General features: G+C 41.3%; 2 protein-coding genes and 3 non-coding genes across 9 annotated transcripts in view; all 5 read left to right on the forward strand.

The window, feature by feature from the left end:
* Positions 1 to 4,645: 4,645 nt before the first annotated feature.
* DNAJC5B (DnaJ heat shock protein family (Hsp40) member C5 beta) lies at positions 4,646 to 85,764 on the forward strand. Its single transcript, XM_069600126.1, has 6 exons — positions 4,646 to 4,796; positions 18,651 to 18,770; positions 25,939 to 26,066; positions 67,060 to 67,273; positions 71,612 to 71,783; positions 84,454 to 85,764. The coding sequence occupies exons 3-6, from the start codon at positions 25,948 to 25,950 to the stop codon at positions 84,546 to 84,548; spliced, it is 600 nt and encodes a 199-aa protein (XP_069456227.1). The 5' UTR covers positions 4,646 to 4,796; positions 18,651 to 18,770; positions 25,939 to 25,947; the 3' UTR covers positions 84,549 to 85,764.
* A 6,746-nt stretch (positions 85,765 to 92,510) lies between these two features.
* Positions 92,511 to 144,179, forward strand: part of TRIM55 (tripartite motif containing 55) — a 58,556-nt gene continuing 6,887 nt past the window's right edge. The window contains exons 1-10 of one of the 5 annotated variants that reach the window (XM_069600128.1): positions 92,511 to 92,769; positions 103,776 to 104,008; positions 104,529 to 104,701; positions 113,616 to 113,781; positions 115,997 to 116,092; positions 128,201 to 128,434; positions 128,783 to 128,805; positions 128,908 to 129,032; positions 130,526 to 130,761; positions 132,075 to 132,362. In XM_069600128.1, coding sequence (XP_069456229.1) covers positions 103,841 to 104,008; positions 104,529 to 104,701; positions 113,616 to 113,781; positions 115,997 to 116,092; positions 128,201 to 128,434; positions 128,783 to 128,805; positions 128,908 to 129,032; positions 130,526 to 130,761; positions 132,075 to 132,362 — 1,509 coding nt within the window. In that variant the 5' untranslated portion in view covers positions 92,511 to 92,769; positions 103,776 to 103,840. Of the gene's footprint in view, positions 92,770 to 103,630; positions 104,009 to 104,528; positions 104,702 to 113,615; positions 113,782 to 115,996; positions 116,093 to 128,200; positions 128,435 to 128,782; positions 128,806 to 128,907; positions 129,033 to 130,525; positions 130,762 to 132,074; positions 132,363 to 133,660; positions 133,749 to 133,816; positions 135,110 to 144,179 lie in introns of those variants that run through there. The other 4 variants (XM_069600129.1, XM_069600130.1, XM_069600127.1 and 1 more) reach the window with 4 other exon arrangements.
* Positions 92,594 to 92,687, forward strand: TRNAY-GUA (transfer RNA tyrosine (anticodon GUA)). Its single transcript has 2 exons — positions 92,594 to 92,630; positions 92,652 to 92,687. It is a non-coding gene; the product is annotated as a tRNA-Tyr (tRNA).
* Positions 93,171 to 93,259, forward strand: TRNAY-GUA (transfer RNA tyrosine (anticodon GUA)). Its single transcript is given in 2 exon segments — positions 93,171 to 93,207; positions 93,224 to 93,259. It is a non-coding gene; the product is annotated as a tRNA-Tyr (tRNA).
* On the forward strand, positions 93,393 to 93,465 carry TRNAA-AGC (transfer RNA alanine (anticodon AGC)). Its single transcript has one exon. It is a non-coding gene; the product is annotated as a tRNA-Ala (tRNA).

Consider the following 144,179-nt stretch of genomic DNA (forward strand, 5'->3'; position numbering starts at 1 on the left):
CCTCATCCTGAACCCCCCCTCCCACCTCCCTCCATATCCTATCTCTCCAGATTGTCACAGAGCTTTGGGTGCCCCGCTTTATACATCAAACTCACACTGGTCATCTATTTTACATATGGCAATGTGCATGTTTCAATGCTATTCTTGCAAATCATCTCACCCTCTCCTCCTTCCATTGAATCCGAAAGTCTGTTCTTTATGTCTGTGGCTTCTTTGCTGCCCTGTATGTAGGATCGTCAGTATCATCTTTCCTGATTCCATATATACACGTTAATCTATGACATTTGTCTTGCTCTTTCTGACTTACTTCACTCTGTATAACAGGCTCTAGGTTCATCCACCTCATTAGAACTGACTCAAATGCATTCCTTTTTATGGCTGAGTGACGTTCCATTGTGTATATGTACAACTTGCTTATCCATTCATCTGCCGATGGACATCTAGGTTGCCTCTATGTCCTAGCTATTATCGTAAATAGTGCTGCAGTGAACACTGGGGTACAGGTGTCTTTTTCAAGCAAGGTGAAAAGACAGCCCTCAGAATGGGAGAAAATAATAGCAAACAAAACATCTGACAAAGAATTAATCTCCAAAACATACAAGCAGCTCATCCAGCTCAATACCAGAAAAATGAACAACCCAATCAAAAAGTGGGCAGAAGACCTAAACAGATATTTCTCCAAAGAAAACATACAGGGGCATAATAAACACATGCTGCTCAGCATCGCTCATTATTAGAGAAATGCAAATCAAAACCACAATGAAGTATCACCTCACACTAGTCAGAATGGCCACCATCAAAAAGTCTACAGACAATAAATGCTGGAGAGGGTGTGCAGAAAAGGGAACCTTCTTACACCATTGGTGGGAATGCAAATGGATACAACCACTATGGAGAACAGTATGGAGAGTCCTTAAAAAACTAGGAATGAAACTAGCATATGACCCAGCAATCCCACTGCTGGACATATACCCTGGAGTGTGCTTTTAAGTGTAGAAGAGTTGTTTCCTCTTCTAACGGGTAACGAGAAGCTGTAAATTCAAGGTAGCTGAGGGTGAGGCCAGTGCAGCCATTTCAGACTGCAGTGTGCTCCTGCCTTTAAAACACTTACCCCACCTTGCTGGTTGAGGAACACCGGACTAAGATCTGGTGTTTCGGGACCTCTGTGATGTGCCAGAGAAAGAGAGAGCGAGCGAGCAAGAGCAGGAGTGGCTCCCGGCCTCTGCCTCCCCCAGCAGCAGCCAGCAGGCACTGATGTGCTGGTTGTGGATTTGCTGCCTGGAGCTCTTGGGTCTTCTGCTCTGGCCCAGTCAACGGGTGTGAGACCTCTGAATTGCAGAAACTGCCCCTAAATTTCCCCCTTCAGATGGAAACTTCAGAACAGATTTTTATAAGGTTATGTTTTAAATCCCCCAAATGCCTAGCTCCTGGACACTATTGCAAAACTTCAGCTCCAGAAGAATGCAGCAAAAGGGCGGTGTCCCCTCTAGCCATGTCTTGCCCCACCCTGATATTTCCATGAGTGTTTTTCTTGGTGATTCTCAGAATCTCAGGTAGCAGAGGGAGCTGCGTCAGCGATGAGTTATCTGTCTGTGCGTGTGTTCAGTCCTGTCCAACTCTTTGTGACCCCACTGTGGCACGCCAGGCTCCTCTGTCCATGGAATTTTCCAGGCAAGAATACTAGAGTGAATTGTCATTCCCAACTCCAGGGATTTCACCCATCCAAGGGTTGAATCCCGGTCTCCTGCGTCTCCTGCACTGACAAGCAGATACTTTATCATTGTGCTACCTGAGAAGTCCAGGGATATTAAACAGAATGGGTGATTTGGGGTGAGGACTGTTTAGAAGCTGAAATTCCTGTTTACAGTTCATTACATTTTCAACACCAGAGGGCGATACAGTCACAGGGAATAGCTGCTCGGCTTCATATTCTTAAAGTGAGATCAAATGTTGGAAATTGTTCTTTGACTGTTTCGCTCTGTCTCTAAAAAAGACACAGCAAAGGCTTTTGAGACCACTTTTTGGAAGTCCAACTCCTGACACCTGGTCCTGGGACACCCACCAGAGGGTTCTGGGCACGGTTACAGCTTCCTTTGTGGGGAAGCCCTTGTCACTGACCCTCCCACCCCATGCTGAGACTCTCCGTGCTTGGCTCTCTGGGAGGGTGTGGATTGTATCCCAGGTAAGAGCTACGTCGTGTGGGGACCCAGCTTGTTACTTCCAGGGCCAGTCATTTAACTGGTTTCCTGAGTTCTATACTTAGTGTCTGGCCCTGATAGAATGGAGAGGCCCGAGAGAGAAGACCCTGCAAGGAGGGCTGAAGGGCTGCAGGGGTCCTGTGGCTCCCCTGTAGGCTCAGACAGTAAAGAATCTGCCTGCAATGTGGGAGACCCAGGTTCGATCCCTGGGTCGGGAAGATCCCCTGGAGAAAGGGAATGGCTACCCACCCCAGTATTCTTGCCTGGGAAATCCCGGACAGAGCAGCCTGGGTCCATAGGGTCACACAGTGACCCTACACAGTCCATAGCGTCACACAGAGCTGGACGCGACTGAGTGATGAGGGCTCTTACTAGTTTCACTTTATCGGTTGTTGCCCTGGCAGTTGGTGGGTCTCTGGTGGTGGCCAGCAGACCATTCTGTGTGTCTGTGGCCCTGGATCAGCGCTCACCGACGGTGTCTGGCTGCGAGGACATTCTGACAGGATGCCCATGGCTTCCAGAACACTCTGGACAGTGGTGCAGGGCTCATGGAAGAGTCTGGGAGAAGCAAGAGCAGAGCAGTTGGGAATGCCCAGGGGAGGCGTGACAGGCGTGCTGGGGGCCCTGGAAGGGGTGACAGGGCTCAGCTTTGGATCTTTGAGCCTTTGAGGAGAGCCCAAGCTGCACAAGTGCCCACCTTGGAAGACAGGAGGGAGACAGCATCAGAGCCTATCTGATCCTGCAGGCTTAGAAGCCATGGGTGTGTGTGTGCCCCTGGCTACATAACTCACTCAGAAAGGAGACTGTCTATGGGTGGTCCAGTGGCTAAGACTCTGAGCTTGCAATGCAGGGGATCAGGGCTTGATCCCTGGTCAGGGAACTGGATCCCACAGGCCTCAACTACGAGTTTGTGTGCCGCAGCTAAGACCGAGCGAAGCCAAATAAACACAAAAAGAAGAGAAAGAAAGGGACCTGTCTACTTTCACCCGCTGGGAGAGGCATCTCAGCTCTAGCTATTCAGTCTGTGCACCTTGCAAAGGCATTCAGCAGACAGCGAGACTGTGCTTAGCAATGACATGTCAGTTGTAAAGCACCACTTACTCCACAAGACAGAAGAAGGTAGTGCAGACCAAAAAGCTGTGCCAATGAATTGATTACAAGTTAGTGGGCCCTACCTGTTCATCTGAAAGTCAAACCTTTAGCAAACTGAGGGGGAAATGTGTATTTACAGTGCTGCTGCTGCTCCAAAGCCATTTCATTCGTGTCTGACTCTGTGTGACCTTATGGGCCATGGCCCGCCAGGCTCTTCTGTCCATGGGATTCTCCAGGCAAGAATACTGGAGTGGGTTGTCATGCCCTCCTCCAAAGGATCTTCCCTACCCAGGGATCGAACCTGTGTCTCTTATGTCTCCTGCATTGGCAGGCAGGTTCTTTACCATTGGTGCCACCTGGGAAGCCCTGTACCTACAACAGAGGGCACAAAGTCGTTGCCATTATCCCAATGAATAAGTTGAAACGTTCCCCTGGAAAATCCACTGTGGACACTAGAAACTGGTGCAAGTTCAGAGGACTGCCCTGCTTCCAGGCCTCTGGTTTTTGCAGGAGCTGCTTGACCACGTGTACAAAATAGAGAGGATTCTCGGCTATTTATGATTCTGTTTCTCAATTGAGCCTTTCAAATTAACAAGGATATAAAAGGACAGATTTGGAAGTAGAGTATGTAGGTGGGGCCCTAGTTCCAGCTTCCTGCCCCTCAGGATTGATGTTCATGCCTGGGGAAAGTGACATGACCACAAGTAGTCAGTTAGCTCTTTCTTAAAACAGACACTGAGTGTCAGATAACGTATCTGACATGTGAAAAACCTTAGGAAATTACCAAGTATGATATAAGGGCAGTTATTAATCTCTAGAAGGAATCCTTTAGTATTTCTTTCTCTTTCAAATACATGTCTGTTACCTGTGCTGGGTGAGGCTTCATTTGAAAGTGGGCCTTATGGCGCTAGTGGTAAGGAATCCACCTGCCAATGCAGGAGATGCAAGAGACGAGGATTGGATCCCTGAGATGGAACGATCCCCTGGAGGAGGAAATGGCAATTCACTCCGGTATTTTAACCTGGAGAAGCCCATGGACAGAGAAGCCTGGCGGGCTACAGTCCATGGGGCTGCAAAGAGTTGGACATGACTGAGCAATTAGTGGGTTTATTAAAGATATATCTATAGGCCAGTGCTATTAAACTACTACTTAAATGCAAAAAAAAAAAAAAAAAAGAGAGAGAGAGAGAAATGACTACTATTCTGGTAGCTGTGTACTCTGTTGGTTTTGTAGTCTGTTGGCCGCATTTCTATGACAATGTGCAGAATAATCACTATACTGGAAACCATACTGAAGGGAAATTTTGCCTTGAGTAAAGGTTTTTATCTTTGTTTTTGTCCTCTATCTCTTTTAGCTAATTAACAAAAGAGACATCTTGAGCTAATGTGAATGGGGAACAACTACAGGCAACATCAAGGATCAACGTTCTGCTTAGAGACATTCTGTCAAATAAACACTTCTGTTGGACTTGACGTCTCCTTGGTTTATCACAGCAAGTGCTTACTGTAAGTAAGCGACAAGGTGTTTAAATTTCACATCTGTGAAGTCCATTTTATGTTTCCTAGCAGGGGACAAGACACAATCAATATTTTTTCAGTAATACAGATCTCAGATTCAGAGCTTTATTTAACCAAACAGATACTGTCCTTGACATTGAACTACATATTGAACCTCACTAAGGAATGGGCTTATTGATACTTCCTTGTTTAAAGCCATTACTCCAATTTTTTTTTTCATGAACTTTAAAACATACACCATCTGGCTCATTCACATATTGATAAGCAAGGGAATACATTAATAGACCGTGAACTCCTACAGCAAAGCTCTCTGGTGAGTTAGAGCCTGGGATGTGACATCAAAGCCCGGGTCCACGGCTTCAGTTCAGTTCAGTTCAGTTAAGTTCAGTCACTCAGTTGTGTCCGACTCTTTGCGACCCCATGAATCCACGGCTTACTAGCTGGTGAATCTGGGCAGTTCATCAGCCTCTCCAATCTTATATTCCTCCTCTGTAAAATAAGGATAGGAGTATACCCTCCTCATACTTTGTAGGGTTCCAGTAAAAAAATCTAACTAACATGTAAGTTACCAGCATCACCAGCACCATTATTACCTCCTCTAAAAATGCCACAACCCCCAGTACAATGTCTTGCACGATATGCATCTCATAGCTCATTCCGCTTACTGATGAATTAGAGATCTGGGGTGAAATCTACCAGGATTACGCATTCAAATTATTAAAGCACTTTCAGCATACTCTGTTTCAATTTTAGGGGGCAGAGAGAGAGCAATGATTGTCTTAACAATTGCTCAAACCCCAACCCTAGAAAATAATCATTAGATTTGTGTTTATGAAAGTTCCTAGTGTCATTCTTGGCACATCTATACTATACATTTGATAAAAGGTCTAAGAGATAAAAAGGGTTCATATTTTATGACTGTTTGCAGAGAAGAAAAGCATATTAAAGTGACTTGCCCAGAGTCTACAGGATTGTTGTTTTTGGATAATTTTTCTTGATTTAAACTATGAGAAGCCAAATTTTATTTTCTGTTGAATCACACAGATGTCATTATTTTACCTAAGTGCTTTCTTAGGAAACCCAGGCAAAGGAAAATTCCTCCAGACAGCTGCTTGGTCAACAAACGCTTCTCATGTTATTTAACTAAAGTTGTCAGGTCCAGTGTATCCGGGAACCAGTCAGCACTGGCTCTTAAAGCAAGCAGCTCTACAGAACCACCTGGAGCCCTAAAAGTGCCTGAGCTGGGTCCACTGTGCAAGATTTTGTGTTGGGTTAAATCCAAGAGATTTTTGCTTTGGGACACCATGGGTGGCACCTAGACATCAGAATTCTTAAAACCTTTCCCAGTGATTCTAGAAAGAGTTCCTCTCTAGTTCTTCCCTCTTTGGGTCTTCTATGATACTTTTTAAAACTGAAGTACAGTTGATTTACAACGTTAAATTAATTTAGATGTATAGCACAGTGAGTAAATATTCTTATAGACTATATTCCATTTAAAAGTTGTTGCAAATAACAGATATATATATTTCCCTGTACTGTACAATATATCCTTGTTGCTTATTTATTTTCTACATAGTAGTATGCATATCTGAATCCCATATCCCTATCTTGTCCCTCCCTTTATCCCTCCCCACTGGTAACCACTAGCTTGTTCTCTATATCTATGAGTCTATTCCTCTATTGTTATATTCATTTGTTTGTTTCAGTTTTTAGATTCCACATACAAATGATCACAAAGAGTAATTGTCTTTATCTGGCTTATTTCACTAAGCATAACACACTCTAGGTCCATCCACGTTGTCGCAAACGGCAGAATTTTTTCTTTTTACAGCTGAGTAATATTCCATTGTGTGTGTGCGTGTGTATACACACACACATCTTCTTTATCCACTTATCTGTTGATGGACACATAGATTGCTTCCATATCTTGGCTATTATAAACAATGCTATGAACACTGGTGAGAATGTATTTTTTAGAATCAGTGTTTTTGTTTTCTTTGCCTAACAGTGGAATTGCTAGGTCATATGGTAGTTCTTCTCATACTGTTCATGGGGTTCTCAAGGCAACAATACTGAAGTGGTGCGCCATTCTCTTCTTCAGTGGACCACGTTTTGTCAGAACTCTACACCATGGTCCATCTTTGGTGGCCCTACCTGGCATGGCTCCTAGTTTCATTGTTAGACAAGGCTGTGGTCCTTCTTAGATATTAAGAAGCCTTAAGATATTAAGACACCTTCTTAGATAACTATTTTCTTAGATATTAAGCCTTAGAAGAGCTAAGGCTTTTGGCTCTTCTTATATATTAAGAAGAGATGGCAAGAATACACAGAAGAACTCTACAAAAAAGACCTTCATGACCCAGATAACCACGATGATGTGATCACTCAACTAGAGCCAGACATCCTGGACTGTGAAGTCAAGTGGACCTTATGAAGCATCACTATGAACAAAGCTAGCAGAGGTGATGGAATTTCAGTTGAGCTGTTTCAAATCCTAAAAGATGATGCTGTGAAAGTGCTGCACTCAATATGACAGCAAATTTGGAAAAATCAGCAATGGCCACAGGACTGGAAAAGGTCAGCTTTCATTCCAATCCCAAAGAAAGGCAATGCCAAAGAATGTTCAAACTACTGCATAATTGCACTCATCTCACATGCTAGCAAAGTAATGCTCAAAATTCTCCAAGCCAGGCTTCAACAGTACGTGAACTATGAAATTCCAGATGTTCAAGCGGGATTTAGAAAAGGCAGAGGAACCAGAGATCAAATTGCCAACATCTGTTGGATCATCAAAAAAGCAAGAAAGTTCCAGAAAAACATCTATTTCTGCTTTATTGACTATGCCAAAGCCTTTGACTGTATGGATTACAACAAAATGTGGAAAATTCTTAAAAACATGGGAATACCAGGCCACCTTACCTGCCCCCTGAGAAATTTGTATGCAGGTCAAGAAGCAACAGCTAGAACTGGACATGGAACAACAGACTGGTTCCAAATCGGAAAAGGAGTACATCAGGGCTGTATATTGTCACCTTGCTTATTTAACTTATATGCAGAGTACATCATGAGAAATCCTGGGCTGGATGAAGCACAAGCTGGAATCAAGACTGCCGGGAGAACTATCAATAACCTCAGGGAGAAAGTGAAAAGGAACTAAAGAGCCTTTTGACGAAAGTGAAAGAGGAGAGGGAAAAAGTTGGCTTAAACCTCAACACTCAAAAAACTAAGATCATGGTATTTGGTCCCATCACTTCATGGCAAGTAGATGGAGAAACAATGGAAACAGTTGGAGACTTTATTTTTGGGGGCTCCAAAATCACTGCAGATGGTGATTGTAGCCATGAAATTAAAATATGCTTGCACCTTGGAAGAAAAGCTATGACCAACCTAAACATCATATTAGAAAACAGACATTACTTTGCCAGCAAAAGTCCATCTAGTCAAAGCTTTGTTTTTTCCAGTAGTCACGTATGGATGTGAGAGTTGGACTGTGAAGAAAGCTGAGTGCCGAAGAATTGATGCTTTTGAACTGTGGTGTTGGAGAAGATTCTTGAGGGTCCCTTGGACTGCAAGGAGATCCAACCAGTCAATCCTAAAGGAAATCAGTCCTGAATATTCATTGGAAGGACTGATGCTGAAACTGAAACTCCAATATTTTGGCCACTGATGAAAAGAACTGACTCATTTGAAAAGACCCTGATGCTGGGAAAGATTGAGGGCAGGAGGAGAAGGGGACGACAGAGGTTGAGATGGTTGGATAACATCACTAACTCAATGGACATGAGTTTGAGTGAGTTCCCAAAGTTTTTGATGGACAGGGAAGCCTGGCATGCTGCAGTTTGTGGGGTTGCAAAGAGTGGGACACTACTGAGTGACTGAACTGAACTCAACTGAAGTGATGGTAGTTCTATTCTTATTCTTTTTAGCAACCTCTGCACTGTTTTTCATAGGGACTGCACCAATTTTCATTCCCACCAACAGTGCAGGAGGGTTCTCTTTTCTCCACGTCCTTGACAAAATGTTATTTATCGACAGCCATTTAGATGGGTGTGAGGTGACATCTCATTGTGGTTTCAATTTTCATTTCTCTGATGATTAGGGATATTGAGCATTTTTTTAAGAGTCTGTAGGTCATCTGTATATCTTCTTTGGAAAAACATTTATTCAGTTCTTCTGCCCATATTTTTCATCAGCTGTTTGTCTTTTCATGTTCAATTGTATAAGCTGTTTATATATTTTGGATATTAACCTCCTCTCAGTCACCCCATTTACAAATATTTTCTCCCATTCCATAGGTGGTCTTTTCATTTGTCAATGGTTTCTTTTGCTGTGCAAACATTTTTAAGTTTAATTAGGTTCCATTTTTAAATTTTTGCTTCTGTTTCTTTTGCCTTAAGAGACAGATACAAAAAGATATTGCTGCTATTTATGTCAAAGAATGTTCTGCCTATGTTTTCTTTTAGGAGTTTTATAGCATTTGGTCTTACATTTAGGTATCTAATCCATTTTGAGTTTATTTTTGTGTATGGTGTTAGAGAATGTTCTAGTTCCATTCTTTTACATGTAGTTGTCCAGTTTTGCCAGCACCACTTACTGAAGAGACTGTCTTTTCTCCATTGTATATTCTTGCCTCCTTTGTTGTAGATTAAATGACCATAAACTTGTGGGTTTATTTCTGGGCTCTCTATTCTGTCCCACTGATATATCTGTTTTTGTGCCAGTACCCTGCCATTTTGCTTACTGTAGTTTCAGAGTGTAGTCTGAAGTAAGGGAGCTTGATACCTCCAGCTGTGTTCTTTTTTCTGAAGATTGCTTTGGCATTTCAGTGTCATTTGTAGATTCATGTAAATCTTAGGATTATTTGTTCTACTTCTGTGAAAAATGTCATGGGTATTTTGACAGAGAGTGCATTTCATCTGTAGATTGCTTTAGGTGGTATGCCCATTTTAACAATATTAACTCTTCCAATCAAGAACATGGAGTATCTTTCAATTTTCTTTGTATCATCTTCAATTTCCTTCATTAATGTTTTACAGTTTTCAGAATATAGATCTTTCATCTCCTTGGTTAAGTTTATTCTTACATATTTTTTTCTTTTTGATGTGATTTTAAACCAGATTGTTTTTGTCTTCCTGATAGTTCATTATTACTGTTTCAAAAAGCAATAGATTTCTGTATATCAATCTTGTATCCTGCAAATTTACAAAGTTATTTATTAGTTTCAACAATTTTTTTTGTTGAAGACTTTAGGGTTTTCTAGAAATAGTACCATGAAATCTGCAAATAGTCACAGATTTAGTTCTCTTCCAATCTGGATGCCTTTTATTTCCTTTCCTTGTCTGATTGCTATGGCTAGCAGTTCCAATACTATATTAAATAGAAGTGGTGATAGTGGGCATCCTTGTCTTATTCCTGACTCTAGAGGAAAGACTGTCAAATTTTCACAGTGAGTATGATGCTAACTGAGTTATTGGTCTTTTTTATGTAAATGCTCTTTATTCTGTTTGAATTTTTATTGTTCAGTCACTAAGTCATGTCCAATTCTTTGGACCCCATGAACTGCAGCATGCCAGACATCCCTGTCCTTCATTATCTCCCAGAGTTTGCTCAAACTCATTGAGTCAGTGATGCTATCTAACTATATCATCCTCTGCCACTCCCTTCTCCTCTGGTCCTCAATCTTTCCCAGCATCAAGGTCTTTTCCAGTGAGTCAGCTTTTCCCATCAGGTGGCCAAAGTACTGGAGCTTCAGCTTCAGCATCAGTCCTTCCAATGAGTATTCAGGTTTGACTTCCTTTAGGATTGACTGGTTTAACCTCCACACTGTCCAACAGACTCTCAAGAGTCTTCTCCAGCACTACAATTTGAAAGCATCAATTCTTCGGCACTCAGCCTTCTTTATAGTCCAACTCTCACATCCTTACATGACTACAGGAAAAATCATAGCTTTGACTATATGGATTTTTGCTGGCAAAGTGATGTCTCTGCTTTTTAACATGTTGTCTACATTGGTCATAGCCTTTCTTCCAAGGAGCAAATTTCTTTTAATTTCATGGCTGCAGTCACCATCTGCAGTGATTTTGGAGCCCAAGAAAATAAAATCTGTGACTGTTTCCATTGATTCCTCATCTATTTGCCATGAAGTGATGGGACTGGATATCTTCATCTATAACCACTTTGATGAGAATTTTTATCATGAATGGATGTTGAATTTTGTCAAATGCTTTTTCTGCATTTATTGAGATGATTATGTGATTTCTTTTAGCCAGGTCTTAATGTGGTGTATCGCACTGATTGATCTGCAAATACTGGACCATCCTTGTATCCCTGGAATAAATCCCACTTGATCATGGTGTATAAGTTTGATTCTTTTAACATACTGTTGAATTCAGCTTATTAATATTTTGTTGAGGATTTTTGCATCTATATTCATCAGAGATACTGGCTTTAATTTCCTTTTATTTGTAGTGTCTTTGTCTGGTTTTGGAATCAGGGTAATAGTATAATGAATTTGGGAGTGCTTTATTCTCTTTTTTATTTTTTTGGAATAGTTTGAGCAGGACAGGTATTAGCTCTTCTTTATATGTTTTGTAAAATTCCCCTGTGAAGCTATCTGGTCCTAGATTTTTGTTTCCTGGGAGTTTTTAAATTATAAATCCAATTTTACTACCAGTGATCGGTCTGTTCAGATTGTCTATTTCTTTCTGATTCAGTCTTAGAGAGTTGTATGTTTCTAGAAATTTGCCCATTTCTTCTAGGTTATCCAATTTATTGGACTATCACTGTTCATAGTATTCTATGATATTTTGTATCCTTGTGATATTATTGGTTGTTATGTTTTCCTCTATCATTTCTAATTTTGTTTATTTGGGTCCTGTCTCTCTTTTACAAGCCTGGCTAAAAGTTTATCAATTTTATTTGTCTTTTAAAAGAGACTACTGTTGGTTTCACTGATACTTTCTTTTATTTTGGTATCTACTTTATTTTCTCTCTGATCTTTATTATTTCTTTCCTTCTGCTGACTTTGCTTTTCTTTTTCTAATTCCTTTAGATATTAAGTTAGGCTGTTTATTTGAAATGTTTCTTGTTCTTGAGATAGGCCTAATCACTATAAACTTCCTTCTTAGAACTGCATTTTGCTGCATTCCATAGGTTTTGGAAATTGTGCTTCCATTTTCACTTGTCTGGAGGTATTTTCTGATTTACTTCCTCTGTAATTTCTTCATTGACTCATTGTTTTTATGGTAGCATGTTGTTTAGTCTCCATTTTTCCCCTAGTTTTCTTTCTGCAATTGATTTCACGTTTCATACTACTGTTATCAGAAAAAAATGCTTGATATAATTTCTATCCTTTAATATTTGTTGAGACTTATTTTGTGGCTTAGTATGTGATCAATCATAGAGAATGTTCCACATGTACTTGAAAAAAATGTATATTCTGTTTTTAGATGGAATGCCTTATAGATATTTATTAAATCTAGCGAGTCTAATATCATTTAAGACCACAATTTCCTTATTGATTTTCTGTCTGGATAATCTGTCCATTGATGCAAATGGGATGTTAAAGTCCTCTATTACTATGTGGTTTTGTTAGTTTCTCCCTTTATGTCTATTAATATTTGCTTTATACATTTAGGTGTTTCTATATTAGGTACATATATGTTGATAAGTGCTATATTCTTTCCTTATATTGATCCTTTTATCATTATATAATGCTCTTCTTTATCTTTTGTTAGACTTTGTTTTAAAGTCTGTTTTTTTATGCTATGAGTATTGCTATCCCCAGTTTCTTGTCATTGCCATTGTTTAAATATCCATTTATTAAATATTGAAATATCTTTTTGCATCCTCTCATTTTCAATCTGTGTGTGTGTTTTTACTTCTGAAGTGAGCCTCTTGTAAGACAGATCCTGTTTTTTTCTTTTTTTCTAATCAGCTACCCTATATTATCTTATTAAAACATTTAGTCCATTGACATTCAGAATTATTATTGCTAGGTGTGTACTTATTGCCATTTTGATAGTTCTTTCTGGTTGCTTTTGTAGTTCTCTGTTATTTTCTTCATTTAGTTTCTTTCTTTGTGGTTTAATAATTTTTTTTGGTGATGTGCTTGTTTTCCTTTCTCTTTAATTGTATATGTGTTGTAGGTTTTTGATTTGTGGTTACCATCCCCCTTAGCCTTCTATGATTCTATGCTTTCTTCATATTTATAGATTTAGGCACTTTAAAATTTCCATCCTCTTTGTAACCTCTTTTTAAAAGGGACATTTTTTTAACTTTGAAAAATTAGGAAATGTAATAGGAATTAACCAATTTGCATTCTGAAACATGAACACTTGGTTTTACCAAAATGCCAGAATTGTTCTGTAATTTTGTTTGAGGTGCTGCTGGACTGGTAGCCAATAATCTCTTAATTTTACACAGTCAAAGGAATAATTTATCTTTTCCCTTTCTAAATTCACTTAACAGAATGAATTTTACCCAGATGACTCATCCCTTTGAAAAGTGACCTGAACTCCATATAATAGCAATAATAACAACAACAATGTAGTGGGGTAATAACAGTAACAGAGATAGCAATAATAATGCCTTTGTTCATTGCATTGGGTTCTTTAGATTTATTTTAGATTAGGCCTCCCCTGGTGGCTCAGATGGTAAAGAATCTGCCTGCAATGCAGAAGACCTGGGTTTGATCCCTGGGTAGGAAAGATCTCTGGAGAAGGAAATGGCAACCCACTCCGGTATTCTTGCCTGGAGAATGCCATGGACAGAGGAGCCTGTCCATGGCGGGCTACAGTCCATGGGGTCACAAAGAGTCAGATATGATTGAGCAACTAACACTATTTGTTGGAACTACGTGCCCTTGTGTATCACATGTTCAAAAAGAGTGGTGTTTGGATCTGCTGATTATAGGTAGCTTACATTAAATACTATGTACCCTAATGTTTATGATTCTTAGGTTATTTTGGTTGAATACTAAAATTCATCTAGTACCTGTGGCAGATTCTGTGCTGATGTATTGATACTAGCCATTGATTATAATAACCCTAACCCTATGTGGCAATTGAGAGAGGTATATAAAAGGCCTCCAGGAGCACCTAAGGGAATAGTGAAGACCCCATAAACAGAATGTGCATCTATGAGTGCTAAGTTGCTTCAGTTGTGTCCCACTGTTTGTGACCCCATGGACTGTATACTGCCAGGCTCCTCTGTCCATGGGATTCTCCAGGCAAGAATTCTGGAGTGGGTTGCCATGCCCTCCTCCAGGGGATCTTCCCCACCCAGGGACTGAACCCACATCTCTTTCATTTCCTGCTCTGGCAGGTGGCTTTCTTATCACTAGCGCCACCTTGGAAGCTCATAAGTAGAATACACAGGGAAAATCAGAATGTAGTGTCCCATTCCCCAGTACAAACACACACACATAGACGTTTCTCTCCAATTTTCTCGCTTACAGAAAGGCCACATTGCTTAGCCTTGGAATATTTTCTAAATTCCCCTCTTCAATGATTATACTACTTTTACAGTATATTTAGTGCATTTTGCATCAGGGAGTTATTGATGTGCTTCCCATGAGTAATGTCCTTTAACAAACATCATTTAAACGTCACCATTTCTAGAAAGCCTTGCTTGTTTAAGCAGAATTTCCTGCTGTATCTTCAGATTATATATCAGCAGCCATACATAAATAGGCATGTGCTGACATTCTATGTGTTAGAGTGCACCTCAGCATGAATGTTTTACTTCTTCAATTTAAGTGCCTAGGCCCATTGAATATGCTTTTCCTCCTGCCTAGAGTATGCTTGCTTCTCAAGTATACTTGAGAAGTACACAAACCCAATCATTTGGTTCTTTTCAGATATCTGCTTGGCTGTTTTTGTTTAGGGAAGCTTTTTCTGATCTTCCTTTGTATGGTCTTAACATTTACCTGGTCTTGTAACACCTCTCCAAATTCTTATATTTATTTGAGCAATCATTTGAATAATATCTGTCTCTGTTAGTAAGCTATAACTCTGTAAACCACAAACCCAGAGTCTGTATTTTTGTTTACCAGGGTATTTCTAGCATTTAAGCAATGACTGGATCTAGTAGGTAACCAAGTGGTGAATGACTAGATGAATAAGAAACTATGTTTTCTCTCTGAAAAACAGTACAGTTCTACTTCACCTAAGAGTTTTGCAATACTTAAAAAATTATAAACTTAGAGCTTTTGTCCTTGTAATTAAACTTTAAAGTTTCTGGACAGCAAAGGAAACCATAAGCAAAAGAAAAAAGACAATCTATGGACTGGGAGAAAATATTTACAAACAATGCTACTGACAAGGGCTTAATTTCCAAGATATACAAAAAGCTCATACAGCTTAATGTCAAAAAACAAACAACCCAATCAAAAAAGGGGCAGAAGACCTAAATAGACATTTCTCCAAAGAAGACATTCAGATGATAACAAGAGTGTGAAAAGATGTTCAATATTGCTAATTTGACTCAAGAAATTTAACTAGAGAAATCCAAATTAAAGCTACAATGAAGTATCACCTCAAAGCAGTCAGAATGGCCATCATTAAAAAGTCTCCAAATAATAAATGCTGGAGAGGGTGTGGAGAAAAGGGAACCTTTCTACATTGTTGGTGGGAATGTAAATTGGTGCAGCCACTATGGAGAACAGTAAAGAGGTTCCTTAAAAAAATAAAAATAGAGTTACCATATGATCCTGTAATCCAACTCCTGGGCTTATATCCAGAGAAAATTCTAACTGAAAAAGACACAAGCACCCCAAAGTTCATAGCAGCACAATTTACAACAGCCAAGACACGGAAGCAACCTAAATGTCCACTGACAGATGAATAAAGACACGACATATCATATACATACATATGAATCTTACTCAGCCATACGAAAGGAATGAAGTAATATCATTTGCAGCAACATAGATGAATTTAGAGATTATCATATTAAGTGAAGTAAGTCAGACAGCATAAGACAAATATCATATGACATCATTCAAATGTGTAATCTAAAAAAGTGATACAAACAAACTTATTTATGAAACAAATAGACTCCCATAGAAAACGAATGTATAATTACTCACAGGGAATAGTGGGGTGTGTGGGAGAGAGATAAATTAGGAGTTTGGGATTAATGTGTATACACTACTATATAAAAAATAGACAACAAGGACCTACATATAACACAGGGAATTATACTCAGTATCTTCTAATAACCTATAATGGAAAAGAATCTGAAGAAGGATACATATGTACATATATATATCTATATGGGCTTCCCACATATATGTATATATATATATCAATATACACACACACATACATAGCTGAATCACCATGCTATACAGTTGAAACTAAGGCAATGTTGTAAATTAACTATGCTTCATTTGTTTTTAAAGAACATTATTATTAAGCTGAAGTGATGCTGGAACTTCGGTATTTATTTCTAAATGTCTTTAGTTCCACACCGCCCCTCCCCACATCCTCACCCCATTTCTTTGCATGATGATGGGGTGCTTTCTAAACTCTGGCCGGAAATCAGGATCTATGAGAAATGACCATTGCATCTGAAAAAAAATACAAAACAGTGCTCTGAAATATTTGCACAAAATAGCACTAGGATTTGTTGTGTGTCATGCTAAGAAGCAAACTTAAACTCTACAGCCAACTTTAGGAGCAAGATCCCATTTTGCACAATTCAAGAGTAACACCTGTTTCATTTAACCCTTGTTCAATCTTTACGATCTTACTCAAAATCACAGGGAACTATTCTCTCATGTGATCTTTTTATGTCACATAAGAGTTTTAACAAGAAGTTTCTAATTCTTAAAACCACCTCAGTCACCTCAATGTCTATTAACTGATTAGAGCAAAATATTCAGATATGAAAATTGTTGGATTAATGTAGTGAAAAATTGTAGTTTCCCCCTTATTAATGTTATATGGTCCTTCTAGTAATTTTAAAGCAATTGATTAGTGTTAGCCTTAGACCAAAGGAAAATAAAATTTAAAAGAACTCAACTTGACCCTGAATATCGAAAGCAACCTTCAGAAAGAACCACCAAGCTGGAGGTACCACACTCCCTGATTTCAAACTATATTATAATGCTGTAGTAATCAAAATAGGATGGTACTGGGCATAAAGACAGACATATAGATCAGTGGGACAGAATACAGAGCCCAGAAATAAAGCCAGGCTCATATGGTCAATTAATCTATGACAAAGGAGCTAAGAATACACACTGGGGAAAGGACAGTTTCTTCAATAAATGATGTTGGGAAAACTGGACAGCCACATGCAGAAGAATGAAACTGGATCACTATATTACACCATATGCAAAAAATCAACTCAAAATGGATTAAAAAGTTAATGTAAGACCTGAAACAACAAAACTCTTAGAAGAAAATGTAGGTTTGGAAGTACCTTTTGACATTGGTGTGGGTGATGATATTTTGGATTTGACATCGAAAGCAAAGACTAAAATAAAAATAAGCAAGTGAGAATACATCAAGCTAAAAACCTACGCAGCAAAGGACACCATCAACAAAATGAAAAAGCAACCCTCCAAATGGGAGAAAGTATTTGCAAATCATATATTTGACAATGGGTTAATATCTATAATATATAAAGAATTCATACAAATCAACAGCAAAACAGCAAGCAAGCAATCCAATTAAAAGTGGGTAGAAGATCTGAATAGGTATTTTTTCAAAGAAGGCACACAGGTGGTACATGAAAAGGTGTTCAACATAACTAATCATCAGGGAAATGCAAGTCACAACCACAGTAAGGTGTCACCTCACACCTGTCAAACTGGCTATCATCAAAATGTCTATAGCAAATGTTGATGAAAATGTGGAGATAAGGGAGCCCTTGGTGCACTGTTGATAAGAATGTAAATTAGTGCAGCATCTATGGGAAACGGTACTTCAAAAAATGTAAAAAAACTACCATATGATTCAGCAGTTTCAGTTCTGGGTATTTATCTGAAGAAAATAAAAACATTAACTCAAAAAGACACCTGTATCTCCATGTTCATAGCGGCATTATTTACAATAGCCAAGATATGGAGACAATCTGTGTGTATCAGTGGATAAAGAAAATATGGCAGAGCGCACTTAACCATACAAAAAGGAAATCCTGCCATTTGTGACAACATGGATGAATCTTGAGGGTATCATGCTATGTGAAATAATTGAGACAAATACCATGTAATCTCACTTACATGTGGAACTTGAAAATAACCTGAGCTCAAAGATGTAGCGATCAGGTTGGTGGCTGCCTAAAGCAAAGCGGGGGTGGGTGGTAATGCAGTGGTGGTGACAGTTGGGAGGTGGTCAAAAGGTACAAACTTCTAGCTACAAAGTGAATATGTCATGAAGATGTAATTACAGCATGGTGACTATAGTTAATAATACTGTATTGCCTATTGAAAATTGCTGAGAGAGAAGATCTTAAAAGTTTTCAAGAGAAAAAAGTTTGTAACTATGTATGGTGATGGATGTTAACTAGACTTGGTGATCTCTTAGCAATATATACAAATATTGAATCATTACACTGTACACCCAAATGAATTAAATATGCCAACTATACTCAATTTAAAAAAATTAAAAGAACCCAGTTTGGATGTCAGAGGATAGCCCATTTTCTTGATTGAAAGTTCTGGTGGAAACCTGGAGGCAGTTTCAAACCAGCATTTGGTTGAGCCCAGCACCAGCTGACTAATGATCCGATCAGATACACAGATACAGCATGTATTTTGGTATCACTGGATATGCCTTGTAATGGCAACCTTCAAGTTCATGCATGTTTTATTCTCTCTGTTGTGTTTTCCAGAGGGATAATCTATTGGCTGATAGAGTAGCAAATCAAAAGTAACTCGACGCCATTGATTCGCTTAAGCTCGTGTGGGAACAATGGAAAGAGGCAGCCATTTACTCTGAAAGACTGGAACAGGTATGATATAGTTCCTTTTGTTGCTGCCTTTCTTTATCTCTTTGCACACCTATTTCCAGACCAGTTGAAAACAGCAAGTGGTTCCTGTTTGAAAACACAGGATCGGAGTTATACGAACAGGTACTGGGGATTATTTGTGACATTCCAAGTTGTCTCGTCTTCAGGATGCTGTTTATATAAGTACCAGTGCAGTCAAGAGGTATTATTTTTCAATAACAAATTGTAATCACATTAGGGAGAGGTAATACTTTAAAACATAGGCTTAGCATTTTGGATGTGTGTTTAGCTTTAAGATACAATGCTCTCTGAATGATCTTGCTCCAATAAATAGATTTCTATAGAGGGTTTACAGAGGTAATAAAAAGTGGTAAAACATGTTGATTTCCCCAATCACAGCCATCAAAAGTGTTTTTACTGTTTAATGATCTAATCTCCTCTGCTCATATATTACTTTCTCAGCAGTGAAGGGACCCTGCCAAGAAAGGAAGAGTCTGATTTCTTTTTCTATTTTCAAAATTCACATAATAGATAGAGGTGAAACTTCTTTTATTCTGAAGGAAACATTTCATGTCACCATGAAAATTTTAGCACAGCATTTGTAGGACTCCTCGAGTTAGTACCTTTAAAATATGTGCTTATTTTGAATTGGATGTTTGTCACCATTGGAGCACTGAGCCTTCTTTCAGTTGTATCTTTATCAAGAGACAGGTGAATGTGGTTTGGTAGTAACTGTTCAGTGGTCAGTGCTTTAAGAAATTATGATATTCATGGATTGTAATGCAGCTAGGTGACTCAGATGGTAAAGAATCTGGCTGCAATGCAGGAGACCCAGGTTCAGCCCCCTGGGTGGGAAGATCCCCTGGAGAAGGAAATGGCAACCCACTCCAGTATTCTTGCCTGGAGAATCCCATGGACAGAAGAGCCCGACGGACTACAGTCCGTGGGGCTGCGAAGAGTCAGACACAACTGAGTGACTAACACAAATGCAGCTAGAAAGTAATTTAAGTTCAGAAGATTAAGTATCATGTACCTATCACGATCAAAATTAAATTACTTAATAGCTTTACATAACAATTTTTTCTCCATTGGATAGTATAGATGAGAGACTATGAATAAATAATAAAGACTTGAATTTTACATAGGAATATGAGCATTCAAAAGGCTAAGAGAAAGAACTCATAAAAATTATATTTTATATAAGGCATTAAACAAGGGTATGGCTCCATTATTTAAGTTTAAGGAGAGTTTTCAGCAGATGTTTGAACTATTGCCCTGTAGTTAGTAGGTTCTTAGCATAATGTCTTTGTTTTCACAAATTGAAACAAGTAAGGGTTTCAATGTATTGCTGTATTGAATTTGACACTAAATGTTATCTACATTAATAATATATGAAGAGTCTGGTTTCTAGCTCACCAAAGCCACAGAAAAATAGCAGGTTGTTGCTTGACACACAAAAACGCAAACGTGCAGTCTTTGTGTTCCTTTATGTTTCTGTTTGTAGAATAAGCCAACTACTAACAACTCTGACCAACTGTTGACCAACTATCTTTTCTTAGATGCTGTCTAAAAGAAAATAGTTTGATCTTTTTGGGAATAGGGTGAAGAAGGTGAAACAGAAAAAAAACAAATTTCAAACTCTCTGTAACAACTCATTCTCAGTATTAATCAACCCACAACATAAAGCCATCAGCTACTGGATTTCTTTTTCAATTTCATTTATTTTTAAAATTTATTTATTTTAATTAGAGGCTAATTACTTTACAATATTGTAGTGGTTTTTGCCATACGCTGACATGAATCAGCCATGGGTATACATGTGTCCCCTATCCTGAACCCCTCCTTCCTCCCTCCCCATTCCATCCCTCAGGTACATTGGCCCTGAGCACCCTGCCTCATGGATTGAACCTGGATTGGTGATCTACTTCACATATGGTAATATACATGTTTCAAAGATACTCTCTCAAATCATCCTACCCTCTCCTTCTCCCAGAGTCCAAAAGTCTGTTCTCTTTTATATCTGTCTCTTTTGCTGTCTTGCATATAGCGTCATCATTCCATCTTTCTAAATTCCATATATATGCGTTAACATACTGTATTGGTGTTTTTCTTTCTGACTTACTTCACTCTGTATAATAGGCTCCAGTTTCATCCACCTCATTAGAACTGATTCAAATGTGTTCTTTTTAATAGCTGAGAAATATTCCATTGTGTATATGTACATCTAGGTTGCTTCCACATCCTAGCTATTGTAAACAGTGCTGTGATGAACATTGAGGTACATGTGTCTCTTTCAGTTCTGGTTTCCTCGGTGTGTCTGCCCAGCAGTGGGATTGCTGGGTCATATGGAAGTTCTATTTCCAGTTTTTTAAGGAATCTCCTCACTGTTCTCCATAGTGGCTGTACTAGTTTGCATTCCTACCAACAGTGTAAGAGGGTTCCCTTTTCTCCACACCCTCTCCAGCATTTATTCTTTGTAGCCTTTTGGATAGCAGCCATTCTGACCAGCATTAGATGATACCTCATTGTGGTTTTGATTTGCATTTCTCTGATAATGAGTGATGTTGAGCATCTTTTCATGTGTTTGTTAGCCATCTGTATGTCTTCTTTGGAGAAACGTCTGTTTAGTTCTTTGGCCCATTTTTTGATTGGTTTATTTTTCTGGTATTGAGCTGCATGAGCTGTTTGTATATTTTTGAGATTAATTCCTTGTCAGTTGCTTTGTTTGCTATTATTTTCTCCCATGCTGAAGGCTGTCTTTCCAGCTTGCTTATAGTTTCCTTCATTGTGTGAAAGCTTTTAAGTTTAATTAGGTCCCATTTGTTTATTTTTGCTTTTATTTCCATTACTCTGGGAGGTGGGTCATAGAGGATCCTGCTGTGATATATGTCAGAGAGTGTTTTGCCTGTTTTCCTCTAGGAAAACAACACAGATTACAGTGTGATTAGATTTCTCAACAAAGAGCTGATCTGGAAAAAAACCATAAATGAAAGCAATAGCCAGCTACCATGTCTTCTTGGGGGTGAGTTTCTATGTATGGAACCATTCGAGAGATGGAATCTGCCTTTTTTCCACTGGGGAGAGGAGTGCACAAAGGGATGGCCGTGGGGCAAGGAAGGATGAATCCCAGATTGTTTCCAGGACTATTTCAGCCCCCAAATAATCCCCTATCTTGTTCCACACCTGGAATAATTTTAGGGGGCAACCTCGGGAGAAAATAAGGCCCAGTCAAAATCGAGAAATTTTGCATATTTGTGCTTTGTTGAAACTGATTTTAAGACAGTCTGTTGATTTATGAGCCATGGCATCTCTCTTATTTCATGAGATAGACGATGAAGAGTGAACAGATTTTATTCCCTCAGTTGAAACTCTTTCTTTTGAATGCTGAATATAGAGTACATAAAGCAAAGGTATTTCTTTTATCTCTTCTTAGCTCTCTTGAATAGCTCTCTATAAATTTCCTTTATGAAAATGTCTTAACCCAGATTTACCACTGCTTCTTTTATCCGTAGTAGTAATGTCTACATAACTGAATCTGTTTGGTTTGAATATCTTTGTGTGTGTGTGTGTGTGTGTGTGTGTATTCTGTTTGTAGAATAAGCCAACTACTAACAACTCTGACCAACTATTGACCAGCTATCTTTTCTTAAGGAAAGGAAATAGCTTGATTTTTAAATTGAGGTACATGACACTAAGCAATGTTGGTTGATCAGAATCTAGTGAAAATTTCAAAAGAAAACAATGTATATAAATTTGTGTATAGGGAGGAATTTCGCTGGCTCAATCCAAGGAAGAATTAATTGACAAACTGTGGGAGACAAGGAGTTGCAAGTGTACCCGAATCCCATCTAGGTTCTATCTCCGTCTCTTGCCCCTGCTTGTCCTCTGCAGGTCTGTTTCAATCTCTCTCCTTTCAGGCCAGCCAACAATACCCAAAATTTACATTTGACAGGTTTTTACCATGAGAGATTGTTCTACATCCAAAAAAATAAAGAAACTTAGGGAAGGACTCTGGCTTGGCTTGGGTAAGGTACCTACTCCTGGTCTAGTTGGCTACAATGATCTCTGGTCAGAAGGCCCCAAAAGGCATTTGTTAAGTTGGCTTGTCCTGTGTGGTGTGCTTAGCTACTCAGTCATGTCCAACTCTGTGACCCCATGGACTGTAGCCCACCAGGCTCCTCTGTCCATGGGGATTCTCCAGGCAAGAATACTGGAGTGGGTTGCTATTTCCTCCTCCCAGGGGATCTTCCTGACACAGAGATCAAACTTGCATCTCTTGCATTAGATGACCATCTAAGGTCATCCAAGTTGGCTTAGATGACCTATAACTCCATATTCTACGGTCTTAGGATTTGAATCATATTCTTAGTGACTTGGGAATCTTGCTACCCAGTGAGATCTTACAATCTCAGAGACAAGTATAATTACTGTGGTTTATTCCTTGCCGACCAAGTCACACAGAAATCTCTACTTTCCAAATCTCATTCACTCATGGCAAGTGGTGTGACCTGTCTGTCTGCCAGTTGTCTCCATTTCTGGGAGCAGTTAGGTGAAGTGTAGGGCAGAGTATCAGTGTCCTGAGTTAATATGTGAGATGGCAGCAGGAGAGAGGGGACAGGAAAGGAAGTAGGGAGTGTGTCAGGCAATTTTTCCTTCAGTTGTGAATACCCAGCTGGGCTGTGGTTCCAAGAGAGGGCTGAGCTGCAGACCTGGAACACAGGGGTGATTGACCCAGCCCCAAGTCCTGAATTATTTATCTGCTAGGGAAACTGTGATGGAAGGTGAGAAAGGTAAGATGGAGCAGTAACTAGAATATGTGCTATGATTTACTGTGTGGCTGCCAGTCAGTTTGAATATCTGCTAGATTTTGTTTGTGTGGGTGTGCTCAGTCATGTCTGATTCTTTGAGAACCCTTGGACTGCACCCTGCCAGGCTCCTCTGTCCATGGAATTCTCTAGGCAAGAATACTAGAGTGGGTTGCCATTTCCTCCTCCAAGGAATCTTCCTTACACAGGGATCAAACTTGCCTCTCCTGCATTGGTAGGTGGATTCTTTACCACCCCTGCCACCTGGGAAACCCAGATTTTGTTTAGTGGCAGGCAAAATTAGAATTCCTCCTCTTGTCCTTGTGTGTACCAGACACTAGGAACTAGGCCCTCTCTGGCCTCTGGAAGCTCAACTTGCATGGACAGCTAACTGAAAGGAGACAACATAGTCATGCCAGCAGATGAGGTTTTATCCTTGGGCTGTTGTCCTTGTTAAGTCAGTTTTTTCCTCAGTGCCTTGGGGTCTACAGGATTTTTGACTGAGGTCTGACTTTCTTCAGCACCAGCTTCCTTTTCTCCTCTCAAGGAGCTAGATGCTCACAGAAACATTCGGAAGTTCTTCACACAGTTCTTAAGTGAATCACGTAGGACCACAAGTGCTCGCTGTGCCATGCTGGAATCTCAAGGGCCTCTAAGACCACTGGAACCTACCAGGCAACATCCAGAAGGCTCTGTTCTTATCTATGTTGGTTCAGTCTGGTCTGGTGGGAGCAGAGCTTGAAGGTTGGCTTCAACCAAGCCCACCCGTCCCTGGGATATGCCTGTTTGGGTCTGCAGCTTCACTGTTGTCACCAGGGGCTCCTTGTGTAGAACATGAGAGTCTCCCCAGCCCTGACACCATCTCCTGAGCCCTGGAACATTCTTTCATCCACATTTATTCACTCTTACAGCACTTGATGCACAAAGCCCAAAGCTGGAAGACAGATGATAATTTTTAAGGAACTTCTGGTCAGGGGAGCTTGAAATCTAAGTAGTTTTGTTTTTTATCTTGTTTTGTTTTTGTGATAAAATATAACAAAGTTTACTATTTTGTTTTAAAGTGCACAATTCAATGACATGAAGTAAAATCATTGTGATGTTTAACCATCACCATCGCCTGTTCTAGGTACTCATATAAGAGGAATCATATATAATATTTGTCCTTTTGTGACTGGCTTATTTCACTTAATGTTTTCAAGGTTCACTTTATTGTAGCACATGTCAGAATTCCTTTTTATAACTGAATAATATTGCATTGTATGTATATACCACATTTTCATTTATCTGACTTTTATGAATAATGCTGCTATGAACATCGGTATCTTTTAAATATATTAACTCATTTAATTCTTACGACAGCTCTATGAATTTAAGTACTTTTTTGGTCTCCAGTTTATAGATAGGGATAGTCATGTAGCTGGTCATGGCAAGGCCTATATTCAGACCTATAGTCAGAATGCCATGCACACTCTGAATTATACACTGTGCCTCCTTTAATAGAAATAGTTCTTTTAAAGTCAATATGTCCTCGGTACATCATCTGCATTATTTCTAAATCCTTAAGATGCCCTTATGATGTGGGCTTTATTATCCTTGCATTCCGAGTGAAGATATTAGGTTTGGCAAGACTACATGATGGATGCAGGAAAGCCCCAGTGTGTTTGCCTCCCCGTGCTTCCCCCACAGCCAGGAAACAGCAAAAGGCAGCTCCATGGGACACAGGGCAGCACAAGCCCTTCTGTACAGAGCACAGGGAGAGGAGTCTCTTGCATACAGAACTCTTGAGCCCTGTTGGGGACTCGGTACCCCATCGTTGCAGAGATGGTCTAACCAGGCTCTCAGATGAGACTAGGAATGTGGTGTTTTGTTTTGTTTTTGATACTTACAAAATGTTGGGTTTTCGTTTTTTGTTTGTCTTTAAGAACTCATACTCTAACAATGGCTATGCCAATAGAGTCAAAGTAAAATCGATGATTATTTCCGTTGTTGGCTACATCTGGAAAAGATATTTTAAAAAGGACAAATTCTAACCAAAGAAATCCTGACGGAAAAAAGTCTATGTATGCCTGACCTGAGAGGATCAGTTTTTAACAACTGTAAGTTAGCTGGCTATTTAGATAACATCTTGCTTCTATTTAGCCATGTGGACAAAGCCATATTCCATTTGCATGACTGCGTGTAGCCCTTAGGACCCTGACCTGAAGCTCTAGTGCTGGCTTTCCTAATCCTTTTCTCCCCTCCTTTTGCAGCTGACACAAAGATGTACTTCAGATCAACATTTTACAAACACTCAGAAACAAACTCTCCTCCCTTTAGAGATCTGGCATGCATAACCTTCACAGCCATCTCCCTCTTTGGTTTTGCAGTTTGAGAAAATGGCATGTAACATACCTAACCAACGACAGCGGACAATGTCAACATCTGGAAAAGCTCTGTATGAAATTCTTGGTCTGCATAAGGGAGCATCAAATGAAGAAATTAAAAAGACCTACAGGTACAGAGGAAGTTCAATGATGGCATTTCTTGTACTACTAGTGATAGCTATGTGGTGACTGGTGAGTTTCAGAGACATAAGCTTCCTGCTGAGGCCTGGTAATCAGAGCTTTGGAACTCATGTTCCATTCCCTATTCCACAGCTGAGCAGTTGGGAACAGAGAAGCATGATGCTGATTTTATGAAAGAACTCTCCTGTGATGCTGGAGAGGCAGTCTTGTGTTCTAATGTTGTGTGAGAGAGAGAGAGACAGATAGACAGACACTGCGAATGACCAGGAATTGTGCTTAACTGGCATGATAGCACCACCAAACATGGCAGAGGGTTTTAAATAAATAAAGGGGGGGTTTCCTGCAATTGCTGTATTGTGCTATGCTTTTCAAGTCTTCCATTTTGATCTTTCATATCTGATCTAGTTCCAACTTAGCTGTTTTTGGGAAAAACTGAAATAACTTTCTTAAAAGCATCAAGGAATTTAAAAAAGGATTAAGTATAATTATTTTGCAAAATTTGGGAATTACTAAAAATGAAGATAATAACATTTATCCATAATTTTTCCTCTACTGACAATCACTGAAATTTTTCTTCCAGTCTTTTAAAATAAATCTAGATAATACAACCCCTACATTGTCCCCCCTTTCAGCCTCTGGTAACCACCAGTTTGTTCTCTATATCTGTGAGTCTGCTTCTTTTGTGTTATATTCACTAGTTAATTGTATTTTTTCATTCTTAAATTTTTTTCCAGATTTGTGCCTTTTATATTTTAGGAAAACAATATCTTTCTCTGTTTTATTTGATTTTTTATTTTTATACAATTTTTAAAGGTTACTTTCCATTTACACTTGCTACATATTGGTGATATTCCCTGTTTTGTAGAATATCCTTAAGCCTAACATACATTCAGTAGTTTGTAACTCCCACTCTCCCACCCCTCTACTGGGTGCAAGTATCTTTTTGAATCAGAGATTTTGATTTTTTTCAGATACATACCCAGGAGTGAAATTACAGGGTCATATGGCAGCTCTATTTTTAGTTTTCTAAGAAATCTCCATACTGTTTTTCACAGTGGCTATACCAATTTATATTCCCACCAACTAATTAGCTTTCTTTTTAAAGAGGATCTATCGTGAATATAGGTGCTATTTAATATTGTGATTTTTAATGCCTGTAGCCTAGGCTATTCTGTAACTTAATTAATTTAATGTAAGCCATTAAAAAATATTTTAACTGACTTATTTGGCTGCAGTGGGTCTCAGTTGTGGCATGTGGGATCTAGTTCCCTGACCAGGGATTGAACTGGGCTGCCTGCACTGGGAGCACAGACAGCCACTGGACCACCGGAGAAGCCCCATGAGCTATTTTTCAACATGTAAATTCTTTTAATTTACCCTATACTTAATATCCTTGTACATAAATGGTAATGCATATTTCCAATTATTTCCTAACTTACTGAAAAATAAAACTGTGCCTTTAGAATAAAAATGAATCAAAAGACAAACGAAAGTTTCAGATTTTAATCAGCTACCTCTTGATTTGGGCTTGAATTAGGAAAACTTTTTTCTTTTTGCTGTATGGAAGTTTAAAATCTTTAAGTAGGCAAATTTGTTAGTCATTTTCTTTATGGCTTTGCTTAATCTGTTGTGGTTAAAAAGCCTCTCTTGATTATAATATTATAAAAATATTTAACCATTATCTTCTTATAGTACATTTATAATTTTGCTTTTATAGTCAATGTTTGATCCATTTGGAGTCTATTTTGACATGAGAAATGAAGGTAGGATTCCAAATTATTTTTTCCTAAATCACTAGCCCACCAAAATTTATTGAATTCTCCATTTTTATCTACTGATGGAAAATTCTTTGGCTTTGGATTAGAACCTTCACCATGTGGTAAGCTGTGGGACCTGAAATGCCTTCAAGAAGCACATGTTGAAAAATAAATGACAGTTGTGAAAACTGCATTTGGACCCAAATAGTTCTGTGAAATGGTATATTTCAATCAAAGTCAATATCAAACTTCTAGTTTACTTAACTTAATGTGCTAGAAAAGTCTTTGCTGTTTCATTGCTCCCTAGAGTTTTGTGGCTAGAAGCTGTTTGGCTTCCTGTGCGTAGATGTCCTTGGTGAAAGGTCATTAAACTTGACCTTTAAGGCCCTGGGCTGAGACATTGTGCAGGGGGTGAGACTAGGAATCAAAGTAAATGCACAATATGTATAATACCTAAAAAGATGCTTCCCAAAATGGGAAAAAAAGTGATGTCTAACTATAAGTTCTAGAGCCCACTTTACAAATGTGACTTTTAATTGCCTTTATTTTGTAAACTGAAATTTCAGGTCATATCCTAATTAAGGCACTAATTATGCTGAGTAGTTTGCAAGTTTAATCATTACAACCTAAAGTCTCTTCATGTAATCAGTGTCTTCCTATTAATTTTGTTTTAATGTCATACAAATATTATTTTTTCAGCTGATTAGGATACTAGTATGCTGCCAAAAGTCTCTCCTTCTAACTAAATTACACATTTGTATTCTGCTAGTTATTCAAAATGTATGAGCAGGCTGAAAAATCCACTGAGAATATTATTCTTATATTCAGGGATCTGGATCAAAGCAGTGACAATACAGTGAAATTAAAAGTCAGTGAAGTTTAATAAAATTACCAACTGTTGAATCTATACACCGCTTGACCTCTGTTGTAATCCTTGGTTGTGCTCTTGAATAAGGTTGAGCTAGAAATTTTATTTTGTTTTTGAATACATAATATATTCACCTGATTAACATGAGATCACATAAAATGAAAGTGTTAGTTGCTCAGTCGTGTCAGACTCTTTGTGACTCCATGAACTGTAGCCCATCAGGCTCCTCTGTCCGTAGAATTCTCTAGGCAAGAATACAGCAGTGGGTTGCCATGCCCTTCTCCAGAGGATCTGCCTGACCCAGGCATCAAACCTAGGTCCCCTACATTGCAGGCAGATGCTTTACTGTCTGAGCCATCAGGGAAGAACTATGCAAGAAATAAGTCTCCTTCCTACCTCATATCCCACAGGTTCCCTCCCCGGGAAAACAATTCCTTGTATACCCTTCTACAGAGAGATCTTATGCCTATATAAGCATATACAGAGACCTTCTGGTCTAGGCAAGATGGTATAGGCTTGTCTCCCCCATTTCCTCGTGCTAAACATGACAAAAAGCTTTGGAAATAACTCAAAAGACAAAAAAAGATAGCCTTCGAAAGGAAGAAGGAAGAAGAAAAGGGGAATTAGTTAGGGACCACAGGAGCAAAGGAACAGCACTGTGACAAGCCCTCTGATGACTTCACATCTAAGAAAAGGTAAGCCAGGCCTGGCCTTTCCTGGCACCTGCCGTAGCAATGGAAGGCAGCCAGGTGGTCCTACACTTCCTCCAAACTGAACGGGAGCCCTGCCAACAGCTCTAGGCAATCCCCACAGAAACGGGGACCCACTGAACGTCTCCCTAACAACAGCCAGACAGAGGACTTTCCCCAGCCTGAGACTTCCCTCTCTCACCAGAGACCCCACTTTACAGGGGAAATTAAACCAAGGGATTCTGCCACAAGAAACACCCAACCCAGGAGGTGTTTTTGTCCCTGCCCCTGGAGATTCTCTTTCGCCACCTAAAGGCACCAAGGCACCCAGACTGGGGAGGCTCCTTTCCCTTCTTCATCTAGAACCAACAAGCACCAGTAGGGGCCCCAGAGGCAGGAGACAAACCAAGTTGACCAAAACAACACCATAGGGTCTGAAGATTAGATTGTCATTGGAACCACTGACCACAAAAGTAGGCTAGGACCTGCAAGCTAAGCTCTAACAAAGTGACTGACTGTTAAAGTAAAACATTTAAATAGGACCCAGAGGAGCTTCCCAGGTGGTCCCGCGGTTAAGAATCTGCCTTGCAGTGCAGGGGACTCCGGTTTGACCCCTGGGGTGGGAAGATCCCACATGCCACAGGGCACGTAAGCCCATGCACCACAACTACTGAGCCCATGCTCTAGAGACCACGAGCCACAACTGCTGAGTCAATGCATGGCAACTACAGTAGAGCTGGCGCTCCACAACGAGAGAAGCCACAGCAACGAGAAGCCGGCACACGGCAACTAGGGAGCAGCACCCGCTCACCGCAACTAGAGAAAAAGCCCGGACAGCAACAAAGACCCAGCAAAGTCAAAATAATAAATAAATAAATAATTTTTAAAATAGTGTTTTATTAAAAAAAAATAGAAACCAGGGTCTCATAATAGCCAAAGTGTCTAGATTAAAATCACTCATTGTATACAAGGAAAAAAGGAAATCCCAATTTGCATGAGAAAAGATAATCACCTTACTCCCACACAGAGATGAACCAGTTATTGGAATTATCTAGGTATCCCAGAGTAACCATCAAAAAAGATTCAATAAGCAATTGCAAATTCTCTTGAACCAAGCGAGAAAAAAAGAAATTTCAGCAAAGAAATAGAAGTAATAAAAAGAACCAAATGGAAATTAAAGAACTGAAAAATTATAGAAATAATACAACTAACTGGATGAGCTTAGTAGTAGAGTGGGATAACAGAGAACAGAATCAGTGGAGGGCGGATCCATGGAATATATGCAAGCTGAACAGCAGAAAGAAAATAAACTGAAAACAAACAGTCACAGGAAACTGTGAGGCCATTAACCAAAGAGCCAACTTTTATAGCACCGGTGTCCTAGAAGGGGAGGAGAAAGAGTGGCACGGAATGAGTATTCAAAGAAATAATGACTGAAAATTCCCCAAATTTGGCAAAATATACAAACCTATAAATCAAGAGGTTAAGTGCATCTCAAATAGAATACATCTAAACAAATTCATGCCAATATACATCATAATTAAACCTGTGAAAACTAAAGGCAAAGAAAATATCTTAAAAGCAGACAGAGAAACGACATAATACCTATATGGGAACAGTAATTCAAATGATAGCATATTTCTCATCTGAAATCATAGTGACCAGAAAGAAGAGATATGATAGCTTTCAAATGCTTAAAGAACTGTGAATTCTATGTCTGGGGAAACTATCAGTCAGTCAGTCCAGTCGCTCATCATGTCCAACTCTTTGTGACCCCATGGACTGCAGTTTACAAGGCTTCCCTGTCCCTGTCCATCAACAACTCCTGGAGTTTACTCAAACTCATGTCCATTGAGTCGGTGATGCCATCCAACCATCTCATCCTCTGTCATCCCCTTCTCCTCCTGCCTTCAATTTTTCCCAGCATCAGGGTCTTTTCAAATGAGTCAGATCTTCAAATCAGGTAGCCAAAGCACTGGAGTTTCAGCTTCAGCATCAGTCCTTCCAGTGAATATTTAGGACTGATTTCCTTTAGGATGGGCTGGTTGGATCTCCTTGCCATCCAAGGGACTCTCAAGAGTCTTCTCCAACACCACAGTTCAAAAGCATCAATTCTTCAGTGCTCAGCTTTCTTTATAGTCCAACTCTCACATCCATACATGACTACTGGAAAAACCATAGTCTTGACTATATGGACCTTTGTTGGCAAAGTAATGTCTCTGCTTTTTAATATGCTGTCAAGGTTAGTCATAGATTTTCTTCCAGGGAGCAAGCATCTTTTAATTTCATGGTTGCAGTCATCACCATCTGCAGTGATTTTGGAGCCCAAGAAAATAAAGTCTCAAACTGTTTCCACTGTTTCCCCATTGATTTGCCATGAAGTGATGGGACCAGATGCCATGATCTTAGTTTTCTGAATGTTGACTTTTAAGCCAACTTTTTCACTCTCCTCTTTCACTTTCATCAAGAGGCTCTTTAGTTCTTCTTTGCTTTCTGCCATCAGGGTAGTGTCATCTGCACATCTGAGGTTATTGATATTTTTCCTGGGAACTTTGATTCCAGCTTGTACTTCATCCAGCCCAGCGTTTCTCATGTTGTACTTTGCATATAAGTTAAATAAGCAGGGTGACAATATACAGCCTTGACGTACTCCTTTCCCTATTTGGACCCAGTCTGTTGTTCCATGTTCAGATCTAATTGTTGCTTCCTGACCTGCATACAGATTTCTCAAGAGGCAGGTCAGGTGGTCTGGTTATCCCATCTCTTGAATAATTTTCCACAGTTTGTTTGGCATAATCAATAAAGCAGAAGTAGATGTTCTTTTTGCAACCCTCTTGCTTTTTCTAGATCCAACGGATGTTGGCAATTTGATTTCTGGTTCCTCTGCCTTTTCTAAATCCAGCTTGAACATCTGGAATTTCATAGTTCACGTACTGTTGAAGCCTGGCTTGGAGAATTTTGAGCATTATTTTACTAGTGTATGAGATGAATGCAACTGTGTGGTAGTTTGAGCATTCTTTGGCATTGCCTTTATTTGGGATTGGAATGAAAGCTGACCTTTTCCATTCCTGTGGCTACTGCTGAGTTTTCCCAATTTGCTGGCATTATTGAGTGCAGCACTTTCACAGCATCATCTTTTATTTGAAATAGCTCAACTGGAATTCCATCACCTCCCCTGGCTTTGTTTGTAGTGATGCTTCCTAAGGCCCACTTGACTTCACATTCCAGGATGTCTGGCTCTAGGTGAGTTATCATACCATTGTGATTATCTGGGTCATGAAAATCTTTTTTGGATCGTTCTGTGTATTCTTGCCACCTCTTCTTGAGATCTTCTGCTTCTGTTAGGTCCATATCATTTCTGTCCTTTATTGTGCCCATTTTTGCATGAAATGTTCCCTTGGTATCTCTAATTTGCTTGAAGAGATCTCTAGTCTTTCCCATTATATACTTCCGGAATTAAGGGGAAAGAAAGACATTCTCAGATTAAGGAAAACTAAAACAATTAATCACTAGCAGATCTACTCAAAGAATGGCTAAAAGGTGTTCTTCAAAAGAAATAAAATGATGAAAGAAGGAATCTTGGATCTGAAAGGAGGAAAGAACACGAAAGACACAGAAATATTGTTGTTGTTCAGTCTCTAAATCCGACTGTTTGCAACCATAGGGACTACAGAAATATGGGTAAATACAATTGACTATCCTTCTCATAAGTTTTTAAAATTATATATGATGATTGGTATAAAAATTGTGTATGCTTAGTCATTCAGTTGTGTCCAACTCTTTGCGACCCCATGGACTGTAGTTTGCCAGGCCCCTCTCTCCATGTGATTCTCCAGGCAAGAATACTGGAGTGGGTTGCCATGCCCTCCTACAGGAGATCTTCCCAACCCAGGGATTGAACCCAGGTCTCCTGCATTGTAGCCAGATTCTTTACCATCTGAGCTACCTGAGAAACCCAAGAAAATTTTATAGCACCATCTGATATTCAAGGCAATTACATTCAAAGTGGAGAGGATAATGGGATCTAAATGGGAGTAAAGCTTCTGCACATCACTCAAACTGGTATAACACTGTTATCAGTAGACTGTGATAAATATAATATATACCCAACCACTAAAAAGAGTAGACAAATTAATAGACTCCAAAAAATACTACAAGTAAATCAAGATTGAATCCTTAAAAATGTTCAAATAACCCCCAGGAAGACAAGAAAAGGGAAATGGGGAAATAAGAAACAGAGGAAACAAGCAGAAATCAAATAGTAAAATGACAGACTTACGTATTAGTAATTATATTAAATGTAAATGGTCTAAGAATGTTAAATTTCCCTTTCTTGTCATACAAATGGTGATGTACTATCAGTCCTATCTTGTGCGTTGCATTCTTTTTAAATATATCTTGGAGATCATTCTACGAAATGATCAGTTCATAAGGAAGTTTCACTATTTTCACAGTGCTGTATAGCCATACAGTGAATGAATCCTTTCTCTGTCAATGGATATTTAGGTTGTTTTCCCTCAGGGCTTCCTTTTTAAACCAACTTAGAGCTGCTCAGAGAAGGAAACAGAATGTTTTCCATAGTCCCATAAAGGTAGACACAGGTGGGAAGAGGAGAACTATTTTGGTTCTTATCCACTTCTCAGCTTTCATAAGTCCCAATTCTCAATTCCTGAGCAAGTAGCTAATGGACTCAGCTAAATCAGCTGCTCACTCATGAATGCCTGGCTCAGGCTAGAGATCTGGAATCACAAATCCCCACTACCACTTATCAAGGACTGTGAGATCCAACTCGATGGGAAGGAGAAGTGGTAATGTTCTCAAAGAGGGGGTACAGAGTTGGATGGGAAATTATCAATATCTTTAGCTTTTTATTTTTAAGAGAGTATCATAGACAGAAGCCTCACATATCTCTCTCAGTCCCTTTCTGGGTCTATTTAGAAATCTTTATCCTAGAACTTTTCTGTGAATAAACCATCTCTTTCCCCCATATCATTGTTTTTCCTGTATTATGAGTACAATCATGGTTCGTTAGTCAACGGATAATTTGGAGCCCCCAGCTCTCTCAAAGGACATCAAAGAGTATGACAAAAGGAAGGCTTCTACTGTGTCAATTGCCTCACTGAGATTTTGTGAAGAGATCATTTTTTCAAAGTGCATGAAGCCTTTGTGGAAAAGCACAATGGAAGTACCAGGTACTATTATGAATGGACAGATACTCTCATTATCCTTAAAAGTCTGAAATTATACTGCTATTTGGTGCTACTGTTCAAAAACCATTTATCTAGCATAAGGTGAGTTTCTGTACCATGTCAAAAGTGCCACATCACGGAATGAGATTATGCTATGAGTCTTTTTTTTTTTTCAAACTTTGAACTTTTTATTTTATATTGGGGGTATAGCCAATTAACAATGTTGTGATAGTTTCAGGTTTGTGCCATGAGTCTTATCCAGGGCCTTCCTTATGAAATAAACCTGCTTTTAGTATCATGGAGTGTAATAACTCCTAAGAGTCTGAAGTCTGAAAAAGTGAAAAAAAGTGTTAGTCACTCAGTCGTGTTAGACTCTTTGCAACCCTATGGACTGTAGCTCCTCTGTCCATGGGATTCTCCAGGTAAGAATACTGGAATGGGTTGCCATTTCCTTCTCTAGGGGAACTTCCCAACCCAGGGATCAAACTCAGATAATTGCAGGCAGATTCTTTACCATCTCAGCCACCATAATTCCCAGGAGTTTGAAGTCTAAGCCTTACTTAATCCAATTTTCCCATAGCTGGGTCATGTCACTTGATCCCAACAGGGTTTCATAAGATAAAGAAAGATTTTCCCCCATTCTCCCACAGCCTAAAAGTCTTTACTCCCCCTTTTGCAAGCTGTCTGAAGAAGACTTACTTGAGTTAATCTTTTAAAGTTCAGATACATCTGGAATGGTTAAGCATTTATCCATCTTTCCCATATTTGCTGCAGCTTTAAACAGACATGTTTTTCCCTCTTGCCTAATTTAAGCAGCACCTCTGAACCAACAACATTTCTGAGTTAGGAAGCTGGTGAAGGAGGAGACAGACAATAGTGAATGGAAAACTAGAAAATAGAGCCAGCTGTGCAATTTAGACAATCTAAGTCTTGAGTGGGCTTCCCTGGTGGCTCAGATGGTAAAGCGTCTGCCTGCAATGCAGGAGACCCGGGTTTGATTCCTGGGTTGGGAAGATCCCCTGGAGAAGGAAATGACAATCCACTCCAGCACTCTTGCCTGGAAAATCCCATGGACGGAGGGTTACAATCTCATCTGTAACTTAAATGGCAGTCTTTATTTACACTGATGTGTACACTGATGTGAAGTTACTACATGTGTACTCATGTGAAGTTAGATAAAAACAAACTTAAGATGGTCGAAAGGAAAGCTGCTTGGTCTCCATGGTGTTTATGGCACAAGAGCCTAACATATGGTTGGCCAACTGGAGGAGAAATCAAAGACTGAGCTCTTAAATCCTCAGAGAACCACAGAATCAGAATGAATCATTTGTACGTTAGCACCTGGGTCTCTTTGTCCATGGATAAGCTTAATTTCTCCTTGTAGACAAGGTACCAAAATCTTGGTTCCCAAGGTACCAGGGACTCAGTTGATTCTTCTGTTTCATTCAACTTCACCTGGAACTTTCTGGAAATTGTCTTCCACCTCTGAAGAGGTGAGTTGCCTCAGCCTAGACTGAAGTGAGGCAAATGGTGTTTTCACAAGAGGAAGGAAAGATTGTCATTTCCATAGAGATCTGTGGTAACCCCAATATGTGGTGCTTTTACCCATCTTTATCAGCAATTACAGGTCATAGTAGAGGTGCTTATGAATAAAGTTTAAATGTCAGAGGAGTGCATAACTAATAGAAGAATTGTAAATATTTACAAGGCAAAGTGATGATTCAAGCTCACAAAATAAATTGAAATTAATCTCTATCAAGCACTAATTTGCTTCCTGAATTCTAAAACCTTTCACTGAAAAGAAGAGTAGATGAGGCTGTGCCAGAGTGATCCTCCAGGTCAGTAAGAACTTCTCTTCTCCTGTAGCAGATCCTCTTAGTTCTTCCTCTTAGTTGAACTTGATCTAACTTGATCAAGTTGAACCAACTTGATTCTCTTCATTCTTCATGCAGCATCTATTTTGATTATTCCTGGGCTCTAGAATCATTATGATCAATGATTTTTTTCCCCACTCACTCATTCACTCAATATCTGTTTACTTTTGAATACTTATTATATTACACTGTGAAAGATGAATATACATATCTATTTCTATATCTAGATATGTGTATTCATCTCTCACCATGATGGAATACCAGCTGAGCTATTTCAGATCCTAAAAGACGATGCTGTGAAAGTGCTGCACTCAATATGCCAGCAAATTTGGAAAACTCAGCAGTGGCCACAGGACTGGAAATGGTCAGTTTTCATTCCAATCCCAAAGAAAGGCAATGCCAAAGAATGCTCAAACTACCACACAATTGCACTCATCTCACATGCTAGTAAAGTAATGCTTAAAATTCTCCAAGCCAGGCTTCAAAAGTACTGGAAATGAGAACTGCCAAGTGTTTAAACTGGATTTAGAAAAGGCAGAGGAATCAGAGGTCAAATTGCCATCATCTGTTGGATCATAGAAAAAACAAAAGAGTTCCAGAGAAACATCTATTTCTGCTTCATTGACTACACTAACGCCTTTGATTGTATGGATCAAAACAAACTGTGGAAAATTCTGAGAGAGATAGGAATACCAGAACACCTGACCTGCCTCCTGAGAAATCTGTATGCAGGTCAAGAAGCAACAGTTAGAACTGAACATGGAACAACAGACTGGTTCCAAATAGGGAAAGGAGTATTGTCACCTTGCTTATTTCACTTACATGCATACACCATGCGAAATGCCGGGCTGGATGAAGTACAAGCTAGAATCAAGATTGCCGGGAGAAATATCAATAACCTCAGATATGCAGATGACACCACCCTTATGGTAGAAAGCAAAGAGGAACTAAAGAACCTTTTGATGAAAGTGAAAGAGGAGAGTGAAAAAGTTGGCTTAAAACTCAACATTCAGAAAACTAAGATCATGGCATCTGCTCCCATCACTTCATGGCAAATAGATGGGCAAACAATGGAAACAGTTTGAGACTTTATTTTCTTGGGCTCCAAAATCACTGCAGATGATGATCGCAGCCATGAAATTAAAAGATGCTTGCTCCCTGGAAGAAAAGCTATGATCAACCTACAGCATATGAAAAAGCAGAGACATTACTTCACTGACAAAGGTCTGTATAATCAAAGCTATGGTAGTAGTCCATATGGTAGTAATCCAGTAGTCAAGTATGGATGTGAGAGTTGGACCATAAAGAAAGCTGAGCAGCAAAGAACTGATGCTTTTGAACTGTAGTGTTGGAGAAGACTCTTGAGAGTCCCTTGGACAGCAAGGAGATCAAACCAGCTAGCCCTAAAGGAAATTAGTCCTGTATATTCATTGGAAGGACTGATGCTGAAGCTCCAATACTTTGACCATCTGATGTGAAGAACTGACTCATTGGAAAAGACCCTGATGCTGGGAAAGATTGAAGGTGTGGGGAGAAGGGCACAATGAGGATGAGATGGCTGGATGGCATCACCGACTCAATGGAAATGAACTCCTGGAGTTGATGATGGACAGGGAAGCCTGGCGTGCTGCAGTCCATGGGGTCTCAAAGAGTTGGACATGACTGAGTGACTGAACTGAACTGATTTCTGTATCTATGTCTACTGATGGTAGTAGTGGTTTAGTCACTAAGTTGTGTCTGACTCTTGTGACCCCCATGGACTGTAACCTGCCAGGCTCTGCTGTCCATGGGATTTCCAGGCAAGAATACTGGGGTGGGTGGCCATTTCTTTCTCTAATGTCTTTTTCTCTAATGCCATTTCTTTCTCTAATTGATACATATCTGTAAATATAAATTTTATGCCATTTAAAGAGGTTAACTTATAAAGAGTAAGATTTAGTAAGGTTTAAAAGATACATATTAAACAACAAGCAAAACAAGGGAAGTTGTGGTGCAGGGGGATAGATTAATTTCAGCATAGAATTCATATCAATCATTTAATGAAAGTGAATGCTTCATGCCCTTATTCATTTCTGTTTCAGGCACTACGGTAGGTCCTGGGGGTACAGTTCTAAGCGAACCATGGTTACTGATCTCATGTAACCTAATGGAGGAGACAAGAATTAATCAAATGGTGACAAAAATGCATGCATAATTACTGATAAGATAAGGAGATCTAAAGGGAAAAAGGATGGTTCCATGAGAGTATATAACAAAGCTGATGTGGACCAAGGATTAGAGAAGTCTTCCACAAGAAACTTAATGCAGACTTAATTTTAGGACAAATTATATCAATTTTAGGACAATTTACACTGGCTTTCCTGTTGGTCAGCAGTAAAAAGAATCCACCTGCAATGCAGGAGATGCTGGTTCTATCCCCAGGTGGGGAAGATCCCCTGGAATAGGAAGTGGTAATCCACATCAGTATTCTTCTGGAACATTCCATGGACAGAGGAGCCTGGCAGGCTATGGTCCACGGGGCCATAAAGAATAGGACACGTTAGAGTGACTAAGTACAAATAAATGCATGCATGAAAAGTGTAAGTGAATAAATCAGTATAACAAAGCAATGCTTGTTTTCCTGGGTGCTTGAGCAATGGCCCTCAGGCGAAAACACACAATATAGCAATTGAAAGAAATTATGTAGATATAAATGTGAAAGCAAGAGTAGGAAGATACAAAACTAACATTGTTTTCCTCGTTGGGCGTTGCTACATCTTTTAGGTACCAAAATCTTCCTTAAATCTGCTTTATGTCTAGCAGTATTCTTGAAACAGAAGCATAAAGTATAAAAGTTTACTTTCAAAGAAATGTTTTCTATAAACTTTAAAAATACATTTTATTGAAATTCGTACATTCGTTAACTATTGATAAGTGATGACATCACTGGAAATAGTTGAATAAGGGACTCCTAAAGTCTGCTCCACCATAAAAACAACTAAAAATCTGAAAGATTTTTCAACTATCAAAACTATTAGAATCAACCTTTTGAGAATCTGGAAACTGTACAAGAGTGGGTGAAGTGAAGTCGCTCAGTCGTGTCTGACTCTTTGCGACCCCATGGACTGTAGCCCACCAGGCTCCTCTGTCCATGGGATTCTCCAGGCAAGAATACTGGAGTGGGTTGCCATTTCCTTCTCCCGGGGATCTTCCCAACCCAGGGATGGAACCCGGGTCTCCCACACTGCAGGCAGATGCTTTATCCTCTGAGCCACTAGGTGATGATATCACTGGAAATAGATGAATAAGGGACTTCTAAAGTCTGCTCCACCATAAAAACAACTAAAAATCTGAAAGATTTTTCAACTATCAAAACTATCAGAATCAACCTTTTCAGAATTTGAAAACTGTACAAAAGCTTGTGGCAATTGGGGTGTATTTATTTTTAATTAAGTTCAATCATGGTAAGAACAGTGAATTTCATGGCATTTTAAATTATCCTAGTCCCACATCTTGCTCCTGTGCTCAGCTGTAACCTTGAAAATAAACTGCCTGCATTCATGGTACTCCTGGTACTAGAAGAAGCAGGAAGGACTTCATTTGCGAATAGTTGTCACTGGATGATCTGTCTGGTGGCTTTCTGGAAGACCTATTTAAGAGGTTTGTTTTATCTCACCTAAATCAAACTCACCCAGTGCTAAAGTTGCCATGAAAAAGAGCGGATGGGGGGGGGGAGGGGGGAGGACGGGGGGACGGGGATTTGTTGAAAACATTTATGGGCAAATTTGTAGTCATTGCTGCCTGAAGTAATGATAACAATTGGGGTAACAGTAGACTCACTAAAGAAACTTGGGAGGAAAGGCTAGGGAATGAGATACTGTGGGGAAAAAGGGCTTTGGAAAACTCTAACATATTTCCGGGAATCTGTAAGCTACTCTCATGCTCAGGGCTCTGCTTATGCTCAGAAAAGATCCAAGAAAGCCCTAGGGTCCCACTTCTGGCTGACCTTGAAGAGGTATGCAAGCAGGAAGTGAAGGCTATTATAAGGCACAGTTGTAAACTGCCTAGCTGAGTGCTGAAGGTGTGTTCTAACAGACACACCCAGAGCCCATCTGCAAAGACTGAGTGATTTTTGGTTCCCAATGTGTAAGAAAATCTGTTTAATCCTTAGCTGACCATCAAGCTAATGCAATAGAGACTTCAGTGGCCATATATGACTAAGAATACAGACTTTATAGAACTAGGTCAGAAATGTTACTAAACAACAACTACCACAAGTTAACAACTGAAAACCATAGAGAAACAAGAGAATCTGATATGTACAGTTGCCAGGTTATACTATTCAAAATGTCCAGTTTTCAAAACAAAATATTATAAGCCATACAAAAACAAAAAGCAAGATAATAAGGCCCATATGCAGGGTGAAAAATAACCAATAGCAACTGTCCCTGAGAAAGCGCCAAATTTGGACATGTTAGACAAAGACTTTAAATAAGCTAATATGTCAAAGGATAAAGAAAATCATATCTGAAAAACTAAGGGAAAGATGAAAATGGTATCTCATCACATACTGAATATTAATAACATAACAAAAATTATATAAGTGAACAAAAATAGAAATTCCAGAGTTAGCTGAAGAGTACAATAACTAAAATGAAAAATTCACTAGAGAGTTTAATAGTAGATATGAGCAGGCAGAAGAAAGAACCAATGAAGTTGAAGATAGATGAATTTTTCCACATATACCATCAGGCACACCAACATATACATATGAGTCCCAGAGGAGAGAAGAAAGAGAAAGGGGAAATAAAAATATTTGAAGAAATAATAGCTAAAACTTTGCAAATAAAAAAATTAATCTATATATCCAAGAAGTTCCATAATTTCTAATTAGATAAACTCAAGAAAATCCTCACTGAGATACCTCATAACCCACTGTTCAAAGCCAAACAGTATGTTGAAATCAATGAGAGAAAAATGAATCAGCATTTATAAACAATTTTCAATGAGATCAACAACTGATTTCTCATTACAAACTATGAGGCCAGAAGGCAGTAGACCAATATATTCAAAGGCTGAAAAAATACATATGTCAACCAATAATTCTATATTTACCAAAATAATCCCTTAAAAATGAAAAAGAAATCAAGACCTTTCTAGACAAATAAATAACTGTGTCATTAGTAGACTTCTCCTATAGGAAATCCTAAAAGGAGTCCTTCAGGCTAAAATGCAAATACACTAGTCAGTAACTTGAATCCACATGAAGACTTAGTGGACACCAGTAAAAGTAACTTCATAGGTAAATATAGAAGACAAATTAATCTGTTTGCAATTCCTATTTTTTCCCACCTGATTTAAAAAACAACTGCATACATCACACAACTCAACATCAAAGAAACAAACAACCTGATTGAAAAGTGGGTGGAAGAACTGAATAGACATTTTTGCAAGGAGGAAATGCAGATGACCAACAGGCTTATGAAAGGATGCTCAACATCACCAATCATCAGGGAAATGCACATGAAAACCATAAGGAAATATCATCTCACACCTGTTAGGAGGATTGTTTCCAAAAAGATAAGAAATAACAACTGTTGGCGAGGACGTGGAGAAAAGAGAATTCTTGTGCAGTGTTGGTGGGAATAAAAATTGGTGTAGCCACTAGGAAAACAGTGTAGTGGTTCTTAAAAAAATTAAAAATAGAACTACCATCTGATCCAGCAATTCTACTTCTCAATATTTATCTAAAGAAAGCAAAACCACTAACTTGAAAGGATATCTGTACCCATGTTAACTGCAGCACTATTTATAATAGTCAAGGCATGGAAACAACCGAAGTGTCCATCAATGGATAAATGGATAAAGAAAATGTGGTATATATTCAAGAGAATACTATTTAGCCATGAAAAAGAGAGAAAGCTGGCTGTTTCTGACAACATGAATAGACCTTGAGGGCATTACTCAAAGTGAAAAAATCAAAGACAAAAAAATGTGTGACCTCACTTAAATGTAGAACCTAAAAAACGCTCCAAACTCATGGATACAGACAGCAGACTAGTGGTAACAAGAGGTTACAAGAGGACGCTGGGGCTGAGTGGAGTGAGTAGAGATGGTCCAAAGTTATAAACTTCCAGTTATAAAATGAATTAAATTCTGAAGAAAAATACAAAATAAAAAAACAAAAAGAACAGACTTAAATGTTTTAAGAGATTGAATTGCCATAACTTGATGTTGTATGTGTATAATGCTTTGCCATTAATATTGTAAATGTGTTTAACTATTTACCATAAGGAGAAAAAAAGCATCAAATAATTAGTAGCATAATAACATTCCAACAAAGCTGTTGAAAAGGTGTTAGATAGCTTTGAAACTAGCAATTCATGTGTATGTTAAACAAAACAAAAACAAATTTCTGTCTAAAGCAGTCAAGCTCACAGAAACAACACAGAATTGTGGCTTCTATAGGGGAGGAAATGGGAAGTTGTTTAATAGATACAGAATTTCAGTTTTGCAAGGTAAAAAAAAAAAACTCTAGAGAAAGAAAAAGAAAGATTTATGGCATGACATATGAGTTTTTAAAAAAGAAAATCCCTTCACAGATGACTGTTAATACCAGATGTTGAAAACCACTGATTTAACTGGTGGGCAGAGGAGAAATGGGGCTTCCCCAGTGGCTCAGTGGTAAAGAATCCACTTGCAATGCAGGAGACCTGAGTTAGATCTCTGGGTCAGGAAGATCCCCTAGAGAAGGAAATGGCAATCCATTCCAGTATTCTTGCTTGGAAAATTCCATGGACAGAGGAGCCTGGCAGGCTATAATCCACAGGGTTGCAAAGAGTCGGACACGACTGAAACAACTTAGCATGTGTACACATGGGGAAGAGAAAGAGGAGATAATTAACAGTCCAAAAGTTTGAAGGGGAGGTGAGGACAAAAAAAAATAGTTTCCTTTTATAAAAATGATGAGTGTGTTTGCTTGCTGAGAAGGAGCTAATGGAGACATTATTGAAGATACTGGAGTTGGGGGTAGGGATAGATGACTGATGGACCAGGATTTAGGAAGGTGCACAGTTAAACAGATTCTAGAATACACTGAAAATTTTAATTTTAAAAAGGAGAGGTTCTTCTTTTCTCTAAATAAAAGGAGGAGGGAAAGATGAGTGCAATTAGGCATAAGTATAGAAATAAAAGTGTGTGATGGAGTTTCTTTCTAATGACCTCTTAATCCCTTTGAAGTAGGAAATGAGGTTTCTTGTGGAGAGCGGTGAGGGAGGGACTGAGGAAGAGGAATCAAGAAGTGGCAAAAGCTTGAACACCTGCCACGGGAGACCTGAAAGGGAACTTACTGAGGTCAAGCAACAGGATTGGCAAGCAGCATGAAAGGCCAGCTGAGGTGGGAAGCTTTACTGTCCCTGGTTTGCATGTTTTTGCAATCCTCTCCAGCAATACTGGTCTCCCAGAAATAGAAGTGGAAGCAGTGGATTGCTAGTGTCATATGTTCCTGGGCGTATGTCAGGAAATCAGAGCTTTTAAGAAATTGAATGTAATTGATTTGAGTAGCACTACAAGAGTATGGCCATGCATGAGGTTGAGTTTGTCTAGTCAAGGAAACTGACTCAGTGAAATGGACCGTCTAAAAGAATAAGTGTTAATCGCTTAGTTGAGTCCGACTCTTTGTGACCCCATGGACTGTAGCCTGCCAGGCTCCTCTGTCCATGGAATTCTCCAGGCAAGAATACTGGTGTGGGTTGCCATTTCCTTCTCCAGGGAATCTTCGCAACCCAGGGATCAAACCCATGTCTTCTGTGTCTGCACTGGCAAGCAGATTCTTTACCACTGCGCACCTGGTAAGCCTCTTAGAGGCCCAGAAATTTTCCGTATCTGAGCCAGATACAGATATGCCCTCTGTATTATATGTAGCTCTTGAGTCCTGGGTGAGGTGGTGGGCTATGGAGGAAAAGGATTAAATATAGCACACAATCTTAGTGGCCAGCTGAAGTCTGTCAGAGGCCCACTTGTGTCCGAACTTCAGGTCCTCCTCCCCTAAAGTAGTATTTTTATGATTGGTATAGATAAAAACATTTAATGTTGGCCACATTTTATCTACTGTGTTTGCACAAATATTATGGTCTATTCTATTTTATTAAGGAGGGTAAAGAGCTGCTCTTAAAATTAGTCATAGCAAAGAATTGTAATGATCAGAAAACTATCTAAAACAAGAGTCTATAAATTGGCATTTGAACTTTAAAAACTTTTAAGTCTCACAATGAGAAATGACAAGCAATAATGCCTCACGGAGTCAAGTAAAAACCCAGCAAAGGATCATTTTAAGCATGGTGGCGGGGGAGGGGGGGTCCACTGTCTCAACAGCCACTAGGGGTCAGCACTGGACTCTCGATGTGATTCTGTTATGAGAGAAAAGACTGATTCTCTGAAACAGATTATCACTAGCAGATAATCACAATGAGATAAAAGATCATCACAATGAGATAACCATTGTTATCTCATGCAACCTGTCTTGAATCGTGAATGTGACTGTAGATCCCAGAAAACTGGAGAAATCATGAACCATTGCTGGGGTGAGCTGCTCAGATATTCCGTCTGTAAATGTGAGGAAATCATAGCACTGCGTAATGTGGTCTTCAGAGGGCCCTGGGTGAAGTCTGCCTGGGTAGTCAAAGTACTTGAATCATACACTTGAATCATATGGCAGCCGGTGTTTCGGAAACAATTACACAGTAGGGGTGGTGCTGGCATCATTCTTTGTTATTCTGTTCCTTGACTCTTGTGGCTCAGCAGGTAAACAATCCGTCTGCAATGCGGGAGACCTGGGTTCGATCCCTGGGTTGGGAAGAGCCCCTGGAGAAGGGGAAGGCTACCCACTCCAGTATTCTGGCCTGGAGAATTCCATGGACTGTATAGTCCATGGGGTCCCAAAGAGTCGGACATGACTGAGCGACTTTCACTTCACTTCACTTCCTTGACTCTACACCAATCCTGGCCCAGTGGCTCCAGCTTCCTTGAGTCCCACTTACACTCTTGTTCCAGCTTTCTCTCAGCAGCTTATGATACTAAAGTGCCTTGTGAGGAAGAAAGCTGTACTGAGTGCCAATGTCTGAAATGCTTGTGGTGGTTTGAGAGATTCAGGGGCTGATCAAGGGCAAAGATATACTCATGAGAGCTAGTAACACAACAGGTCTCACTGGATCGGGCCTGAACAGGGCTGCATGAGAGGGGAAGTCTCTGACAGCATGAGCCCATCCAGAGGTGTATGGCATGGAAGTTACCACCGAAAGGCAGGAGGCCAAGGGAACACCCAGGTGAGGAGAAGGTTGCAAAGGGGGTTACGTATCTAAGTGACATCACTCAGGACCACAGTGGGGAGTTTCTGAGTCAGAGAGTTCCAAGGGCTACAGCACTTTGAAGTCTCAAAACCACAAGACTCTCTTACCAATGACTGGCAGACGTGGGGTGAGTCTTACAGATATGTAAAGCATATACGCTCTAAATGGCTAACAATCTACTTGTTTGGGTTATTTTAAAATTAAAGAGGAAATTCCCTGGCGGTACAGTGATTAGGACTCTGCTCTCACCGCCGAAGCCTTGGCTTCAATCCCTGGTCAGGCAACTAAGATCCCACAAGTCTCACAGTATGGCCAAAAAAGTTAATAAAAAAATACCTGATTGTGTGTAAATTTGAGTTTGGCACTGACGGGCTTTTGAGCTAATGGGTGTCAGTCTATAGCAAAAAAATAAACAAATTATTACACAGAGGCTCATTCATATAACAGTGGTCAAAAGCTCTTTGTGGAGTTAACATAGAATTGAAAGAAGGGAATATTGCTGCTGATTCGGTCACAATATAGGAGAAGAGAAGCTGAGAGGCTGAGCGGGACTCAATCTTCAGAGAAGGGAGAACAAACCTGGACACTGGCCCTACACGAATGGAAATCCTGCAATTCTATTTGGATGCCAAAGTGCTGCAGCCCAAGGGAAAGTGCAAAATGGAAGGAAACCATCTGTGGTTGACAATTACTCTGGTGGTCCTCCATAAACCATATCCCCTGGACTTCTATCCTTGTGTAGTGTTCCTGAATTTGGGCCAGCCTTCTGACCTGATTTAACTAATAGAATGTAATGGAAGTGAGGATTACCTAAATCACAAGGCCTAGCAACTTCTACTTTTGACATTTGAGAAGTATGACTACTACCCTGACATCATCTTGCTGTGAGGCATCTTACCCAGCCATGTGGAGAAGCTACATGGAGGGGAGAAGAGTTCCCAGCCAACAGCCTTCACTGAGCTTCCACCACAGGGGCACCAACTTATCAGCAGGCCAGGGAACCCATCCTGGAAGCAGATCCTTCAGTTCCAGTCAAAGCCAAAAAGAGCAAAGAAAAAATTGTTCTCACACAGTCCAACCCAACGACAACAGTATAGGCAAAAAAATAAAATACTGGTTTAAGCTACTAAATTTTACTGTAGCTTATTACACAGAAATAGACAATGGGAACACTACCCTTGTATGGACTGTAATTGTACTTTGAGCCATCGGGGTGACTGAGAAAGTCTCAAGTCCTAATATTGGATAAAGATGATCCCAGTTTTGTAAGTTCCTCCAGACATTTGAAAGTAGAACCTAAAAAACAATATCATCTTAGCATTCCAATTTGAAACCTGAAAATAAGAGAAAAGTATATTCCATGTATGTTAGCTCAGTTAGTTCAGTCACTCAGTCTTGTCCAACTCTTTGTGACCCCATGAATCGCAGCACTCCAGGCCTCCCTGTCCATCACCAACTCCCGGAGTTCACTCAGACTCACGTCCATCAAGTCAGTGATGCCATCCAGCCATCTCATCCTCTGTCGTCCCCTTCACCTCCTGCCCCCAATCCCTCCCAGCATCAGAGTCTTTTCCAATGAGTCAACACTTCGCATGAGATGGCCAAAGTACTGGAGCTTCAGCTTTAGCATCATTCCTTCCAAAGAAATCCCAGGGTTGATCTCCTTCAGAATGGACTGGTTGGATCTCCTTGCAGTCCAAGGGACTCTCAAGAGTCTTCTCCAACACCACAGTTCAAAAGCATCAATTCTTCGGTGCTCAGCCTTCTTCACAGTCCAACTCTCACATCCATACATGACCACTGGAAAAACCATAGCCTTGACTAGACATACCTTAGTCAGCAAAGTAATGCTTTTGAATATGCTACCTAGGTTGGTCATAATTTTTCTTCCAAGGAGTAAGCGTCCTTTAATTTCATGGCTGCAGTCACCATCTGCAGTGATTTTGGAGCCCAAAAAATAAAGTCTGACACTGTTTCTACTGTTTCCCCATCTATTTCCCATGAAGTGATGGGACCAGATGCCATGATCTTCATTTTCTGAATGTTGAGCCAACTTTTTCACTCTCCTCTTTCACTTTCATCAAAAGGCTTTTTAGTTCCTCTTCACTTTCTGCCATAAGGGTGGTGTCATCTGCATATCTGAGGTTATTGATATTTCTCCTAGCAGTCTTGATTCCAGCTTGTGTTTCTTCCAGCCCAGCATTTCTCATGATGTACTCTGCATATAAGTTAAATAAGCAGGGTGACAATATACAGCCTTGACGTACTCCTTTTCCTATTTGGAACCAGTCTGTTGTTCCATGTCCAGTTCTAACTGTTGCGTCCTGACCTGCATACAGATTTCTCAAGAGTCACGTCAGGTGGTCTGGTATTCCTGTCTCTCTCAGAATTTTCCACAGTTTGTTGTGATCCACACAGTCAAAGGCTTTGGCATAATCAATAAAGCAGAAATAGATGTTTTTCTGGAACTCATGCGTTTTGCATGATCCAGTGGATGTTGCCAATTTGATCTCTGGTTCCTCTGCCTTTCCTAAAACCAGCTTGAACATTGGGAAGTTCACGGTTCACGTATTGCTGAAGCCTGGCTTGGAGAATTTTGAGCATTACTTTACTAGCGTGTGAGATGAGTGCAATTGTGCAGTAGTCTGATCATTCTTTGGCATTGTCTTTCTTTGGGATTGGAATGAAAACTGACCTTTTCCAGTCCTGTGGCCACTGCTGAGTTGTCCAAATTTGCTGGCATATTGAGTGCAGCACTTTCACAGCATCATCTTCCAGGATTTGAAATAGCTCCACTGGAATTCCATCACCTCCACTAACTTTGTTCATAGTGATGCTTTCTAAGGCCCACTTGACTTCACATTCCAGGATGTCTGGCTCTAGATGAGTGATCACACCATCGTGATTATCCGGGTCATGAAGATCTTTTTTGTTAATTCTTCTGTGTATTCTTGCCATCTCTTCTTAATATCTTCTGCTTCTGTTAGGTCCATCCCATTTCTGTCCTTTATCAAGCCCATCATTGCATGAAATGTTCCCTTGGTATCTCTAATTTTCTTGAAGAGATCTCTAGTCTTTCCCATTCTGTTGTTTTCCTCTATTTCTTTGCACTGATTGCTGAGGAAGGCTTTCTTATCTCTTCTTGCTATTCTTTGGAACTCTGCATTCAGATGCTTATATCTTTCCTTTTCTCCTTTGCTTTTCACTTCTCTTCTTTTCACAGCTATTTGTAAGACTTCCCCAGACAGCCATTTTGCTTGTTTGCATTTCTTTTCCATGGGGATCGTCTTGATCCCTGTCTCCTGTACAATGTCACGAACCTCATTCCATAGTTCATCAGGCACTCTATCTATCAGATCTAGGCCGTTAAATCTATTTCTCACTTCCACTGTATAATCATAAGGGATTTGATTTATGTCATACCTGAATGGTCTAGCAGTTTTCCCTACTTTCTTCAATTTGAGTCTGAATTTGGTAATTAGGAGTTCATGATCTGAGCCACAGTCAGCTCCTGGTCTTGTTTTTGTTGACTGTATAGAGCTTCTCCATCTTTGGCTGCAGAGAATATAATCAATCTGATTTTGGTATTGACCATCTGGTGATGTCCATGTGTAGAGTCTTCTCTTGTGTTGTTGGAAGAGGGTGTTTGCTATGACCAGTGCATTTTCTTGGCAAAACTCTATTAGTCTTTGCTCTGCTTCATTCCACATTCCAAGGCCAAATTTGCCTGTTACTCCAAGTATTTCCTGACTTCCTACTTTTGCATTCCAGTCCCCTATAATGAAAAGGACATCTTTTTTGAGTGTTAGTTCTAAAAGGTCTTGTAGGTCTTCATAGAACCATTCAGTTTCATCTTCTTCAGTGTTACTGGTTAGGGCATAGACTTGGATTACTGTGATATTGAATGGTTTGCCTTGGAAACGAACAGAGATCATTCTGTCGTTTTTGAGACTGCATCCAAGTACTGCATTTCAGACTCTTTTGTTGACCATGATGGCTACTCCATTTCTTCTGAGGGATTCCTGCCCGCAGTAGTAGATATAATGGTCATCTGAGTTAAATTCACCCATTCCAGTCCATTTTAGTTCGCTGATTCCTAGAATGTCTACATTCACTCTTGCCATCTCTTGTTTGACCACTTCCGTGTATAAACGTACCCAAAGAAAGCTGGTATAGCTTAATAATATCAAAGACAAAAAGTATTACTAGAGAATAAAGGTGTATATTTCATAATGATAAAAGTTCAGTTCACCAGGAATATATAACAGTTGTGAATCTGTATGCTTCTTAAGAACATGGCCTAAACTATAGAAAGCAAAAAGTGAACTATAAGGAAAAGTTTGCAAACCTACAGAAATAGTGGGAGATTTCATTATACCTTGCTAGTAGAACAATAAAATGGCAAAGAATACAGAAGATTTGAACAAAAAGAATTAGAAAGAAAATTTATTGTTTTTATATGAAAAAGCACTGAACAAGTACAGAATGCATATTTTTTAAAGTAGACATGAAACACATAAAAATTGAGCATGTAATGAGACATAAAGCAAATCTCAAATTTTGAAGGATTTAAATCATGTAGAATATGTTCTCCTACTGCAAGGGAAATCAACTTGGAAAGCAAAAAGACAGCTGGAAAATTCCCCTATGTTTGAAAAATTGGAGGCACAATTTAAAATAATTCATGGGTAAAATTATATGACAACTGAAATTAGAAAAGATACAGAAGTTAATATTTCATATTAAACCTTGTGGAATATAGTTAAAGTAGTACTTAGAGGGAAAGTGACAGAATTATATGCACACGTTAGAAAACGGAATTCAGCAATAAATAAAATAATACATGATTAAGTTTATCCCAGGAACATCAGTTTCATTTAACACTAAAAAATCAATCATATTAATAGATTGTAAAAGAAAACACGTACCTTCTCAACAGATGCAGAAGAAAGATTTGATTAAAATTCAATATTCATTCATTCTTAGTGAATTAGTTAAAGAAGGAAAAAAGAACCCCTGCTTTAGTCACTCTTACTTGATATTATACTGGAGGTCTTATCCAGGAAAATAAGGTAAGGAAAAATGTAAATGATATAAGAATTGAAGTGAAAAAAAAAATTATTTGCTAATTATATGATTGTATATATAGAAAATACAAAACACCCTATTATTTCTTAAAGTTAATAAATGAGCTTAAAAAGTTTGTAGGAAAAAATCAGTATATAAAAGTCTTTTACATCTGCAATAAATTAAGAAAAATATTTTAGTATCAAAACCATACAAGTGACTCAGCAACTTTCTCTCTGAGCCTGCCTCTGTGCCTATTCACATATACGTTACTCTTTTTCTCCTAACAAACACTTTGCTTGTTTCACTACTTTCCCTTCTTTGTGGAAATTCTTTTCTGCAAAGCCAAGAAGCCAGGGCCTTGTCACTGACCACTGGGCTAGTGGTTAGGATTCGGTGCTCTCACCACCACGACCTGACCTCAATCTCTGGCCCGGACCGAAGCCCTGCTTCCAGCCACTGCAAGTCAAGGCCACCAGAGATCACTTAGGACAAGGTAGCAATCAACCCCCAAACAGTCAACCCGAAAATCAAGGAATTTAAAATGGGTAAACAATAGGTAGTGCAGTGATAAAGAACACGCCTGCCAGTGCAGGAGAAACAAGAGGAACAGGTTTGATCTCTGGGTCAGGAAGATGCCCTGGAGAAGGAAATGGCAGCCCACTCCATGTACTTGCCTGGGAAATTCCAAGGACAGAAAAGCCTGGCAGGCTACAGTCCATGGGTTTGTAAAGAGTCTGACACGAGTGAATGACTGAGCAACACGCACACAAACAATAGATGTAAATAAAAAACTCAGGGCGATGGTAAATCTGAGGTGGCCGATTGGCTTTTCTAGGCTCCCTGACAAAACTCATTTCTTATTTGAAGAAATAAAGCCTTCTCTGGCTGCAAGGTTAATGCCCTCACAAAAAAATTTTTATGTTTTGATGAGTATTAAATTCTAGTTTTGTTCATTGAAATCCATATTGACAAAGACCCATTTCCCAGATAGTGATAGTTTCTTGCTATTATGTTTTATTGCTGAAAAGTTTAAATGAATTATTCTAAAGCTTATGTCAGTAATCCATTTTAGGATAGAGATTAGATACCAACTAGGAGAAAAAAATTACATGTATATATCAGTGAACTGTATGCTAATTGGAGCTTATGGTGAAAACAACAAAAGAGTGACCTTAGTTTCTGGAATAGGAAATTTCCAGAGGCAGAAAAGAATTATACCAAGAACAGTCAATTTGCATCATCAACTCAATGCACAGGAGTTTGAGCAAACTCCGGGAGATGTAAAGGACAGGGAAGCCTGGCATGCTACAGCCCCTGGGTCACAAAGAGTCATAAAGGATTAAGCAACTGAACAAGTCAATTTGCTGATTTACACACAGTATATCAGGCTCTAAAATAAGAACATTTAACAGCATGCCACATTAATACAGATTCTTGGTCGGTAACCAATGGATTGACCACTTGACTTCCCCTATGGGTAAAGAAAGTGAAGGTCACTCAGTCCTGTCCGATTCTTTGTGACCCTATGGACTATAGCCCACCAGGCTCCTCTGTCCATGGAATTCTCTAGGCAAGAATACTAGAGTGGACTGCCATTCCTTTCTCCAAGGGATCTTCCTGACCCAGGGACCGAACCTAGGTCTCCTGCATTGCAGGGAGATTCTTTACTGTCTGAGCCACCAGGGAAGCATAACTGACAAATTCATGGCAAAGAACATTTCAGAAACTGTTCACACTACTGATGTTTCAGTCTTTCACACAGATTCTCACAGCGTCCCAGATTCTATGAAACAATGCTATAACTATTCAGTTCAGTTCAGTTCAGTTCAGTTCAGTCGCTCAGTCGTGTCTGACTCTTTGCGACCCCATGAATCGCAGCACGCCAGGCCTCCCTGTCCATCACCAACTCCCGGAGTTCACTCAGACTCATGTCCATCGAGTCAGTGATGCCATCCAGCCATCTCATCCTCTGTCATCCCCTTCTCCTCCTGCCCCTAATCCCTCCCAGCATCAGAGTCTTTTCCAATGAGTCAACTCCCGCAGTAGTAGATATTATGGTCATCTGAGTTAAATTCACCCATTCCAGTCCATTTTAGTTCGCTGATTCCTAGAATGTCAACGTTCACTCTTGCCATCTCTTGTTTGACCACTTCCAATTTGCCTTGATTCATGGACCTGACATTTCAGGTTCCTATGCAATATCACTCTTTACAGCATTGGACCTTGCTTCTATCACCAGTCACATCCACAGCTGGGTATTGTTTTTGCTTTGGCTCCATCTCTTCATTCTTTCTGGAGTTATTTCTCCACTGATCTCCAGTAGCATATTGGGCACCTACCGACCTGGGGAGTTTCTCTTTCAGTATCCTATCATTTTGCCTTTTCATACTGTTCATGGGGTTCTCAAGGCAAGAATACTGAAGTGGTTTGCCATTCTCTTCTCCAGTGGACCACATTCTGTCAGACCTCTCCACCATGACCCGCCCATCTTGGGTTGCCCCGCGGGCATGGCTTAGTTTCATTGAGTTAGACAAGGCTGTGGTCCTAGTGTGATTAGATTGACTAGTTTTCTGTAAGTATGGTTTCAGTGTGTCTGCCCTCTGATGCCCTCTTGCAACACCTACCATCTTACTTGGGTTTCTCTTACCTTGGGCATGGGGTATTTCTTCATGGCTGCTCCAGCAAAGCACAGCCGCTGCTCCTTACCTTGGATGAGGGGTATCTCCTCCTGTCGCCCTTCCTGACCTTCAATGTGGGATAGCTCCTCTAGGCCCTCCTGTGCCTGCACAGCCACAGCTCCTTGGACGTGGTGTGGCTCCTCCCGGCCGCCGCCCCAGGCCTCCGGCACGGGGTGGCTCCTCTTGGCTGCTGCCCTTGGGACATGGGGTCCTCCCGGCTTCTTCCCCTGCCTCGGACGTGGGGTAGCTCCTCTCGGCTGCGCTTAGTGCGCCGGTCAGTCGCAGCTACCTGCGCTTAGTGCGCTGGTAGGTCCCAGCCGCTCTAACTATTACAGAGGAGCAAACGGAAATCCAAGCAGTGGACATTGATCCAGACTCTAGCAACTTACAGGGTTTGACTTTGTGGGCACACTAAAAATGTGGCCATCAGGGAGAAAAAGCAACATACAGACTCTTCTTGGAAGCCTTACTGTAATGTGGATTGTCATTCATGCCTCAACATTCAAGGATATGTTACAGTTAAAAGAAAAATATGAAGAAATCTACTAAAGAATCTTCAGCTGGAGAAATGTAACCAAATTCAGGATAACATCACCTGCCCAACAAACAAGTCCTGTCCTCTCTTAACTTTGACTTTTTATGGACAAAATTTATCTATCTGCTAGATTACATAGCACTAGTAAAGATATAGTTCAAGCCTTGACCACTAACGCTAAGTGAATCCCTACAACATTAAAACTTTATGAACTTAGCTTAACACACAACAAGGACCTTTTACAGTTGTTTAGTTCAGTTCAGTCACTTAGTCGTGCCCGACTCTTTGCAATCCCATGGACTGCAGCACGCCAGGCCTCCCTGTCCATCACCAACTCCCGGAGTTTACTCAAACTCATGTCCATTGAGTTATCCAACCATCTCATCCTCTGTCATCCCTTCTCCTGTCTTCAATCTTTCCCAGCAGCAGGGTCTTTTCAAATGAGTCAGTTCTTCACATCAGGTGGCGAAAGTATTGGAGTTTCAGCTTCAACATCAGTCCCTCCAATGAATATTCAGGACTGATTTCCTTTAAAATGGACTGGTTGGATCTCCTTGCAGTCCAAGGGACTCTCAAGTCTTCTCTAACACCACAGTTCAAAAACATTAATTCTTGGGCACTCAGCTTTCTTTATAGTCCAACTCTCACATCCATACATGACCACTGGAAAAACCATAGCCTTGACTAGATGGACCTTTGTTGGCAAAGTAATGTCTCTGCTTTGAATATGCTGTCTAGGTTGGTCATAACTTTCCTTCCAAGGAGTAAGCATCTTTTAATTTCATGGCTGCAGTCACCATCTGCTGTGATTTTGGAGCCCAAAATAATGTAGTCTGTCACTATTTCCACTGTTTCCCCATCTATTTGCCATGAAGTAATGGGACCAAATGCCATGATCTTTGTTTTCCGAATGGTTGAACTTTAAGCCAACTTTTTCACTCTTCTCTTTCACCTTCATCAAGAGGCTCTTTAGCTCTTCTTCACTTTCTGCCATAAGGGTTGTGTTATCTGCATATCTGAGGTTATTGATATTTCTCCCAGCAATCTTGATTCCAGCTTGTGCTTCATCCAGCCCAGCATTTCTCATGATGTACTCTGCACAGAATTAAATAAGCAGGGTGACAATATACAGCCTTGACGTACTCCTTTTCCTATTTGGAACCAGTCTGTTGTTCCATGTCCAGTTCTAACAGTTGCTTCCTGACCTGCATATAGGTTTCTCAAGAGGCAGGTCAGGTGGTCTGGAATTCCCATTTCTTTCAGAATTTTCCACAGTTTATTGTGATCCACACAGTCAAAGGCTTTGGCATAATCAATAAAGCAGAAATAGATGTTTTTCTGGAACTCTCTTGCTTTTTCCATGGTTCAGCAGATGTTGGCAATTTGACCTCTGGTTCCTCTGCCTTTTCTAAATCCAGCTGCAACATCTGGAAGTTCACGGTTCATTTATTATTGAAGCTTGGCTTGGAGAATTTTGAGCATTATTTTGCTAGTGTGTGAGATGAGTGCAATTGTGCAATAGTTTGAACGTTCTTTGGCATTGTCTTTCTTTGGGATTGTAATGAAAACTGATCTTTTCCAGTCCTGTGGCCACTGCTGAGTTTTCCAAATTTGCTGCCATATTGAGTGCAGCACTTTCACAGCATCATCTTCCAGGATTTGAAACAGCTCAACTGGAAGTCCATCACCTTTGCTAGCTTTGTTCGTAGTGATGCTTCCTAAGGCCCACTTGACTTCACATTCCAGGATGTCTGGCTCTAGATGAGTGATCACACCATCGTGATTATCCGGGTCATGAAGATCTTTTTTGTAGAGTTCTTCTGTGTATTCTTGCCACCTCTTTTTAATATCTGCTGCTTCTGTTAGGTCCATACCATTTCTGTCCTTTATTGAGCCCATCTTTGCTTGAAATGTTCCTTTGGTATCTCTAACTTTCTTGAAGAGATCTCTAGTCTTTCCCATTCTATTGTTTTCCTCTATTTCTTTGCACTGATCACTGAGGAAAGCTTTCTTATCTCTCCTTGCTATTCTTTGGAACTCTGCATTCAGATGGGTATATCTTTCCTTTTCTCCTTTGCTTTTGCTTCTCTTCTTTTCACAGCTGTTTGTAAGGCCTCCTCAGACAGCCATTTTGCCTTTTTTGCAGTTGTTTAAAGGCTTGGTAATATTTCAGTGGCTCAGATGGTAAAGAATGGGGGAGACCTGGATTTGACCCTTGGGTCAGGAAGATCCTCTGTAGAAGGGAATGGCAACCCATTCCAGTATTCTTGCCTGGAGAATTCCATGGACAGGGGAGCCTGGCAGGCTACACAGTCCATGGGGTTGCAAAGAGTTAGACTGAATGACTTTCACAGGACAGGAACTTAGCTTAATACATGACAGACATTTTACAGTTGTTTAAATGCTCGGTAATATTTCAGCTACACCGAACTTAATCCTTAACTGACATATTTGATTAGACAGTTTGTTCTATCCAGTTATTATAGTACCTGGCTCAAAAAGGATAAGGCCCAAGGAATTTTAATGTCTATTAATGCGTAATGGAAAACATTATTTAGAGCATGGATTCTTTTTTTTTTTTTACTTTATTTTACTTTACAATACTGTATTGGTTTTGCCATACATTGACATGAATCCGCCACGGGTGTATATGACTCCCAATCCTGAATCCCCCTCCCACCCCATATCATCTCTCTGGATCATCCCCGTGCACCAGCCCCAAGCATCCTGTATCTTGTATCGAACATAGACTGGCACTTCGCTTCTTACATGATAGTATACATGTTTCAATGCCATTCTCCCAAATCATCCCACCCTCTCCCTCTTCCTCACAGTCCAAAAGTCCATTCTATACATCTGTGTCTCTTTTGCTGTCTCGCATACAGGGTCATCATTACCATCTTTCTAAATTCCATATATATGTCAATATACTGTATTGGTGTTTTTCTTTCTGGCTTACATCACTCTGTATAATCGGCTCCAGTTTCATCCATCTCATTAGAACTTATTCAAATGTATTCTTTTTAATGACTGAGTAATACTCCATTGTGTATATGTACCACAGCTTTCTTATCCATTCATCTGCTGATGGACATCTAGGTTGTTTCCATGTCCTGGCTATTATAAACAGTGCTGTGATGAACATTGAGGGTACATGTGTCTCTTTCAATTCTGGTTTCTTTGGTGTGTATGCCCAGCAGTGGGATTGCTGGGTCATAAGGCAGTTCTATTTGCAATTTTTTAAGGAATCTCCACACTGTTTTCCATAGTTGCTGTACTAGTTTGCATTCCCACCAACAGTGTAAGAGGGTTCCCTTTTCTCCACACCCTCTCCAGCATTTATTGCTTGTAGACTTTTGGATCACAGCCATTCTGACTGGTGTGAAATGGTACCTCATTGTGGTCTTGATTTGCATTTCTCTGATAATGAGTGATGTTGAGCATCTTTTCATGTGTTTGTTAGCCATCCGTATGTCTTCTTTGGAGAAATGTCTGTTTAGTTCTTTGGCCCATTTTTTGATTGGGTCATTTATTTTTCTGGAGTTGAGCTGCATGAGTTGCTTGTATATTTTTGAGATTAGTTGTTTGTCAGTTGCTTCACTTGCTGTTATTTTCTCCCATTCAGAAGGCGGTCTTTTCACCTTACTTATAGTTTCCTTTGTTGTGCAGAAGCTTTTAATTTTAATTAGATCCCATTTGTTTATTTTTGCTTTTATTTCCAGTATTCTGGGAGGTGGGTCATAGAGGATCCTGCTGTGATTTATGTTGGAGAGTGTTTTGACTATGTTCTCCTCTAGGAGTTTTATAGTTTCTGGTCTTACGTTTAGATCTTTAATCCATTTTGAGTTTATTTTTGTGTGCGGTGTTAGAAAGTGATCTAGTTTCATTCTTTTACAAGTGGTTGACCAGTTTTCCCAGCACCACTTGTTAAAGAGATTGTCTTTACTCCATTGTATATACTTGCCTCCTTTGTCGAAGATAAGGTGTCCAGAGGTGTGTGGATTTATCTCTGGGCTTTCTATTTTGTTCCATTGATCTATATTTCTGTCTTTGTGCCAGTACCATACTGTCTTAATGACTGTGGCTTTGTAGTAGAGCCTGAAGTCAGGCAGGTTGATTCTTCCAGTTCCATTCTTCTTTCTCAAGATTGCTTTGGCTATTTGAGGTTTTTTGTATTTCCATACAAATCTTGAAATTATTTGTTCTAGTTCTGTGAAAAATACCACTGGTAGCTTGATAGGGATTGCATTGAATTTGTAGATTGCTTTGGGTAGTACACTTGTTTTCACTATACTGATTCTTCCAATCCATGAACATGGTATATTTCTCCATCTATTAGTGTCCTCTTTGATTTCTTTCATCAGTGTTTTATAGTTTTTGATATATAAGTCTTTAGTTTCTTTAGGTAGGTATATTCCAAGTATTTTATTCTTTTCATTGCAATGGTGAATGGAATTGTTTCCTTAATTTCTTTTTCTACTTTCTCATTATTAGTGTATAGGAATGCAAGGGATTTCTGAGTGTTGATTTTATATCCTGCAACTTTACTATATTCATTGATTAGTAGAGCATGGATTCTTAACAATCACTGGGCTCTTATCTCCAATGGCATTACAAAGTACAGTGACACCTGGCACCAAGGAACACTAACCTTATAGTGTGGTGAACACGAGTATCAAGGGCCAGTTTCATGTGTTACCTATTGTATTTGGAGAAGAATATTGGTTGCCTCATTTCACTGGGAAATATTTGGACTTTAATAACCATACCCAATGACTGACGGATTGTGATGAGGCTACTGAGGTCCTGTGGACCAACTTCTCACATTTGGGAATCCTGCTTATTGGGGACCTCCATTAACTATTATGAATGGACTATCTTCCCTGAATCCTATGTTTTTTCTTTAAAAAAAAAAAAGGATGTTCAATTTTCTATATTGTAACCAATGATGTAGAAACTGTTTCTACATATCAGTTAGGAACCTCTTTTTCTGGATGCCTAGTACATGTTGATCATTTTATTGGAAGGGGACCACCTATTACTATCCTCTCATGAGAACTCAGGTATTATGGACCCAAATGTTATTTCCTACTTTGTCTGTTCCTAATATTAGCTTCCCCTGAGAACCTTTATGTAAGATTTTGCAAGGAACCAAAGTGCTACAAAATTTCATAGGTAAATGTAATCATACCTTGATAGAACATTCTGCTGTTATTACTATTGCTGCCAAAAAGTTAATAGATATAGGAATTGATGTACAAAAACATACTAATCATTCATGGTGGAACTTTTTCTTTACTAAATCCCCTATGGTCAAAAAGTTTTTGCCTACTTATTTAATCCCTTGTTTCTTTGATGATTTTTGTTTGACTATTTGGATTTGTGGTCTGACTTGTAGGGTTAAGAAAACTGCTCGTGTTATTTTGCCTTATTCCTATACTGTTCAGCCTAAACAATTCTGAGGCCCACTGTTAGGGAAATTAAAATGGAGGAAGTCTTGTTAGGGCTTCAGAAGCAGGAAAGTAGGGCTCTGACTTGCTTCTGACCTGCCTGGACACTGCCCAGATTCCTTGTCTGCAAGCACAGCAAGTCAGGTGGCACTTTAGCTAAGAAAGGAATTCTTGGAATTCCTGAGCTCCTGAGGGTCTGGACACCTCTCTACACCACCCCCCACCCTCCCCCAGGGTCTAACGAAATCCTGTGACTCACAGTGTGAAACAAACAGCATTGTAAAAGTCATAAAAAGAGTTGCATTTTTCTATGCAAACTGACAATGATATCAGTTTGTGGCCTGGGATTATAAACAGGACCCCACAAAACTGCAATTTGAAGTCTTACCTGTAGGGGGACGTACTGCCCAGGACCACTTCCCAGTTGGGATTCCAGATTGCTGTCAATGATGGAAGTCTGGGTAGAGGTCAGTCTAATTTGGTAAAGTATACTCTGTTGTTGAGTTGCTAAGTTGTGTGCTACTCTTTCATGACCTCATGGAGTGTGATCCACTAGGCTCCCCTGTTCATGGAATTTCCCAAGCAAGAATACTGGAATGGGTTGCTATTTCTGAACTCACATCTCATGCTTGGCAGGCAGATTTTTTGCCACTAAGCCACCAGGGAAGACCATACCCTCTGCTCCCCCCCCCCTCCCCCACCACTATTTCTTTTAATAGAATAGACTTTGTATTGAAATTAAGTCAACTAATCTATAAAAAATTGAAATTGTTTATGTGTGTGTAAAGAGTGGTTTCTTTTGTTAACAAATTCTTCAAACCAAAAATGAAAGTAAAACTTCCAACAAAACGACAACCAAGAAAATACACAAAAAATTAAGTTGCTAGAAATAAAGCTAATAAAATATATGCAGAGCTTAAATGGTAAAATGATAAAGTTTGAGTTCCAAATAAGTAGACATACCATACAAATATCAACCTCTAAATTAATACACAGAGTCAAATGTAATTGTAATAAAAATCCCAACAGAGTAAGTGTGTGTGTGTGTGTATGTGTAAACTGACAGCCCAATTCTAAAATTTTTGTGGAAATATAGAAGGACCAGCATAGCCACAGAACTCTTGAAGAACAGCAATATGGAAGAGTTTGTTCTTTAATATACCAAGACATATTTTAAAAACACCATACCTAAGACTGTTAATAGCTCAGAAATAGCCAAACATACTAATGTAGCAGAATAGAGATCCTAAAATATAGGAAAAGGAATTTTTTAAAATAAATGATGTGAGGGCAATTGCATCATTTTTAAAATGAAATTGTGTGCTTACTTTCTACTATTTAAAAATCAACTATAAATGCATCAATGAATTCTATGTGAAAGCCCAATCTATAAAAAGTTTAGAATTGAAGAGTTTATAGGACAATATATTCCCTAATTCAAGAAAAGACTGATTAATTCAACTAATTAAAGTTAAGAATTTCTGGACAAACAGGTGGCCAAAAAGCACATGAAAAGATGCTGAACATTACTAATTATCAGAAAAATGCAAATCAAAACTACAATCAGGTTTCCTCTCACATAGGTCAGAAAGGCCATTATCAAAAAATCTACAAACAATAAATGCTTTAGAGGCTGTGGAGAAAAGGGAAGCCTTCTACTCTGTTGGGAACGTATATTGGTTCAGCCACTACAGAGAACAGTATGAAGGTTCATTAAAAAACTAAAACTAGTTACCATATGATCCTGTAATCCCACTCCTGGGCATATATCCAGAGAAAATGATCACTTGAAAAGATACATGCATTCCAACGTTCACCACAGCACTATTTACAATAGCCAGGACATGGAAGCAACCTCAATGTCCAACAACAGACAAGTGGGTAATGAAGGTGTGGTGCATATATAAAACGGAATGCTGTTCAGCCATAAAAGATGAAATGATGTCATTTGTAGCTGGTGATACATCATCTTCAGTTGAAATCATACTAAGTGAAATCAGACAGACAAATATTTGATATCACTTATATGTGGAATCTAATTTTAAAATGATACAAATGAACTTATTTACAAAATAGAAACAGATTTACTGACTGACTTTGTTTGAAAACGAACTTATGGTTACCAAAGGGGAAACAGAGTGGAGAAGCGTAAGTCAGGAGTTTGGTATTAACATCCACATACTACTATATACAGTACTGACTTCCCTGGTGGCTCAAATGGTAAAGCATCTGCCTACAATGTGGGAGGCCTGGGTTCAATCCCTGGGTTAGGAAGATCCCCTGGAGAAGGAAATGGCACCCCACTCCAGTACTCTTGCCTGGAAAATCCCATGGATGGAGGAGCATGGTAGGCTATAGTCCATGGGGTCACAAAGAGTTGAACACGACTGAGCGACTTCACTTCACTTCACTACTATATATAAGACAGATAACCAGGAAGGACCTACTTTATAGTACAGAGACCTCTACTCAGTATTCTGTAATAACCTATATGAGAAAAGAATCTAAAAAATAATGAATATATGTTTAGATATAACTGAATCACTTTGCTGTACACCTGAAACTAACACAATTTTGTAAATCACCTATATGCCAATAAATTTTTAAAAAACAGACTGGTAGAGAGTAGCAAGTAGATCTCACCAGAGTGGTATATGGTGTAAGGGAGAGAATTGGGCACTACAATTCTTGGAATTATTCCACTGCCTCAAAATAGGTAGATCTTAGGAGCCTTTGATAATTGCAACCATAAATCCATATTGATCTTATCTCTCATTCACTGAATTCATTATGCTTTTCAGTTGAAAGCTGTTATTGGATTTTGAAGTGGAAAGTACAGGTATTGATGCTATTTCTAATGTTAGTTATTACTCAGTCGCTAAGTCACGTCCAGTTCTTTGTGACCACATGAACTGCAGCACACCAGGCTTCCCTGTCTTTTATCTCCCAGAGTTTGCTCAGACTTATGTCTATTGAGGCAGTGATGCCATCCAACTATCTCATCCTCTGTTGTCCCTTTTCCTCCTGCCCTCAATCTTTCCCAGCATCAGGGTCTTTTCCAGTGAGTCAGCTCTTCACATCAGTTGGCCAGAGTTTTTGGAGTGTCAGCTTCAGCATCAGTCGTTCCAATTAATATTCAGGGTTGATTTCCTTTAGGATTGACTGGTTTGATATCCTTGCAGTCCAACGGTCTCTCATCAGTCTTCTCCAACACCACAGTTATATATGTATGTATACACACACACACACACACACACACACACACACACACACATATATATATCAGTATTAGTTACATATATATCAGTAATCAGTAATATTAGTTATAGCCACATAAGATTAACAGTGATTAAGAGTATAGAAAGATTTGGAATTAAAGGTACACATTCTGATTGAACATTATTATCAGCTTTAAGTATGAAATGAGAAATTACAAGAAAGATCTGTAAAATGAATAGGCAACGTTGGCTTCCCTGGTGACTCAGCAGGTAAAGAATCTGCCTAAAACACGGAAGACTTGGGTTTGATATCCAGGTTGGGAAGATCCCCTGGAGAAGGGAATGCCTACCCACTCCAGTATTCTGGCCTGGAGAATTCCGTGGACTGTATAGTCCATGGGGTGGCAAAGAGTCCACACGACTGAGTAACTTTTACATCACTTCACTTCATATTTAAATGTACTTCAAGCATCCCTCTTTTTACCCTAAATTCCATATGTGTTTTCCTGATGTATGGACAAGGAGGTGAGTCATTAATCTTGACTGTGTGACTTTGGCAATTGTGTGAGTTGTGTGACTTTGGTAGCTGCCTCTGTTAGCCATACTTTCTGAGGATTCCTCGGAGCCAAGAGCATCTGCCAAGAGGAAAAATGCTGCTGATGACAAGGAATTGGATTTGTTACAGATGGAAGTGCTCCAGCCTCTGAATTTGCCAACTTCATTGTTAGAGGAATGTGATAAATGGTTGTGTGCCTCTGCCCTTGTAAGCTGACAAAGATCTAAGCAGCTTAAAATGATAGGCTCCACTGGCTAAGTCTTGGGCAGTGGGCCATCCATCTACAACTGAACCCTAGAAATAAGAAGTATATATAAAGAGACATTTTCCAGGTGTTTTGCGTTTTTTTCTTTTAGGCCTTTGCATTTGGTTGTCCTGTCCAGATCTCTGGAACTGGTAGGGGGAAATGCTGCAATTGCGTTCCAGGGCACGGAGTGAGAATTCCAGGAATACTGAGCCATTAAAATGAAAGTGCTTCAAGAATCCACTTGAGGCTTTTTGATAATGATTGTTGTATTATTGAAGTTTGAGGACTTTTTTCTTCCTTCCTCCCTCTCTACTCTAATTTGATAGTGGGTCATTTAAGAGAGCAAACTCTAAACTCTTAACTATTAAAAGAGCATAAAATTTTTTTGCTGGAGCTTAAAAATGCTTAGGGAAAGGAACTACATGAGTAGTATGTATAATTTTTTAATAACAACAAAAAAAGAATTACCTATAATCCCAGTTAAGTGTGGTTATAACCTTCCATTATTCTCTTTACTTATTTTTCTGCTATATTTTCCCTATAAAAGGCATATTTACAACAGTCTGTGTGCATATGCACATATGTGCATGTGTACATGTATAATGTGTATATGTGTGCTCACTAAATCCAGCAATCACAGTCATCATTGCATGTGACCTGTCAATGGTACTTGACACAAGTGACCACTCTCTTCCTTGAAATACTTCGTTCACTTGGATCCCAAGATCCCATATTCTCCAAATTTTCCCTTCTGTACCATTGGTCTTTCTTTCTTCTTCTCTTTTGTGTTTCTTCCTTCCCAAAACTCAGCCCTTGGACTTATCTTGGATCCAACTCTCTTGGGAATCTTTTCCAGTTTCATGGCTCTAAATACCACCTACCTGCGGAGAACTCCCAAATGTACATCCCCCAGAGTAATTCTCATTTGAACTCTAGGCTCATATATCTCTACTCCATTATACTTGGAAGGTATCTCAAAGGTGTTCAAATGGCACTCTGAATCCTAGCAAACCATTTACTACTGAAAAAAAAATCTCTTGCCAACTTTTAAAATAGTAACTCCAAACTGCCAGTTACCTGAGCTGAAACTTTGATGCTATCCTTGATTCTTCTTTTCTTTCACATCCCACACCCAATCCATCAGCTAGCCCCCAAGATGTATCCAGGATCTGACCACTTCTAACTAATCCACTACCACCCTGGTCCAAACCACCATGAACTTCCCCTGAAAGAGTCTCCTGCTTTTGCATTAGTCCTCGCCAAGACTTGAATGATTCTTCTAAACTTATATTCGGATCATAACCACGTTTCTTCTCCACACACTCCCATATCACCCAGACCAAACGCCAAAGTCCTTGCAATGTCTTATTAACATTTGCTGTGTCTTACTTTTAAAATTTAAGAATATGTGGGAGACAGTACAGTGCTCGGGGTTAGATTGCCTGTGTTCAAAGCCTGGCTCTTAGCTGTATGATGCTGGGCTTCCCTGGTGGCTCAGGAGTAAAGAACCTGCCTGCAATGCAGGAGCTGCAGGTTCAATCCCTGGGTCAGGAAGATCACCTGCTGAAGGAAATGGCAACCTACTCTAGTATTCTTGCCTGAAAAGTCCCGTGGACAGCTCATGGGGATGCAAAATAGTTGGACAGGACTTAGGGACTAAACAACAAAAACATGACATTGGGCAAGTTACTTAGCCTCTCATCTCAGTGGCTAAATTTCCTCATTGTAAAATGGGATTATCATAATATTAATCTCATAGAACTGTGGTGAAGATTAATGAATTAATATTTATAACATGCTTACAATAGTGCTGGCATGTAGTAAACATTATAAATTTTTTAAAAATGACAAAATTGGCATTTTGTGCTATTATCAGAAGATTTTATCATAAATTTTGCACATAAAAAAATGTCTGCAGTAAGAATTTATAGATACCCCAAACATCTCTCAAAAAATAAGGATGAAATGTGTTTGGTGAAATAAATTTAAAATGAACTATAGGGTCACAGAGTCGAACATGACTGAAGCGACTTAGCACAAATGCATGCATCATTGTTTTATTACTCTTGTTTATTCTGAGTTCAGAGTTAGAATTTGTTATACACCATGATTTATGTTTTTAAACATTTTGGTGCTTTTTAAGCATCCTGATGCTAAATTGCTTATTCATTCACCTACTTCCTAACCAGCAATGCTTTAATTCCTAAAATAGGTGTGTGTTTTTTTTTAGTTTATTGTATAGATTGGTTTCTAAGATACACTTTATTTATTTTTTTTGCTCTACTTATGCCTTTTATTAATGCATTGAGGTGAAACAATTCAATCTACACTGATAAACAAAAGCTTAAGGTGCATTCCTACATATACCTATTAAATATTATGGGTACAATAGGGAGAGTAAGTCACGTGGAATTTCCATAGACAGTCATACAATTAATTGATTTTGTAGAGGAAAAAATACTACAGACTCAATATTGAACAAGGCTTTTATCAATTTAAATCTGTCTTTGGAGGGAGGGGGAAAAGAGTCCCTAGCCAGAGCCTGATCATCATAGCTCAGTTCTTACATCCATTTTATACTTTTAATACTTCATTATAACTGAAGAATAACGAATACTCACAAACCATCCACCTCTGCACAATACACACACACAGCAACACAACATATATTCATACTCTTCTAGAATTGCCTTATGATCCACAGAGGAGCAAAGGCCTTGGACTCACAAGAAAACTTCTACAGATTATTTCAAGTGGGAAGACCTCTTTGAAAAGAGGTCAAATACACATTTGAATACAAGGTAAGTCACAGTGTTTGCCCATAAAAACAAAAAGGAGTTAGGATTTGTGAAAAAATTGTGAATAGGTCATACAATTTATTCAAGAGTATATAAATGAGAGATTTTTTTTAACTTTTTATTTTGTATTGAGGTATATATAACCTATTAACAATGCTGTTAATAGTTTCAGGTGAACAATGAAGAGACTCAGCCATACATAAACATGTATCCATCCTCCCCAAAACTCCCTTCCTGTTCAGCCTGCCACATGACATTGAGCAGAGTAAGATTTCTTTTTTTGACAGCTGAGTTTAACTTTTAGAATATGTGGTGTGACATTTTGTTAATTCTGGAAAAGTCTTGCGGTTCTAAACGAAATTGTGGTATAAACTGGTCCTATTGCTGGAACTCTTACAGGCCTCTGCATGTTGAGGTGGACTACACATGAACTTCCGGGGAAAAATAAACATCAATTTTTTGCCAATAGCAAAATCTCTCAGATTCAACAACTATGCAGCTATGGAGAATTCCTTTGAGGATGTGAGGGGGAAAACAGTACTATTGAGCCTATATGTTAGAAACACAAGTTGACAACAGAACCTTGCTTAAATCAATATTATTGTGAAATTTACCATGTCGTGGTATTTACATGTGTAAAAGATGGACAAATGAATAATGCCCTTCTAGAATGTCATTGTAATTCCTGTTGAATAACACTTTTCCTCACTTCTTTTTAATTTTAAAAGAAAATTGGCCTTAAAACATCATCCAGACAAGAATCCAGATGATCCAGGGGCTGCTGAAAAGTTTAAGGAAATCAACAACGCCCACACAATTCTTACTGACATGTCAAAAAGAAACATTTATGACAAATATGGATCACTGGGACTCTATGTGGCCGAGCAATTTGGAGATGAAAACGTTAATACCTACTTCATGCTGTCAAGCTGGTGGGCAAAGGTGAATTGGATTTTTTGTTTCCCTTGAAAAAAATTTCCTGAAAGGTCATGATATTATTCACTCTTAGACTCCATCTTAAAGAAAGCCTAACCTTAGTATATTACTAAACTCTTATTAATAAAAGAGCTATCACTTGGACTGAAAGCTGTTATGATATTTAAGGATTGTTTTTGCTTTAGCTTACCAAATGATTATAAAATACAGCATGACTTAAAATACTTCTAGACATTAATTATGTTTGAATTTGAAGCTTCAGGTTAATTCTGACTGCCCTCCCTACTCCCATAATGACTAATTAAGAACTGACTTATTGCTGAAAACCAAAAATAATCAGCATGACAACTGTTTAAAAATTATTATGGGACAAATTCAGCTATGTACCTTCTTATCTATAGCAGAGGCTACATCAGTGAACACAATGCTAAGGAGAATGCATGGAAATTATGTCATAGGTTCATGTGAAGCCTGATGTGGGGTAGTGGAGAAGGAAATGAAGGGGAAAGGTGAGAATTAAGTAGTGGAGGACACTGAGTTGGAGAGACAGAGAGGAAGAGAGAGGGAGAAAAAGGATATATAGTCAAGAGAAAGGCAGAGAAATGCAGCATTGTTAGGACTTAGTGCAATCAGAATTGACTTTTGACAGTACGGTGATTTCCTAGGAATTCCTCATATAGTCATGTTTGATGATAGTTTCATATTTGTTTACGAGTATTCAAGGCTTCCCAAGTGGCGCTAGTGGTAAAGAATCTGCCTGCCAGTGCAGGAGCCAGAGGAGACCTGGGTTTGATCCCTGGGTCTGATACCTGGGTCAGGAAGATCCCCTGGAGTAGGAAGTGGCAACCCACTACCCCAGTATTCTTGCCTGGAGAATCCCATGGACAGAGGAGCGTGGTGGGCTAGAGTCCATGGGGCCACAGAGTCAGACACAATTAAGCACACACACACACGAATATTCATATCCTTATCTTCTGATTACCATATATTTACATTTAAATCATACATATAGTCCACTGGCATCTTTTTTTGGACAGTTCATGTACATGTAGTAAGTTTACGGTTCATATATCTCATGAAATCACATGAACTCCCATGTAACATGAAATCACATGTTACAACTCAATTCACATGAGTTGTAACAGATAACTTCAGAAACTGCAGATCTCCAGAGCAGGAGTCATATTCAGTAGTATTCTGACTGCCACCTTATTCCACAAAAATAAGTCTTGCTAAATTGAGTGGTTGTACATATGCAGGATGAGAGAGGATATCCCTGGTGGCTCAGACAGTAAAGAATCTGCCTTCAATGCAAGGTACCTGGGTTTGATCTCTGGGTCAGGAAGATGCCCTGGAAAAGGGCATGGCAACCTACTCCAGTGTCCTTGCCTGGAGAATCCCATGGACAGAGGGGCCTGACAGGCTACAGTCCATGGGATTGAAAAGAGTCAGACATGACTGAATGACTAACACTTTCACTTTCATGGGGAGAGCAAGTCTGCAGCCTAAAGCCTCCTTCGTCTTCTACAGTCCTCAGAATTCCTTTTCTTGGGGATAAGTGGGAGACCCACTGAAACCCCCTTTCTTTACTGGTGAGGACTTCGGTGGGAGACAAATTTCTGCCAAGAGGACGTGGAACTTGGAATGAGAATGTAAATACTGTCAATGTCATTTATGATGATAGATTGAACGTTTATGTAAAATACAGGTTTCTGTGGGCTTACCTAGGAACCTAACCTCCAGTTATGACATAATGTCCATGGGAAGATATGTCCAGAGTTCTAGGTAATTACACACTAGTACCTGATTGCATATTGGAGTCTACCTGGATAAAAAGGAGAATCAATTCCCTTGTCCAGGAAGTTGACAAAATTCATAGAGTTAAGCAGAAGCTGTAAGTAGTATAAGAGATATGTGTGCTAAGTTGCTTCAACCTTTTGCAACCCCATGGACTGAAGCCCACCAGGCCCCTCTGTCCATGGGATTCTCCAGGCAAGAATACTAGAATGGGTTACCATTTCCTCCTCCAGGGTATCTCCCCAACCCAGGGACTGAACCCCCATCTCTTATGTCTCCTGCCTTGGCAGGCAGTTTCTTTACTACTAGCACCACTTGGGAAGAACAGTGTAAGAGATATACATAAAATAATTCCTGATGTGGTTCTTTAAAAATAAGGCTACAAAAAAATCTACCTTCCCTTCTGTTTGTGCCAAAGCCTCATTGCACAGTATCCATCAGAGTGCCCCAGCACATGATGATCATGTTTTAAGTATGCACTACATGTATGAATCAGTGTACCGATTTGAAAATGTGTATTTTAAAAACAATGAACACCTACTTGTATCTTATACTACACTAAGCTCTGTGAGGATAAGGCAAGGTTATTTCTGAAATAGGCAAGCAATCCAGCTGGAATAACTAAAGAACAAAACATGCATTAAAGGAAATTTTCAGAGAAGAGAAAAAATTTGGGAATGAAATAGGAAAAGCAAAAAAGGACAACAGTAGGTAAAGAAATGGGTAGCATGTTGGGGAAAACAGCTCCAGACCACTACACAGGAGGGTCTTAGAGGCTGTTGGTGAGGAGGAAGCTTTTTTGTACTTTCCAGACTAATTTAAGAAATTTACAACTCTATGAAAATGCAGAGAATCCACAGCAAAAAAACTATAGGTGTGAGGGTGTATAAAATCACTTCTGATTTCAAGTAACATTTTTAATAAAATCGTAAACTTATTTTGCTCAGTTAACAAAGATGGCCTTGTTTTCACTGCAGATTAGATTAGGAGAGTGTAATCTTTTAATCTTTAGCTATGGTGAACTAGTGAGGAAACTTTTTATATACTTGTGGGGAAATCCTGGTGTTGTGCACTAGGAGGAAAAAAATCATTTGTTTATCTACTAATCAATAATCAATCAATACATTCATTCATTCAGTAGGTATTTCTTGTCTACCACATGCCAAATACTAAACCCTGAGGTAGAGGAGGGATTAAAAGATGACTGATATATAGTTCCAGCCTTCAAGGGCTCATGGTCTGAGACAGAATTATAAACTGATCACTGTCTTAAACTTTTCAGAATAACTGAAAAGTTTTGTCTTGTCAACAAAACAAGACTACGGTGGACATTTGTATGGAGTATGGTTGGGGCATAGAGGAGGGAGTAATTGTTCTGGTGCGTGACTGCTAAGTCACTTCGGTCATGTCTGACTCTTTGAGACCCCATGGATGTAGCCCGCCAGGCTCCTCTGTCCATGGGATTCTCCAGGCAAGAATACTGGACTGGTTTGCCATGCCCTTCTCCAGGGGGAATTGTTCTGGGGGAGGTGGGCTTTCTGGAAAGATGACAGGGAGGATCGCTGAGATAAACTTACAAATGGAGTGGGTATCTGTTAGATGACTAGGGGGCGGGGCAGGGGATGTCCAGGCAGATGAGTCCATAGGGAGAGCAGAACTACGGCAAATACAGCAGGAGGGGAGCCATGCTGGTGCAGGGGAGGCATTGGGAGAGGCCAGACGACCACTAATAAGGAGCTCCAGCTTCTTCTAAAAGGCAAGAAGAGTTGCTGCATGGGTTTACGAGAACACGCATGTCAGAAAACTCCAGCAGTGATGTGTAGGCTGGGTTAGAGGCAAGAGTGGCCACAGGTAGGTCAGTTTTGAGGCTACTGAAGTGTCCAGAGCAGAAATAAGGAAAAGTGAAAGTGAAAGTCGCTCAGTTTTTTCTGACTTTTTGCAACCGCATGGATGATACAGTCCATGGAATCCTCCAGGCCAGAATACTGGAGTGGGTAGCCTTTCAGGATAAGGGGCTCTGTTCTAAAGCCCTACCACTCAGGATACAGATGATGAGGGTGGGGATGGGTGGGGTGGTGCTGGACAAAGGTCCCAAGGAGAGAGACTGCAGGACTTGGTGACCGAGAGAATAAGGTGGCGGCAGGGCTGGCTATCCATGGCTCTTCTTTGGTGAGAGTGGTTCAGTGCCCGTGGTCAGCTCGTCTGACCTGTAGAGGGTATGCCTTCCAGTTTGTTTTGTTTGCTCTGCTCTTAATAATGATCACCGTGACTTAAGAATAAAGAAGAAAATGTCATACCTCGTGACTTTGACTGCAAGTCACTTGTTCCTGGCTCGTTAGGCAAAACTTTATGAGAAATTTGTTTCCAAGGAAACAGAAAAGATAGTCCTCCATGGAATAAGGAATGAGGGTGAATATGCAGTTTGTGGGATGAAAACTGTGATGCCTCCATGTCTTTGGAGGTACATGGGCAGAACACTTGATTTCTGGGATCTCCTACACCCCTGTACCCCTTACCCCTATTTTGCTTTGCCTCTCTTTCCTCTAGACTCTGTTTGTCATCATTGGCCTCTTGACCGGCTGCTATTTCTGCTGCTGTCTGTGCTGTTGTTGCAACTGCTGCTGTGGACGCTGCTGGACTAAGTCACCGATGCCAGAAGAGGACTTCTACGTGTCTCCAGAGGATCTTGAGGAGCAGATCAAGACAGACATAGCAAAAGGTGGAGTGAGATGAGAATAGAGCAGTGGGTGCCCCTTCACGTGCCTGGCCAAGCACCAAGTCCCATGGTGATGGTCATTGCCAAAGTGAGAGAGATGCAACAACCAAACTGGGGGAAGAATCCCATAGACTTTTTCCTTTGGTACTTGTTTTGAGGAAGATAAGAGGAATTTATCTTTACCAGTTAACAGAAAAAAAGCACAAACTGACACTGAAAGAAGTCATGAGATAAGCTGATCACAAAGCAAAGGTTCATAGTCACATTATGAGAGAGTGAACCATGGATCCAGGGAGGTTGGGTGGGAATCCCAGGGTTAGGACAGCCAAGGTAGATATTTATCCCAGGAAAAGCACTTCAGTCTGTTAGTTTAGGTTTATGCTGTGCTCAGTCGTGTCTGGCTTGGACTATAGGCCACCAGGCTTCTCTGTCCATGGGATTCTCCAAGCAGGAATACTGGAGTGGGTTACCATGCCCTCTTCCAAGGTATCTTCCCGACCCAGGGGTCAAATCCATATCTCCTGTGTCACAGGCAGATTCTTTACTGCTGAGCCATCAGGGAAGCCCTATTATGTTAGGATCTCTATTCAAATAGAAGGGAATGGACATCAAGAGAAGTCAGCAACCCTTGACTTTTCTTCTTTTTGACTACTTTGAAAATGCATTTGGGTAAAACTGGTGGATGGTAGCCTTCCCTGGAAATTTGGCTTCCTTCATATCCACACATTCAGAGCTAGCTTCAAACCATGCTAGCATCAAGTGTGTCATCCTACAAATGGGACTGTTTGCTAAACTACCTCCATGTGTTTATCAGTGTGTATGCATGGCTACGGTATATTCCTTGATTCTTCAAGTTCACTCATTGAACAAAAACAATGTAGAGAAAGGTAAAATCTCATAGAATTCACAACATCAGGAATACTCCATACTCCCTGGGAAATGCCTTTGTTTAAACAAACTGGAGTCAAACCTACCATTGTCCTCTCTGTCTTACAGCCATAATGCCACTGTCATTTTCTCCTGCAGACTGGATCATTATTCTAGACAATAGGCTTTATCACTAAGTCACAGAGAAGCCTGGAAATAAAAGAACTACTTGATAATTCAGGCAGTGATCCCTGGATGAGGGCATGGCAACCCACTCCAGTATTCTTGCCTCGAGAATTCCATGGATAGAAGAGCCTGGTGGGCTATAGTCCATGGGGTTGCAAAGAATCAGACATGACTGAAGCAACTGAGCAAGAACTCAGACAGTGATGCAGCATGCACTTCTGTGGACTGATTCTTTTGATGACAATGAAACACAAATTCCATGACATGAGACAGAGCAGGGACTCTTTAAAGGTTTCGAGGTACTTTTAATTCCCTATCAAATATGATACTAAGTAATATCCAATTATTACCCACCCTGAAATGGCAACCCACTCCAGTATTCTTGCCTGGAAAATGCCAAGGACGGAGGAGCATGGGAGGCTACAGTCCATGGGGTTGCAAAGAGTAGGACTTGCCTGAGCGAGCAACTGAGCAACGTTTCCAACTTAAAGGAGTCATGTGAACCTAGCTTGGTCTCAGACCATTTCAGGGTTGGGATATCAGAAGGGATGTCTATGCCAGCTGTGACTCCTTTCTATGGGGACCAGCAGGTGGCCAGTGTGGCAGATAGGGTTTGCTCCTACCATTTTTTATTACCCCCCCTGCAGCCAAATTGTAGGCCCATGGTGAAATACAATTACAACTTTCTTTTGCTTAATTTGGGATACAAAGGACACATATATAATGGGGCATAATACCAAAAAAGAGTAAGCAAGTTATTTTACTCGTGAACAGGTTAAACAGAAATATATATGTATAAACTCTTCTTTAGGAATGAACCATGGACTTTGACATAACTTGCTTAAGAATGATGAGCCCAGTGCACTTCCTTGCTGGTCCAGTGGTTAAGACTCCATGCCCCCAGTGCATGGGATACAGGTTTGATCCCTGGTTAGGGAACTAAGATCCTCCATGAGTAAAGATGATGAGACCAGTGCATTTTTCGCAACTGCTCTTTGGAGGGAGATGACAACCCACTCCAGTATCCTTCCCTGGAAAATCCCATGGACAGAGGAGCCTGGTGGATTACAGTCCACAGGGTTGCAAAGAGTCGGACACAACTGAGTGACTTCACTTTCACTTTCAAACTGACATTCAGCCCTGCCCATCAACAGAAAATTGGATTAAAGAATTACTGAGCATGACCCCACCCATCAGAACAAGACCCAGTTTACCCCACAGTCAGTCCCTGTGAAGAAGTTTCCATAAGCCTCTTATCCATCAGAGGGCCAACAGAATGAAAACCATAATCATAGAAAACTAACCAAACTGATCAAATGGACCACAGTTCAGTTCAGTCGCTCAGTCATGTCCGACTCTTTGCAAGCCCATGAATCACAGCACACCAGGCCTCCCTGTCCATCACCAAGTCCCGGAGTTCACTCAGATTCATGTCCATCGAGTCAGTGATGCCATCCAGTCATCTCATCCTCTGTCGTCCCCTTCACCTCCTGCCCCCAATCCCTCCCAGCATCAGGGTCTTTTCCAATGAGTCAACTCTTCGTATGAGGTGGCCAAAGTACTGGAGTTTCAGCTTTAGCATCAGTCCTTCCAGGGCTGATCTCCTTCAGAATGGACTGGTTGGATCTCCTTGCAGTCCAAGGGACTCTCAAGAGTCTTCTCCAACAACACAGTTCAAAAGCATCAATTCTTTGGCACTCAGCCTTCTTCACAGTCCAACTCTCACATCCATACGTGACCACAGGAAAAACCATAGCCTTGACTAGATGGACCTTAGTCGGCAAAGTAATGTCTCTGCTTTTGAATATGCTATCTAGGTTGATCATAGCTTTCCTTCCAAGGAATAAGCATCTTTTAATTTCATGGCTGCAGTCACCATCTGCAGTGACTTTGGAGCCCCCCAAAATAAAGTCTAACACTGTTTCCACTGTTTCCCCAGCTATTTCCCATGAAGTGATGGGACCGAATGCCGTGATCTTCATTTTCTGAATGTTGAGCTTTAAGCCAACTTTTTCACTCTCCCCTTTCACTTTCATCAAGAGGCTTTTTAGTTCCTCTTCACTTTCTGCCATAAGGGTGGTGTCATCTGCATATCTGAGGTTATTGATATTTCTCCCAGCAATCTTGATTCCAGCTTGTGCTTCTTCCAGCCCAGCATTTCTCATGATGTACTCTGCATATAAATTAAATAAGCAGGGTGACAATATACAGCCTTGACGTACTCCTTTTCCTATTTGGAACCAGTCTGTTGTTCCATGTGCAATTCTAACTGTTGCTTCCTGACTTGCATATAGGTTTCTCAAGAGTCAGGTGGTCTGGTATTCCTATCTCTCTCAAAATTTTCCACAGTTTATTGTGATCCACACAATGGACCGCAGCCTTGCCTAACTCAAAGAAACTATAAGCCATGCCATGTAGGGCCACCCAAGATGGATGGGTCACCATGGAGAGTTCTGACAAAACGTGGTACACTGGAGAAAAAAATGGCAAACCACTTTCATATTCTTGCCTTGAGAAACCCATGAACAGTATGAAAAGGCAAAAAGATAGGACACTGAATGATGAAGTCCCCAGGTAAGTTGGTGCCCAATATGATACTGGAGATCAGTGGAGAAATAACTCCAGAAAGAAAGAAGAGACAGAGCCAAACCAAAAACACCCAGTTGTGGATGTGACCAGTGATGGAAGTAAATTCTGATGCTGTAAAGAACAATGTTGCATAGGAACCTGGAATGTTAGGTCCATGAATCAAGGCAAATTGAAAGTGGTCAAACAGGAGAAGGCAAGAGTGAACATCGATATTTTAGGAATCAGCGAACTAAAATGAACTGGAATGGGTAAATTTAACTCAGATGACCATTATATCTACTACTTTGGGCAAGAACCCCTTAGAAGAAATGTAGTAGCCCTAATAGTCAACAAAAGAGTCTGAAATGCAGTACTTGGATGCTGTATCAAAAATGACAGAATGATCTCTGTTCATTTCCAAGGCAAACCATTCAATATCACAGTAATCCAAGTCTATGCCCGACCAATAAGGCTGAAGAAACTGAAGTTGAATGGTTCTAGAAGACCTACAAGACCTTCTAGAACTAACACCCAAAAGAGATGTCCTTTTCACCATAGGGGACTGGAATGCAAAAGTAGGAAGTTAAGAGATACCTGGAGTAACAGGCAAATTTGGCCTTGGAGTACAAAACAAAGCAGGGCAAAGGTTAACAGAGTTTTGTCAAGAGAATACATTGGGCATAGCAAACACCCTCTTCCAACAAGAACAAGAGAAGACTCTACACATGGACATTACCAGATGGTCAATACTGAAATCAGATTAATTATATTCTTTGTAGCCAAAGATGGAGAAGTTCTATACAGCCAGCAAAAATAAGACTGGGAGCTGACTGTGGCTCAGATCATGAACTCCTTATTGCCAAATTCAGACTTAAATTGAAGAAAGTAGGGAAAACCACTGGACCATTCAGGTATGACCTAAATCAAATCCATTACAATTATAATGTGGAAGTGAGAAATAGATTTAAGGGCCTAGATCTGACAGACAGAATGCCTGAAGAACTGTGGACAGAGGTTCATGACATTGTACAGGAGGCAGTGATCAAGACCATCCCCAAGAAAAAGAAATGCAAATAGGCAAAATGGTTGTCTGAGGAGGCCTTACAAATAGCTGAGAAAAGAAGAGAAGCTAAAGGAAAGGAGAAAAAGAAAGATATACCTATCTGAACACAGAGTTCCAAAAAATAGCAAGGAGAGATAAGAAAGCCTTCTTCAGTGATCAGTGCAAAGAAATAGAGGAAAACAATAGAATGAGAAAGACTAGAGACTTCTTCAAGAAAATTAGAGATACCAAAGGAACATTTCATGCAAAGATGGGCACAATAAAGGACAGAAATGGTATGGACCTAACAGAAGCAGAAGATATTGAGAAGGGGTGGCAAAAATACACAGTAGAACTATACAAAAAAGATCTTCATGACCCAGATAACCACAATGGTGTGATCACTCATCTAGAGTCAGACATCCTTGAGTGTGAAGTCAAGTGGGCAATAGGAAGCATCACTACGAACAAAGCTAGTGGAGGTGATGGAATTCCAGTTGAGCTATTGCAGATCTTAAAAGATGATGCTGTGAAAGTGCTGCACTCAATATGCCAGCAAATTTGGAAAACTCAGCAGTGGCCACAGGACTGGAAAAGGTCAGTTTTCATTCCAATCCCAAAGAAAGGCAATGCCAAAGAATGCTCAAACTACTGCACAATGGTACTCATCTCACACACTAGTAAAGTAATGCTCAAAATTCTCCAAGCCAGGCTTCAGCAATACGTGAACCGTGATCTTTCAGATATTCAAGCTGGATTTAGAAAAGGCAGAGGAACTAGAGATCAAATTGCCAATATCTGTTAGATCATCAAAAAAGCAAGACAATTCCAGAAAAACATCTACTTCTGTTATATTGACTATGCCAAAGCCTTTGACTGTGTGAATCACAACAAACTGTGGAAAATTCTGAAAGAGATGGGAATACCAGACCACCTGACCTGCCTCCTGAGAAACCTGTATGCAGATCTAGAAGCAACAGTTAGAAATGGACATGGAACAACAGGCTGGTTCCAAATCAGGAAAGGAGTACATCAAGGCTGTATATTGTCACGTTGCTTATTTAACTTATATGCAGAGTAGATCATGAGAAATGCTGGGCTGGATGAAGCACAAGCTAGAATCAAGATTGCTGGGAGAAATATCAATAACCTCAGATATGCAGATGACACCACCCTAATGGCAAGCAAGGAGGAACTAAATAGCCCCTTGATGAAAGTGAAGAGCAGAGTGAAAAAGTTGGCTTAAAACTCAACATTCAGAAAACTAAGATCATGGCATCTGGTCCCATCACTTCATGGCAAATAGATGGGGAATCAATGGAAACAGTGAGAGACTTTATTTTTTGGGCTCCAAAATCACTGCAGATGGTGATTGCAGCCATGAAATTAAAAGATGCTTGCTCCTTGGAAGAAAAGCTATGACCAATCTAGACAGCATATTAAAAAGCAGAGACATTATTTTGCCAACAAAGGTCCATATAGTCAAAGCTTTGGTTTTTCCAGTAGTCATGTGTGGATGTGACAGTTGGACCATAAAGAAAGCTGAGCACTGAAGAATTGATGCTTTTGAACTGTGGTGTTGGAGAAGACTCTTGAGAGTCCCTTGGACTGCAAGGAGATCCAACCAGTCCATCCTAAAAGAAATTAGTCCTGAATATTCATTGGAAGGGCTGATGTTGAAGCTGAAACTCCAATACTTTGGCCACCTGACGCAAAGAACTGACTCATTGAAAAGACCCTGATGCTGTGAAAGACTGAAGACAGGAGAAGGAGATGACAGAGGATGAGTTGGTTGGATGGCGTCACCGACTCAATGGACCTGAGTTTGAGTAAGCTCCGGGAGTTGGTGATGGACAGGGAGGCCTGGCGTGCTACAGTCCATGCGGTTGCAAAGATTTGGACACAACTGAGCGACTGAAAAGTTCTGAAAACTGACATTAGGTCATGTCAGGGGTCACTGGGATCTCCTATAATATCCATCAACCCAGTCCATCACTGGCAGAGAACAGAAGGGAGCAGTGACACAGGAGAGCACTGTAATTGTCAGCCAGTATGTCATCCTTATCTTTTCCTTTATAGCGTGGAAACCAAAACTGGGTGAATTAAATCTAGATATCACAAATCCAGTGTTTCACTCTTCTCTGAAGAGCCACAGAGTCTTTCCTTTTTTAATTAGACAAAAGCTCCACCCAGTCATTTCAGCAGACCTTCTCTGTAGATTTCCTTTCTGGAACAGAAACACATACTCAGTGCCAAATGCCACCCAGGTTTCCTTCCTACAGAGTTGTTGGTGATGAATTTATGTGCCTGTCCTCAGTTCTGACACTCCAGAGCTACCAGGTCCATTGCAAAGGTCAGATTACAGACTAAGTGAATCATGAACCCTTTGACTGTGTTACTATAAGCCTTAACCAAAAGGAAAAGCTCTATTCTATTCTGAAGTATTTTAATGCACAATTATTCTAGGTTTTTGAGGGCCAGAAACTTAACACAATCTGTACAGTCCTTTTGGAGAAAAAAAAAAAACCATAGAATTACAAATACAAAATTAGATCTAAAAGCGAATATCTATCATGAAAAAAAGAAATTACAAAAAAATTGCAAGGCTTAAAAACTCATAAACATCTTAAATGTCACAGATTTTGAAAAATAGCAATAGTTTAATTAACTGCCTGGCACACCTTTATAATACTCCCTGCCATAATTTCTGGGTATATCTTCTTTCATTGCCTCTTTATTTAATAGCAACTTCATTAACATCATTTACTGTAGGGGGGCAATAGAAAAATAATTGTCTTTCCTCTAGCTGCTGCTGCTGCTGCTAAGTCGCTTCAGTCGTGTCTGACTCTGTGCGACCCCATAGATGACAGCCCACCAGGCTCCCCCATCCCTGGGATTCTCCAGGCAAGAACACTCTAGCATGTCTGTTCAAAATTTGTTTTTTATTATTGGTAGATTAGAAAAATTTCAATTTTACATCTCATTATTGATAATGTTGTCTAACTTTTTAGGGATGTTGTCAAATTTAAGAAAACTCCTATCCAACTTATTTCATATATAAGATGTAAAATTTGGAAGAATTTTTCTACAGACCAAGTTTGAATACACATTTGAAACACTGTTGCCCCTCCATCACCTAATCCTTCCAGGATCAGAGCACAATGGACACATTTATAGAGTGTGACACCATGTCTGGTGTGGATCTTCAAGTCTCTTAAACAATTAAATTGGGATGTTGAGTTACAGAAGTTATCTCTAAGGCCACTTCTATGCCAGTATGGCTAGCAGTAATTATACACAGAATTGCTACAAACCACAAAAACACACCCCATGGTTTCTGGTCAAGAGTAGTGGTACAGGGTGGCATTTGCTAGTAAAGAGGAGAGATTTACTTGGGTTATTGTGTGTTTCATCCATGCGAAAGGGTGTAACCCAACTTTTACCCTTTTAAGAAATAAAGGAAGGAAGTTCAAAATAGTGGCATCTTCAATAGTCTCTGCAAACTTTAGAACTTGTAGACTGATTCCCATCTCTTTCTCAAAAGTAAAATCCCGGTGGGTTTCTAGGAACACAGGGGAATTCTATTATTCTTATTAATCAACTAGGAGCAAAGAGAAGAGAGACAGTATCTTGGCGGGTTGCCCATCCCTCCCTTTTATCTTGGAAAATTTAAAGCTTGAAAGATAAAGGTAATGGCTATCACAAATTAGAAGTTCTACTTTGTGAAATTTTGAGCACTATATGTAAAACAAGCTCATCTAGACTATACACCTCTGTTAGATGAAGGATATAATGAAGTCAAAATTCCACCAGCCAAGAGGGCTACAGAGACCATCCTAAGACAGAACACTTTTCCCTAGGCCTGTGTGTGTTAGCGTGTGTGTGTGTGAGAGAGAGAGACAGACAGACAGACAGACAGACAGACAGAGACAGAAAGGAAGGGAGGAAGGAAGAAAAGAAAAGAGGAAGGTGGCATAGAAACAAAAGCATAAATGGAAACCTAGCTTCACTGAATACCCTGGCAAAGAGAACCAAAAATACAAAAGGTAAATTCAGTTTTGTTTTTTTTTCCAAGCACTGGTCTGCAAATGACCAATTAAAACCCTAAAATTTCCCTGTGGAGTCATAATTTCCCTATTTTTTTTTTTGAAGGCAAGGGAATACGATATTTAAGGGAGAAGATGTTATAGTGTGCTGACCTTGGATCTAAAAACGTGAGAGTCAGTGCAGAGAAAAATCTGTTGACTGCTTAGCTGCTTCTGCCAGTCACCTGGATGAAGCCCAAACAAATTCACAGCCACTGAGCTGAAGAGGCCATATGGCTTGTAATTAGACTCACCCTCAGCCAAGATATTGAGACATTTATTACATTTACTATTCAGCATTCATCGCACTTTACTGCCCAGTGAAAGGGCACCAAGGAAGAGATTAAATTCATCCTTCTTTTCGCCAGTCCCACTCAATCCCCTTCCTAACCATCCCCCAATCCAAAGGATCTGATTTCTAAAAATAATTTATGGAAAATAACTGTGGTGACTAGTCCAAAGCCCTTTGCTGATAAAGATTCTGCCTGCAATGAGGAAGACCCAGGTTCGATCCCTGGGTCAGGAAGAACCCCTGGAGAGGGAATAGCTACCCACTCCAGTTCTTGCCTGGAGAATCCCATGAACAGAGGAGCCTGGCTGACTGTTGTCCACAGGGTTGCAAAGAGTAGGACACGAGTGAGCAGCTGACAGTTTCACTTTCTATATGAAAATATCAAGTAAGCATCACCGAGGTCCCGGGCCTGGGGAGCAGGACGAGTGAGTCAGCTCAGAATACTGCCCTAGAAGCAGTTCAAAGTGGACCCAAGGCTTCTTCAAAGTTTGTCTGCTAAGGTTCAGTGAGCAAATTTACTCGACAGGTTTATCAAGATAGTCTTTCAACCACAAACATTTATTGAGCACTTTTTGCTAGGGGCTAGAGCAAAGAAAGATGCCGTCCCTGCGGTCTTAGACCTGACAGTCTAGCAGAGGAGATGCGAAGACAAATAGTAAAGAAATAATCACACAACAAGCTAGTTAACTTAGAGGTACAGTAAGTGTGCCAGAGGAGAAGCACGGGGCTGTGACAATGAACACTAGGGGGCCTGACCCGGATGCAGGTGAGGACCGCTTCCCAGAGGGAGTGACACTTAAAGCTGAAAACTTTAAGGAGGAGAAGTTAAGGGGTAGGGGATTTTGGGGATGGAGAATCCTAGAAGAGAGGAATCCTTTTTTTTTCCTTTAAGTATTTTATTTAAAAAATCTATTTATTTATTTGGCTGTGGATCTTGCAGTTGCAGCACACAGGCTTAGTTGCCCCCAGGCATATGGAATCTTAGTTTCCCGCATCCCCTGCAATGGAAGGTGGATTCTTAGCTATTGGACCACCACGGAAGTCCCAGAAGGGAGGAATCTTGATACTGGCACAGTGTTTGGCACACAATATCTCTGTATGCTGTGGACCAGAGGGTAAATGGAGCTCTAGATGCTGGGCAAGGCGGGGATGGTCTTATTAGGCTGTTCTATTGCATAGTTTTTACCAAGAAATAGAATGAAGTAGAAGTTATGCCGAGATCATATTTGCAAATAACCCCAAACTGGGCTACATCCAGACAAGGGCTCATACTATCAAAGCAAAATGTGATAAGCAGAAAACAGCTGGAATCCTGAAAAGTTTGCTAGACAAGAGCAAGAGACGTAGGATTTAACTAGGAAGAGAGGAGAAGGAGTCGAGAGAAAACCCAGAAGATTCTGGGGAGGAAAAGCAAAAAGGTGGTATCAGTCACTCAGTCATGTTCGACTCTTTGTGACCCCATGAACTGTAGCCCACCAGGCTTCTCTGTCCAGGGAATGCTCCAGGCAAGAATACTGGAGTGGGTAGCCATTCCCTTTTCTAGGGGATCTTCCCAACCCAGGGATCAAACCTGGAGGTGAAATATTATTCAACCTTAAAAAGGAATGAAGTACTGAAAAATACTATAGGATGAATGAACCTGGAAACATTATGCTAAGTGAAAGAAGCCAGATGCAAAAGGACAAATACAGTATAACCCCATCTACATGAAATATCCAGATAGGTAAATTCATAGATGCATAAAGCATATTGGTGGTTTCCAGGGCCTGGGTTGGGGGGCTGGGGGAAAGGAAGAGAGGAGGAACAGGTAACGACTGCCTAATATATACTGGGTTTCCTTTGGGGGAACTGTTTTGCAACTAGATAGAAGCAGTGAATTATATATTTAATATATTATGAATGTACTAACTTGTTCACATTAAAATGGTTCATTTTATGTTATGTGAATCTCACTTCAATTAAAAAATATCTGTAATAGGGGAGAGGGGTATACCAAGAGTTGATTACAGAAAGAAGCTAAACACACTTTCTTCAGAAAAGGAGAAGGTTCTTTGTTTCCTGCAAATTCACCCATGAGGCAAGGAGCAAAGGATACCACAAAGCATCAATATTCATAAGTGTGGGGAAACAGGAAAGTTGATCATCAGCCTTTATGCCAGCTACCTCGAGAACAGTACACTGTTAGTGGCTAAGACAGGAAAGGGCTTTGAATTACACAGTCTCATTTCAAACCCCAACTCTGTTAGTTACTGGTAGAGATTTGGGGGGTGATTCACTTATTCTATCTGTTATAGTTTCTACTTATCCAGCATATACAAGCAAATATTACAACCTGATTATTGCCATTACCTGTAAGTTCTTTGCTTGCTGTTCCCTCTTCAGAGGTAACTCTTATCTTAAATCATGTTTGATCATTTTCCTTTTTAAATCTCAGTCTTATTGAGATGTTTACTTGACATACAACACTGTATGAGTTTGAAGTGTCACTGCAGGGTTTGAAGCCTTTTGGGGTCTGATTTAGCCTTTTGTTGTTTCTACTGGCTCTTCCCCAGTGTTCACTGTTTCTATTTCTAACTTCCACTCACTCTCACCCTCTTCTCTCAGTCTCTCTCCTTCTCTTTCTCCTTATCTCTCCTACCTGTTTTAACTATGAGTTTATTTCTTGCAATTTGTGGGGGATTCTCTAAGGCTTGGGTTGAAGGTTGGGGTCATCCACTTCTGCTCAGTGCTTTTGCACTGGACCATTTCAAACTAAATTTTCAGCTTGAGGTTTCTTGGAACACATAGGTATTATAAATTTGGCCTGCCAAATTGTGTGCTCATTGACTTGCCAATAAACATTTTTTAAAAGGCTCTTCCCTGCTTCACAAAAACTCAAGACCAGCATATTTCCTTGCAGATTTAGGAGTATGGTGATTTAGACACCACATAATCATCCAGGGTACTAGCTTTTTGTGGACTTGTGGCTTCTCTGTTGGCCCAGAAAGTAAAGAATCCACTTGCCAATGCAAGAGACCTAGATTTGATCCCTGGGTTGGAAAGATCCCCTGGAGTAGGAAATGGCAACCCACTCCTGTATTCTTGCCTCCCATGGACAGAGGAGCCTGGTGAGCTACAGTCCATGGGGTCGCAGAGTGAGACACAACTGAGCAAGTTACACTTCACTTTTACTTTTGTGGACAACTTCTATTAGACAGCTCACCTAAGCAAGCTCTGGGTTTTGACCTCTCTCCCAACCAGGGCCATATTTGCAATTATCCACTGCACAACTCTAGGAGGTACTTTTCATGCAGACCTAACACGTAGTCTATATGACACGGGTGGTGGCCCTGTCCTCATACTCACAAAATGGCAACTAAAGCTTAAGTTTATTGGTTTTAGAAAATTGCCTTGAGGTGAAAGTTGCATTTAGTGCTTTGGTTTTAAAATGTTATAACTGAAAGAACTTAAATGAAGAATAAAGACTATAAATCCTCCCTTTTGAAGGCCTTTAAAAGGTAGGATCCTCAATATTTTAGCAATTGAATTGGCTTGCCAATCATCACTTCAACAAATATATCTACCACTTGCCCCCGTTAAAGGAAACATAACATGCTAAGAGGGTGCTTATTGGTTTTCTTTGTTTATTTTCAGATACGGACTTTCCAGTTGTTCTCCAGCCCACAAATGCAAATGAGAAAACACAGCTAATCAGAGAAGAACCTCGAAGTTATTGTACAGACTCTTAATATTGAGCCCATTGAGGGTCCACAGTACCTCCTCTTGGTTCAGCCATGTCTCCAAGTGTTCTTGCTGGGGGAGGAGAGGGGACATGAAATGCTGTGAACTTTTCCACATTTGTATTTTATCTTTAGGTTAAGGAAAGATGACTGCTACATAATTTTCTCAGTATGCAGAGTCACTCTTTGAGTAGAATTCCTAATGGAAACACACATTCCATTTTGACGAATAAAGGCCTGAAGAGTTGTTTTATGCTCCTTGCCTGAGGTAAGACAGTGGCATTGGACAGACTTTTTGAGCTTTCCCTTTATATGAGCCAGACCTCAGTTCTCATAGACTAAAGTTGTATTCTGAAACCAAAGCCACTTTTCATCTATTTAACTAAATGCAGTATTAACATCTGCCTTTAAATATCATCAGCAAAACATACATGAGAATTTAGGAGGAATTTCTTGTGTGTATGTAGAGATTTTTCCTGTCATATACAATATGGCCACAGAAATATTTCAAGAGGCAGGAAGAAATTATTAGGTAAAGACAAATCATATTAAAGTATAGTTTTGAAAGATTACAAATTATCACTTACTGAAAACGAACAAACCAGGAAGAAAGAAGTTTTCTGTGTACTTTTAGATGGGCATAAAAACAAAAACAGAACTTCAGCCCTGTGAAATGTTGTAAATGATCCCCAAAAAATCATTCTGGGCACAAAACAGCCCCAAACAATGTGTCTGACAAATTTAAGTTAAAATATTTTTTGTCCAACAGGCTTAGATTAGCCACACTAAGAAAAAGAAACACATGGGTAAAGGACAGAACTCTAAATTCTGTAATTTAAATTTAAAGGCATATCACTTATCCTATTTTCAGCCGCGACAGTGATCAGAAATACCGCCCATGTTGAGCATCTATGCTCAGAGGTCATCTCTGCATTTACTTGATTCTTACATTCATCAGGTGGTAGTAGCCATATGCTCTTTCTATAACAGTGAGCAGCAAGTGTGTATTTTTTCCAGATCTTCCCTAGCTCTTAATGTAAGGTTGGATTTTTCAAGATCTTATGTTTTTACATAATACTGCATGAAATGCCATTTCCTTTTTTCTTTGTTTATTATTCTACCCCCACCCCAAATTACAGTTAATTAAAGTTAAATATACATTGTAAGTGAGAATTAGTGTTATAGCTCTGACAGTTCTGACATAATTAAAACTCTAAGTCGTGTATTACTGGAATTTTTTTTTTAATCAGCATAATTAAGTACAAAGGGCCCCGGTTTGAAATTTAAGAACCTGGTTCTAACTAAGCACTCACAAACAAGCCCTGTGACCAAGTGAGATAAGAATGAGATGGCTAATCTCTCTATGACTCTGTTTTCTTATCTTCTCTGTTTACCTTCCAAATTGTTGCAAGACCAAGTAAAATAGTTGAAAGAAGTCCAAAGAGTCAAGTATTTAACAAGTTTAAGATGGTTTTATATGAGTTTGTATATGTTGATACACAGAGACAAATGTGATGAGACTTCTGTATATAAACTCTCACCCAAGAAGACCCATGAAAATACCCAATACTAATAGCCCAGTGACCAGCAGGTGCTCAGAACTATCCTCAACACATGAGTAACTTTCCATTTGAAGGGAACAATGAGATGAACAGCCCCACTTCTAAGTACTTGGAGCCACTACTTTTCCTTCCTGAGGTCTCTAAGCAAAACAGCAGTCCTGCTGTTGAATAGTAACCTACAAGTCACAAAATTCACCTTCTCTTTCTCCCCTAGACCTCACTTTTCTTTCTCACAGAAAACTTTCTACTTCCACCCCCAGCTTTCCCACAGAGCCAGTACAAGAGTGGTTTTGATGAAATAGGTCATGAATTAGAATCCCAATCAGATATGGAATTAGATTCCTGGAGGTGTTCCGGCCAAGGTTTCCTACATAGGGCTAGTTTTAGTTACAGTGCTGCATGGCAAATGTAAGCACATGGACATCTGTGAGTGAGGGAATGAGTTCTACAGAATGCCCCTTAGCTACACAGGCACAAGGACCAACTCTCCATCTGAGGAGGGGCCACATAAGTGTCTTGTAGAGTTGCCATCTGGAATCTCCTGCTCTTATTATGAATCCACAAGCATCTTAGCAGAGAAGCATCAAGGAAAGAAGGGACATGCTGACTATGATCCTCAACAATGATCCCAGTTCATGAAGGGTTAAATGAACTGCCCACTTCAGTGCTCACTACCTAATCCTGGCCTCCAGGCTATAAGATTAGGGGGTTTCATGAACCATTTACTTTTTTGCTGTCTTACATTTGTTGTTGTTCAGTTGCAGAGTCGTGTCTGACTCTTGTGACCCCCATGGACTATAGCCTGCCAGGCTTCTCTGTCCATGAAGAGAAGTGAAGTGAAAGTCGCTCAGTCATGTCTGAGTCTTTGTGACCCCATGGATGTCATACAGTCCATGGAATTCTCCAGGTCAGAATACTGGAGGAGGTAGCCTTTCCCTTCTCCAGGGGATCTTCCCAACCCAGGGTTTGCATTGCCGACAGATTCTTTACCAGATGAACCACAAAGGAAGCCCCTCTGTCCATGAGATTTCTCTGTTTGACACTCAAACCTTTGATCCAATTTTAGAATTTATTATTATTTTTTTTTAATTTCAGCAGCCTGCCACCCCTTACTTCTCATGAGTGAGAAGGCAAATGTCCACTTCCAGGGCAACAGTCCTCAAAGCAAAGAAAGACCTTTATTTGACAATCACGAGTCCTCCTCTCCAAAACTCCTCTTCTTCTGGTCTGAAGCCCTCCTGAGAACCTAAGTAATAGTCATCTTCATATTATTCCTGAGTAGTTCGAGACCACAAAGGGCCAGAAATTTAGATTAAGTCATGAAAAACCAGCTTCTGTAAAACAAAGTTATTTCCAAATTGTAGGTGGTTCATATTAGCAGTGATTTCAGAACTACATCTTAGGGTCAGCGTTTACATCTGTATTCTGCACCGTGCTAAAATATGAAGAGACTATTAAATACTTGTTGACTAACTGATCAATTCTCATAACATAGATCATTTCTGAGAAAAGCCTTTCTCCAAAAGGAGACCTAAACATGCTCAGTGCCAGATGAAGGGGTAAGCGTGGTACAACTTTGGAATTTTCATGCTATTCCAGGGCTGTCCTCAAGCAAAACTGAATTCCTAGAATCAAATAAGAAGTTACCAGACAGTTGTTAACACATTCTGCTCATTTCTAGGCTGCCAACTGAACTTTCTAACAGCTGAAAAATCTATCAATTTTTCCCATGCCTGAAAGCCCCCAGGCACATCCTTATTCCCAGGTCCAGGAAGATGAATCTTACCTACGAGGGTTTTTCTTCTTACTTCTGAGTTATCTGCTCTGGTACTCAAATTTCTTCATTCCTGAGACGCTGTCCAGATTGATGAATCTCAAGGTTTCATCTACAATATACTTTCTTTTCTGGTGAAGAATTTTGGGGGAAATTTTTAGTACCAATATTCACTCTGGGAATGAGACTTCAATATTTTCTTAATTATCTTTAGAATGATCTATTTGGGCATGTATACACATTAAGTAGATGGGGAAACAGTGGAAACAGTGTCAGACTTTATTTTGGGGGGCTTTAAAATCACCGCAGATGGTGACTGCAGCCATGAAATTTAAAAATGCTTACTCCTTGGAAGAAAAGTTATGACCAACCTAGATAGCATATTCAAAAGCAGGGACATTACTTTGCCGACTAAGATCCGTCTAGTCAAGGCTATGGTTTTTCCTGTGGTCATGTATGGATGTGAGAGTTGGACTGTGAAGAAGGCTGAATGCCGAAGAATTGATGCTTTTGAACTGTGGTGTTGGAGAAGACTCTTGAGAGTCCCTTGGACTGCAAGAAGATCCAACCAGTCCATTCTGAAGGAGATCAGCCCTGGAAGGACTGATGCTAAAGCTGAAACTCCAGTACTTTGGCCACCTCATACGAAGAGTTGACTCACTGGAAAAGACTCTGATGCTGGGAGGGATTGGGGGCAGGAGGAGAAGGGGACAACTGAGGATGGGATGGCTGGATGGCATCATGGACTCGATGGACGTGAGTCTGAGTGAACTCCGGGACTTGGTGATGGACAGGGAGGCCTGGCATGCTGCAATTCATGGGGTCGCAAAGAGTCGGACACGACTGAGCAACTGAACTGAACTGAAACTGATATTTTCAGAATTATAATCACAAAAAACACAATATTTTAAAGCTAACCCAGGTAGCTTTATAAAAGCAACAAATGAAAGCCATTAAGCAATGAAAATTACTGCCTGTGTATTAAGTGCTAGTTACCAGTCCTTTCCAACTCTTTGCAACCTCATGGATTGTGGCCCACCAGGCTCCTCTGTCCTTGGAGATCTCCAGGCAAGAATACTGGAGTGGGTTGCCATTCCCTTCTCCAGGGGATCTTCCCAACCCAGGGATCAAACCTGGGTCTCCTGCATTGCAGGCAGATTCTTTACCATCTGAGCCATCAGGGAAGCCCATATATTGATTAACTTAGTATTAATGGCTAATAATTTTCTATAAAATGCCTTCAAAGTATCTTTAATGTAGTTAGCAAGGAATTTATTTTCTAACTCGATACACAGCAAACTAGGAAATTTAATCTTTAGTTACCAAAATCTGAAAGGTACACATTATATGTCTTAATAGAAAATAAAAATGATTCACTTCCCTGCTTATCTCCTGCTTTTCTTAGTTTCATCACTTACTTCTTCTTAACCCATCCCATCCCCCAAACTAAATGATTTGAAAGGAGGTGGACTGTGTTGGCTTTTAGGACCACAGGTGTGTTTGAAGAAAGATGGTTCATTCTTTCATAAACTAAAATTATAAATTAACAATAATAACCAGTAGTCATTGTGCTCCCTGGTGGCTCAGTGGTAAAGAACCTGCCTGCTGATGCAGGAGACATGGCTTTCCCTATTATTCATTTATAACCCCCCAAATCAGTACTCACAGTGTTTTCGTGGTCACTTGCAGAGACACACAGAACAGCAAAAAATCCCAGCTGCCCAGGGTACATGTTCCCAGCAGAGAGTGACAAGATAACATTCTTTTTGTTTCAGCCCTCTTACTGTAAACAAGTATCACTTTTTTTGTTGTGTGCTTTCTGTTTGAATTTCATTGTTTAAAATTCTTAAAAGCACAGAGCTGTCTACTGTTTCTAAGCACAAGAGGTTATAGTGTGCCTTATAAAGAAAATGCGTATGTTAGATAAGCTTCTTCCAGGTATGAGTAATAGTGCTATTGGGCATGAGTTCAATGTTACTGCATCAAAAATATTCAGGTATCTTAACAGAAGCATAAATAAAACAAGGTTGTATATTAAATAAGGTGTCTTATCAGAAGCATGAATAAAACAATGTTCTGTATCGATCACTGAATGATGAAAATGTTGTGAACAGAGGCTCACAGGAACTTAGCCCTGTATTTCCCCAGGAGCAATGGTTCAGTATTTACTAAATCAGTGTTTGTGGTGTCTTCATAGACCCTAACTACCATGAATAACAAGAATCAACTGTAGCTCCCCTGGACTTGTCCAGAACAGTTGCCTTTCTGACCTTGGAAATAGCACCTCTGTGGTTTCTCACAAACAACCTTCTTGGAGACAGTAAATATTTACAGGAAGCCATGGATGAGGACTCAGTAAACCCGAATTCAACTCTGCTCCCCAAGTCTGGAGGGTCATCCTGAGGAAATTATTTAACCTTTCTTTGTAGGGCCTTGTGATCTGTAGAATGGTTTCCTTAATTAAAAAGGAAGAATGTGAAAGTACTTTCAAGCAGATATGTGTAAGGTATTGTTCCAAGTTGAACAAGGGCTTTTCAGATCTCAGGATACCTTGGCATGATTTTCATGGAGCACCACTGTTAACAAATTTTAGAAACTTGATCATTGTGTCTGAGAGATAAGAAGAGCATTCTCTTTAGTAAATGGAACACTTTGTTACTCCCAGAATGTCCTGGTCATCATTTGTTCTTGCCTGATGTCAGAAACTGCCTTTCAACCTCCTTCCTCCCAGGGAGCAGTCCAGCATCCAGTCACTCTAACTCAAGTGTCCAACTGGTGACAAGTAGTGCCAAGGAAGGAGTCCTGGCTGGTGACTCAGGACAGCTGAGATCTTATCTGCCATTGTTCAACTTTGTTACTGAAGGTAAATTATTTCACAGCTTTGGGCACCAGTTCCTTTATTTAAAAGTAATTTTCATTAAACGCTGTCCTAGATGACAACTATGGGGAGGGGCTGATAGAGGATGAGATGGTTGAATGGCATCACCGACTCAATGGACATGAGTTTGAGCAAACTCCGGAAGATGGTGAAGGACAGGGAAGCCTGGGGTGCTGCAGTCCCTGGAGGATACAGAGTCAGATATGACTTAGGGACTGAACTGAGTTCATGGGACTGGCTGCCCCACACGTATTTGGATGTGGTCAAACAAAACAATACCAAACGGTACAGGAAAGAAAGCATGTTTCTCTTTCCTCACTATCTCTGTATCAGTTTGCTGGGGCTACCATAACAAAATATCACAGGCTGGCTGGCTTAAACAACAGTTTATTCTCTCAGAGTTGTGGTGGCTTGAAGATCAAAATCAAGAAGTCAGCAGGTCTGATCTCTTCAGAGGCCTCTCTTGGGCTTGCACATGCTTGCTTCTTGCCACGTGTTCACATGATTGTCTGTGTGTCTGGTGTTTCTTTCTCTTCCTAAATCCTTATAAGGACATTCGTCATATTCGATAAGGGCCCACCCTAACACCACCATTTTAATTCTCTTTTTAAAGGGCCTATCTTCAAATAAAGCCACATTTTGAAAGCCAGAGGTTCAATATAAGAAGGGGAGACACAAGTTAGCCCACAACACAGGTCATTAGTTTCTCAAAATCATCCCAGATTTCAGTTTCCCTTATATTTAGATGGTGAGTTCTTTATAAAGCTCTATGTACTTGCTTTGCTTTTTAGAAATTCCTAATTAGCTTTGGTTTTCTTAAAGTGGCATGCCTTTATCGTATCTCCAAGTTCTTACTGTAAAATAATCCATTCCTTCATCAAAGATCATCTTCCTAGAACCCCCCTGACCTCTTTCCTTTTTCCTAATTTGCCTGATTGCTTTATTGACTTGCTGCATCACTGTCAACCTGGGATTTGTGGGCCTCTGATCTTTGAGCAGCTGCCTCTGTGCCTGAAACCTCTTGGGGAGACCCATGGGGAGAATGGTTCTGTTTCTGCAAGCTTCTAGATTGTGTATATTCTGAGCTGTGATGTTTCTCCATCTTGGGACATGCATCCATTCAGACTCATTTGCTTTCCACAATCCCAGAAATTATTTAAAACCTGAGGTTTGCTCATTACACCTGCTTTGTTTGCCATGTGTGACTTTTTCTTCTTGCATATCTTTATTATCTTTCACTGGGACCCTACGAAGGAGGGACATAATCATATGTGCCCAACCTTTCTCATTGTATCCTCACATGACTGGAAGAGAGGCACGTCTCTGTGGCCTCTTTTATAAGGACATTAATTCTATTCATAAGGGCTCAGCCCTCACGACTTAATCACCTCCCATAAGCTCCACCTCCTAATACCATCAACTGGGCATTAGGTTTTCAGCATAGGAATCTGGGGCCACCCTGCACCACTGCCCCTCACATGGGGAGGGGCTCAGGGAACATGAACATTACATAATAGTGAAGCCACACCCGACAGTAACTACCCTAAGAAAAGGGAGTAAAGAAAAAGGGCAGCAGGCACGCGGGTGGTGAAGAGGAAGGGGTATCTCAGTTCTAACACACGAGTTGGGAGTTTCTCCCCAAGTTAGGAGTTACACGGCGTCCAGGGAGGCACACCCGGCCGGGCTGGTCTTTGTGCGCATGCGTAAAACAAACCTCCGCCAACGACCGCCTTCTAGTCCGGCTCCCTCCATTGCGCATGCTCAGTGTGATCTCTTAGTCAAACGCGCTCTGGTTTTTCTGTATTGAATCTCAGCGGGCGGGGCCCACAGCTCGTCTGTCCCTTCGATAGCTCAGTTGGTAGAGCGGAGGACTGTAGTTGATGTACTAAATGAGAGACATCCTTAGGTCGCTGGTTCGACTCCGGCTCGAAGGAGACAAATGTATTTTTGTCGAGCCTCCTATCATCCTTTCCACGCAAGGATTTCCCTGATAATCCATTACGTTCCAGAAAACAGGTGAGAGCTCTTTCGCGGCAGCTTTGGTCTGTGGCAGCTTCCTGGGTGTGAAATCTTTTGCGAATCCCGGAATCGGGGACATGAAGTCCAAGTTCCCAGAGGGGCAGAGTCAAGTCTTCGCGGGGCGGCTGCCGGGTCAAGGTTTTCTGCTCGTTTCTAAAGCGTCTGTGGCGTTTCCGAACCCCTGAGTCACAAAACAGCCACGCCGCGTCCCCGGGGCCAGCCCCCCAACCTTGTCTTCAGAGCTCAGGCGAGGTCGGCGATACGAGTGCTCGTGGCGGCAGCCGTGAGGAGGTGGGAGAGCGGCAAGGGGGATCCTGTGCCCAGGAAACTAAAGTACACGAAGCGTAGAAACCCGAGTCAAAGTTACCAGGATAAGTTGAGAGAGCGTTCTCCCGCTCCCTTCGATAGCTCAGCTGGTAGAGCGGAGGACTGTAGACGAATGTTGCCAGCCATCCTTAGGTCGCTGGTTCGATTCCGGCTCGAAGGAGAGGGTCTTAATTTTGTTGCTTTGGCCTTAAACTATGAAGAAAGGTCAAGAATGTGGTCAAGAATATTTATCTTCTCTTGTAAAAGCTCTGATCTCTCTCTAGAGGAAGAGATAACGAGCCGTGGCCAGCGGTGGGGGATTAGCTCAAATGGTAGAGCGCTCGCTTAGCATGCGAGAGGTAGCGGGATCGATGCCCGCATCCTCCAGTTTTTCTCTTGGTCTCCCGGTGGTAGTTTTTCTTTAGATTCTCATTCGAGCCTACGTAGAGCTGAAAGTTAGCCGTAGGGCAAGTGAGAAGTTAGGCGAGCTCTTGAGTTTACCGCTACTAAAACATCCCAGGCGAGGGCTAACGGGTGCTTGCAGGGGTAAATTTAAAATTTTAGAAGTTTTAGACCCATTTACTTTGTGTAGTTCACGAAATAGGTTCGTTTTCTTTCCAAAATTGGCGACAGACTGCAGTCACGTCTGCCGGCACTCACTGTCTTTTGTGATTGATGGCTGCTCTTAAAGGGACCCATATGAGCCTAATCGTTAGGGGGAACCGACAGAGAAACAAACAAACAAAACAAAACAACAACAACAAAAAACAAAACCCAGAACTTGGAAAAGGACGCTGGCTACTTTAAACTTATGTTGAGCCTGGGAGGCGAGGACTGTTCTTGTCCATCTCAACTGCATATAGTGGGATGCCTGGCTCTCAGCAGATCCAAGACGGATAAGATAAGCAAGGGGTACCTGAGGACAGATAAGGAAGTGGGAAAGTCCCTGGACCCAGAGGCTTCTTGTTTGAGGATTCTAACGTCATTTCCGACCTGGTAAGTAAGTTTGGAGAATTAACTAGAGACCACCACCAGGAAGGACTCAATTGGGCTGCCCTAGAGTGTAGCCTGTTTGGTTAAACAAAGAGGTGACAAAAACAAACACAGATATACACAGTCACTGAAAGATCCAGAAATTTAGCAGAACACACACAAAGCCTTTCCTGGTAATAAAATCTTTTCATCATAATTCCTATACGATAGCCATGAAAAAGTTGCACAAACCATACTGCTGGTTGTCAACACAAAATATAAACCTTCTAGACAAAGGCAGAAATACCTTTTGTGAGGGTTAACAATTAAGAAATGAAAATACTTTTATTTATGTCCATTTTAGGATTCTAGCCAACCTGTATATTTTTTGTTATCAATGATTACAACCTGCCATTTTTTATTGGCATAGCTTTCATTTTCTAGGGCAGCCTCCATTTTTAATTATTTTCAATAAAGTCTCTTAGTTGGATATATAATGATTTACTTAAACTCTATCATTATTTTTGTGGAAACAAATTTACAAAGTAGGAAAGAGAATCCTTTTATCAGATAATATGTCCCAATTTCTGGTTTGGATTATAGGGGTTCTAGCTGGCTGACTAGAGGAGCTGGCAGTGAAACTAAAAAACTACAAGACCAAGAAATGGGTAATAAGTAAAGGAATAGGAAGGAAAGCACCCCAAAGCCAGGTGGAGAACACACATTTGGGGCAAGTGAGCTGGGTGAGAACTCAGTCTTAGGATCAGCAAATCAGCTGTAGGATGTAATTCATATAAAAAGTCTGAAAGTGTAAGCTGAGAGGCACTACTGCTGAGTGGTCAATCACGTGGGCTGTGAAACCTGACAGACTTTCTTGTCTTTGTCAGTCCCTCGCTGGGTGACCTTGGGCAAGTTGCTAGACAGACATCCTGGTGCTTTCATTTCCTCATTGGTAAAACAGGGATAATAATAATGGAACCTACTCTTAATTAAGATATAACATATAAAGTCCTTACTGCAGTGCCTGGCACATAGTAATCACACAATGAACATGCACTGTTATCAGTGTATGCTATCTGCACACCATAGAGGGAAGGACTGGAGGGGATATTCTAAAGGTTTCTATGTGTGTTTATATAAATATATATGGAACTGAAGGAAAGAAATGCTTGATCTCTGGTGCAGGAAAAGTAAAACAACTCTAAAAATACAATATTATGGCTAAATGAGTTATGACCATGTAATAGTATAGCCTTTGAAATTATATTTATTAAGAACATCTATTGACTTTCAGTTTAGTTGCTCAGTCATGTCCGACTCTGTGACCCCATGGACTGCAGCATGCCAGGCTTCCCTGTCCATCACCAACTCCTGGAGCTTACTCAAACTCATGTCCATTGAGTCAGCGATGCCATCTAACCATCTCATCCTCTGTTGTCCCCTTCTCCTCCTGCCTTCAATCTTTCCCAGCATCAGGATCTTTTCCAGTGAGTCAGTCCTTCACATCAGGAGGCCAAAGTATTGGAGCTTTAGCTCCACCATCAGTTCTTCCAATGAATATTCAGGACTGATTTTCCTTAGGACTGACAGCTTGATCTCCTTGTAGTCCAAGGGACTCTCAAGAGTCTTCTCCAACACCACAGTTCAAAAGCATCAGTTCTTCGGCACTCAGCTTTCTTTACAGTCCAACTGTCACATCCATACATGACTACTGGAAAAACCATAGCTTTGACTAGATGAACCTTTGTTGGCAAAGTAATGTCTTTGCTTTTTAATATGCTGTCTAGGTTTGTCATAGCTTTTCTTCCAAGGAGCAAGCATCTTTTAATTTTATGGCTTAGGAACTGACTTAGGAAATGTTAATAATTGAATGTTAAGTGAATAAAGAATGTACTGAGCAATATAAACAAACATAAATTATCTGCAGAGAGCACTGAAAAATGCACTAGAATGTTAATATTAGTGATCTTTGACTAGTAGGATTACTATGACTTTTTCTTCCCTAAAATTTAAAAATATTTTCTAAGTTCTATACTAAATATTCATTATTTTATTGAAAATATGATGAATTAAAAAAAAATAACAGCTAGCATTTATTGAGCACTTCCTACAAGCCAAGCACAGTTCTAATTACTTCACATGTGTCAACTCATTTACTTCTCTCATAAAGAAAACAACAGGCCCAGATGCCTTTAGCAGTGATTCTACTAAGCATTTAAGGAAGAAATACTAATTATACACAGACTTCCAGAAAACTGAAGAAGATGGAGTGTTTGTCTAACTTATTCTATGAAGCCAGCATTATCTATCCCAAAACCAGGCAAAGATATTACAAGAAAACTACAGACCAATATCCTACATGAATATAGATGCAGATTTTTTCAACATTTTAGCCAATTAAATCCAACAATATATAAAAGGGAAAATACATCATAACCAAGTGGGTTTTTTCCAAGAATACAAGACTAGTTCAACATTCAAAATTCAGTGTAGCTCATCGTAATACTAAAGAAGAAAACTACATGGTCATTTCAGTAGATGTAGAAAAAACATTTGACAAAATTCAACATCCAGTCCTGATTTTTCAGACTGTCAGCAAACTTGGAAGGGAGGGAGAAGGGAACTTCTCCAACCTGGTAAAGGGCATCAGTAAAAGACACATTTAAAATAACACTTAGTAATATGAATGCTTTCCTCTTAAGATCAGGAGAAAAAACAAGAAAGTCTATTCTGAGGTATCTGCTGCTGCTGCTAAGTCGCTTTAGTTGTGTCCGACTCTGTGCGACCCCAAAGACGGCAGCCCACCAGGCTCCGCCGTCCCTGGGATTCTCCAGGCAAGAACACTGGAGTGGGTTGCCATTTCCTTCTCCAGTGCGTGAAAGTGAAAAGTGAAAGTGAAGTCACTCAGTCGTGTCCGACCCTTAGGGACCCCATGGACTGCAGCCTACCAGGCTCCTCTGTCCATGGGATTTTCCAGGCAAGAGTACTGGAGTGGGGTGCCATTCTCTGAGGTATCTAGCCAGTGCAATATAGCAAGAAAAATGAAATAAAACCCTCCAGATTGGAAAGGAAGAAGTAAAACTATATCTATTCACAGATAATTATTTAAAATACTGATTATAAGTAGAAATGATAATAGTTTATATGGTTTGGGGTTAAATAAAATATATTAATAAAATTAATTTCATTGGTTTGTGTTTTTTAATATGGCTACTAAAATTTAAAATCATATAAATGGTTCATATTTATCACTCAAATCTTTCTTTTTATCTTCTTCGGCCACACGGCATGTGGGATCTTGGTTACCCATTCAGGGATTGAACCCATATCCGCTGTGAAAGTCTTGGAGTCTTAACCACTGGACCACCAGTGAAGTGCCATTTAAATCTTATTTCTACTGGACAGTTAGGTCAGAAATGTAGTTAGGGGCCAAATCATATCAGGCCTTAGGGATCACAGTGAGGATTAATGTCTTTATCCTAGAGGTAATATGACCATAATGGGATTTAAATAGAGAATGACACATGAGAAACAAACTGCAGAAGGCAAGAGTGAATTCAGAGAAATCAGCTGGCAGGCTAGGGTACAGGGGAGGTAAGACTAGACTGTGCACACTTGAGAGCGGAGCCAGCTGATCTTGATCTTGGAGCCAAGGTAAGGTTTTCAGACATGGCCACTGGGAAGGCCTTAGGCTAAAGTATTTGTTACTTGTTGGGACTGTCACTATTTATTTCTGGGAGGTGAAGTATGCCAAGAAATGTTCAGAGGAAAGTACAATATGTTAGTTTTCTAACATCTCCTCAGAGATATTTATGATGAAGTAAAATCATAAACAACAGATTCAGAAAAGGAGTAATTATCAAGAAGAAAAAAAAGCTTTCAGCCAAAAGTTTGCAAACTGTCAATGAAAGAAATGCCATAGTGTTAACTTCTGTTAAGTACTTTTCAAGTGAGTTAATTTTTTTTAATTTTAGATTTTATAAAATATTTCTTTGCATTAAAAAATTTAAAATGACATATCCAAGCTGCCTATTGCCAGAAAAACAGCTAAATTGAAAAGGTTGACAATATAGACAGAAGGAAAATGTTCAGTATTTTTTAGATGTCATGAGTTGAGTTCTTAGTGTAAGGAGAGAGAGAGAGAGGGATAGATGGATGAATGGATGGATCAATACTGCAGGGAAGAATTAACAATCTTAGTTTTTTGGTTTGCAAAATATTAAGCATTGGCCTTTGTTCTGGCATGTGATTAAAGTGATTTTCAGGAGACTTAGCTGGTGCTGTACTTGGACCTGAAAGTCTCAGTCCACTCATGACCTAGTGTTCCAATCTAATGAAACTTTTCTTTAGCAATCCCCTACTCTCTGCCTCCATATCTACCCTGTTTGGTGTTTCTCTCCCCATTTTAATGATTTAGTCAGCCACCAGTTTTCTCATTTCCAGTGAGTAAAAGAAGGAAAAATTCTTCCTTTACCTTAGAGGAGGAGCTGGGAACAAGATCAGCCATTTAGTTGCTCTTGTTTTCTTTTCCACCAAGGCTGCTTTGCTTCCAACTACATCTGTTTTTTTACTTCCCTGTAGCTCCACCTTCCATCTGTTTTGTTTGATGAATGACTAGTTCCTTGAGCTAAGCCTAGATCATTTTCAAGTACCTGAACTTGCAATCATCTATGTTAAAGAGACAAAAAGAACACATGAAATGAATGAACTGAATTCATTTCGTGAATGAATGAAATGAAAGAACACATGAAAGGGTAAATAAAATGCTGAAGGCATTCTGGAATCCTCGGGAAGGGTACCATTCCTGATACTGAATCTGTGGTAACTAACACCTCCTATTCCCAGAGTGCTCTGTCTTATTTTGCAAGTTGGAATCAAGAGTTGATGTTGCAGTGAAGAGTGGGGTACATGTGTCTTTTTGCATTATGATTTCCTCAGGGTATATGCCCAGTAGTGGGATTGCTGGGTCATATGGTAGTTCTATTTTTAGTTTTTTAAGGAACCTCCATGCTGTTTTTCATAGAGGCTGTATCAACTAACATTCCCACCAAGGACATGTGGACACTGATGCAGAAGGGGAGGGTGGAACAAATTGGGAGATTAAGACTGACATATATACACTACCATGTGTAAAACAGATAGCTAGAGAGAACCTGTTACAGAGCACAGGGAGCTCAGCTCAGTGCTGTGATGACCTACAGAGGTAGGCAGTGGGAAGGAGTCCCAGGAGGGAGGGGATATATGTATACACAGAGCTGACTCACTTCGTTGTATAGCAGAAAGTAATACAACATTGTAAAGCTATTATATCCCAATAAAAAAATGCAAAAACAAAAAGAGTTGATGTTGTTTTTCTAACTATTCTTGAGTTAGAGGAATTTCATATCACCCTAACCAGAAAGTACAAAATCCACCAAAAGAGGGAGACTCGGTTCCTGCCAGAGAAGTCTTCATATACGTTTCAATTTTCCCCAGAGATTTTAGCATCTCATGTTCTAGGGCTGGTGTCCAGCCCCAAGTGGTTATTTAAACATAAGTTTAAACTAACATGGGTTAGTTGGACATGGGTTTGATCCCTGGTTTGGGAACTAAGATCCCACATGCCCTGGGGCCGCTAAGCCCATGAGCCACAACTACTGAAGCCCATGCCCTAGCGCTCATGCTCTCCAACAAGAGAAGCCCATGCGCTACAACTAGAGGGTAGCCTCTGCAACTAGAGAATGCCCACATGCAGCAATGAAGAGCCTGTGCGCCACAAAGACCCACTGCAGTCAAAAATACATACATTTTACAAAAAGAGATTAAAAATTCTCTGCGACCCCATGGACTGCGGAGCACCAGCTTTTCCTGTCCTTCACCATTTCCCAGAGTTTGCTCAAATTCATGTCCATTGAGTCAGTGATACCATCCAACCATCTCATCCTCCGTCGTCCCCTTTTCCTCCTGCCTTCAGTCTTCGCCAGCATCAGAGTCTTTTTCCAATGAGTCAGCTCTTTGCATCAGGTGGCCAAAGTTTTGGAGAAATTGGTATCCTGCAAATACTTTATTTGTTGGGATGGTGTAGCACTAAGAGATTTTTGAACCTTATGTTCTCCCTTCCTAAGATGAAGAACACTGAGATCTGCATTTGACTGGATTCTGAAGTCTGAGTTCATCTGGCCTGGTAGCTAGCAGTCAAGAGTCTTCCCTTTCAGTCATCACCTCTCAGTGCCAAGTCCACTGCTGGGTGTAAACTCACGTTTTTAGGGACTCATGTTGCTTCCTTTGATTTATTTGGGGGATTCGGAAATTTCTGGAGGAGCTGAGAGCCCATAGTGGTTCTGCTTCAGCTTCTCAATGTGTCTAATCCTTGCCGCAGTGTGGCAGGACTCAAGAATCGGGGTATGTTGGTGCATCAAACTATGGCAACTTCCTGTGTCATTACGCCTGACTGGTTTGAACCCCCTATGCTAGTGTCTGTAGGGGGGTGGTGGAATGGGGTAGGGGTAGGAGAGGTGGAGGAAGCCATGCACCACCTCTCTACAGTCCAGGATACCATCAGGAGACTAACTGGTTCTCACTTCTCTGTGGAGGCCCAGGCCCACTCTAAATCCCAGAGTCCTAAAGCTGACTTCAATTCTGATTCAGTTCCAGAATTTTCCCCATCTCTCAGACTCTGAATGATATGGGAGGATACTGAAACCTTCTGGCTCCTCCCTAGAGCAGAGTGTCCCACCTGCTGCTTACATGCCCACACCATGCATGGCTGGTCTCTAAGCAGGGAGGAACCACACATGGAGAAAAGACAATGAGGAGGAGAACGCAGTTCTTATCCATCAACTTAGCTCTTCTTCCTGCAGGCCTCTTGCTAGTTTTTCCTCTGTAGCTTCCAGGGGCCGTTCTAAGATGAAAGGCAGACAGCAAGAAGGTGGAGAGTGAAAGCAGAGAGTGGAGCTCAACTCTCCATCAGAGAATGCAACTGGGGATTCTCAAAGTCCATGCAGTTTCAGAGTGTTGTTTCCTACACACAGTGCTAAGTTAGGTTATGAAAAAGATAAGAGAACTGAAATCCAACCAGGGTGAGATCACTTTCCCAGGATCACCAGGCCAGGTGGAGGTGGGCGCTGGCTCTCCTGACTCACTGCCTCTTTCCGAATCCTCATGGTGGCTCTGGCTCCAGCATCTGAGTCACCCCCGTGGATTCTACTCTTGCAGCCACCAAAGTCCATTTCCTCTTCCTTCCCCACTGCAGTCCATTGACCGGTGCCGGTATCATGACCTCTCACCTAGGCTATTGGCAACAATGTTCTGTCTGGTCTTTAGCAGGGTCACCTTCATGCTGACCCGGCTGCATGAGATACTCCAGCTGCTACTGTGAGATGAACCTAACCAAGGCATAGCTCTCTTGGGGAACCATCCCTGTAAGACACTCTCAACGACTTCCTGCCTAATTTATTAAGTGTTGAAAACTCTCTAGCTCAGTATTCATGGGCTGCCAGCGCGCCGGCAGCATGTTTGCACTCCAGCCCGAAGCTAGCAGGCTCTGAGCAGTCCCAGCTCCCCTGGCTGTGCCTTTACTTGGAAGCCCCACCTACGCCCCATAGTGACACACCCACTGGTGTCCAGGTGCCTCAGTGGATCCACTCCACCCATGAAACCCTCCTGACTCCCCTGAAATTCTGTACTTCTTTGTCACATTTTGGTTTGTACTGTGGTTCTGTATATATTCATCTTATCTCTACTAACTGTTAAACTGAGCTCCTTGAAGACAATGACTGGTATCTTGTTTGTCTTTTAAGACATGATAAACTCAACGAATATTTTTCAAAAGAATGGATTCCCCTTAAAGGGATAGGCTTGGCTAGAGTGTATATTGTTAAAGTGCTTTTCCTAGAGTTGCAAGGACTTTTACAGTAAAAACTTCATCTTTCTTAGAAAACAGCTCTTATATTATGCTCAGACCACCACAGCCCATGTAATAATAAACACAGTTAACTGCCTAGGCTAGGTGAACTGAATTAGCTCAGCAAAAAAAATGTCACCAATCTCCTTCTTCACTATAGTTGCTAAATAGATACTGAAAGGAGTAACAAAATTCTCCAAAGATCCCTGAAGTGTTTATGAATCCATATAACTTATTACTAGCTAATAGAGCTTATTAGATTCTCAATAAGCTTTTGGTGCACACAGCACTAAGGGCACATATAACCAGTCACAAAAACCTACTCCTTACTGGTAATTAAGTGCACAATGGGGCTATGTTAACAAATGTATTCATTGTATGCGATTTTTAAAATCAAGTAGAAATAAAGCAGCAAATTCATTACATAAAAAAATAGACATGTATTTCTTATTTCATTTTTGATCTGATTTTAAATATTTAAATAAAACTTATAGGAGAAACTGTTGTTTAACAAAATCCTGGCAAATATCAGAACTGATATTGATGAGTTAAGAGCAAACCAAGAATGATCAGAAATGACCAGGGAAACTATCATTTTTAAAAAATCAACTTGGTAAATAAGACCAGTGCAAAAGGGTGTAGGTATTCCAGACCAGACAAAACCCAGGTATGGAAGCAGGACTCTATCTTCACTTGCATTGAAAACGGTGCTGGTATCTGTCCCCCATTATATGGAAAATAAAATGAAATAATGGGCCTGCTACCCCATGTGCGTTACTGGTTCTGGGAGCAAACTAAATTTACATTTTTAAAGACTGTCAAAGTTTCTTTGTGGTTTTGGGCATGTGTACGAGTGATGGGGTACGGGATTAAAGAGGAATAGGAAAAGGGGAGAGACAGGAGCATACTAGATGTTTTTGTTTTTTGGGTTTCTCTAAAGATTCTTTTTTTTGGATGGGGACCATTTTTAAAGTCTTTATTGAATTTTTTACTATATTGTTTCTGTTTTTTTGTTTTGGTTTGCTGTCCATAAGGCATGTAGGATCTTAGCTCCCTGACCAAGGATCGAACCCATACCCCCTGCACTGGAAGTTGAAGTCTTAACCACTAGCTGGCAGGGAAGTCCCAAGAGCTTTATTATACAACTAAAAAAAAAAAAAAAAAAACCTGAATCATCAACTCGTGTTTAGATCTGTTAGAATTTTGTGAAAGATTTGAAGTCAGTTTTTAAGTTGGAACTTTTCTCATTTCACAACCCTCACAAAAATGAAATATTTACCACTAAGCAAGTCTTTTTAGTTGCTTACCCTTGTGAAGCCAGGATAATGATATAGAAGACCTGTGCTGTTTGTTTTCACTGAAGACAGTGTGATCATGCTACTTTTGGTGACTTGCTTCCTAAATTCTCAAGGCAGAAAGGGCATTGGTTTCACAGTGAGACTCCTGGACTACATTGTCCCCGGTCCTGGAAGCCCATCACCAAGTCCTTCCTGAGCGCTCACAGAGGGCATGGCTCAGTGACTCGGCACCAACATTTGCATTTGTTGTTGACAACTGTCGGCTTCACCTCTTCTTATAACCCCGTCTAAATGGGGTTTGTAACCCTCCCTCCCACACACTCCCTTCACTCCCTGGGGAGGGAATGCTGGCCCCTGTTCTCTGTCACCTGTCAGAATCCATCCTGCTGTCACTGGCTTATATGGACAAGTCAGTCTGCTATCACGTGACCCTCGGCTGCTAAAAACAGCTCGAGCGCCCCTGTGAACCTGGGTCTGAAACAATGTCCTCCGCCGAAAGAAACTCAAAGGACACTTGATCACCCAATCCTTGGAATTATTTCCAGGTATCACTTGCAGAAGCCCTTCGGAGCAGCCTTCCCCTGGCAGAGCACACAGGGACGGCCAGGAGATGAGCGCATCTTTGAATTACAAGTCTTTTTCCAAAGAGCAGCAGACCATGGATAACTTGGAGAAGCAGCTCATTTGTCCCATTTGCTTAGAGATGTTCACCAAGCCTGTGGTCATCCTCCCCTGCCAGCACAACCTGTGTAGGAAATGTGCCAGTGACATTTTCCAGGTAGGTTTGTTGGGAATGCTGATGGTAGAAAAGGTTTCCCTCTTCTCCAAACCCAGTGCTTCACTTTGAGGTGAATTTCTTTAGAAAGCTTTATAAGGTTGCATTTGCTTTAAAAAAAAAAAAGTTTTTAAAAGTGATTTGCTTTGTGCTTTGCTGTCAGCCTTCTGCTCTCAAATCTAATTTTATTTCAATACTAAGAATCATATATATTTTTTTAAATGGAATCTGTTTCAAAATCTTGGGCAGTAAATGAATTACTGCCTAAGACATTAATGCTGGAGTTTCTAGCTGGAACTTTTGGCTATGAAAATGCTAGGTGGAAAAGCACCTTATGCTGAAAACGGTCCATCACACTGGACCACGTTGGCCCACGTTTTTAGACCACTTGCTCATAAGGCCCTGTGGGGTGATCTTGAGCAAGAGAGTTGATATTGTTTGTAGTGACAGAGAGGGAGAGAAAACCTCAGGAAAGCTACCTATGGCACTACTCAATCTCTCTTTTCTTGCTTGGCAAGAACAGGCCTCTAACCCATACCTGCCCACAAGAGGAGGTACCACTGTGGCCTCCGGGGGCCGGTTCCGCTGCCCATCCTGTAGACACGAAGTGGTTTTGGACAGACATGGGATCTATGGGCTTCAGAGGAACCTGCTGGTGGAAAACATCATTGACATCTACAAGCAGGAGTCCACCAGGTACGGTTCATCCATGTGTCAGACTCGATCGATGTTTGTCTTTATTGTTTGTTTTAGTGGGTCACTCTACTGAATGCTTATTCGCCAATCATGAGCTAATTGTTTTATGGGGAAATGTTTTTCCAAGTCAGTCTTTCCCAGGGGGAGTGAGAGTTCCTCTTGGGAGGAGAGGAGGAAACTAATGCCAGTGCCTTTGTATCAGTTTAAGACTGAAGTAACTCATTAACACTAATCTAGTTCAGACAGTATTATTGAAAGAGGCATAATACTGCCCCCACCCCCAGCCTTGTACTGTGTGTTAGTTGCTCAGTCATGTCCGAGTTTTTGTGACGGCATGGACTATAGCCCACCAGGCTCCTCTGTCCATGGCATTCTCCAGGCAAGAATACTGGAGTGGGTTGCCATTCCCTTCTCCAGGGGATCTTCCTGATCCAGGGATCAAACCCAGGTCTCTTGCATTGTAGGTAGATTCTTTACCATCTGAGCCACCAGGGAAGTACACCTTGTACTACCATCCCTGGTAGATGTTTCTGCATGTCACAGGTCCTTTACAGCTACAGAGTCTACACAGCCAAAAAACTAAAGTACAAAACCGTACAGAAAATGAAATAGAAACGGCATCTTCCAAAATCAGCCCGTTATTAGTTCAGACAGTCTCATTTTAAATTACCTAGAGGATAATAATAAAAACAAAACCTTCTAACAGAGTTAGTCATGGTAATGACTCTAGGAAGTAGCAAAGCAAGGCAGACTTCCGGGCTTTAGCAACTTAAGAGTTTAGAGACATGGGAGGAAAAAAAGAAAATGGAGCTCAGGTTATGTTTCCCTATTCTCTAGGTTGTTCTTACTGTATACTCTTGGCATGTACCTGCTTATTGACATGCAGCATCTACATCAGTCATTTTTTATTTTTTTGAAAAGGGCATTTTTATTCATCGAATCACACCGGCTATAGAATTCCTTTCCTAGAGACAACACTGCGGGAGTCCATTCCTAGAAGGCCTGATGTGAAGGGCCCTTTTTCAACTGTACACAAGTTAGTCTGGTCCACAACGCTTGATAGCGATACTGGGACCATCTAGAAATGACCTCACTGTGCTTCCTAGTAGGAGACACAGATTCATGGAACATCTGCCGGGCTCGAAGAGCCTGGGGCTCTTAGAAGGAAAGCTGTTCCATAAATAGAACATATAATTATTATAATCGCTATGGCTATTCATTTCTGCTTAAGATTCAAAACTAAATTAGATAGTGCCACGATATAGATGGCACTGGGAGGAAGAGTTGCTGATGACAGACTGAGTCAGCAATTTCCCTGGCTTCCAAAATCTCTTGAGAAGGAAAGTACCACTGTTCTAATTAAGGTCTGATCTCCTTTCATTTCATTACTTAAAGATACATATATCTATCTACTTTTTTTTTAAGAGACAATGTACCTGTCTCTTAAAAAAGGTTCACTGTCTCTTAAAAAAGTTAATCAGCCAATTAATAACCAACTGATTATTATGGCTGTTTATATAACATCTGATTCAGTGTCCGAGACAGTGCCTTGCACAGAATAGTTGCTCCCGAAGTGCCAAATGACCAAGCGACACCATAGATCTTCCTACACATTCTACTTATTGCAATAGTTTTCTGCTTTGCTATTTGCCACACTGAGCTTGAATGATGTGAAATGATAACTGTAACTGTTACGTAATCCAGAGAAGAGGATGTTAGCATTTGTAGCACAAGTAAAACAAGACACAGGCTGGTTTTAACTCTAAAGTCAGTGAAGCGCATCTGCCAAAAAACAATGTACAGGTGAGCAAATTGTATAAAAACAATGAACCAAATTTCCAACATCAAAGCTCAGAGCTGAGTAGACTAGTGGTGTTTTTGTGATTATCAAATTCTTTTTCTGTTACTGCTTCTTGAACCTCAGACTTCCTTTTGGGGCATTTTTAATTGGTAGCAGAACCACCAATTGTGCTCAGGGCTTGGGCACATGTTTGGATATAAACACAGTTGTTTCCTGAGGGCTGGCAGCTTTATCAGCCCAGAACCCTAAGCCTCAGGGTACAAGAGGAGACTCTGAAATCACTTGGATATACACAGTGAGATAAACCCTGGCCCACGTTGGAGTGAAGGCAGAAATGGCAGGTGCTGGTCAACTCTGACCTCCCACAGAATGGCTAGAAATTGTAGATCTTGACAAAGCCTGGCCTTCTTTTTGGGGGATGGAAGGCCCTCTGTGAAATGCAGCATGTGGGATCTTAGTTCCCTGACCAGGGATTGAACTCATGCCCCCTGCAATGAAGCAGGGAGTCTTCAATGCTGCACCACCAGGGAATTCCCAACTTGGCTTTCTTATCGAGCCTTCTACCAGGAGCTAAACTAGCCACAGTTCGGGGGTGGAGGTGGGGTGATACGAGAAGGAACTAATTTCACCAATATTAATAATGAACATGATGAAAGTGAAAGTGTTAGTTTCTCAGTTTTGTCTGGATCTTTGCAACCCCATGGACTGTAGCCTGCCAGGCTCCTCTGTCTATGGGATTTCCCAGGCAAGAATACTGGAGTGGGTTGCCATTCCCTTTTCTGGGGGATCTTCTCAACCCAGGGATCAAACCAGGTCTCCTGCATTGGAGGCAGATTCTTTACCATCTGAGCCACCAGAGAAACCAATGAATATGATAATTAACTTTAAAATACAGTAAGCCAAACTAATATGTGTTGAATATGTATCAGCCACTGTTCAGGGTGCTATACATATGAATCATGTATAATTCTTTAATTTTTACAGTCTTGTGAGGTTGTGATTATTATTGTTGTTGTTCAGTGGCTCAGTCCTGTCTAACTCTTTGTGACCCCATGGACTGCTGCACACCAGGCTTCCCTGTCCTTCACCATCTCCCAGAGTTTGCTCAAACTCATGTCCATTGAGTCGGTGATGCCATCCAACCATCTCATCCTCTGTTGTCCCCTTCTCCCCATGCTTGCCATCTTTCCCACCATCAGGGTCTTTTCTAATGAGTCGGCTCTTTGCATCAGGTGGCTGAAATATTGGAGCTTCAGTGGTAGCATCAGTCCTTCCAATGAATATTCAGGACTGATTTCCTTTAGGATCTCCTTGCTATCCAAGAGACTCTCAGGAGTCTTCTCCAACACCACAGTTCAAAAGCATCCATGCTTCAGCACTCAGCATTCTTTATGGTCCAACTCTCATATCCATACATGACTACTACAGAAATCATAGCTTTGGCTATATAGACCTTTGATGGCAAAATAATGTTTCTGCTTTTTAATATGCTGTCTAGGTTCGTTATAGATTTTCTTCCAAGGAGCAAGAGTCTTTTAATTTCATGGCTGTAGTCATTACCATCTGTAGTGATTTTGGAGCCTAAGAAAATAAAGTCTCTCACTGTTTCTACTGTTTGCCCATCATTTGCCATGAAGTGATGGGGCCAGATGCCATGATCTTAGTTTTTTGAATGTTGAGTTTTAAGCCAACTTTTTCACTCTCCTCTTTCACTTTCATCAAGAGGCTCTTTAGTTCCTCTTCACTTTCTGCCATAAGGGTGGTGTCCTCTGCATATCTGAGGTTATTGATATTTCTCCCAGCAATCTTGATTCCAGCTTGTGCTTCTTCAAGCCCAGCATTTCGCATGGTGTACTCTGAATATAAGTGAAATAAGCAGGGTGACAATATACAGCCTTGATGTACTCCTTTCTCAATTTTGAACCAGTCCATTTTTCCACATCTGGTTCTAATTGTTGCTTCTTGATCTGCATACAGGTTTCACAGATGGCAGGTAAGGTGGTCTTGTATTTCCATCTCTTGAAGAGGTTTCCGCAGTTTGTTGTGATCCACATAGTGAAAGGCTTTAGCACAGTCAATAAAGCAGAAGTAGATAATTTTCTGGAATTCTCTTGCTTTTTTTTGATGATCCGACAAATGCTGGTAATTTGATCTATCATTCCTCTGCCTTTTCTATATCCAGCTTGAACATCTGGGAGTTCACAGTTCCTGTACTGTTGAAGCCTAGCTTGGAGAATTTTGAGCATTACTTTGCTAGTATGTGAATTGAGTGCAATTGTGCAGTAGTTAGGAGAAGGCACTGGCACCCCACTCCAGTACTCTTGCCTGGAAAATCCCATGGACGGAGGAGCCTGGTGGGCTGCCGTCCATGGGGTCGCAAAGAGTTGGACACGACTGAGCGACTTCACTTTCACTTTTCACTTTCATGTATTGGAGAAGGAAATGGCAGCCCACTCCAGTGTTCTTGCCTGGAGAATCCCAGGGACGGCGGAGCCTGGTGGTCTGCCATCTATGGGGTTGCACAGAGTCGGACACGACTGAAGCGACTTAGCAGCAGCAGCAGCGGTACAGTAGTTTGAACATTTATTGACATTGGGATGAAATTCTTTGGCACTGTCTTTCTTTGGGATTGGAATGAACCTTTTCCAGTCCTGAGGCCACTGCTAAGTTTTCTAAATTTGCTGGCACATTGAGTGCAGCACTTTAACAGCATCATCTTTTAGGATGTGAAATAGTTCAGCTGGAATTCTATCACCTCCTCTAGCTTTGTTCGTAGTGATGCTTCCTAAGGTTGTAGTGATTATTATTATCACCTTATTAAAATTTTTAAATATTTTACCCTGGTGGCTTAGTGGTAAAGAATCTGCCTGCAATGCCAGAGATGCCTTCTGCACAGGAGACATAGGTTTGATCTCTGGGTTGGGAAGATCCCCTGGAGAAGGAAATGACAACCCACTCCAGTATTCTTGCCTGGAGAATCCCGCGGACAGAGAAGCCTGGTGGGCTACAGTCCATGGGATTACAAAAGAGTTGGACACAACTTAGCGACTAAACAACAGCAAGGACAACTCAGACCAATTCTGTGCATATACATAATTTTAAACATTCCAGTAGCACTACAAGGCTTCTAAAGAGAGCAGCATTCCTTGCCCTACCAGGTCTCTTGGCTGCTAAGCCTCACCTCCCAGAGTCAGCCATGTTTAATTCTTTCAGTTTTTCTTTTGCTGTTTATCACCTAGAGCCCTGTGCCCACTACTAGTAGCTCCTCTCCCTGGACTTTTCAGTTTTAGACATTACTTACTGACTTCACTGGAGACAATGAGGGCTAAACCCTTTTGTGGTTGGGCTTCACTTTCTATGGTACATTTCCTTTCCCCTGGGATGAACCCCTTGTTTCCTAGATCCTTTGTCATCTCCTTTATTGGTTTACTCTATTGTTTCTGTGGAGCACATCCTTAAGTAATCCCCTAAAGTGTGCAAAAAGTCCCCCTTTCAGCCCTCCCCACTCTCTCACCTTCCGGGTGCCAGTCCCCGGGCCTTTACAGGGAAACCTGTAAAACTGAGGCAGGTTGCTTCCTGCTTGCTTCTCTCAAGAAGGCTATCGGCAGAACTAAGATGCAATTCAAGCAGGTGACTTCTCTTTGTCAGTTATTCACAATTTCCAGCATTTGCCTGCCATCTCTTCTTTGCTGTCACCTTGCTCATTTTTTCGTTTTTACTGATTCCTACCTTTTTATTCCCTTACTCTCATTTTAGTGGGATTTCAGCAGGAAATGTAAATAAGTAAAGGCCTATGTTATCCTGGCATATTTAATTAGAAGATCCCTAGTCCAATTTTCAGATATGAGGAAAGGCTGAGCCTGAAAGAGTTGAAGGAACTTGCCTAAGGCTCCAAAGCCACCACATGGTGAAACTGAACTGGGATTAATGAAATGTCAGCACCAGATACCCATCCTTCAGGAAACTCCAGGATGGTCCCAGAAGCCCCAGAGAGCAGAGGGAGCAGGCTACAGACTTCCAGAGACCAGTTTGCATGGAACAGTAGGGGGGCCACAGCCAGCATTTGGCTCTGAGTCCCAAACCACAGCTAAGAGCTTGGCCACGCTCGCCTCATTTTATATCTTTATTCTATGCACCATGTTTGTCCTAAGTCTGTTACATGTTGTGAGGTGTCTGAATGTTTTCCTTCCACACCCAGGTGTAAGTGGGGGATGCCCCTCAGGCTGTGTAGCCACACTGAACAAGAAAGGCCTAATAAGGAATATTGCAGGCAGTCCTTGGTCTGCATTGCATAATGAAAAAGTCATCACAATCAACAACTACATGAAGAGCCTGTGGCCATTTCCACACTTTCAGTATTGCACACACTGCAAATGTCTGATCTCTACAACACTGTCTCTGATGAGAGCTGCTGACTTCAGCATAGCACATGGGACAAAAGCCACTTTTGGGGAATGTCTTGGGGAAAGGGCATCAGCAGTACCATCTCCCAGAAAAAGTGCTCCAGATTCTCGCTGACATTTATTCCGAGGTGGAGAGACACAGGAGGGAAGGTTTTAGAGGTGGTGAGGCCTTTGACGATGCAAAGACCAAATCACCACTCCTAGTCTCTAGCTAACCCCTGGAGGCCTTTGCCATCTACTCTTAAGATATTTATTTATTTGGCTGCAACAAGTGTGAGTTGTGGCACTCAGGATCTTTAGTTGCAGCATGGAGGCTCTTAGTTGAGACATGTGGGATCTAGTTCCCTGACCAGGGATTGAACTTGGGCTCCTTACATTGGGAGCACAGAGTCTTAGCCACTGAACCACCAGGGAAGTCCCACCTTTGTCATTTAGAAATGGAGTCTTCAAGATGTTGTCTGGTCTCTTCCTTGGTCAGTAAGGAGAGTCAAGTGACCGAGCTCTCCCCATTGTTCACATGCCTTCTCTAGAGAAGCCGTTTTACTTTAGAGCGTGGGGAATACTGGCAAGTTCCCTTCCACCTCTCACTCATACATCCAGCAAATATTTACTGAGTGCCAACTCTATGCAAGGCACTGTTTTTGGCACTGGGAACCCAGCAAAAGAAGACAACCCATGACCTCTGCCCTCTTGGAGCTCACGTCCCATTGGAGGAAACAGACAATAATATATGTAATGGGATAGCGCATACGTGCTCAGTCGCTTAAGTCACATTCAACTCTTTTGTGACCCCACGGACTATAGCCTGCCAGACTCCTCTGTCCATGGGATTTCCCAGACAAGAATATTGGAACAGGTTGTCATTCCCTTCTCCAGGGTATCTTCCCAATGAAGGGATTAACCCACATCTCCTGCGTTGCAGGCAAACTCTTTACCACTGAGCCACCTGAGAAGCCCCATAATGGGACAGTACTCAGTCATAAAAAAGAATGCAGTGTTGCCATCTGCAGCAACATGGATGGACATAGAAAATACTATACTTAGTGAAGTAAGTCAGACAAAGCAAGATATTTTATGTTATCACAAATGTGCTATCTAAAAAAATAATATAAATGAATCTACATACAAACTACATCTTTACAAACCAGAAGGAGACTCACACCAGACACAGAAAACAAACTAATGGTTACCAGAGGGGCAAGGAAAGGGAGAGGAGTAAATCAGGAGTATGAGAGGAACAGATACAACCTGCTATACAAAAATTAGATCGGCAACAAGCACTTACTGAAACCACAGGGAATATATTCAGCATCTTGTAATAAGCTATAATGGAAAATAATCTGGGAAACATAGATACAAAACTGAATCACTCTGCTGTACATGCCTGAAATTAACACAATATTGTAAATCAAGTATACTTCAATAAGGTAAAAATTCAGTCCCAAATTTGAGATGCTTCTAAATAATCATGTGTTAGGGAAAATGAGGAAAGCTTTTGAACTTGTATTTAAATTTTTCAAACACTTGTGAAAACTATTAACAGCCTCAGGCTTTGGATAGGTCATATCCAAATTCCAGATTTCGTAGGCTCTACTTCCAGTAGGCTGGACCCCCCACCATGGTCTCCAGAGGGAGCCTAAAACACCATAGATGACACAGTTTTGATCTTGATGTAACACCTAAGCCTCCCTGATGGTCAGGAGAGCATACGGCTGTGTGAACCTGGGCTCCTCCAGGTGATTCTGCAGCCAACAGTTTATCCTTAAGCACCAATGACTTGTCACTGCCCTTCTCTGCCTCTTCATAGCTTGGTCATCGTCTGACTAGCACATACAAACCCAGTGCCCCATTATTACCTAGGCAGCTCTGAAAAGGTTTGGTTGGTGCTGACCAACTGGGAAAACTGAAATCTGGGAATTATCTGTGAAATTTGCACTTCCAGTTTACCACCACATCCCAGAACAGCATTTTGCATTTTCCTTTTTGCCTTAAGTATTCAGTATAATTGTTCACATCCACTGAGCACAGACTACCTACTCTTAACCACTGCTGAGTCCTCAGGAGGTTAAATAAATTTACTTTTCAAGGCTAATGGTAGGAGGGGACCCAAACAAATTAACAAAGCACTCCCTGACCTTTCCCCTCTTACATACAACTACTTCCAACCAGCACAGAGGTGAATGATCAGAGATCTGGGATTCCCCAGCCTAGACCTCTCATTTCTTCTGCAGGGGCCAGAGGCCACAAGGGTGGGGAGATGGGCCTCAGAGCTAGTGCACACTTAAGATTTCGTTTTCAGCTGCCTCCTCTTCTTTACCCGGATTTGTAAAATGTCTTTTGAGAGACTCATGAATTTGGTGCTGAAGCGGCGCCTAAGAATCCAGTGTTCAACTTGCAGGAATTGCACTAGCTGGTTTTTAAATCTTGAAATCAGCCATGGGGAAGCCCACACACCACAGAAACTGGCAAAAGCTACAAGTCTGAGTTTCCATGTCCTCACCCCCAGGCTGGTTAAGTTGGTTAATTAGTCAGGACGCTGCTGCTAAACCCGTAGGGAATTTGGACAGCTCTGAGCACGTGAGAGGGGCCCTGGTAGTTATTGGTGTAGGGTTGCTAGGGGTACAGGCATTGGGGGTAGGGAGAGAGGTTCAACCAACCACGCTCAGCTATGCCGCAACCTGAGCTGATTCATCCACCTTCCTCCTCCCAGGCCAGAAAAGAAGTCCGACCAGCCCATGTGTGAGGAGCATGAAGACGAGCGCATCAACATCTACTGTCTCAACTGCGAAGTGCCCACCTGCTCTCTGTGCAAGGTCTTTGGGGCGCACAAGGACTGCCAGGTGGCTCCCCTCACTCACGTGTTCCAGAGGCAGAAGGTAACACGCCCTCCTGCCCCTCCTCCAACGCCCCTTCCAAGTGTGATTGAAGGAGAGATGCCCACAGGCAGGACCATAGGGCCCTGAGGCTGCAGGGGAGAGGAGGGCGTTGGCAGAGCTGGAAGGACTGCTGCATGCCCAGGAGAGTGGTGGGGAAGGTGGGAGAGGGAAGGGTGCAGAGGGTCAGGAAGGGGTGTGGAGGGGAAAGGTCGCTATTTTTCCACCATTACAGGTTTAAGATGAATACTATTATGGGGCCCAGTCCAAGCTCAAGCTGCTCAAACACTGAGGTTCAGCCCATAGGAAATAAAAGCATAACCTCTTGCTCCAGTCTCAGAATATTTTTCTTTGTTTATCAACCAAAGATTCCTTTGGCCCTCCTCAAGGCCTCTTCTCTCCCACTCCTATCTCATGGAGTTACAATGACTGGCATTTTGTTAAATGTTTCCTTAGGCTAGTCCTCATGCCTGGGTTAAACTGTCCCCCTAGGTCAGCCCAGAAGGCCTCCTTTGGGTCTGACACATGCACCCCCCCACTCCAGGGCCTCAGCATCACCCCCTCATTATGAGCAAATATGGGGTGTCCCAGCTTATCGCTAACCTGCCAGCCTACAGCGCACAGGCAGGTAGGAACTTACCTATTTGATGCAAATGAACGAGGGGTTGTGGGCTCAGAGAGCTGTGGCCGAGTCTCAGCATCTAGGATTTGAGCAGCTCCACATCTCAGCTTCTTCCTCTAAGAATCACAGATTCCACAGTTAGTGTTTTACTGACCAAATATAGAACGGGAATCAAACTTGGAAGTCAAACCTTTGGGCAACTCCAGTTACAACCAGTGAGCACTAACTGCTAAAGCAGCAGGATTTAGCAAAATAGCTATATAGTTATTTTTTGTTCTATCCACTTATGACTTACCTGCCTTTTCCTTTTACCTGCCCCTCCCCAAAGTCACAGCCTATTAGAACTGAATGGTACCTGGGTCACACCATTCCCCTCAGAGCCCTGAGACCACGAAGGATGGACAGAAGCAGGCTGACAGGATTTCCATCCTGCTCCTGTTTGGCCAGAGCAACATTATTTGATCCACTGGGATTATATATCAGCTCCCATTTGGAAAAAGGGTTCTGCAGCTTTAAATGTTTTACAAACACTGTTCTGGTCCAGTCTTCTCACTTTATGTATGAGACAAGTAGGGTCCAAACTGATTACAGAGTTGCCCAACATCACAGAGAAGCTAAAAGGCAGAGTTGGACCAAGCATGTAGGTTTCCCGAGTCCCATTCATTCCCTAAGTATGAACAGTGGAATCGCTTCAGGTCAAAAGAGCCTGAGGGGAATTTTAAGCTAAAAAAAAATGTTTTCCCCTAGAAACAGTGCAATGTTAGTTTCAAATCTATGATGACTGAGTCTAGTATACGAGCATTTGTTTGCATTTAGTACAGAGAAGGGTGCATCACAGGTATTTGGTGAATAAATGAAATATTTCCCTAGTAAAACTAATCCTGAAGGCTTCCTGGTGGTCCAGTGGTTAAGAATCCACCTGCCAGTGCAGGAGACATGGGTTCGATCCCTGTTGGGGAAGATCCCACATGTTGTGGAGCTACTAAGCCCATGTGCCACAGCTATTCATGCTCTGCAACAAGAGAAGCCACTGCAATGAGAAGCCTGTGCCCCACAACAAAGAGTAGCCTGCACTCGTGGCAACTAGAGGAAGCCTGCATGCAGCAACAAAGACCCAGCATAGCCAAAAATAAATATGTAAATCTTAAAAAAAAAAAAACTGATCCTGAGCTGCACTATAATTCAAATAATTAAAGGTCCGAATAATTCATGTTGGACCCCTTGATGTCACATATTGGTCTCCATTCAATTTATAAACAGTTCTTAGAATTATTTAGCTTGAATGTGCTATTCGCTGTCTATGGCCTATAATTCAGTGTTCTTAATGTTTTTTGGCAGGGTCACCATCTTCATTAAGAATTTGATGAAAACTGTGAAGCTTCTTCCCAGACAAATGCATTTATACACCCACCCTTCCAGGATTTTATTTATAAGATTAGGAGATTCTCAGACCTCCCAGCCTCAATGTTCCTCATTAGGGGGTTCTGTGGACCCTAAATTGAGAACTCATAAGAACAGTAGTACTAAGATGAACCCATAATCAGTGGAGGACTAGAAAGCCCCTAAAATCTTGAATCCCTCTTTTCTCTCCATTAGTCCGAGCTCAGTGATGGCATTGCTGTCCTAGTGGGAAGCAATGATCGGGTCCAGGGGGTGATCAGCCAGCTGGAGAGCACCTGTAAGACGATTGAGGTGAGTCAAGTGGCTTCAAGGGAAGGTAAGCCACGCATAAGCTCTTGGGGTTTTGTGGTTCCCTTGACATAACCGTAGAAATCCCTGCTCCAACATTTCAGTCTTTCCTTATAGAATGACCTCCCTTCTGCATGCGTGCTTGCTAAGTTGCTTCAGTCATGTTCAACTCTTTGTGACCCTATGACCATAGCTCACTAGGCTCCTTTGTCCATGGGATTTTCTAGGCAGTGGTTGCCTTGCTCTCTTCCATGGGATCTTCCTGACCCATGGATTGAACCCACATCTCTTATGTCTCCTGCATTGCAGGTGGGTTATCACTAGAGCCACCTGGGCAGCCCAACCTCCTTCCTGATGTGTCTCTAAAATATTCACCTCCTGGCACAGGAAGAGAACAAGGCAGATTTTACCACATTGATCAAGGTGGTGGTTACATGTGGTGGTGTTTCTTGGGAAACCCCATTTTAAAGGGTTAGCTACAAGAAATATCAATTTGGGGACTTCCCTGGTAGTCCAGTGGTTAAGACTCTGAACTTCTAATGCAGGGGTTCTGAGTTCAATCCCTGTCCAAGCACTAAGATCTCACATGCCACATGGCATGGCCAAATTTAAAATAAAAAAATCATTTTCCAGGTAATGACAATGAGTGTTGTTAAAGCAAAAAATTTTTGTGGGAATCCAAATGGTCTTAAGAAATGCTGTTTGGTACTTAAGAAAAGTCGTGTGCAGATTTGAGCTGCATGGTGTTGTTGTTCAGTCTCTAAGTCGTATCCGATGTTTGCAACCCCATTGACTCTAGCCCATTGGGCTTCTCTGTCCAAGGGATTTCGCAGGCAAGAGTGCTAGAGTGGGTTGCCATTTCCTTCTCCAGGGAATCTTCCTGACCCAGGTACTGAACCTGCGTCTCCTGCATTGGCAGACAGATTCTTTACTGCTGAGCCACCAGTGAAGCCCAGTGTTCCATTTACCTGTATTCTTACAAAATGTGTATTGCTATCTGCATGTCTTTTAATTTTATAAATGGTATTGTGTTGTACTTCTCATTCTGCTTAATTTTTTTAAAACTAAACATTATGCTTTAAGATCCATTCACATGTACATTCATTCCTTCAGTTTTCTCCTGGGAAAATGGAACTAAGTATCCATTTTATAGAGTTTAACCATGAAAAGTTAAATAAGCATAAGCATAATGCTTAGCACAGTGCCTGGCATATGGAGAGTGCCTGATAAATACCCTAATCTGACCATTTTATTGCTTGAAAGGTGAATTATAGCAAAAGATAAAGGCTTGTTCCTAGATAACTTCAGGACATCATCTCATTTTATATTTACACATCACTGAAGTCAGTACCCTCTTTTCTCCATACTCATATTCCTAAAAAGACTCATGATGGATTTGGAACTGGTTTATAGAAGGAAAGTTTCCTCTTGGTGAAGAGCTCAAAGAGATTCTAAAATGGACCAACTTTTTCTTTTCCTTTTTCCTTATTCACAGAAAAGGCCAAGTATGACTTTATCATTAGGCCATGAATCAGCATTTGGTATGGTACCACCCTGAGTCTTGAGTGTATAAATAGGAGTGTGTTGCTTGTGGGCAGTGAGTTCATCTCTATACCCATCTCTACTCAGACCTTCATCAAAGACCTCCATCAGGGAAATGGGTTTTCTGTCTACATGTTGAGGCTGGAAAACAAAAACAAGAAAAGCCCTGGGTGACACACTGCCATTGAGCAAGTTCAAAGGTCTTAGCTCTATTCAGACAGCGTCAAAGGACACTGAGGACGAGGAGAGACTTGACAGCAGGTGTTCCTCCTGGAGGCTGGTCAGTGGCACAAAAGGAAGCCGCTGGTTTTCTTTCATTGAGAACAAGATGAGAAGGAACAGGTTTGGAGCTCTGCCTGCAGGAAGGAGTTAGTGTCAATCTCAGGATGAAATTTCTGGCAATGAAGGTCAGCATTATCACCCCTCTTATTCCTAATAAAAACACTGGGTGAATAGACACCCTTTTACAAGTATTTTCACAGTTCCCTGGAGGAATGTGTGTCATCGTCCCCCTCCAGACTTCAAAATGATTTGTAAATCATGAAGACTGCAAATTGGTATGTGTGTGTGTTAAGTTACTCAGTCATGTCCGACTCCTGCGCCCCCATGGACTGTAGCCCGCCAGGCTCCTCTGTCCATGGAGTTCTCCAGGCAAGGATACTGGAGTGGGTTGCATAGTGAAGCACACGAGGGTCACCCCTGTGATGCAGGTGAATTCTGTACCAGGGCCAGGGTCCCAGAGTGTCTCTTTTTCCTGTCCTTCCTGGCTTGGTTGTTTTCCTTTCTGGTTCCGTTCACCACCTGCCTGGAAACATCTTCTGAGAAGCCATGCATGGCTCCCAGCCAAAGGGTGGGGTGCTGTTGTTGAAGCATTCTCTTTTCTGATTGATGAAGAGCTCCACAGAGATGGGAACTAGAGCAGCCCTAGGGGTGGGCACCATCCTTCCCTAATTACACGCCCTCTCCCTGTGGGGCCCCAACACCTGCCCTTTGAGTGTAGCCTGTTCCTTGTGATGTCTAATTTTGTCCCTAATCATGTAATGTCTTGCAGGGTTAGGCTGGGCAAGCACCCGGCCTAGGACCAGCCCCTGAGATGCTGAGCTTAGAGTCAGACCCACTCGGGATTCTTGCTTTACAAATCATGTGTGCCACTGATGTGAGCTTGAGTGGCGACGGGAGTGGCTTTGAGATGGACCACAGTCATGAAGGGCAGTCTGAACTGCATTGTGGGGAGTGGAGTTCCCTTTTTGCTGTGGGCTGAAGGTAGATGGAGGAACTGTGGTCTTCTTAGTCCTCCTGGCCCTGAGACATTCTCAGAGCTCGTGATGGCAGGTTGTTGGAGGGCCTTCCAGGCTGTTCTAGACAAGCCCAGCATGATCTTAAGCTGTATTTACCTCTCCAGACCTGGAGCTCTTCTGGAACAGACTGGGACAGGGGAGGGGGCTGCTGGTGGGGGTGGAGAATTGTACTGCCTCAGGAGCTCTCTGCTTCCAGAAACATGTACTTGACTTTCATTCCTCCTTCCGGGAAAATATTCCTTCCCCCTTGTCTTTACAAAAGGCACCTATCCTGTTGTTCTTTGGTGCTCAGTTGTGTCTGACTCTTTTCGACCCCATGGACTGCAACACACCAGGCTTCCCTGTCCTTCACCATATCCCAGAGTTTCCTGAAACTCATGTCCATTGATTTGATGATGCCATCCAACCATCTTGTCCTCTGTCGTGCCCTTCTCCTCTTAGCCTCAATCTTTCCCAGCATCAGGGTCTTTTTTTAATAAGTCAGCTCTTCACATCAGGTGGCCATAGTATTGGAGCTTCAGCTGCAGCATCAGTCCTTCAAATGAATATTCAGGGTTGATTTCATTTAGGATTGACTGGTTTGATCTCCTTGCTGTCCAAGGGACTCTCAAGAGTCTTCTCCAGCACCACAATTTGAAAGCATCAATTCTTCAGCACTTGGCCTTCTTTATGGTCCAACTGTCACATCCATACATGACTACTGAAAGGTCACCAGAAAACCAAAAGAGCAGGCTATTCACACTAGCCCTCCCCAGGCAGCAAGGCTAGAAATAATCTTGTTCTATGTGGATGCCCATCTAGGGGAAACAGCTAAAAATATTTGATCTTGAGCTTTTCCAGTTTCTGAAAACTACCACCTTTAATAAAATCCTCCAATGATTTTGCAATGACAACAAATCCATTATATTTCCAAAACAGTGATTTTTTTTTTTTCTTTTTTTGGCCGCACCACACAAGCATGTGGGATCTTAGTTTCCTGACCAGGGACTGAACCCACGTCCACTTCATTGGAAGTACAGAGTCTTATCCACAGGACTGCCAGAGAAGTCCCTCCAAAACTGTGGTTTTACCTGAACAGCTTTGAGACACTGTCCATGCAGTTACAAATATGAAGTAATGAATATAATAACAATAATTTTAATAAGCAGGCCAGAATTTTTAAAGCAGCCTAACAGATGCTTGAAGAACATATTTCAGAGGTTTGAATTTTAACTGTGCCACTTAATACTATAACCTTGGGCAAGTTACTTCTACTTCCAGTCCTTCACCTGCCTCAGTGGTACAGGAGGGTTAATAAACTCTTTACAGTGTTGCTGTGATCACTAAGTGGGATAAGAAGCACATGCTGGGGGCTCCCAAAGTGTTACCTTGTATTGTTCTCACACTCCACTTGGAAAGAGCACACTTCACCTAATGATGCTAATAATAATTTGAGCTACGGAAGCATCTTTTAAATGGTGTTAGACTAAGGCTTCCGGAGAAGGCAATGGCACCCCACTCCAGTACTCTTGCCTGGAGAATCCCAGGAACAGGGGAGCCTGGTAGGCTGCCATCTATGGGGTTGCACAGAGTCAGACACGACTGAAGCGACTTAGCAGTAGCAGCAGCAGAATAAGGCTTTAAGATCTTGACCAATTATGATGGCAGGGTGAAGCAACTCCCTGCAGTGGGAAAAACTGAAAATGAATGGAAGTAGATATTAGCTCTATGCTTGGGGCTTTGTGATAACTTGAAATATTGGCGACAGAGGGAGGCTGGGCCCCTTCCAGGAAAGGTGCCAACTCTCCACAGCAGACTAGAGTGAGTCAAACAGCTGCTTGGCTGGCCTTGAGCTGGTCTTATGGTTTCAGTGACTCGAGGGGCTCAAGTCAGGGCTGGTACACCTGACCCTCAGCCTTTGGAGGGTTTCTCAAGGATCTTCTAAATGATCTGGACTAGCCCAGGAAACCTCTAATGCCAGGAACACCTTAAGTTATAGCATAGTTATTCTTCTGACATGAAGTGGGTGGCAACACCATGTGGTGGGAAAGAGCCTAAGTTTAGGAGTCCTGAGACCCCTGGCCACTGAACAGATTTCTTCTGCTGCACAGAGGTGCTGAGCTGGTAGAGGAGAGGCCGAACACCAGTCTATGTCCCTCGAGGGGTGGTGGTTTTCTAATTTGTCTGCCCCTCTTCTAGGGAAGCCTGTCAGAGACCAGGGTTATCATCCTATAGTCTGCATTCATGGGGCTTCTCTCATGTGTTCATGACCAGAATTGGGCTTTACAATGAGGGGTTGGCCTTGAATTCTTCAGGAGAATCATCCTACTTTAATATAGTTTCTCTTGAGCATGATTAACTTACTGTCTGATTTGGGGCAGGTGTTGAGGGGAGAAGGAATGAAACTCTGTTTGGCTTAATGAAGGTAATTTGGAGGTACTGTGTCAAACAAGGCTAGGTGGACCCTTCCAGACCCAGAGCCGCTGTTTTGAACAAAGGTGTCTGGAAAGTTGAGGAATGTGGTGGAGATATGAATGGGCTGGGTCGAGTCACAGTTGCTCAGCGACAAGTGGAGGGCTCAGAGCTTATCTTCAGCTCTATTTTGGTCACAGAGTCATGCACCCTACATGGCAAGAGTGGTAGACACAATCGTCTTAGGCTCTCCTGTCACGGCCATGGCACGGTCCCAAGCTGGGACTGACGTCACTGGGCTAGAATGTATAATTCACATTTCAGTGCTGTTGATGATCATTCTAAAACTTGCCCCACGTGGAAAACAGTGTTCTACGTATAAAGAGGCACTTCACAGTCTGAAGACTCCAAATATCTCCACATTTACCTAAAGTTGTAGAGCCTTTGGAACTGCAGTCAGAAGGGACCTTAGCAATCATCTAAGCCCATCTCCTATTGTACAGATTAAAAAACCAAACCTGTTCTGAGTTAAATGTTGTCCCTGAAATTGCCTAGCTATTTTTTTTTCCTAGCTATTTTTTGCTGTTTTCTTTTGAGTGTTGAATGAAGACGAGGTTTTGAGCATCCACTTAAATACATGCCTCTGGAAGAGAACACAGTATTGATAGAAACTTGTGAGTGAGGGCTGAGGATTCCTAAATACAAGTCATATTTCACTCATCCAGTTGTTCAGACCGTGTTCCTCACATGTACATTATATACCATATTCTGACAGACAATGCCTTGAAGTAGTGATGAGATAAACAGAAAAAATGTTTCTGTACTCAAGAAGGGTTTATTCCAGAGGAGGAGTTTAGACAGTAAGACAAACAAATAAGATTGTTTTCAGAGAGGAATAAATGCCAGAGGAAAGGGTGAGCCAATGGAAAGTTTGTAAGGCCCCCTCAGACAGCCATTTTGCCCTTTTTCATTTGCTTTTCTTGGGGATGGTCTTGATCCCTACCTCCTGTACAATGTCACAAACCTCCATCCATAGTTCTTTAGGCACTCTGTCTATCAGATCTAATCCCTTGAATCAATTTCTCACTTCCACTGTATAACTGTAAGGGATTTGATTTAGGCCATACCTGAATGGTCTAGTGGTTTTCCCTACTTTCTTCAATTTAAGTCTAAATTTGGCAATAAGGGGTTCATGATCTGAGCCACAGTCAGCTCCCAGTCTTGTTTTTGCTGAGTGTATAGAGCTTCTCCATCTTTGGTGGCAAAGAATATAATCAATCTGATTTCGGTGTTGACCATCTGGTAATGTCCATGTGTAGTGTCTTCTCTTGTGTTGTTGGAAGAGGGTGTTTGCTATGACCAGTGCATTCTCATGGCAAAATGCTATTAGCCTTTGCCCTGCTTCATTCTGTACTCCAAGGCCAAATTTGCCTGTTACTCCAGGTGTTTCTTGACTTCCTACTTTTGCATTCCAGTCCCCTGTGATGAAAAGGACATCTTTATTTGGTGTTAGTTCTAGAAGGTCTTGTAGGTCTTCATAGAACTGTTCAACTTCAGCTTTTTCAGTATTACTAGTTGGGGCATAGACTTGGATTACTGTGATATTGAATGGTTTGCCTTGGAAATGAACAGAGATCATTCTGTCATTTTTGAGACTGCATCGAAGTACTGCATTTCTGACTCTCTTGTTGACTATGATGGCTACTCCAATTCTTCTAAGGGATTCTTGCCCACAGTAGTAGATATAATGGTCATCTGAGTTAAATTCACCCATTCCAGTCCATTTTAGTTCGCTGATTCCTAAAATGTCAGTGTTCACTCTTGCCATCTCCTGTTTGACCACTTCCAATTTGCCTTGATTCATGGACCTAACATTCGAGGTTCCTATGCAATATCACTCTTTACAGCATCGGAGTTTACTTCAATCACCAGTCACATCCACAACTGAGTGTTGTTTTTGCTTTGGCTCTGTCTCTTCATTCTTTCTGGAGTTATTTCTCCACTGTTCTCCAGTAACATACTGGGCACCTACCCACCTGGGGAGTTCCTCTTTCAGTATCCTATCATTTTGCCTTTTCATACTGTTCATGGGGCTCTCAAGGCAAGAATACTGAAGTTGTTTGCCATTCCCTTCTCCAGTGGACCACATTTTGTCAGAACTCTCCACCATGACCCATTTGTCTTGGGTGGCCCTACACGGCATGGCTCATAGTTTCATTGAGTTCAATAAGGCTGTGGTCCATGTGATCATATTGGTTAGTTTTCTGTGATTATGGTTTTCAGTCTGTCTGCCCTCTGATGAATAAGGATAAGAGGTTTATGGAAGCTTCCTGGTGGGAGAGACTGACTGAGGGGGAAACTGGGTCTTGTTCTGATGGGCGGGGCTGGGCTCAGTAAATCTTCAGTAAATTTTCCAGTAGTCATGTATGGATGTGAGAGGTGGACTATAAAGAAAGCTGAGTGCCGAAGAATTGATGTTTTTGAACGGTGGTGTTGGAGAAGACTCTTGAGTCCGTTGGACTGCAAGTCCATCCTAAAGGAAATCAGTCCTGAATATTCATTGGAAGGACTGATGCTAAAGCTGAAACTCCAATACTTTGGCCACCTGATGCGAAGAACTGACTCACTGGAAAAGACCCTGATGCTAGGAAAGATTGAAGGCAGGGGGAGAAAGGGATGACAGAGGATGAGATAGTTGGATGGCATCGCTGACTCGATGGACATGAGTTTGAGTAAACTCCAGGAGTTGGTGATGGACAGGGAGGCCTGGCATGCTGCAGTCCATGGGGCTGCAAAGAGTCAGACACAACTGAGCGGCTGAACTGAACTGACTGAATGAAAAGTTAATGATAAAACCTATAATGCTGCTTTGATTGACAGGCTATCTACCTACTCGTTAGTATATGATCACCTATTGTTGATTTTTTTTTCCATGAAAAAGCACCCCTTTGCATTCACACATCTTATTTTTTCTTATTTCCACTAAAATATAAGAATGGCTAAAAATTAGAGCCTGTCACTTTTAACATTTCTATAAAGGCAACATCTAAACAACGTTTTTAAGATAAATATTGTAGGTTACCTACTTGCTTCTAAAGAAGAAACCAAATGATTTGATTTTTTTTTCTTTTCATCCAGATGTTATGGCATTGGTGAGAAATAGTTAGTCTACCTATCATTTTACCATTTCCATGTGAGCAAAATAGTATTCCCTTTATATCCTCACCCCTTTTTGGTATATTTTACCAATACTGACTTCTCTCTAGAGACAGGATGGGATTTTTTTTTGGTGGCTGCCCCACGTTGCATGTGAGATCTTAGTTCCCAGACCAGGGATCAAACCTGTGCCCAAAGCAGTGGAAGCACAGAGTCTTAACCACTGGACCACCAAGGAAGTCCTGGGATAAATTTTTACTTTCATTAAGGTATTACAGATATCTTTAATTTGTTCTTCTATATAAATAAATATAAATGTTACTGTCTCTGGCAGAACCAGGAGGAAGATCAAGTTGCAGTCAGAGGCTTTGCATCAGAATATGCTTGGAGGCCAACACCTAGTGTATTTATGATGGAAGTTACTTCAATTGTTAAACACATTCATGCAGAAACACATGTGTGTGGGCGTGTGTACGCGCACGCACACACACACACACACACACACACCACACCACACCACGCTACACTATACTCATAGGAACCACAGGCATCATATTTGAAAAAGTGAAAGTGTTGTAAGTTTCCCAGTTGTGTCAGACTTTAAGCAACTCCATGGACTCCTCTGCCAGGCTCCTCTGTCCATAGAATTCTTCAGGCAAGAATACTGGAGTGGGTAGCCATTGCTTTCTCCAGGGCATCTTCCTGACCCAGGGATCGAACCTGGGTCCCCCACATTGCAGGCAGATTCTTCACCATCTGAGCCACCAGGGAAGTCCAAAATATTTGTAAAAGTAATCTTGAAGGTTCGGAAAGTATATGTCTTGATTCAGTTAGTACACAGAAAAGTGGGGGAGGTACCCAGGCTGGAACTGGGCTTAAAGATACATGTCTTTTTCCTCAAATAAATGAAAAGCTATGACAAAAACAAGGAGAAATCTCTGAGGTGGGGACATTTATTTTGTGTGCAGAAGAGATAAACATTGTTGCTGTCATGCTTTTGCATGTAACAGCTGTCCTTTAAAGTGTGCTGTCTGCCAACATTTTGATAATGCAGAGGTACACATGTTTTCCATTCCATTTTTAGGTTGCTAGAAAGACTCTGCTGAAAGCATTCCAGGTCCACATTTACAAAGGCACAGTGAATATGACATCAGAGTAATCACTATCAGTAGCAAGGTGGCCTCTGAGAGTGATTTTTTTTTTTCCATAGCATATACACCTGTTCCCTAATTGCCTCAGGGGGCAAGTTGATAAACTGAAGTGTTTGGTGTTCACTGACTTTCACAGCACCTTGAAAGTCTCATAGCCCAGAAAGATGGAGGGTTGACCATGCTAATGTCTCATGTGTTTCTTCTACCTCAGAGTATGTGTAAAAAATAGAATTTCAACTTCATGGAGTATACCTATTTCTCATTTGAATATGACATTAGGTTAACCTGAACATCTTAAGTGAATTTCTGAAACTTTGTAAGTACCATTTTCATAATTCCAAAAAATAAGCATGTGTTTTTCCCATTTCAGAAACAGAGTTGTCTAACTCTTACATATTTTACATAGAATTATATAAAGGCACATTCAACAAGAGGAAAAAGACAGGAAAAAAAAAAAAACAGAAGTGAGGTTTTCCTCTTAGAAAGTAGAAAATACAATAATTTTCCTCCAATCCACTTGAACACTGGGAAAGAATGACAAGTTTTTTGATCTTACAATGCCTGATACATAGTAAGCACTTAGGGAATCTTGTTAAAAGAATTATAATGAATATGCTTCTGAAACAATTTGCGGTTTCTTGCCTGTAAAAGCCTACTTTCAGCTTTCAGCACAGTAGCTTTGTGAAGAGGCATATATTTAGTTCATAAGTGGTTCACATACATTTTTTTCCAATTAAAGCAAATCACAGCTACTTGGTTGGAGTAGCAAGGACCCAAGAGTTCAGAAACCTTGGCTATATGTGAGGCACCAATGCTAAATGGCAAATGACTTGAGAAAGTGACTTAACTCGGCTAGGTTTCAGTTTCCACATGAGTGAAATGATTGGTTTGGAGCAGGTTACTTCTGAGAGTCCGGGCTCCCCAGGTGGTGCTAGTGGTAAAGAACCCACCCTCTAATGCAGGTAGACATGAGATGTGGTTTGATCCCTGGGTCAGGAAGATTCCCCTGGAGAAGGGCATGGCAACTCACTCCAGTATCCTTGCCTGGAGAACCCCATGGACAGAGGAGCCTGGCAGCCTGCAGTCCACAGGGTTGGGTACAACTGAAGCGACTTAGCACACATGCACTCACTTCTGATAGTCCACATGGCTTCAAAATTCTACAATTGAACGACTCAAATTAAGGAAAATGGAATCTAAATTTCACAAACATTGACATAGTACCTACTGTATGCTAGGCAATATTATGAGTGCTTTACACCATATATAGTCATATAATAATAAAAGAGTATACACTGTGCATGGGGTAGCATTTTGGATACTGTAAAGTATAAGCAAATGATAGTTGCTGTTAAAATGACAGTAATTTTATTAAGGGTCAATATAACCCAAATCATTTTTAAAAAGCAGACTAAAGGGCTTCCCCAGGGTCTCAATGGTAAAGAATCCACTTGTCAATGCAGGAGACACAGGTCGATCCCTAGTCCAGGAAGATTCCACGTGCTGTGGAGCAACTAAGTCCATGAGCCACAGCTACTGAGCCCGTGCAGCTAGAGCCCGGGAGCCACAGCTAGAGAAGCCACCACGATGAGAAACCCACGCACTGCAACTAGAGAGTGGCCCCTGCTTGCCACAACTGCAGAAAAGCCTGCACAGCAATGATGACCCAGCACGGCCAAAAATAAATAAATAAAATTATTTAACTTTTTAAAAAGAGCAGGATAGTAACAGAAATAATATAACATAGGAATAAAGTAGTTGTTCCATTTAAACCGCTCAATGTTAGATGGCTGACATAAGCTATCTAATTTTTATCTGGCTAAGAGAATACTTAGTCACTTATTTGACTAAGAGAATCCCACCTGACTGGGATTTTCAAGTGGCTTAGTGGTAAAGAATCGGCCTATAATGCAGGAGACATGGGTTTGATCTCTGGGTCGGGAAGATCCCCTAGAGAAGAGCATGGCAACCCACTCCAATATTCTTACCTGGAGAATCCTATGGGCAGAGAAGCCCGTGGACTACAGTCCATGGGGTCACAAAGAGTTGGACACGACTGAGCAACTAATCCACCACCACTACCATACTTAAACTCATTCCAAAGCAAGATATAAAACTATTATATAAACCACCACCACTACAACACTTAAACTCAGTCCTGTCCACACTTAAAACCATGTCTATGAAATTCTCCACTTATAAAACACAAGATTGAAAAATAATCCAGGGGGTTTCCTGGCAGTCTAGTGGTTAGGATTCAGCATTTTCACTGCCCTACCCTGGGTCCAGTCCCCAGTCAAGGAACTCAGATTCTGCAAGCTGCATGACTCATCAAAAAGAAAACAAAATCATCCATCCACTTGGCCAATTTGATTGATTGGGGAGAGTCTTAAGCAGCAAGTATGATAAAAATGGGATTTTCCACACATGAACACAGTAGGTATGTATACCAAAAGGATAGCCTAAGGGGAAAGAAAAAAAATATCCTACATAAGTAAAGTTTCTTTTCTCCTGAAATGCCCATGTAATTTTTCCACTCTTTGAACACTAACATTAGCTAACCCAACTAACAGGAATGCTGCAGAAAACAGAAACAGGAACTCTGTGAGAAGTTTGATTACCTGTATGGCATCTTGGAGGAGAGGAAGAATGAAATGACCCAAGTCATCACCCGAACTCAAGAGGAGAAGCTGGAACATGTCCGTGCTCTCATCAAAAAATATTCTGACCATTTGGAGAACGTGTCAAAGTTGGTTGAATCAGGGATACAGTTCATGGATGAGCCAGAAATGGCAGTGTTTCTGCAGGTAAGTATCTCTCTGGCCCCAGAGGAAACAAACCAAGATGGTGGGTGCTGAAGAAGGACTGTCATTGAATTTTCAATATTTTTTGTACATCTCACTTAGATCTATCTTCTCAACTAAAATATATGTGCTTATCTCTCCATCTGTTTAAACTATTTCACAAGCATATATTTAAAGGACCATGGCATTGCTTAAATATAAGAGGGATCTGGTATAGAAAACAGTGGTTATTTACAGCATTTAAAATCTAAGCTATGAGATGTTTAAGAGATAGCAAAGGAAAGAATTCAATCTCAACACATCTTTGATGAAAACAATTTAAGGAGGCTTGTCTTTTGCTTGCTTCCACAGAATGCCAAAACCCTGTTACAAAAGTAAGTAATTTTCATTTTGTGAAAAAAAGTATATCTTTCATTTTTACCCAATGCCATCAAACTTTACACAGTAACAGAAAGTGGGAACTTGTCTTTTTGCAGAATTTCTGAAGCATCGAAGGCATTTCAGATGGAGAAAATAGAACACGATTATGAGAACATGAACCACTTCACAGTCAACCTCAATAGAGAAGAAAAAATAATACGTGAAATTGATTTTTACAGAGGTTTGTTATTCTTGTGACCATTTGCCCAAAACTGCAGGTGTGTGAAAGTAGCAGAAGGTTTTAGTGGGAGGAAAGGGGGGATTCAGGATCATCTCCAGAATGGATGTTGACAACTTCACAAGGATCATAATCCAACATGAAGCTCTATTTCTTGACAGAATCAAACAGTTTGTGGATGTTGTTTATTTAGCTTTGCCTATCACAGTGCTTGTTATCATTTGGTTATAGGGCATTAACTCTGAGTCATCAAATATTTAATAATTGATGGTGATGCCAATATCTCAACTTCAACCGTACACAATGTGTTAGCCATTATGATAATGATGTAAAGTGTCATCAGCTGTAAGGTTAAGGATGAGATAAAAATAAAACATGGAAGACACTTGGATTTAGATACTGTACCATTAGCACTTTCACTAGTGAGTGAGTCATAGGGTGAGTCATAGAGTAAGTCACACCTGGAAATAAAACTGAGGCTATGTGATCAGATGTACTCAATGAGTTATAAACACATCCCTCTCATCTGGCCCAGAAATCCCATTCTTGGAAATTGATCCAGATGAGATAGTTGAAAAGAGAAGCTCAGTTAGATGATAAGGATCCTTGGCTAGATCACCGTAATGCCATGGATTTATATCAGTGTCCACAGACATAACTTTAGAAGTAAATCTTCAGGATGGATCTTCTTTAAAAATTACTTAATATTGTCTATCATTAATATTGCCTGAGGAAATATTAAAATCATTGGGTTATAGTACTGATACTATGTATAAGATAGGTAGCTGAGAACCTACTGTATGCAGGGAACTCAACTCAGCACTCTGTGGTGACCTAAATGGGAAGGAAATCCAAACAAGAGGGGATAGATGTATACTTATGGCTGATTCACTTTGCTGTACAGCAGAAACTAATACAACAGTATAAAGCAGCTATACTCCAATAAAAATTAATTTTAAATAAACCACATTGAAGACAGCACACCCCCCCCCAAAAAAAAAAAACCAGATCAGTGGGTTACAAAGAGTCACAGCGTTAACTGTGGCAAAAATCATCCTTCACTGAACAAAGGAGGTGAGACGTTAAATAGGACCAGGGGTTTGTGTGTCTTCTAACATAAGGAAGAGATGTGCTTTTCCATTTAATTTGATAGAAAAAAGTAAGTGACAGTCCCAGCCCTCCAGGAACTGGCAGATGTGACAGAACATGATAGATATGGGAACAGGCTCTGGGGGTCAGGCGGATGGTGCACGGTGGTCGAGAGGACCACACTTTGTACTGGGGAGGGGAGCAAGCAGGGTGGTGATGACTGGGACCACTTGCACAGCATCATGTCCACATTTAACTGGAAGTGCAAGCCCCCTGCTGCTGTCAAGTGTCTGATGGAGAGGATTTCCGTAGCCCTGACCTTAATCTGAGCTACAGATATTGGCCAGTCGTGTTTTTCATGGCCGCAATGGTAATTATAACAATATGAAAACGCATTACCTTATCAGAGGATGAAGATGAAGAAGAAGAGGGAGAAGAGGGAGAAGGTGAAGAAGAGGGAGTAGAAGTGGAAGAGGCGGAAGACATCCAGACTGAGTCGTCAGGGGGAGATGAAAGTACAGAGAAAGGCTTGGAGCCCTCTCCACCGACCTTGGAGCTCCAGGCTGCCCCTGAGGCACCCCCAGTTTCCTCTCCGGACCCCCCTCCAGCCCTGCTACCTGCTGTGGAAGCCCCGGTGACACAGGTAACTCAGTTCTGAGTTCCCTCTTGCAGGACACGCAGGTGTGCCTCCTTGCTGAGCAGCTCAAACAATTTATTCTACCTCAAGTAAAGGAAATGCTTATGCCAGGCATTTGTATATGGAGGACACGAGATTTTAGGGCCATCACAGTGTCAGGGAGAAAGTCTTCTAGGGCGTTAAGCAGGGTCTTTGTGGATATAACTGGTTGGAAAGATCAGTTTCACATAATTTTCCCACCCTTAAATCTGAGGCAATCTATAGCAATTGTGTATGTGTGTGTTAACATGTGAATTCATAGAGAGCTGAGAGCATGGCACTGACTCAGTATAGATAAAGTGTATAGGTTGAGAGATTAAAATGGTTATATTTTCAGAATTTTCAATTTTCTGTAGGTAATAAAGAAACTAAATAGAGAAACCATGCTAGTTTATGTCCCTGTTGCTTACCCTGAAACCAAACTATAGCTTTTGGTCAATGGGCAAATAAAGGAAGCTGAGGTTTCCTATGTCTCTGTCATTTGATGAGAGGATGTGTTGACAGAATTGTCTTTAAAAATTTCTTATGAAATTAGCTCATCCCAGACACTGTCTGTGGCTGTCCTGTGGCTGACTTGATGTTTTCTAAGATGTCACTGTTTGGTTCTCAAGCCTCTGTACTGACTTCATGACACCTTTGACAGTCCCAACCCACTGAGTTTGTGAGCAATGAAGACTTATCAAAAAAAAAAAAAGTCCTGGTTTCAACCTGGATTGGAATTATCAATAGAAACAAAACTGCAAAGAGGGAACTCAGAGACGGAATTATATCTTATGCTCTGTCTCCATAGGAAACTAAGCTAAAAGACTCTAATTCCTGTAATCTTGACATTATGGGTGTACCAATAGCACTGAAATCGAAATGGGTATGATAATTAAATGACAGTTGGGTTTGATCAATTAGATTTCAATTTGGGGGTTGAGAAGAGAGGTTTTGGGGGACCCACGTATAATATACAAAATTAATTCTGGTCAATAGCTTGCCCTTTCTTCCATTATCTGCTATTTTATGAGCAAACTTTGTTCTAGGCTTCTGCTATCTACCTGACCAAGGCCACAGTCTAGTGAGACAAGCCCAGGAAAGACGAGGGGGCACAAATAGATGCTGAGACAAGAATACTGGCTGCATTCCTTGCCCTGAGCCCTTGTGGAGGGTGGGCTGAGCTGAAACACGCACTAGATCGGGCCCACACACAGAGAGCTGTCCCTTTGCAAACCTGAAGGGAACTAAAATCCACTGCTTTTCTCTTTTTTTGCTTTTAATTTATCCATCCTGTGAAGGGGGAGGTGGTGCCCACTGGCTCCCAGCAGACCACAGAGTCTGAAACTCCAGTCCCAGCAGCAACGGACACTGCGGACCCCTTGCTTTACCCTAGTTGGTATAAAGGCCAGACCCGGAAATCCACCGCCAACCCACCTTCCGCCCCAGGGAGCGGAAGTCTCAGGCGCGTAGGGGCTTCAGGTTCCGAGGATGCGCATGCGCGGAAGGCTGAAGGGGCGGAAGCCGCAGCCAGGGAGAGGGCAGCAGTGAGTGGTAAGAATACTAGCTCACCTGCAGCTACTTCTCAGGTTAGTGTCAATGAATGGTCTGGGGTCTGAATGCTCCCTGCGCCGCCTGGTCCTGCTGGGATGGCAGCAAGGAGGAAGGGCTTCTGAAGGGGCGGACAGAACCTGGGGCCTGAGGGATAAGGGAAACGACTCATCTACCCCAAGTTGGCTTGTTTTTCTAAGCCTGATATGAAGTGAAAGAGACACCAATTTGACTTTACTCTGCCCATGCGTGGAGACTTCACACCTGGTTGCCCAGGGGCGGGAGTGCAAGCGGGCCTGGCCCCTAGGCATGCAGGTGAAAGCTGCTTGTCTGCAGTGACTGCCTGGCGTCCCTGGTCCTCCTCTGCACTGGCCACTGGCCCTTGTTTGGCCTTTTCTGCGTCCTCTCTGAGCTTCCAAAGACTAATCACTTGCTTCTGTGTCGTTCCCCACACCTAGCAGGCACGTTTGAGTCAAGTTCTATGTCGGCTCTGGAAAATAACCTCTGACTCTTGGGTTTTGGTTTTGGGAGAGAGCTGGTGAAGGCTGGACAAAGATAGTTTTGGCTTTATTAAACCGGTGCTTCCTACGCATGTGCTGCTGGGAGCAGAAAAGTACAGACTTCCCTCCTTTGGAATTTTTTAAGAGGTCATTTAATACTTTTTTTTCTTATCAAAATGCAAGTTTGAAGTTCATTTCTTCTTCCTAACACTGGGCTAGATGTTTGCATGGCTCAAAGAAGATTCCATAGAAGAAATCTTCTACAATTTCTTCACAAAGAAGAATGTTCATGGTTACTTCATACCCATGAGTATTCTTAAATGACGTGTGGGTGTTGCCCAGACAGGGGCTGGCGGAAAAAATATGCTCGAGGTCCGTGCTCCTGGGTCATCAGGTGATTTCAACAACAAACAGCATTTTTTCAAAAATCATAAAATTCTTACTGTCTTAACTATCTGCTCAAGTGAACCTCGATTTCCATGAGGTAATAAATGGAAATGATTTTTGGAAAATTCAAAGATGGATTGCTTTTGTGCCATGTATTTATTTTCACAAATGAAAAATGACAAAAAAGATATGTTTGGTGTGAGGAAATCTTTGAAGGTTGTTTTAGGTTGTAAAAGGAGTAGAAAGTTTTCTAAAAGACGGATGGGAAGTTTATTTCTAGAAAGTTTTGGGGATTCCTTATATACTTGGTGGACGTTGAGTCAGGCAGAAAAACAGTAATAACCCAAGATAGGAGCACAATTGAAATGAAAATGAAAAATCCATCTGAATGAAGATGAAAATATTATTTGTGATAATATCAGTGAAGCTTTCTTCTTGTTTTCTCACAGGAGTTAGGAATCTGCCTAGCACTTTTGGCTTTTCTTATACTTCACTACATCTGGCGTCAGATTCAATGCTTGATTTTTACTTTAATGGGTAGGAAATCTTTTCTTTTCCCTTGACTAACATCTCATGTAGCTCTTCATAATGTTTTTCTTCTGTAGGCCCAGAGATGAATTTCTCCCCCAATTCTGAGGCTCTGCCAATCTAAAAAGACCCAAGTTCCCAAGCACTACTCGTGGCCTCACAGCCCCTTCCTGAAGAGAATCACTCCGTCATCTAATCCTGCATGGAAGGGGATCCTGACTCAGAACAAGACTCATTGGGCAATTATTCAGTAATCCAGTGGGAGTGGACCCTCCATAATAGCCATTGAAAGTGTTAGTCACTCAGTCCTGTCTGACTCTTTGTGACCCCATGGACTGTAGCCCACCAGGCTCCTCTGTCCATGGGATTCTCCAGGCAGAACAGCCATTAGAGGAGGCCATTTTCCAAAGGTGTCCAGAATGCTATGAATAGTCTGCTCTTAGATAGATGACCAGCAAAGGCCTCATACAGGACTATGCAGGTTTCCATCAGTTCAGTAGCAGCATATCCTCTGCCTCACCAGAGAGGAGCCCAGGTGGGCACGTAACTGCTTTGGTGGGCAGGTAGACCAGGTGACTTCTGGTTCTCTTTGCACCCTCAGAGTCCACAGTGTCTCTCCTAAGAGAGGGGAGCCCAGGCGCAGTCACATGGGGACATTTCGGCCAAGTGAGATCTGACCAAATAAGGAGCCAGAGGGCCAATGTTCATCTACTGGCTATAACAAATTAGAACTAAAGAAAAGTCATAAAGCCAACAGACAGTATATTATTTTTGGTATGTTGTCTCATAGTCAAGCCTTTTCTTGATGACTCTTAGGAGGTTTAGGGACTAACCGTCTTACTCCTTTCATAATCTTTTGAATATTATCAGCTTCATGAATCATATTTAAAGATTTGAACCCCACGTACTTTTGAGTAAATGACTCTGCTGGACCGGAGACCCAGCTCCCTGTGCCTATAGCTCAGAAGTGATCCAGGGTGACTGGAGCTGAAAGGGCTCAGCTATTTCTGGCTCGCTGACTTTTCCCGGGTTGACACTGACTCTCCTGGAAGTTCCCCTCATAGCTCCTTTCTGCCTCATTAGCTGTCTACTCAGCGATGGCAGTAGGCTCCCCGTGGGTCCCTGTCATGCCTATAACTGTGTGTGAGTGGCACCTACCCCAGTGTCTAATAGTCAGTCATAACTTGTGTATTCTAGAATGTTCTGAGTGTCTTCATCAGCTCAAGGGCATAACTCCTCCTCCTGTCATTTGTAATGAACAACAGGGGGAGGAAGTTATCGGTCATGGGCTCAGTGGGGCAATGGGGAGAGAGAGAAAAGTCTGTGCATAATTGGAATATCCTGAATAATTGTGGATCTGAATAATTGTCTGAAGAGTTCAGTTTCTATTCTGAGAGTTCAGGTTTGGGACTTTGTTGCCATATGTCCTTGTAACGCTTCTCTGAGGCTGCAGGGGAAGTCATGCTTCTTGTCTGCTGTCCATTGGAGCCCATGTCATGGATGCTGTTTTCACATGCCTGTCGTGAGGGTGAGGCAGGGGGGTGGGGTTGTGGGTGGAGGGTATGGTGAATTGACTTTCGTTACTGCCAAGAACCTTGGGTAGTTCTTGGTGTTTGAGAAAGAGCCTTTCACCTAGAGAAGGACACCTGTTTATGATGGAGGACCATTCTTTGATCCCTGCCTGAAAGGGGGTAGGGACAGATTAATAGAGACCTCACCACAGCATCAGATTCTCCATCCCTGTGAAGGTTTTGCAGGCCTGATTCACCTTCACTGCCTCAGAACTCAGCTCACTAGATATTTGTCCAATGCAAAGTCCTATGAAAACTAAAGTTAAAGGTATAGAAGTTGGCAGAATTTAGATAAAGGTATATAAATTGGTATATTTAAACAGGCTCTATATAAGGTGGTTACAGCTCTTATTTAATTATATTGTGGGATAAACAAGGCTTCCTTGGTGGCTCAGAGGGTAAAGAATCTGCCTGCAGTGCAGGAGACCCAGGTTCGATCCCTGGGTCGGGAAGTTCCCTTGGACTAGGAAATGACAACGTGCTCCAGTATTCTTGCCTGGAAAATTGCTTGGACAGAGGAGCCTGGCAGGCTACAGTCCACGGGGTCACAAAGAGTCAGATATGACTGAGCGACTAGGCATGCAATGCAAAGTTAGTTAGCTTGTTAGAATTTCAATTTCATTAGTCTTTCTGTGAACATTTAGGATGTGACACGCAGGTTCTCCTTGATTCACTGGTGGTCTTACCTCTCTTAACCCATCCTGGGATATGAGGTGGCCTTAGAATGACAGAAGCATCTCAGGCTCACTTGCTAATCTGTAAACTCACTTGAGCCCCATCAGCAGAACCACAATCCATTTAAGAAGGAAGATGTTTCCTGATACTTGCCTCAGGGCCATTCACACAGTGAAAACTACCCTGTTCTTGCTGTCTGTGATTTCTGATGCCATAGCATGTACATTCTCTCTTCACCTAATGACATGGGCAGATTAAACGTTAGAAACTGGTGATGGCAAAAACCAGACACCAGCTCTCTGCATGGGTGGTGACCCAGGATTCTGCTCTTTGTTATATCAGAGGCACACTGTTGCCTTCCCCACCTTGGTTCTCCAAGAAAACTAACTGCTCAGCAAGGTTTGAATTCATGCCTGTGTCACACTGTGCAAAGGTCCTACACATTGGCTTGTCTTTAGCTGCAAAATCAACCCTTCAAGTTCCCACCCTTTTAGACCCTGCCTGTTGTACTCTCAGTCAGCACAAAGAGTTTGGTGACAATTATATCTGATCTATTTTCTGTGTTAATTTTTTTTTTCTGTGTTAATTTTTAAATATTTTTTTAAGAAACTGCACTGTGCCCCAGTCAACCTCAGAAGACAGGGCAATAATAAGTGGGGAGCACACTGTGATCAGGTGGCTGCACTTGAAAAGCAGCTTCTGTGAGCCTCATCTCCAGGGAGGTTTCCTGGTCCACTCTGCTTCCTCCATTGTCCTTGTCTTCCTACACTGCTTATATGCTAACTACACCTGAGGGTTAGCACAGGTTCCACCCCCATGCCCACCAGGACAACTAGGTTTTATATTGGGAATAGGTGTGGCAATTAGATTTTTCCAGAAGCAGGAGCAGCAGCAATGAAAGCCCCTCCACATTCCCCTTCACCCTTCCCAGTGAGGCTTAGAGACAGTGGTTGGAGAAATTTGTCCAAACCACTTGATGGGAACAGGGATGTCCAGGGAAATGTCTCCCTGCTTGGTAGATTAACTTGGCAGCTGCTCTGGCTGACACTCGAGCTGGACCCTGGCAGCTGCCTCAAGGTTAGAGGACCCCAGCCCCACTGCCACCACACACACAGATACAGACACACAGACACACACACTCAGAGAGCCAGTTGCTGTGAAGATGGGGTTTTTGACATTAAAATCTCTGCCATTTCTGCCTCTGTAAAGAACCACAGCTCACATATTTCACCAGAGCACGAAGCTGTAGTTGTCATGGACCCTGAAAGCTTTTACCATATCATAGCTATTCGTAGTTGCAAGATTAGAATATCCACTTTCCACCGTGCATTCCTCAAGTCTGAAAATAGACAAGCAAGTTGAGTAGAAACTGTGCTAAGGCCTGGGGCTCAGGAAAGATCTGTAAAATCAAGAGGAAGGACTTCAGTTCAGTCCCAACTCTGGGCACTTAATTTCTCTGAGCCTCAGTTTTCTCATGAAGAAAATGAAACAACTACTTGGTGAAAGGATTCATCTATTTGCACAACATTAGAGAGTGAAAAATCTGGTACTAAGAATCTTATAAATTATCTCAGGATATTTTCATTGGGAGAGTTATGAACTTAGGCCTGAGAAGTCATTCTGGCAACTGTAATAATAATAGATTTAGATAGCCCACTGCATTTCCCCAAATGTATTTCTTACCTTGAAGCTATTACACAAATCCCTAATTCCCAGACTATCTCCACATCTCCTGGACACCAATTTAGCTGAAAGTTTACACAGCTGTGATTACCCTTTCAGATTCCATAAACCCCATAAAATCCAGGTCTGAAGTCTACCTACTGGCGCTTAGACCTCATTGCCCAGTAGAACAAAGGACTTAGAATGTACACAGTAAATGTAGTCATAGAAGATTAGATGAATGAAGAGATGAAAAATAGTGTGATTTTAAAAAATTTACCTATTTTAATTGTAAGGTTCAGTAGTTTTTGTCAGGTAAGGTTCAGTAGTTTTTGTCAGGTATGTAGTATTGTGTGGCCGCAGGCCACAGTAAAGCTATAGAGTATTTCTATCCTCATGTGCCTTTGCAGGTAATCTCCTTCTGGCATCCCAGCTGCTGTTTTACTGGTCATTATAGTTTCACCAGTTCTAGAAGATCATATAGGTGAAAACATCCAATATATAGGCTTTTGTGACTGGTTTTCTCACTTGGCATATTGTTCTTGAGTCATCCATTTGGTTGCATGTATCAGTAGCTCATTTCTTTATATTCCTGGGTAGTATTCCATTGTATGGAAGTTTTCCAGATTTCTTTTTTAATTGGAGGATAATTGCTTTACAGTGTTGTCTTGTTTCTGCCATACGACACGAATCAGCCATAATTACGATTTTCCAGATTTCTTTCTGTTTGATTTTTTGTTTCATTTCATTGTGGAGAGAGAATATTGTCTATATGCTTCCAGTTCTTTAAAATGTACTAAGCTTGGTGAATGTTCCATGTGCAGTTGAAAACCTTGTATTTTCTGTTGTTGCTGGGTGGAATGTTCTATGAATGTCCATCAGGTCAGTGAGTGGTGTTCAGGTTCATTATATCCTCACTGATTTCCTGTGTACCTGTTTTATCAATTGCTGCTGCTGTTGCTAAGTTGCTTCAGTCATGTCCAACTCTGTGTGACCCCATAGATGGCAGCCCACCAGGCTCCCCCGTCCCTGGGATTCTCCAGACAAGAACACTGGAGTGGGTTGCCATTTCCTTCAACAATGCATGAAAGTGAAAAGTGAAAGTGAAGTCGCTCAGTCGTGTCCGACTCTTAGCGACCTCATGGACTGCAGCCTACCAAGCTCCTCCGTCCAAGGGATTTTCCAGGCAAGAGTACTGGAGTGGGGTGCCATTGCATTCTCCGTTATCAGTTGCTAAGAGAGGAATTTTGAGATCTCTGACTATAATTGTGGATTTGTCTATTTATCCTTGCAGTTCTATCAGTTTTGCCTTATGTGTTTTGAAACTCTGTTTAGGTGCCTAAATTAGCATTGTTATATTTTCTGGAAGAGTTTATCCCAAGGAAAGTGTTAAAAAATAACTCTTTGTGTCTGCCTGCTTGAATGGGTTCACATATACTGTTTTTTAAGGTAGGGTAGAAAAGTTAGAGGGCAGATGGGGGTAGCCTGGAGGAGGAAGGTACTGACAGAGCTTCACCTGTTCTAAACAGCTGGCCACAGGAAGACTCAGAGCCTAAATCCAGCACACTTGTCTCCCCTTCCTCCCACAGCCACCAGCAAGGCCTAGTAGAGCAAGGTCTTGACAGCCGAGGTGCCTGATGCTTTTAAGTGACTAGGCTTAACTTTACAATCGGATGATTAAGGTCTTTGGGGCCCTATTTTTACTGTAGATGTAAATCGCTTTATGAGCTAAGATGTCTGTGCATTTTAATGACATGCTTCTGTCCCAGTTCACTCCTTGTGCTGGCTACACCAGTTTCCACAGGACTGCAGAGGGCCCCCCAGCATGGGCCAGGGCCTTCCAACCCTAGGACTGTCCTCTTGGCTGACAAGGTTCCCCACCCAAAGATTGACAAAAAGGTGCAGATGGTCCTTCCTCCTGTCCTGAGGATTACCAGATGATTCCTATAGAATATATCATGATTTCAGAGACAGAGCATCAGGGACAATGTGGGTGACCCACACCTTTGGATTCTCTACCCTAAAACAGCAGAAGCAGTGTGTGGAGGGCAAGTCCTGTGCAGGAACTGTACCTCCAAGGAACACCAGCCCGTGGCCATCTTAGTTCCCAGCCCACATTCCATAAATGTTGCCCTTTGAGATTATAAAGGTACTCCTCCAGGGAAAAATAAAAAACATTTCTTAGAAGAAGGAAGGAAAGAAGAAAGAAAGAAAGTAAAGAAGGAAGAAAGGAAGGGGGGAAAGAAAGATACATGCCACTAGCCAAGATTCTCTTCTCTTCTTGAAGCCCAGGGTTTATTTCCTAGACTCTCAGAAACCAATACCTGTGTCCCCAGGCCTGAGATCTTATAAAATTTCCCTACCTAAGATTTAGTCTCCTTGAAAATATCCATATTTTCTTAAACTGGGATGAACAGTAGCCAGTGTTCCAAAGAAAAGCAGGTATGTGGAGCCCTGGGTCCCCACAACATATCACATGCAAAAAGATAAAATAATTTTAATGCAAATAACCTTTGAGACCAAATAATTCAGTCTGATTTTAAGGGTAAATGTCAAGTCCACCTGCCACTAGGGACTCAGTGGTGAGCGATGTCTGAGGCAAAAGCTTCTATCCTGCATGAGATTAATTTCACAAGGTATCAGAGAATGTTTAAAAAAATAAAGCAGTAGACCAAGAATATGATTTCCCATGAGTGTGACTACAGGTCCTATGTTCTTTGAAATGATCTATTTAATTTTCCAAAACAAACTGAAAAGAATGAAAATTTAACTATGTTCTCTAAATTTAATTGAGGGATTCAGGGTGTCAAATTATTTTCAAACAGAAATCTCTACTGAGAGCAACTGCTTGTGTTATACAAATTAGGAGACTCAAGCTTATGAATCAAATCACTTTTAAGCCAGGCACCCTGACTATGCTGGAATTTCACTTGGTAAAAATAGAGAAAAAATGATCAGCACTCAGGCCTACATTTACTGCATATTATCCAGGAGTTGATAGTCCTGGACGTTATAAGAAGTTCTGATAATGAAATGCAAGCATTTTTACATAGAAAAAATTTTGGAGAGAGGAAGGCTTTTATTTAAAGTAAGTTTTAATGAGACTATTACATTATTATTGCTTTTCCATTTGTATCCTGCAATTGCAGTTTTCTCTTTTTTTTTCCCCTGCTGGGAAAGTGATATCCTAGTAAGTGCCAATTTGGGGGTTTTTCTAGAAGGGGCTTCCCTGGTGACTTAGACAGTAAAGAATCTGCCTGCAATGCGGCAGACCTGGGATCAGTCCTTGGGTCGGGAAGATCTCCTGGAGAAGGGAATGGCTACTGACTCCAGTATTCTTGCCTGGAGGATCTCATGAACACAGTAGTCTGGTGGGCTACAGTCCATGGGGTCGCAAAGAGTCAGACATGACTGAGCCACTAACACTAGAAGAGAAAAAAAAAAAAACTATACTAAAACTGTAGGCTATATTTCTTAAGATCAAATAGCTTCCTTACTAAAAGTCACTTTAATAGGAAACTGAAATGGATGTATCTGTTTTTAAGAGGGAAATGTAATGTAAATTACGTGTGAGCAGTGTAATGAATGGAGAAGACAATGGCACCCCACTCCAGCACTCTTGCCTGGAAAATTCCATGGATGGAGGAGCCTGGTAGGCTGCAGTCCATGGGGTTGCTAAGAGACATGACTGAGCGACTTCACTTTCACTTTTCACTTTCATGCATTGGAGAAGGCACTGGCAACCCACTCCAGTGTTCTTGCCTGGAGAATCCCAGGGATGGGGGAGCCTGGTGGGCTGCCGTCTGTGGGGTCGCACAGAGTCGGACACGACTGAAGCGACTTAGCAGCAGCAGCAGTCATGACAAAGCTACTTGAGTTTTACTTCTGTAATTTTTTTAATGTTTGTTATTCTGATTTAACTTAAGGCCCTTATTAGTGCTGTACACCCTGTGGATTTTTCTCCCTTTATTTATGTATCTCAGTGATTTCCATGAAATGCCTTTTCCCCACTAGAACCCACAAAGCAAAGAACAAATCCACCACTGTTCAAAGCATCTGACAAACCAGTGCCGTGTGGCAAAGGCCATAACTAACATGCACGTTGCTCTATCCCATGCAAGGTCTTTCAGAGATCCTCTTATTTAAACCTCACAACAGCCCTGCACAGTAGGAATTTGTTTACTTCCTCATTTTTAAAATTTAATATTGTTATTGTTATTTTTTCATAAAATTAGTGTTATTGAAGTATAAGTGATTTACAGTGGTGTTAACATCTGCTGTACAGCAAAGTGATTCAGTTATTATGAAACTTCCTCATTTTTAAGTAGAGGATCACAGAGGATGAGTGACTTGCTCCAAATTATGGAGCAGCTGGGAGCCTGGTGCCCAGTGACCCCTTGTCCACCACCACGGAGTGCGTGCCTGCAGTAGAATGGAGGTCACACCCACATCTAGGGAAAGTGGGTGAATCCCCACTTTATCAGGGTTGATATGATTGAAGCAAAAACAGTGTGACCAAGGGTTCTCTGCGTTGACTCACCCCTCGTGACACACTGGCACAGAGAAGTCAGTTCTAGGCTTCCACCCCCTGTGAGAAAGCACCGGTCCTTCAGTTGCTGACCCCTCTCCTCCCTGTCTCTGACTTGTGGGGGTGCAGTCAGCCTGTCTCACATGCTCAGCAGCTCTGGCTGCCTCTTTTCCCTGTGGGGTTCTGATCTCAGCATTTTATCTTTAGAGTTACTCTGAGCCAGTTCCTCAACCATCCCATTTTCTCGCCCATGAACTGGACCTCCCATGGCTCTGCTCTTGAGGAAAACCTATTGTTTCCCTCACACAAGGCAAAGAAGTCCTATCTGTGAGGAACTGATAATCTAATTAGCATCCTTTGTAATAAAGCTCTCCTTTCAGAAAGGCTGAGAACACACACACACACACTCTGCTGGACACAATGGCAGGTCCATGCCTGAAAAGAAGGCTGGCTGTTAATGTCTGCAAAACTGTGACATCAACATTTTCACTTCTTCCGGCCCCCCACCCCAACTCCCTCTATTCCTAGAGGCCGTGTTTGAAACAGCCCAAAGTCAGCATACCAGATGTCTTCCTCCAGGTTAAGAAAAAGGGGTGAATTTAATTTCTTCTTGTTTCGTAGGCCTGGTTTCTGATCTTCCCTAACTGAGCAAGAGGGAGGCAGCTACAGGTGGTGAAGCCCCCAGATCAGCTCCATCCATTCCGCCCATCCCTCAGGGCTCACAGCTGTAAATTCTCCTCAGGGGAAAAATGCCCTTTAGTGAATGTTTTCCTTCCAGGGCTCCTTGTGTTGGAGGCCAGGGTGTGTCTTCTTCACCCTTCCTCAAGCATCCACCGAGAGCGTGCTGTATTTTCACAGGTCTGTGCTGCAGTCCTGACATACCTCAGTTGCTCTGCCACTGAGCAGTAAAGACTGTATCCCTGTGACGGAAATGCCCAGGATAGACCTGCCCAACGGAGTTTCTGGGGCTCAAGCTCTTCGCTGTGAGTCACAGACCAGGTCCCAGGCACTGCCCAGGCCTTGATGACTTCCCCAGGCTCTTGGCTGTCCTGGAATCCATGATGCTTAAGCTATCCGAGGCCCGAGGTTCAGGAATGCTGAGTAGGGAGAAGCCAGTGCTGGGGTTTAGTCTTTCTGAATAAACATTCTGACCCTGCCCTCAGCATTCCCCCTCACACCTGTTTCCAGCATCTGGCTCTGACTCTCTGACTCAGCCCAGCAGGTGCAGGACAGACCCTGGTGGTCACCCACCCAGCAGCCTCCAGTCAAGGCTTACCCTTCCCACCCTCATTCTTTTAAGGCAAATGGCTTTCATTGTAGAAGGCCAAAGCTTCCTTTGGATTGGCCCAGAAAGACTGGCCTTTAACATGCAGTGGTAACCAGACCCTTCCGTCAAGTAGAATCTGTGATTGCCATTTGAAGCGGCAGAGTGGAGGGGGAGGTCCAAGGGTGGGGTCTGGACACAGTTTCCTCGCTGCCAGGCTACCTCCCCTTCCTGGCCGGGCATGTGACTGACATACATACAGCAGCCAGCCCGCAGGGCTAAGCAGGACAATTTTTATGTAAAGTGGTATCTCACAGGAGTGGACCTGAAGCTGTCAGCATCCATTAATCTCTTGGTTGCAATTCATCTGATCAGTTAATATCACTTGGATACGCCTGAGGGAATGGAACACGGGACAGGTACAAGGTAACGGATCAGAATCGTGGGTGCTACAGAAGCTGGCCATTTGGAGAAGGGCTGAGGCTGGTACCTTACGGAGGCCCTGGGAAGCTGAGAGGCAGCCTTAGGGCACTGGTCACTCATCACATGACCTGGCACAGCTCACTCTTTTATTTTAGGTCAGCAAAAAGTAATTCCTCTTATAAACATGGCTACCCTGACTTATGCCAGCATAAATATCAGGAAAGCATGTTTCATTTTGTTCAACCAAGTGGGCCAAGCTGCCTGTAGGTAAAGGCACTCATGCTCAATCACTAAGTCATGTCTGTCTTTTCTGTGAC

Source organism: Ovis canadensis, chromosome 9 (assembly GCF_042477335.2).
Source record: "Ovis canadensis isolate MfBH-ARS-UI-01 breed Bighorn chromosome 9, ARS-UI_OviCan_v2, whole genome shotgun sequence".
NCBI classification, from domain to species: Eukaryota; Metazoa; Chordata; class Mammalia; order Artiodactyla; family Bovidae; genus Ovis; species Ovis canadensis.

Bases quoted from the DNA above. Each gene is read 5' to 3' on its own strand.
- DNAJC5B (XM_069600126.1), top strand. From the start codon at position 25,948: ATGGCATGTAACATACCTAACCAACGACAGCGGACAATGTCAACATCT. The intron at 26,067-67,059 runs GTACAGAGGAAG...TAATTTTAAAAG, and splicing joins GAAATTAAAAAGACCTACAG to AAAATTGGCCTTAAAACATC. The intron at 67,274-71,611 runs GTGAATTGGATT...TCTTTCCTCTAG, and splicing joins TGTCAAGCTGGTGGGCAAAG to ACTCTGTTTGTCATCATTGG.